At 43.5% G+C, this 139,933-nt stretch overlaps 3 protein-coding genes and 1 non-coding gene across 4 annotated transcripts in view; 2 read left to right on the forward strand and 2 right to left on the reverse strand.

Annotated features, from left to right (window-relative positions):
- Positions 1-2,007, forward strand: part of efr3a (EFR3 homolog A (S. cerevisiae)) — a 69,755-nt gene extending 67,748 nt beyond the window's left edge. Inside the window, 1 exon segment of the mRNA XM_063885668.1 lies at positions 1-2,007. This exon segment is cut by the window's left edge and continues 1,970 nt beyond it. The gene's annotated coding sequence lies outside the window, so the exon portion shown is untranslated.
- Positions 2,008-44,537: 42,530 nt separating this feature from the next.
- kcnq3 (potassium voltage-gated channel, KQT-like subfamily, member 3) lies at positions 44,538-120,391 on the reverse strand. Its single transcript, XM_063886167.1, is given in 16 exon segments — positions 44,538-45,230; positions 45,232-45,635; positions 45,971-46,058; positions 46,211-46,306; positions 46,386-46,517; positions 48,225-48,330; positions 48,419-48,618; positions 53,223-53,245; positions 53,665-53,763; positions 53,847-53,942; positions 54,767-54,877; positions 55,928-56,101; positions 56,702-56,874; positions 58,048-58,174; positions 58,346-58,436; positions 120,096-120,391. Coding segments are annotated over 16 exon segments (2,499 nt in total). The 3' UTR covers positions 44,538-44,947.
- trnae-cuc (transfer RNA glutamic acid (anticodon CUC)) lies at positions 94,023-94,094 on the forward strand. Its single transcript has one exon. It is a non-coding gene; the product is annotated as a tRNA-Glu (tRNA).
- An 11,075-nt stretch (positions 120,392-131,466) lies between the features above and the next one.
- dnaaf11 (dynein axonemal assembly factor 11) overlaps positions 131,467-139,933 on the reverse strand; it is a 20,917-nt gene continuing 12,450 nt past the window's right edge. Inside the window, exons 9-13 of the mRNA XM_063886795.1 lie at positions 139,853-139,918; positions 139,517-139,586; positions 136,622-136,717; positions 135,697-135,782; positions 131,467-131,822 (exon numbers count right to left, since the gene is read on the reverse strand). Coding sequence (XP_063742865.1) covers positions 131,648-131,822; positions 135,697-135,782; positions 136,622-136,717; positions 139,517-139,586; positions 139,853-139,918 — 493 coding nt within the window. The 3' untranslated portion in view covers positions 131,467-131,647. The remainder of the gene's footprint in view (positions 131,823-135,696; positions 135,783-136,621; positions 136,718-139,516; positions 139,587-139,852; positions 139,919-139,933) is intronic.

The following is a 139,933-nucleotide window of genomic DNA, read 5'->3' on the forward strand; positions in this document are numbered from 1 at the left end:
CCCTTGCAGCCTGGAGATCATGTTTCAGCCCTTATACGTTGAGTTTAACACTTAATCTCGTGTCAAATTAGATCCTTTCGGGTTAAAACAGTAGTGTTTGCAACTCTTCTGTATGGGGGCTGTAGTTGCAATAAAGAGCAGGATTATCCACCATAAAGAAGGAGGACAGTCGGCCTCTGAAAGGTTATTTTGCACCTAATTTATAATAAAATCAGTCTGCTTGCAAGCAAAAAAGTAGTCCCTCTTTGGCCCACTGATATGAAAACCAATGAGGCTTCCAGATACAGATGTGTGATTAATACCAGGTGTAAAGGAGTCTATGTTCTGCAGACTAGATATATGTTGGAGTGGATTTAAAGCGCAGAGTGTGTCCTCTGACGGCAGAAAGGGCAGAAGTTTGAATAAATAAGTTTTATATGTCCCTGTGTATAAAGCCCGTCCTCCACCGATGCATCAAAGTGATTCTATCTTTTAGAAATCCACGCTGCTTAACGTCAAACTCTCATAGCGCTACGTTTGAACCATGTGAACGAGCTGCACGATGCTAACGCCACGCTACGCTACGACTAAAATCAGACTCCCTCCGAGGTGACAACCCAGGAGCCAGCGCAGTGCACACGTCACTGATTCCACCCCGGAGGAGAGTCTGATCTGCTGGAGGTCATGATGATTTCTTTACGAACGTGTCATTAGAGCAGTATATCATATATATTTTTGTACATTTTATGCATCACGTGTGGCTGAACTGTTGCCGGGTAGAGATTTAGAGAGCGGGAGGATCTCCTGCAGATCACACTCATCTGTCTTTATTTGAAATGACATTTTTGTTGTTGTTTATTGAAGATGGGTTTCAATGGGAGCGTGCAATGATCCCATTCACCTTAATTCTCTTGTGTTATCCATCTTATCATTTCAATATGCTGACGTATTAATAAATATTATATCTATGGTCAGTTATTTTTGCAAGAAGTGGATTAAATCACTGCTTATTTTAGCATTTAAATTGTGTTGTTTTGCACAGAAGTTGCAGCTCCAGATCTCAAAGTATGAAATATTAAAGCTTTAAACTCACTTCCAGTTATTGTGCAAAGACAGTTTGACATGTTCCACTATTTAGTCGTAGCTCGTATTTATTCAGATCTTCTTTAAATTAATTCAGATGAGATTTATTTGACCGCCGTTTATGTCCTTTAACTTGGAGTCCGGGGCTCACTAAACCCCGTTAAGAAATGATAGCATGTCAGTGTTGGTGTCTTTTCTGTTGAGGACAACCTCACCTTTATACCCTGACAGTTATTTGTTTCACTTTGACTTACAATATGAACATTCTGGACCCGAAATCACACCAAAAAATGTGAAAACAGATCATATTATTTGTACTATAGGTAAGATGGAAATATATAATGTCACTTTGATAGTGGTGAAGTTAGATTGAGGTAGCATGAACCTGTGGAGGCGTTTTCTCCTCATTCCTGCACAAATGTGGAACAAATCCGCCTCAAATGGTCAGTGTTTTAATCAGGATACAACTCAATTCTGACCTCAAAAACAATCCCGTTCCTGCTGTTCAATCAGAGAGATATTTAGGGTTAATTGCACGATAAGTATTTGAGTTTTCATGCTCTTTATTGAATGTTGTGCTCCATTAAATCAGCTGTAATCTGAATCTCTAGTTGAGTAAATAACAACACACCAACAACAGCTGAGTGAGTCTGATCTGAGCTGCAACTTTTTAATGAATAAAAAAGGTATAATAAATAGTTTGGATGCAATCAGTCTACTTTTGATAAACGTGTAATAGTTAGATCGTTTAGTGTAGGATGTGTCGATGAATTGAGCGTCATAATGAAATATGGTGTTTGCACTTTGATCACTGTGTCCTGGTTCTATAGCAACAAGAAAATTGCACAGATTCATGTCGGTTCGGTTTGATCATTCGAGGTATTTTCTCCCCCATCGCTCGGTCTGTGGTACGTTGTGTTCATGAATAAAGAATGAAAAATGAAATGAGTCCGTTCTGACGAGTTATTGGAGTTATTAAAGAGGCACTCTTCTGCTTTCTGGGGTTTCCCCTCTCCTGGAGTGTGTTTGTGTGCATGTAAATGGTCTGCAGAGACCCGGAACACGGTGACATCACTACGGAACACGCGGGCCATTCCATTTAGATTAGTTTTTTATATTTCCATCAACAGTCTCGGTCTGTGGTGTCTTTATTCTGAAGGAGAATTCCTCAGATTTCATTTTGTTTTTTATTAAAATCAGGAAAACCTGGAAATCAAAAATAAACACTGGATTTCTTTTTACATCTTTTTCTGAAATGTACAACTTCATCTAAAAAAACATAATTATTCCCAAAGCTGCCGTTAGAAGAGCTCAACACTCGCTTCTAGATCTCTTCCTCCTCTTCCTCTTCTTCCTCCTCTCCTCCCCCCTCCTCCTCTTCCTCTTTCCCCGCTGGTCGCTGCGCTGGGATTGGCCGGTGGTTGTGGGTCTGTCCTGCGATTGGCCGGTGGCTGTGGCTTTGAATCCCGCTGTGTGAGGGCGGCGCTCTGCTCTCCCCACTGGACGGAGGAAGAGTAGTGAGGGAAGGAGGAGGAAGAGGCAGAGGATCCCTCGGCTTCTCTTCCTGCTTCATGTTCCAGTTTTCATCGCTGCAGAGAAAAGGTATTTTTACAAAGAGAGTTATTTATTGTGTTTCAGGAATTTAGAACAACATGTCATGGAAATCCAAAGAGTGGATGCTGGGATCAGGAACGCACATCTCATCTACCCCTATTTGTAATATTTGGCAATTTTGGGGACATTTAAAATCCAGTTTTGTGGATTTGATCGACAACATGCACTCATGATATTTAAAATATAAACTGAAATGATCTGTTTTCTTTATCGGGGCGTTTCTGTATTTATTTTGTTGTTGGTATTATTTATATTTAGTTTGGGTTCTTTTTTCAATCCCCCCCCCCCCCCCCTCACCTGTTGAGGTCTCCTGGTGGTGGGGGTGTGTTTCTATCCGTGGATGTTTCCGGGCGTGCTTCAGGTTCCTCCTCCCTGATGATGTCATCAGAGGTTCCTCCCTCGCTAAACAAACAGCTTCAGTATTTAGAGGTTTTTGTTGACAGAGGTCTGATTCAGCATGAATTAAATCCCTCTTTATTGAAAGTATTTCATCAAAGAGTTTTACTAAATTAATCTATAGGTTTCAATGATTGGTTATTCCCAATTTGGGCTCCATTCACACACCCCACCCCCCTCACCTGTGGAGGTCTCCTGGTGGTGGGGGTGTGTTTCTATCCGTGGATGTTTCCGGTCGTGCTTCAGGTTCCTCCTCCCTGATGATGTCATCAGAGTTCCCTCCCTGGCTCTCCTCACTCTCCTCGCTGGACTGAGAGGCAGGCCGTGGTTTGGGGGGCCGGCTGGCTCGGCGGCAGGGGGGCCCGGGGCCGCTGCACCGAGCCGCCGGGAGGCTGTGGTTGAAGTGAGCGGCCGCCATACACTCCGCCGTGGTCTTATCACACACACACTGCAGCCTGTCACACACACCCAGGCCCTGACCTGAGGACACACACACACACACACACACACACACACACACTCATTAATGAGGTTTAATATTCATCGTGTTTATTAAGACTCTGGAGAAGTAGACTGGACATTAAAACAGGGAAGCTGAGACAGACTGAATATGGACTTATTGAGGCTCCAATAAATCACTGAATGGAACGGACTGGACATCCAGGCGGTCGTGCTATGCTGCGATGCTTCATAATCACACTTGTAGACATGCAGATGTGAACGCTGTCCTCCTCTCCACCGTTCTGCACTGGAGCTGTATGCACATTTAGATACGTACTGAGACTTTATACCCGGCACTAATAAAACTAAATCCATTCAAAACTAAACTGATTCCAAACGCTACGCATTTTGACCTTGTTTAGTCTCCATTAGAAGTGCAGGACTTTGTAATAGAAGGATGTAAGTAAATAATCAAATTCACATTAAGCGTCTCCGTGCCGTAGTTTGAAATGAATCCCAACACACTTTCAGGCCCTGAATGTTGCGAAACACGAGAGGAATTTTGACTCAAAGCTTTTCATCTTTCATTTAAACATCCGCTGTGGTTGCAGATCAAACGCTGGGGTGCATGAGCTTTCTCAACAGGTTCAGTTCTTCAGCGTTTCTCTCTGTGCTGTTACTCACAGCGAGGCTTCCCCCCCTCACAGGAGACCTGAGTGCTGAGCTTCCTCTCCGGCTTGCAGCCCATGGAGCCGATCTGCTTCAGACAGCAGTGATGGAAGAAGCAGCACCTGAGGAGGAGGAGGAGGAAGAGGAGGAGGAGGAGGTTAGCTACACCTGTACTGGATGGGTGGTGGGTTTCAAGTGGGAACATAGAGCGGTGCTGGGATGTTCTATTTTAGTGTTGGAGCATGAAGGCAGCATCTCCCGGGTCCAATGGGATTCCACCATGTGATTTTGGATACTTTCTTGCACCCCCCCCCCCCCTCCCCTCACCTGTCCAGCTGGTCCCGAGGCTGTCCGCCCCCCTCCTGTCCGCAGTAGCAGCCGTACATCTCGTACTCGTGAGGGCACCGTCCGGTCAGACAGTGCAGCATCTCCCCCAGAGCCGGCAGCTCCCGGTGGGCCGCCCCCCCGCCGCCGTACAGGGTGAAGGAGTGGCTGCACTCTGCGGGGGGGGAGGTGTTAGTTCAGAGTGATATTTCATGGAGAGAAATGAGGCCAAAGACTCTCAGTTCCTCAGGTCTACCTTTGCTGTCCGGCTGCAGCTGGAGGTCCGCCAGACCGATGGACTCCAGCAGAGACCAGGCGAAGAACGGCACCGTCCTCTTCCTCACCTCCAGGTCTGAAGACAGGGGAACATGCAGGGTGAAGTTCACTTAACGCAGCATCAGAAGAAGAAGAAGACAGAATGACCAGAAGACCAAAGAAGGAGACCAAAGAAGGAGACCAGAAGACCAGAAGAAGAACAAGACCAGAATACAGAATGACCAGAAGACCAAAGAAGGAGACCAAAGAAGGAGACCAGAAGTGGAAGAATGAAACCAGTGTTCCGTTTATATTTCTCACTGTATCTACCGTCTGTGTCTCTCTCCGGAGAACTGTCTGGACTCTCCTCTTCCTCACACGGAGCCTCCTCCCTCTTATCCGGCTGCTCCTCCTCAGAACCAGCCTCAGGGGTCGTGAGGGGGGGCACCGTGGTGGTTCTGATGGAGGGGGTCTGTGATGGAGGTCTGATGGAGGGGGTATGGGATGGAGGTCCGATGGAGGACTGTGATGGAGGTCTGATGGAGGGGGTATGGGATGGAGGTCTGATGGAGGGGGTCTGTGATGGAGGTCTGATGGAGGGGGTCTGGGATGGAGGTCTGATGGAGGGGGTCTGGGATGGAGGTATGATGGAGGTCACTGTGGTGGTTTGAGTGACGCCTCTCATGGAAGGCCTTGGGTGTGGACTCCCCTGAGCTGCAGGTATAATCAGGTTATTTTTTAATGTGTATTTTATAAATTGCAGTTCAAGAAACACATATCAGATCTTTATGTTCATATTTTATTACATCTCTAATTTTTATTTTTAATTCCTACATTTTTAATTATTTGATTTGATTGCCCTTTTTTTTTACCTCAAATGTTCATAAAATTATTTCCACCCATTTTTATTTGATCTTTAATTGCACATTTTTTATTTAAAATGTGTTTCTGTTTTATTTAATATTTTCTTATATTATTACTTTAATTCTTATGTGATAGAAATAGTTGTATTCTATTTAATTAAACCTTAAAATGAAGTGAAAGAGTCTCAAAGGGATGTTTGTATTCTTTCCACGTTGCCTTCATGCTCTCCATGTGCTCATGCTATTTATCTGCAGTTTCTCCCGGAGCTGCCTCACCTCTTCTCGGCGGGGGACCGAGGCGTTGTGGGCTGGGCCGTCGCTCCACGTCCTCCCCTGAACTGGGAGGCGAGGCGGAGGTTGTTTTGACGCTGGTTATCTTCTCTGGTCCTGTGATCACAAACAGATGAGCATTTTGAAGAATATGAAGGAAATAAACATTGAATGAAAATGAAACGTGTGTTTGAATGACCTGGAGTTGTGTGGAAGCCGGTTTCCTCTCCTCTCTCCTCTGAAGCTGGAGGAGGTGCTGGTGTTGATTCTCCCTCACCTGGAGACAGAAAAACAAAGACCTTCAGAGGCGAGACTTTCAGGTGTTAAAAAATAACTCATTTTATTTTTCTTCCTGGAATCAAAAACGTCCTGGGTTATTTGTGTGCAGACACCTGTACACACCTCAAAGTGGACATTAAAAGATAAACCTCTGTTGACTCTCTGACAGATAAACACTATGAAGGGCCACGTTACAGCTCAGACCATTTAAAGGTAAGATAGTATTTGTATTCAGTGTGCCAGGAATGGCATTGATCAGATTCCATTAGGTCAGATGTACGGAGTGAGGTTAGAAGTCCAGTCAACCAAAACAGAGTCCATATTAAACTACAACTCAAAGGACTTTCTAAAGCATGAGTAAATAACAGTTTGAATCACATTCAGTGGGTTTTATATATAACATTGTGATGATAATCTTAGAGCTTTTTGTCATGTGACTCTAAATCAATGTAGCATTGAATAACCACACTGAACGAGTAGGATTTTCTCCTTTCCATATGAATATTTAAGGGCCATTCTGAAGTTAACTAATTGTACATTTCCAATTTTCTCCATTAGCTTCAATAGCATGAGCTCAAATCAATGCAGCATTGGATTACAAAACCAGCCAATTAGGACACACCTTTTAATCAATTAGAGCTCCTTTTCTATTTGATATGAAACCTGTTATTGGATAAAACAGGAGGTGGATTAAAATCATGTGAAAAGAGGCGTGTCTTACCCCGAGGGCATCAGGTCACATGACATGTAAGCTATGGAAAATAATTGGAGACTTTTCAATGAAAAAGCAGCTGGATTTTGGTGATTAATGGGCATCACATCCAATAATCTGACCTGTTGGAGAGGCTGGTGTTGTGGAGCTTCCTATCACCTCGTTGGATGCATCTGTGCTTACAGTGGTTGTTGTTGTTGTGGTTGTTGTTCTGGCCGTTGTTGTTGTTGTGGTAAACACAGTAGTGAGGATGTCTTCAACTGAGGTGGAACAGGAATAAAAATAGATCAGATTCAGAGATGTCTCTCCCTTTTAAGTGAGGGAGGATTTTGTGATGGGTTTAAAGTCACCGTGCTCATCTGAAGCCTCCTCCTCCTCTTCTTCATCATCCTCCTCCTCCTCTTCAGATGACCTTTTCCTCTCAGACGGTCTGATTGGTGGTCTTGCTGTCAGTGAAGTTGTGACGATGAAGGAGTCTGCAAAAACATCAGATATATTTGAACATAGCTCACGATTAACATAATATTAACCATTTAGACTTAGAGTTACTAAAGTCCCGCCCTTTCTTTTCCCGCTCTTTCTTTTGTATGTTTTCTGTATCCTGTATCTATAAACATGTCTTAGTAAATGAAAATACATTTAATAAAAAGGATCAAATGAGCAGATATGAAACATTTGTTTAAAAAACTTCCTCATCACCTTCCTCTGATGACTCCTGCAGGCCAGTAGGTGTTGGCTCTCTGGGAGTTGTAGTCCTCATGGGAGTTGTAGTCCTCCAAGGAGTTGTAGTCCTCAGAGGAGTTGTAGTTTGAAGGGAGGGTGTTGAAGGTGTGTCTGTGTTTGTGTCTCCAAAGCTCAGAGCTGAGGTTTTGTTCGTCTCTGATTCTGTTCCCCTCTGAGTGACTCTATCGCGACCCAACAGAACTGAATCTGAATCAGAGGAAGGACAAAAAGAGTTTAAAGAGGCCATCTCTGCTTTTTGGGGGGTTCCCTCTCCTGTAGTGTGTTTCTATGCATGTAAATGGTCTGCAGAGGCTGAAATCCCAAAGTTCCGGAACAGTGATATCATCACGGAACACTCTCACTCTTTAGCCAACACATTGTACGTGATGGACCAATCACAACAGAGCCGGCCAGCTAACCAATCAGAGTAGACTGGGCTCTGGTTTCAGACAGAGTGTGAAAAGAGGTGCAGTAGTAGAGGACTCTTTAAAGTAGAGACTCTACATACTGATATACACCTGAACATCAGCAGGAGAGGACTCTTTAAAGTAGAGACTACATACTGATATACACCTGGACATCAGCAGGAGAGGACTCTTTAAAGTAGAGACTCTACATACTGATATACACCTGAACATCAGCAGGAGAGGACTCTTTAAAGTAGAGACTCTACATACTGATATACACCTGAACATCAGCAGGAGAGGACTCTTTAAAGTAGAGACACTACATACTGATATACACCTGAACATCAGCAGGAGAGGACTCTTTAAAGTAGAGACACTACATACTGATATACACCTGAACATCAGCAGGGGAGGACTCTTTAAAGTAGAGACACTACATACTGATATACACCTGGACATCAGCAGGAGAGGACTCTTTAAAGTAGAGACACTACATACTGATATACACCTGAACATCAGCAGGAGAGGACTCTTTAAAGTAGAGACACTACATACTGATATACACCTGAACATCAGCAGGAGAGGACTCTTTAAAGTAGAGACACTACATACTGATATACACCTGAACATCAGCAGGAGAGGACTCTTTAAAGTAGAGACTCTACATACTGATATACACCTGAACATCAGCAGGAGAGGACTCTTTAAAGTAGAGACACTACATACTGATACACACCTGAACATCAGCAGGAGAGGACTCTTTAAAGTAGAGACTCTACATACTGATATACACCTGAACATCAGCAGGAGAGGACTCTTTAAAGTAGAGACTCTACATACTGATATACACATGAACATCAGCAGGAGAGGACTCTTTAAAGTAGAGACTCTACATACTGATATACACCTGAACATCAGCAGGAGAGGACTCTTTAAAGTAGAGACACTACATACTGATATACACCTGAACATCAGCAGGAGAGGACTCTTTAAAGTAGAGACTCTACATACTGATATACACCTGAACATCAGCAGGAGAGGACTCTTTAAAGTAGAGACTCTACATACTGATATACACCTGAACATCAGCAGGAGAGGACTCTTTAAAGTAGAGACACTACATACTGATATACACCTGAACATCAGCAGGAGAGGACTCTTTAAAGTAGAGACTCTACATACTGATATACACCTGAACATCAGCAGGAGAGGACTCTTTAAAGTAGAGACTCTACATACTGATATACACCTGAACATCAGCAGGAGAGGACTCTTTAAAGTAGAGACTCTACATACTGATATACACCTGAACATCAGCAGGAGAGGACTCTTTAAAGTAGAGACACTACATACTGTTATACACCTGAACATCAGCAGGAGAGGACTCTTTAAAGTAGAGACTCTACATACTGATATACACCTGAACATCAGCAGGAGAGGACTCTTTAAAGTAGAGACTCTACATACTGATATACACCTGAACATCAGCAGGAGAGGACTCTTTAAAGTAGAGACTCTACATACTGATATACACCTGAACATCAGCAGGAGAGGACTCTTTAAAGTAGAGACACTACATACTGTTATACACCCAAAAATGGACATAATATGAAGATCATGGAAAGGAACTGTTCGTCTTTATAGACACAGCTAAAGTACTGCTTGTGTTCCTGACTGTTTTCTCAGCCTCCTTTAAATCTATGAAAGCTGTGAGTCATGCAGAAGCAGCAGGAGGAGGAGAACAGCATGGAAATTATTTCTGGAGTTCTGGAAGCTGCAGGATGGTCAGCCCAAGCCAAATGTAATTATGAGCAGCTTGGGAAAAACAAGTTCGCCAGAAAAGTACTTCAGAGGGAAACAGGAAGTAAAGGCACAGAAAGGAGAGGAAGAAACTGCTGTACCTCTCGAGATGAAACTTGTGTGTGCCGTCTCTTCTTTTTCTACCTCCTCTGCAAAGTCTTTCCCCTCCTCAAACTCCTCTGAATTGACAAGAAAAATCACAACACACACACACACACACACACACACACACACACACACACACACACACACACACACACACACAGGTTAAGTCTCTTAAAAACACGCTAATGCTAATAGTGTTTGCTGTTTGAGGCTGTTCATGGACACAGATGTGATTTCAGCTAAATGCTAACGTTAGCAAGCTCAAAATAACAACCCTAACATGCTAATGCTAAGCGGGTATATTGTAAACCATGATCACATTTAGAGTTTAGCATGCTAGCATATTTAAAAGGAAACAGTTAAGCTCTTTGAGGCTGAACTGGTCCAGCAGTGGCCAAGTCAGTAGGGGCTTGGACTGGGAATCGTAGGGTCGCCGGTTCAAGTCCCCGAACAGACTTGAAATATGGAAAGTGGACTGCTACTTGGAGAGGTCCCAGTTCACCTCCTAGGCCCTGCTGTGGTGCCCTTGAGCAAGGCACTGGACCTCCAATCCCCCCTCCCCATTGCTCCCCGGGCGCTGCACCATAGCTGCCCACTGCTCCTAGTACTAGGATGGGTTAAATGCAGAGGACCAATTTTACTGTGTGTGCTCTGCTGTGTGCATGTGTGTGACTAATAAAGAGGGGTTCATCCTCCGATTCTATCTGAACTTGAGTACAGCTGTGATGTGAGCTAAATTCTTACATTAGCATTATCAAAATAACAACGCTAACAAATCTGGTTAAAGGTACACCATGTTCCCCATCAGAGTTTAGCGTGCTAGCATGATTAGAAGGAAACAGTTACGCTCTTTGAGGCTGTAGCCTACTTGGGCATAGCTATGATTTAGGCTAAGTGCTAATGTTAGCATGCTCATATCAACAACACGCTAGGGTTAGGCTAACACGCTAATGCTAGGCAGGTTTATCATAAACCATGTTAATAATCTGAGTTTAGCGTGCTAGCATGATTAAGTAGCTGCTAAATTGCAATGCATCACATATTATAATCCAGGTACATAATATGTGTCACTCAGAAAATGGTGATTCTGCATAATGAATACCTTCAGGTTTTCTACCTCAATATATTTTATGTATATATTTTTACTTTTAAAGAGTATGGGTGAAGTTAAAATCCCACTTTGCTGAAATATTAAAAACTAGAAGCAATCTTTGTGATGACACGCAGCTTTCTGTTTGTGTAAAACCTGTTCTGTCTTTAACCGGTCCAGAAGTAGCCTCTGTGGTACACCTGTGACCAGCAGCCAATTAGAGCTTGTACCTGCAGGAGTCGGCGAGGGCGGGCTGCCGGACAGGGGGGTGCTGAGGTTTCCGACCCCAACCCAGGTGTCGCTGCTGTTGAGGGTCATCAGAGGGTCGATGTCTGCAGGACGGACACTACAGCAATCAGAGCGAGTCCAATATAAGACTCATGAACTGTGTGAGTCTCAGTGTAGTGTCATTTGATAATTGATATTTTAAAAATCAATCTACATGTGAAGTGAATCTCTTGTAAGTCAGCTTCTCAAAGTAAACTCAGACACAGACAGATGTGTTACCTGCTGACAGGAAGGAAGAGTTGGAGAGGAAGAAGCTCAGAGAGTCGTTTACTGCAGAGAGATCATCTGAGGAGAAGAAGACAGGAGGAAATCAGTGTTGTAACTCAAGGTGTCACATAATCAATTAGCAATACGATTTATTCCAATGGATGCCTGGCTCTGAACACACCTGAGGTCCTATATTGAAGTTAGGCAGAAAAAGTCAGGTCTGAAAAGTGGATTTAATGTGAAAGAGCCTCAGACTGCATTCTCTCTAATGTCCAGCAGGGGGCGGCATTTGCATAAAGAAGTCAAAATGTATAGAGGTCTACGAGAAAATGTACCTACTTTGCTTTTGATTTCCTACCTCAGTAAACAGACACCTGATGAGTTCATGGTCTCAGTGTTTAGTTTCAAGTGTTCTTCAACACAGCTTGATTCATTTGGTAAATTATGATTCTGTTTAGAGTAAAATAGACAATAAAGTATCAAATGATTGAAGGCGGGGCTACCTTGTGATTGAAAGCAGTTTGATTCCCAGTTCATGGAAGTTAATTGTAACATGTTTTTGGTCTAAAATGTCTTTTAAGGTTAATGAATTTTGCTCTTTCTTGCACCCTCTTGCGTAATTTTGTCCAAAATCAAGTCGAAAGTGGTAGACCGCCAACCAATGGGTGACGTCACCGGTACTATGTCCACTTTTTATGTCCAGTCTAGGCTTGGACTCATTAGTCTCTATGATTACCCGGCCGTGGCGTGCCTCAGTGACATATGACGCATGTTATACCTGCTTTTCATGTCTACACGACATCATCAGAGTTAAATGAAAGTTGATCTGAAGTTCAAACTGAGATATTTATTCATACAGAGGAGCTTTATTTGATCCGTCTGACGGAGCTCTCCTCTGAACTCTCCTCTTTAATAACCTCTCCTTCCGTCAGACGGATCAAAGTCATTCCCTGCAGTCAAGCGTGGGCAGGACGCTGCAGGATTAGCCGTCAGGAGGTCAGCGTTTTAATTGGCTGAGAGACGCAGGGGTGTGAGTCAGCCGTCTGCGTTCTCCTTCATGGATCTGTGGATCTGACGCTCGGTCTGCAGGAGGCTGGTGTTTTGGGCGTCATTTGGTCAGCTTCAGGTCAGAGTGCTGACGTGTCTGAGACTCACCTGCTCCTCTGAACAAAGGTCCGGACTCCCTGCTGCTGCTGGCAGCATCTGGAGCACAAAGTCAAACACAGGACTCAGCTTCAAAATCAAAGGCAACTTTATCATCAATATCTCTGATTGTGTTTCAAACAGGGAGACCAAAATGCCGTCTGCAGTCCCAAAGATTAGAAACTGAATGAATGAATTTGACAACGTTACAACTACACACAAGGAGTGCAACCACTGTCCACAGCAGCAAGGGGAGGGAAAGTGTCTGTGTGTACATATCCATTTAGGATGTGCATTTCAAACTAATTGAGCAGGCATATTCAATCTTAGTATCCTCATTTTTATCTCAATACTTTTTTATATTTCTTTATTTTATATTTCTTTATTTCTTTATTTAATTGTTTATTCTGTATTTCTTCTGTATTTCTTTCTGTATTTCTTTCTGTATTTCTTTCTGTATTTCTTTCTGTATTTCTTTCTGTATTCGTTTGTTTCTTTCCCCATTTTTAAATGTATTTGTCAGGGACAATGCACATTATTAAACATTGCTGTAAATGCACTACTGAATATCCATAGCAAAGAGTAATCTTTAGTCCCTGGAAAGATATTGTATAAAGTCATACCTCTTTTATCCTTTTTACTTTGTTTTAATTTGAATTATCTTCAGGTGTTTATATGCATTATACCTTAATGCTTTTAATTTGAATGCTAACAGTACAAAGGCTGAAGTGTCTCCTGTGATGGCGTTACCGGTTCGATTCTCCACGGTGCAGAAAGACTCGTTGAAGTCCCTCAGAGACGAGTTATATTCGCTCCGAGTCAAGCAGTCGATGGCCGCCTGATCACATTCACAAAACGTCTGCTCACACCGGCCCCCGGCGTCTGGAGGTGAAGAGAAGAGTCTCCACATCACTGCCATCTGAAAGACCTGCAGGACAGGTGATGTAATACTGACAGGACGGCACACACTCCTGTCTTTTGTACTTTCTTACCACAGCTGGAGTTTGCTGCAGAGCAGGTGAAGTTGTTGGGGAGGGGGGGGCAGCTCCTGCCTGCAGGGGGCAGCGCTCTGATAACACAGTCTGTGAGCCTCACAGCAGCTGCAGCAGAGAAGAGAGCAGAGCTTAGACCCAGAAGCAGGTTGGAGGATCAGAGATTAAATACAAAACTAGAGGGACCATCATCCCAAAGCTTGGTTTGCTTTGTTTCTTTAAATTCTCACATGCAGGATTAAAGAAGCCCCACGGCCTAATGACATCATGGACTGACACATAGGTTGTAGTACCACTGCTTGGCCACTATGAACATTTGCTTCAACATCTGTCAAACTTCCAGAGGCTTGAATGACCTCCCTCTGCAGCAGGTAGTCTAACATCTTTCTGCCCACCTCCATCCTCTGAATTAAACTAAGTCACCATGCTGTCTTTTATCCACAGGGTCTCGTTCACCTGTCCAGAGGATCCACGGGGTTTCCGGCGGACATGTATCTGCAGGAGCAGCCGTAATCCTCAAGGTCTCGGGGACAAATCCCCGTCGCACAGCGGAGCTTCAGAGAGAAACTCAGCAGCGACGGGAAGTTATCGAAGACCGAGTGAAGCCAGGTGAAGCGCAGGCCGAGACAATCTGGGGTGGGGAACCAGAGGAGACAAAGATGGTGGTTAAATTGTGTTTGACTCTCAGGGAGTGTCAGTCTGTTCTCCTAAATCCTGATGAAATCTGCTTCACCTCTTTCCTTATTAACCCCATGAAGTGTTTCTCTGAGATTAAGGAGAACTGTCAGAGAAACCTCCATTTTTCTGAGTGGAGTGGAGCAGCAGTGATTTAATCACAGATAATCCTGTTGGCAGGAACCTAAGAAGCATGCAGGGCAGAAAATGAAGGAGTCCACAGCCCTCCACATGCGAGGTGAAGCCGCAGATTGTGACTACAGGTGTCTGAGAACATCACGGGCTGGGGATCAGTCGACCCTGGTGTCAACAACATCAGAAAATATCTAATTAAATCAACGGCGCTGAAGCAGCTGGAGCGTCAATGGGGCTGCAAGGTGTCACTCTGAACATCTACCGTCTGACCTGCTGACATTTACAGCCACGAAACCAAAGTCCAGATATCAAACACACAGAAATAAATCCTGAATAAATAGAAACATCTGCAGCAGCTCTTCAACACCTGCAGCATCTAGAGCTGGAGACCAGGGGACACTAAAGACAGGCGCGCACAGCTGGAGACCAGGGGACACTAAAGAGAGACGCACACAGATGGAGACCAGGGGACACTAAAGAGAGACGCACACAGCTGGAGACCAGGGGACACTAAAGAGAGACGCACACAGCTGGAGACCAGGGGACACTAAAGAGAGACGCACACAGATGGAGACCAGGGGACACTAAAGAGAGACGCACAAAGCAGGAGACCAGGGGACACTAAAGAGAGACGCACACAGCTGGAGACCAGGGGACACTAAAGAGAGAAGCACACAGCTGGAGACCAGGGGACACTAAAGAGAGACGCGCACAGCTGGAGACCAGGGGACACTAAAGAGAGACGCGCACAGCTGGAGACCAGGGGACACTAAAGAGAGACGCGCACAGCTGGAGACCAGGGGACACTAAAGAGAGACGCACACAGCTGGAGACCAGGGGACACTAAAGAGAGACGCACACAGCTGGAGACCAGGGGACACTAAAGAGAGACGCGCACAGCTGGAGACCAGGGGACACTAAAGAGAGACGCACACAGCTGGAGACCAGGGGACACTAAAGAGAGACGCGCACAGCTGGAGACCAGGGGACACTAAAGAGATACACGCACAGCCGGAGACCAGGGGACACTAAAGAGAGACACACACAGCTGGAGACCAGGGGACACTAAAGAGAGACGCACACAGCCGGAGACCAGGGGACACTAAAGAGAGACGCACACAGCTGGAGACCAGGGGACACTAAAGAGAGACGCACACAGCTGCATATGAATGTGAACTCACTGAACCCCCATCAGCGCTCTGACCTTTCTCCCTCATGTCAAATGCTGCGTTAGTAAGCGTTTGAACCCGGTGAACCAACGAATAGACTTGGATCAGCTAATTAATGAATTCAGACTAATTAGAGCCTCATGAGTCTTGTGTCCCAGCACATTATGTCCCATCCTCACCGGTCATGTGATCTGTGTTTGGGTCGCTGTCCTCGGGGTCCGGGCAGAAGATGCTGGCAGACAGCGCTGCAGACAGAGATGAGGCAGTATTATAATAATGATTTGATTAACATTTAACACATCAGTGCAGGACACCATCATATTGCATCATGCCACATTAGTATAATTACACAGAAGGCATGAAACCATCACAGAACAGAACGGCTCACTGAATGCAGTCTGCCTATTCAGAACGTTTTCTTCATCTGGCATTTATTGGTCTTCTTGTTTCTGGTTCTTCTTATAATTCTTCTTCTGTTTTTGTGTATTCTGGTTCTTTTTATGGTTCTTATTCTTCCGGTTCTTTCGGTTGTTTTAATATTTATCTGGTTATTTTTGTTCGGGTTCGTCCGGTTCTTATTCGTCCGGTTCTTTTTCTGGTTCTTTTTATTCTGGTTCTTTTTCTTCTGGTTCTTTTTCTGGTTCTTCTTATTCTGGTTCTTTTTATTCTGGTTCTTTTTATTCTGGTTCTTTGTATTCTGGTTCTTTTTCTGGTTCTTTTTATTCTGGTTCTTTTTATTCTGGTTCTTTTTCTGGTTCTTTTTCTGGTTCTTTTTCTTCTGGTTCTTTTTCTGGTTCTTTTTCTGGTTCTTTTTCTGGTTCTTTTTCTGGTTCTTTTTATTCTGGTTCTTTTTCTGGTTCTTTTTTCTGGTTCTTTTTATTCTGGCTCTTTTTCTGGTTCTTTTATTCTGGTTCTTTTTCTGGTTCTTTTTATTCTGGTTCTTCGTGTTCTTTTTAATTCTGTTTTTTTTTGTGGTTCTCCTTCTTCTGGTTCTTTTTTCTCTCTCTTCTACAGAACCCTGAAACAGCTAACTACGTGAAACTAACCTTTCCCGTTTCATCTGACAAAAATATAATTTAACAATTAAATATTTAAAAAATGTCAAAAACTGTTAAGCATATTTTCCATCCACATTTTAAATATGTAGTACAAGAGGTAAATATATAGCAGTTTTCAAATATGTATACCCTTTTTGTCAGCAGTATTACGACGGAAAGACATCACGTGGCGGCCGTTATCCAGCCAATGGGAAAAGACTTGCTCAGGTATTTGTGTTTTTTGGATATATTTAAGTGAACTCACCGTTTGGAACAGCAGATAGCATGAAAATCCATATCAGAAACATGACTTGTACCTGCATTCAGGGAGAGAAAGCTCTTGGTTATTACTGGGATTCAAGACTGGGAACCAACAGATGTGGATTAATCCGCCACTGAGAAACGCTGTTAGACTGGGAAGTGAAATAGTTGAAATTGCCAGAAGCTTTTAATACAAAATGCAGATCTTTATCTTTCTTGCCTTCTTTCCAAACATAAAATAATATAAAATGTAGAATATGTCTGAGTGCTCAACACCTAAAATGCAACCATACTGTTTAATGTTGTTTCGCATGTGGTTGTAATTCTTGGTGCAGCCACAGGGGGCAGCAGACCGTCCACACAGGGCTGCAAGACTGAGTCCTAAAACCCAGAAATGAGTGAGCATTTTATTTTTCCTTTAACTGTCACCATGTAAGTATCATAAATGTTTGTTTACAACAGAGATTATTTTCTGCAGTAATCCAAAACCTGCTGGAGAAATCCCATATATACTTTTTGTGGAGGGCACAAGGGTGAGGCTGCAAAAATACGCCATCTCTGCACGACTCTATCACACAAATAGTCTCAAACTCTGTCCCCTTACCTCCCACCCTCAGGTGATGTGAGGACGCTAAACTCAATCAAAGAAATGAACATGCTCATCACAGGGGAGCAGAAAGCCACCATTTATTTATTTTTTCCTGGCGTTACGGGACCTGAATTTACCCTGACACCTCCTGTACCGGCTCCATAAATTACCCCCGTTATTACAGTGGAGACGGACGACCTTCTCTGCTCGCTGCTTCAGTGTCTTTAATGGCTTCCAGCGGCTCGGCCCACCTGTGGCTCCCGGTGTGACGCAGTCTATCATTACTGTTATTCAGACTCAGAGCACATTTCACTAAGAGCAGAGAAACTATCATCACGTCGGGGGTCAACGCAGCGAGACGAGCTCGTCCGTCTCGTTAAAGCTTTATATTCTGCCTTTATTCAATCTTTAATGTTGCTTCGAAGCTGAAGTGTGTTCAGCTGTGCACGTTAATGCACCCACATGACAACAGAGACGTTAATGGGAGTGCAATAAATGTTCTTATTGTGTGCAGTGTACCTCGACTTGACTGCACAATTAGCTACATTTACTTTTGAGAGAAATGTTACTACTACTTATAGTTGAGACACAAGCACAGGAACAACAGGTGTCATTTCCCAAAACATGTTTAAACAACATTTTGTCGAGCCAGATGTTTTTACAGCGTTCTTCATGAGAGAACGACAGCTATTCTTGCAAGTCATTGTGATCAACATCATAGCCAACACCAAGCCTGATCCAAAAGCAGCAACGTGAGAATGAATGCATCAGAGGCACCGACTAAAACCAGCCACTAATTACAGCCGTCCATGGTTGGCATGGCAGTGTTGGCATTAGTTAGCATATTTTGCACATTTTGAGTACAATTATTGTACATCTGCCAACTCAGAGTGGATTTATCAAAGACTCTAAAAGGGAAACAGATGCCTGGTGCAGGAAACACTGAAGGACAGAAACCAAAAAGCCCTGTCAGCTTTCATCACAATTATACAAACGCAGAGACAACAAAACCACCAATGAGATGCACAACGATGAGTTAACAAGCCACCAAACAAGTGGAGGAACGTAGTGAAATGAGTATGGCCAAGTCTTGTAAACACCTCTGCGTTTGCGTACAGCCACGGCCAATTGTACTATGAATTTGTTGTTGAATTCAGTCATTATTTTGCGTCTGGCCACAATGAGTATTTGTTGAAAGTGTGTTTGATGAAAACCTGCTCTTAAAAATACCAAAAAACGAGACTCAACCAGAAAACTGCAGGAAAACCAAAACCAGAAGCTAAAAGAGCCTAAAAATGCCCTGTCCACTATCATCACAATTATACATCTTATAAAACTAAATGACATAGCAACAACATCACACATTAAGACCTGTAATGATGGAATAACAAGCCAGCAAACCAGTGGAGGAACATAGTGAAATGAGAATGATCAATTATTGCAGAACAGTTCCCAGAAGCAAAAAAGAAGAAGCTCAAAGATTCTATACTGCCTGTCCACTTTCATCAGAATCATATCCTGTATAACACATAATTACAGAGCAAAAAGACACAAATCAAGACCTGTGATGATGAAATAACAAGCCAACAATCAAGGCAGTGTGCAGTGAAGAATGTGGGGAGACTCAACCAGACAAGAAATGTGCAGGAAAACCAAAACGAGAAGCTCAAAGCGGCTGGAAATGCTCTGTCGACTATCGTCAGAATCATAAACATCACAAATCAAGACCTGTGTTGATGAATTAACAAGGCAACAATCAAGTAGAGCAATGTGAGTAAACAAGAATGCTTGCAAAACTCAAAACACTGAGACTAAAGCAGACAAAAAATGAGCTGAAAAACCAAAAGAAGAAGCTCCAAGAGGCTCAAAGGTTCTGTCCACTTGCAATGCAATTATATTTCTTCAAATATAAAAATACAGAGCAACAAAACCCCAAACTAAGACCTGTGATGATGACATAGCTATCCAAAAAACAAGTGGAAGAACATAGAGAAACTAGTGGGATCAATGTTTGTGAAACAGTTCCCAGAAGCTGCAAAAAACAGACTCCAAACACAGTGTGGAAAAACAACAAGCTGAAAGAGGCTCAAAAGTTCTGTCTGCTTTCACCACAATGATATACTGTATAACACATGTTTACAGAGCAACACAACCGTAGACTGAAACCGTACCTTATGTTCTGGGTGGTGTCTGCAGGAGTCGGGGTCTCTTCATTGGATGAAGAGCGTTAAACCCTGAGTCATTGTGAGGAGCTCCAGCAGCCAACAGAGAGGGAGGAAGCCCTGCTGCTTTTATAGCGCTGTTTCGTGAAACTCCTCTCACTGTTTATGGGTCCAGCTGAGGAGGCCAGGCCCTTCTTATTGGCTATCCGGTGACACCTGAGCAGCAGATTATCGTGCTTTGGTTCCTGTGCAGGTATTTGAAGCTTGAACAGAGGTAGCAGAGGGACCCACAGAGTGGTCTTTGTCCGGCGGGGGATCTGTGACCCAGGGGTCGAGCCGGGCTTATCAGATCCTCCACGGAGATCAGATCAATGCCTACCTGAGCAGTGGAGCAGAGGAGGTTTAATAACAGGGAGTGAAGGGGGGGGATAGTGAGGCTTTGTGTGGCACAGGTGCATCAGTGGTGGGGGGGGGGGGTACATGTTGATGTCAAATGTCATGTTACATACGAGATACAGTTACAGAAACACCCGTCCTCGACTGAAGCAGTTCTTAGAGCGATGGGTGGGTTTAAGAGGGAGATTCTTCCACAAAAAGATTCACTTTTAACTCTGTTTTAACCACAGCTGTGCCCAAAACCTTCAGTATGGGTAAGTAACCCGAACCCTAATCTGAAGCTCCTAAAACCAGAGTGACGGTACGTTTGACGACAAATGGGCAGCTCTAAAGTCCTGAGCAGTTTAAACGTTTCTCTACGGAAAGCAAACTACACATTTAATCGTCTGTAGAACCGAGTTATCCACTAAGGTAGGATGTGGGGTTTCTTTAGCATAAATCAAACACTTCAGACTCCAACTCTTCCTGAAAGTGAAGCTGCCAACGCTAAAGGAATTCAACTAATGGACACACAGAGGCAGGTCTGAAGTTCTGCAGTGTTGACATATTTGGTTTTAAAAGATCCTTACTCCTGGGCCCCCTGTGGCTGAGAAGTCGTCTTTCAACCAGTACGTTGCTGGTTTGATCCCAGCCCGTGCAGTAGTGCATGTGTCCTTGGGCGAGATACTGAACCCTGAGGCGCTCCCGATGGCCAACGGTGTGTGAGTGTGTGTGAGTGTGAGAGTGTTAGCTTCCCTAGAGCAAGTGGAGCTGCTCTGCATGAATGAGGGGTGAGGGACTCGCAGTATGTGAAGCTTTGAGGGGTCCAGAGAGCTGATGGAGAGATGTAGAAGTATCCATTTACCTTGTTTTACAGCCGTCCTGTTTGCCTCCCTGATGCACAGCGATACCAGAGGTGGAAAAAACTAAGTATATTTATTCAAGCACAAATTTGAGGTACTTTCCATGTTATGCTACTTCATATTTCTACTCCACTACATTTATTTGACATCTTTAGCTTCTTTTAACAAAATGAATCTCTAAAAATGAAACTAGTAGACTAACTATTTAATGTAAGTCACAAGAGAGCAATCAGATCTGTGTTTGTCTACAACAGTAAATGCTGAATATGATCTAGAAATATATACACCCATAAAGGCATTAGTACATTTGGCTGATAATACTTGTGTACTTTGCAGGATTTTCACTTGGATTGAAGTATTTAGACTACAAAGTATTGGTACTTTTCCTCAAGTAAAGCATGTTCTTCCACCTCTGAGTGATGCACAGTAATTGCATGAAGATGCAGGTAACATAAACCATGTGAGGGTTGAGACATATGCAATATATTCTACATGTTTATAATAATTCTGGACATGATTAAGATCCTCTTTGACAACATTTTTGTGAGCTTTAAGCTTCCAGTTCTTTTGAAATGATCCTAAACGGAGACAAGAGACATTTTAATGGTTTATTTAGAAAGAAACGATTTATACATCTCTGTTTTCCCAGACGGGTTTCCATTCCATAACATAATGAGTTGGTGTTGAGATGCTTGGTTTTAAATATGATTTTCATAAATAGTCCAAGACGGGTTTTAATTCAGTTTCAGGACCCCAGATTTCAGAGTCCTGTATGAGTGAAACATTTAGTCTTCTTGGCCCTAAAAAAACCTAATTACATCGCTGTGTTGGGTCAAAATATGACAGAAAGTGTAAACAGCGTCCCCTTTGTAGGAACACACGTTGAGTGTAAAAGATGTCCAACTCGCTCCAGATGTCTCCGATCATCAGACTCTGTGGTTCTTCCTGTGAGGATGAACAGCTCTTTGTGTCCCGGTCACAGTTTGTTGCACATCTTTGTGAGACATCTCTGTTTCAGATCTGTGGAGGATGAAGAGGGTGAAGAGGAGGGTTACAACCACGACACTCATCCTTCATCAGCTGTGGCTCTAATGCAGATATCTTTCAAACACTTCAGGGAGAAAATAAAGGTTTACAGAAACCGAGAGGAAAGAATATCAAGATTACGAGATGTGTTGCACGGTTGTGTTGCTTTGAAATAGCAAAGTAACATCTTTAATAGCTGCAGCAGAAAGGGTTTCAGCACTTCAAACAGATATGATTTAAATACATTTTCAAAAGTGGAACTCTCTCGGCAGGGATTTGACCCTTTGCAGACCGTGTACATGCAAGCTGCCAAGCTCAGGGGCGTTTCAGCAAATGTAGAACTGGAGATGTTATCCACACTTTTATCTCGTCCCGGCTTGACTACTGTAACTCTCTGTTCTCCTGCCTCAACAAAACATCTACAAACCGGTTACAGCAGGTCCAAAATGCTGCAGCCAGATTACTCAGTCCAGAACAACTTGCCACATCACCCAGATCCTTTCTGCCCTGCACCGACTCCCTGTCCATCTCAGAATACAGTTCAAAAGTTCTTGTTTTTACATATAGAGCTGTCCATGGCCAAGCCCCCGCCTACATTCACGACCCATCCTTACAGGACAAACCGGGCCCTGAGGTCCTCTGAGCAGGGCCTTTAAAGGGTGCCATGGACCGGGCTAAAAACTAAGGGGGGACCGTGCCTTTGAGGCGGTGGCTCCAAGGCCTTGGAACGAACTCCCCCAGGGCCTGCAGCCGCTGTCTCAGGGGAAATGTTTAAGGGGCAGCTGAGGACTCACCTTTCGACAAGCTTTTGGGGTGTCGGGGGAGGTGAATTTTTAGCTGTCCCTACACCGGTGCTGATCTGTCAGCTGTGTTTATTTGTAGTTTTCTGCCACACGACAGGAAAGAGGAAACTCCCAAAAAGCGGAATAGGGCCTTTTTGATTAAGCTCCCTTTCAACTGAGGAGGATTTACTTACTGGTTTCTCTGTCTGTCGTACCGCTCTCTGCCGTTTACTTACTTCTGGAGAAGGAGACTCTCCTGACGCGCCGACACACCTCAGACGTGTGTTGTTCGTACCAGAGGTGGCTGTCATCGCAATATCTGTGACACAAAGAGGTTACTTTAAACAGCTGAGCTTCACTTCAACACCAAAACATCAGCTCAGCACTATAGTAGAGATTAATGCAGGTGTCTTTAAACTGGACTACAGTTGATTAGCTAATAACTGTCAAAAACAACATCAAGATATGAAGCTACAAGCCTGCAATCAAAACCCCAATCTGTGTGGAAGGGTGAAGACCTTTTCATGCGAGTCTTGTCTCTTGTCTTGTTGAAGGGTCTGCAGAGACACTGGGAGAAGAACTGGCATAGCTCCAGGACGCAGGGCTGCAGCTTGTGAGCGCTGACGGTCGTGGTGCTGCCTGACGAGGAGACTTCGGTCAGATCCGGCCTTCTCCACGGACAACCTCTCAACAGACAGAGTGAGAGATCACGTCAGAAACGAACTCTGCAAGGCACTGTCTTCACATTCAAAACTTACTGAGGTCACATGACTTCACGTCTCCACCGCTAAGCTAAAGGAGGCTAATGTTGGGCTATAAAGGAACTACAGCACGGTCACATGACTTCACGTCTCCACCGCTAAGCTAAAGGAGGCTAATGTTGGGCTATAAAGGAACTACAGCACGGTCACATGACTTCACGTCTCCACCGCTAAGCTAAAGGAGGCTAATGTTGGGCTATAAAGGAACTACAGCACGGTCACATGACTTCACGTCTCCACCGCTAAGCTAAAGGAGGCTAATGTTGGGCTATAAAGGAACTACAGCACGGTCGCATGACTTCACGTCTCCACCGCTAAGCTAAAGAAGGCTAATGTTGGGCTATAAAGGAACTACAGCACGGTCACATGACTTCACGTCACCACCGCTAAGCTAAAGGCGGCTAATGTTGGGCTATAAAGGAACTACAGCACGGTCACATGACTTCAGGTCTCCACCGCTAAGCTAAAGGAAGCTAATGTTGGGCTATAAAGGAACTACAGCACGGTCACATGACTTCAGGTCTCCACCGCTAAGCTAAAGGTGGCTAATGTTGGGCTATAAAGGAACTACAGCACGGTCACATGACTTCACGTCTCCACCGCTAAGCTAAAGGAGGCTAATGTTGGGCTATAAAGGAACTACAGCACGGTCACATGACTTCAGGTCTCCACCGCTAAGCTAAAGGAGGCTAATGTTGGGCTATAAAGGAACTACAGCACGGTCACATGACTTCAGGTCTCCACCGCTAAGCTAAAGGCGGATAATGTTGGGCGTGATGACTTTCCAGACGTTGATGCTGCAAAAATGCTCAATCATTTCTGGGTTTGAAACATATTCCTGCTCCACAAAACAACAAGGTTAATTAAAAAGATAATAAAGGATCACAGGTAAATTAGCACGTTAAGTAATCCAACAAATATATAATTATGCTCCAAAGGCTAGAGGAGATTTTATGTATTGAATAAATCTCATTGTATTCATTCTGCGTAATGTCGTTGCAGTACTTAAATTCCCATTACAGCTCTAATCATTAATAATGCATCGAAGGTACACAGGCTGCTAATTACCATCAAAATACATATTCAAATGTGAATTTTAATTAGATACCTCGCCACATATTTGCTCATTTTACAGTTGATATCCAGGTTAGCAGCATTTAGCAAATCAAGACAGAGAGATTGTCCGTGCCTGGACTTATTTCTTTCCCTTTAATTCAGCAAGAGTACATCTGCCTGAACTCAACATCTATCTATTGAACACACTGGATCTGAATTGTAATTATGCTTTCCACAGATAGTGGGTGCTCCCTTAAAAACCCAACAGCAGTATTCACATGTATCCTCTTGGTATCCCCATGGCCTTACCTGCAACAAAGCAAAACATGACAAAGAGCGACCAAAGAAATAAAAACTGGACTAAGAGAACCGTGTCTACAAGAGGATCTCTTTCAAGCAGTTCAAAGGTTTCAAAACTGAACTAAACAAATATGACAAACAGAGCTGGTGTTTACAAGAGAGATGCAGAGATAGCAGGGATTGGTTTTTACCAAAGCCATGACTGAACAAGTGCTGGAATCAAAAAGAACAATTACACTAACGGAACTCAAACACATGAACTGAAGGACGCACGAATCCTCAAGATATTACCGTCGAATAATTAACATGTTAGCAATATTTCAGTTTCTTAAATATCATCAGTACAGGTTCATACTGAGTCAGTGTTAACCTTAAGTCACCTTGAAACCCTGCAGCCATTTCTGTCTCTACAACAGAGCCCTGTAATGAGATCATCTGCACACAGATCAGCCATTAATGGTGCAATAACGCCTTATCACCACACACACACACACACACACAGACAGACGCACACGCACACGCACACACACACACACACACACACACACACACACACACACACACACACACACACACACACACACACACACACACACACACACACACACACACACACTGTGCAGAGATGTGCAGCTGGGCCACAAACACTCATTTTGCTGCACACTAATGACTCCGTGTCAAATTGCACAGGATGCTCGGCCTTCTGGTTGTTGCTAGGCAGAACTCAGTGGGGGGGGGGTCTCAGCTGCTGTTTCTACTGCGAGATGTTACTGCCATCTAGTGCTTCTGCTGGGAAATACTATATGTGGAGTATCTGCAGTATTTACCAGTGGTGGAAAGAGAGAAAAGGGAACACAGGGATTTTAGCCTCTGCAGACCATTTACATGCACTAAAACCTTTTGAACACACTATAGCAATAAAGAGGCACAAAAAGCAGAACAAGGCCTCTTTCATTTCCCTTAATAATTAAGGTTTTATATGTAAAGATCTGCTAATTTGTCAGCTTAACATATTATTATGAACATCTGACTTCACTCAAAAGGACTTGGTTTAAAAGATATGAGTATTTTATTATTTATCATCAATAATGTCTTACATGTGTCTCAATTCAATAGGTTTATGCTGCTCTTATTTCTAAGTGTTACATCATTCAAGAATTGATTTTATCTCCCCCCTCAGGAGCCTCTGCTCCCTCCGAACAGCCTCTCTGATTCTGCGGCAGACAGATGAATATGTGTCCTTAATTTGCTTTTCAACTTTTCCAGCTTCAAACCATCAAAGCTTTCACATAAAGGCTGCTGTGTTACCATAGAGACTATCTTAGCCCTCTGCCATGGCTCCTTCACTTGCTCCAAAACACACTCACACACACATAATGCACACACACCTTCCCCCGGGCTAAAATTGAATCAGTATGTGTTGGTGAGATGACAGTGAATGCATCTGATGTGTTTACAGTTGTTGTCAGAGCGTCAAACAGCAGAGCAGCTAACAGGCTGTTCACACAAAAAGCTCCTAATATTTGTCAGAATTACTCAAAGCTGTTTTGATGTTCTTCATGTGCCGTGTTTATACCCTCCGGCTCCGGGTCATTTATTTCTATTTGCCTGATATACTCTGGAGAACAAGTGAGCATGTCCTCACCCGTAGAACAGCAGCATAGGTTGTTAAGTCCCGTCTTTAAATAGGACCTCTTTATGTCTTCCTGACAAGGGACCTGTTGTTGTGCTGTGAGGGTTGGGGGTCAGGGAGGTGGGGTTTATGGTGTCTGACTTCCACAGAAACTGCAGTCTTTCTGTGAAATCCATCCAACAGTCACACCTAAAAACCAAAATGCACATACCTCTATTTTGTATCTCCATTTCCTGATTAGCGGAGGAAAACTGAAGTAATCTCCTTCAAAACATTCAGAAGAGAAGTCGTAGCATTACCCTTTGAAATCCTTCTCTAGGATACCATTTTCCAGTAGATATAGATATATGTAAAGGCTACTTTACTGCATATTCACAAGGGTATTTCAAGTTGCTCTGGCTAAAACTGAGCTGCCGCATGAAGACTTTGGACAAGATAAAAGATACGGACCATCAGCACCAGTACCACCATAGTACCCCTGCTGATCTGGGCTTGGTTGCAGGGAAACTAAGCTGTAAAGAGCATTCCAGGCGTGTCTTCGAGGAACCTGATGGGATTGTTAGGCCAGGCAACAGATATAACCCCTTCAGAATGTACTGGTCCCACATTAAGGACTCGTACCAACTGGGTGTTCCGAGAAAAACCTCCCAGACTTGCATTCTACACAAAGGAGAGCTGTTCCTTCTCCTAGCTCCCTCCAGAGATCTGAGCCATCTCTAAAAGGTGAGCAGCACCACACTATGACCACCACAAACCCATTCTTTCAGACATTGGCAGAACTCATGACCATAGGTGAAGATCGGAACATAGATAAACTGGTAAATCAAGAAATATGCACTTTTCCACAACGGTCCGGGATAACACCAAACATCCTGTCCATCTCATGCTCCAATGAACCCTTCCTCATGGACAAGAGCTAAAGTGTTTGAAATCCTTCGAATTGGGCAGACATAGTCCCTACCAAGAGGGGTCAATTAACCATTCTTTAGGGTACAGAACCATGGTTTCAGACCGTCATCCTGACAGCAAATCAAGGGACAACTCTGGCATAGGTCAACACCGTAAGGAAACATGTTGGACTTGAGACAAGTAAACTGATACAGCTCTCATTGGTTAGACCAGGACCAGATGCTTACAGAAACGAAACATCTGGTCACTGAGTCGCTGAGGCAATCATTCATGGTCATGTAATGCAAAAAGTTACCTGCTTTTTCTGTTTCCACGGACTTGCTGGGTGTTGTAGTTTTCTTGCTAAGGGGCACTGAAGTCTTTCCAGGCACTGTAGGTGCTGCTGTGGGAAGAACAGGTGGAGCTCTTGTGGTGTGGGCGTGCTGGGTTGTTGTACTTAGCTGGTGGGTAGTTGTTAGCTGGGTTGCACTAAATACTGGGGAAAGGGTTGTGGGTTTGGGTGATGCTGTGGCCGGTAGGGTTGAACTTATGGTTGATAGGGTTGTTACTGTGGTTGATGAAGCTGTCACCCTGGTAGATGGAGCTCTTACTGTGGTCGATGGAGCTCTTGCAGGAGTTGTTGGCACTTCTACTGTGGTTGATGGTATGTCTACGGTGGTTGTTGGCATTGCTATGGAAGTTGATGGAGCTCTTACTGTGGTTGTTGGAGCCTTTACCGTGGTTGATGGATCCAATACCGTGGTTGATGGAGCTCTTGCTGTGGTTGATGGAGCCTTTACCGTGGTTGATGGAACCAATACCGTGGTTGATGGAGCTCTTGCTGTGGTTGATGGAGCTCTTACTGTGGTTGATGGAGCTCTTGCTGTGGTTGATGGAGCTCTTGCTGTGGTTGATGGTGCCGCTACAGTGGTTGTTGGAGCTTTAATAGTGGTTGTTGGCACTGCGTCTGTGGTTGATGGAGCTCTTACTGTGGTTGATGTTGCCGCTACAGTGGTTGTTGGAGCTTTAGTAGTGGTTGTTGGCACTGCGTCTGTGGTGGTTGGCACTGCTTCTGTGGTTGATGGAGCTCTTACTGTGGTTGATGATGCCGCTACCACAGTCAATGGAGTTGTTCTTGTGGTTGTTGGAGGTCTTACATTGGTTGAAGGAACCAATATTGTGGTTAAGGGTGCTTCTACTGTGGTTGATGGAGGTCTTACAGTGGTTGTTGGAACCAATACTGTGGTTGATGGAGTCTGAATGTCGTTGATGGAGACTGATGGTGATCGTAAAGTGGTTGATGGAACTGCTACCATTGCTGATGGAGCAGATACTGTGGTTGATGGAGCAGATACTCTGGTTGATGGAGCAGATACTGTGTTAGAGCAGATACTGTGGTTGATGGAGCAGATACTGTGGTTGATGGAGCAGATACTGTGGTTGATGGAGCAGATACTGTGGTTGATGGAGCAGATACTGTGGTTGATGGAGCAGATACTGTGGTTGATGGAGCAGATACTCTGGTTGATTGTGATATTACTGTAGTTGGAGCTGCTGCTGTGGTGACTTGCAGGCTGGTGGTTGGCTGTAAGGCGGTTGTTTCTTCTGCAGCTGTTGTCCGTCGTGCCGTCGTCACCGCTTGTGTTGTTGCTTTCTGTGTCGTCCATCTTTGAGTCGTTCCTGTTGTCGTCGTCTCCGGTCTGTCCGGTGTAGTCAGACCTTGTGGCACGCTGGTTGCAGGGTGTCGATGTGTTGCCAGCAGCTGAGCAGTGGAGATCTGTGCTGTTGTTGCACCTTTTTCATCTGGAGTTGTCGGAGAAACTAATAATTCAAACACAGACAAAGAGGAAATATCATAAAGTCTGCGTTGTCGAACCGGACCATAATACTGTATTGACTTAGGCTTAAAGCATACCCACAAATGGGACCTTCATATTTTCAGATTGCTTGTGTTCATAACATTTTCTGTATCATTAGTACCAAGTTGCACTGTTAATTTTCCAGATAACTTATTTTTAGGAAACTACAACCAATGTGCACACACCTTAAATAAAGCATTACTGATATTGTTTGAGTGGTGAAGTTAGGAAATGTCATCCATTTAAAAGATGTGAGAAATACCTTAAGAGGATGTTTAGATGCAAGCAAAGTAAGACTGGAAAGTCCTTTAGATAGATGACCTCAGATATCGTCAATGAAACTTGATCTTTTTAGTGACTTTATCTCCATAACAGGACATAATATACCACAGCTTTAATATTGATGAACAAGGTGATCTATTCAAAGTTATTCTGGGTAAGACTCCCCACTCTGCAGGTTCCAGACTGAACAGAATGAGTCAGAGCTGAAATTAAACAAACGTGAACACGGCGTCCTGCGGAGACTCACCATGTGCGGTGGAGAGGACTCTGCTGGTTAACATGGAGCTCATCCCAGATGGAGAGATGTGACTCAGATTCGTGGGCAGTTGGTGCCATTCTGGGGTTTCAAAGAGAGGATTAGAAACAGGAATTAAAAAGGCTCCTGAAAGAGGACATTAGACGCTTGAATTAGGTGTTGTGTTACTCACCGACAGGGAGCTTGAAGGTAGAGAAGTTACCGACTTAGAAAAGAGAAAGAAAGGGTCAGGAAACACCAGAACATGCTATTTGTAGACTGATCCCATACTCTAAATGGATCTGAGAAACACATTAGGTCTTTACTCAAAGCATTTAACCACCAACTTGAATTCACTGCAACTTTGAGAAACCAGAATTGAGAAAGAGTTCTTTCCACAATGCTAGCATCTGAAACCTATCAGCATTAATGGATCAGAAAGGGACATATTAGATCCAAGAAGACACTCAACATGACCATAAATACAAATAAAAGAACAACACAGGGACATCAAATCATTAGCTGGAGAGAGAAGAGGCTCTAAATGACCACAGAGAGATTAAAACACAAAGGGAAAGACACACACAGATTAACAACAAAAACCCCAAAAGGTTTAGAGGTATAGGACTTTAATGTCTTAAGTAAGCAATGATTTCAAAATACTAAAGACTGAAGGAAAACAAAATGTCTCAGGTGATATTTTCCTGTGCAGTGTTGAGATTGTAATGTTGCATCATCGTGGTGTTTTATAACTCGGTTTGTTTGGATGTAAAATCAATAAATGTGATTTCCTGTTCCTGAGAGCATGCTGCCCCCTGGTGGAGATGCATGTTCTCAGTGAATGGGAGAGTGTGTGTGTGTGTGTGTGTGTGTGTGTGTGTGTGTGTGTGTGTGTGTGTGTGTGTGTGTGTGTGTGTGTGTGTGTGTGTGTGTGTGTGTGTGTGTGGTGTGAACACACTTCTGTGCGGCCCCTCCACGATGGTCTGGTTGAACAGTGGTGTGACGGAGCCCACCTCCCACAGGTCGGGCACCTCTCTGCCTGGACACAACACACACCGCGGTCACACCAAACATCTGTGTCTGCAGGACTCGGCAGAAAGTGTCCATCGAGGTCTACTTACCCATCTTCCCCGCCATCACACAGATGTAAATACACTCCGAGTTGTTCCTCTGGCTTACTGAGGCACAAACATACAACACTCTGTAAGTACATCACAAGAGAAGGACCCTGAAGGCAACATCTCCCTGGTTCAATGGGATATCTCCATTGAATTTGGGATTATTGCAGAAAATGCACGTTTAGTTCAGCAGGATAATCTCCACATATTATCACCGCTTTATGATTTCTAAAGTAAAAAGCTAATGTTGGGCTATGAAGGAACTACAGCACGGTCACATGACTTCAGCTCACCACCGCTAAGCTAAAGGTGGCTAATGTTGGGCTATAAAGGAACTACAGCACGGTCACATGACTTCACGTCACCACCACTAAGCTAAAGGAGGCTAATGTTGGGCTATAAAGGAAGTACAGCACGGTCACATGACTTCACCTCACCACCGCTAAGCTAAAGGAGGCTAATGTTGGGCTATAAAGGAACTACAGCACGGTCACATGACTTCACCTCACCACTGCTAAGCTAAAGGAGGCTAATGTTGGGCTATAAAGGAACTACAGCACGGTCACATGACTTCACCTCACCACTGCTAAGCTAAAGGAGGCTAATGTTGGGCTATAAAGGAACTACAGCACGGTCACATGACTTCACCTCACCACCGCTAAGCTAAAGGAGGCTAATGTTGGGCTATGAAGGAACTACAGCACGGTCACATGACTTCACCTCACCACCGCTAAGCTAAAGGAGGCTAATGTTGGGCTATAAAGGAACTACAGCACGGTCACATGACTTCACGTCACCACCGCTAAGCTAAAGGAGGCTAATGTTGGGCTATAAAGGAACTACAGCACGGTCACATGACTTCACGTCACCACCGCTAAACTAAAGGTGGCTAATGTTGGGCTATAAAGGAACTACAGCACGGTCACATGACTTCACGTCACCACCGCTAAGCTAAAGGCGGCTAATGTTGGGCTTTAAAGGAACTACAGCACGGTCACATGACTTCACCTCACCACCGCTAAGCTAAAGGCTAGCAACAGGCCTTTTTAAATCCACCAGTTGGGTATTTACTGACCTATTTTATGCTGTAGAACAAAACTTTAAGATCTCTTCAGCTGGTGGTAACCACAGGCCTTATTTCAGACTAACAACCAAAAACACATTCAGGAAACCATTCACTTCCAGACCACGGGACATGAAGTGGTAAAATGCTAACTCATTTCCCGGTTTAGGACTCATTCCTGCACCACTCTGTAGACATTTGACCCACCTGATAATATGGAGGCAGATTTAAAGAGCTCGTGGAGGTAACTGGTTGAGTTTCCCATCACGTCTAACAGTATGGCTGTAAAGTCTGATGAGAAAAATGAGGTAAAAAAACGTTTTAACTGAAATATAAACTTAATTAATGATCAAAATTCCAACCAAACCAATTGAATCCACTCACCTGTTAGATCGTTGGTCTCGTTTGTGACGCAGTAGCAGAATCTCCTCCTGAACTTGTTGCTTTCTAACGTTTTTATGCTGGAAACTGAAAACACACAGAAGGCAGATTCTGACATGATGTAGATTTTACATTATTATATACAGACTTTTTAAGTATGGAGGCACTGACGGACCCTAAAACCACTTCTACAATGCACTTGTGATAACACTGCTACCATAAAACAAGACCTGAGGGGTTATGATGATCATTCAGTGCTTTGCTGGAAATGTCAACAGTTTAAGACACTCAATACTAGATTGTCACACACACACACACACACACACACACACACACACACACACACACACACACACACACACACACACACACACACACACACACACACACACACACACACACACACACACACACACCTCTAGAGGGCACTGCTGGCTAAAGTATAATTGTTATAGAAATGACTCTTTGTACTTCTTCATTTTATTTCCGATTACAAAGAAAGGTCTCGCTCTTTATCTGTTAATAATGAGCCGTTATAAAGAAGATTTGGTTTAAAGAGTTAATATTTACTGTTGTAGACGAGCAGGGTGAGTTTATGGAGAGCCAGGGAGCTGTAGGACGTCACGCTGAGGAGGGAGAAGAGCTGCCGGGAGCCTGCAGGACAGAAGGAGACCCAGGGAGAACATGTTGAAACTTCCCTGCATTCTTTTGTAGTCAAAGCAAAGGCAAACATGCATAGAGAGGGAATTCTGGCCAATGTTTCAGTTGAAAAGTGTGTATAAATGAGGCTGTTAGAGGCTGGAAAAAGCAGAATATAGATAATAAATATTAAAATAAAACAAGAAGTCCATTTAAAAGTGTGCATAAAAGGACAAGAATAAAATCTAGATATTTAAATAAATATAGAAGGTATTGTGCAATAATAATCCACACTGAATCTGCATACATTTATCAGATGAAATGCCAGATTCATTTGAGTTTTTAGGTGTCTTTTAGTTTCTTTTGTATATTTAAAATGGTGTTAATACTTATCTTTATTCTCTTTTAATGCTCGATAGTTTTAAAAACATTATCTTCATCACCATTATATATTTATTTTGTTGTTGATGTTTGCACCGCCACACAGCAAAGCAAATTCCCTGTATTATTCTATTCTGATTGAGCAGCACAAACTAAATCATATACATTATTCAGCTGAGAATACAAGTCATAAAACCGCAGTAAATAAAAGCAGGTGAAAAGCACAGATGGAAACATGTTTTGATGAGCCCCCTGCAGACAGACCCTCAGGACTGATCCCAACGTGAGGGATATTATGACTACCTGACTGGCTGGTATTTATTAAAGTATTGACGAGGGGGGTGAGGTCGATGGCCGCGGGATCGATGTGCTCCGCCGGGATCTCTGGGAAATAAGAGCAGACAGCAAAGTCAATGAGAGCTTTTAATCTCTATTATGGAATCAGCTGAGTCAACTAAAGGAAGAAGTAATAATTACCCCGAGGAATAAGACCCTGGGGGGGTAATTATTTAAACAACGCAAGGTCAGAGGAGGGTGGGTCTCTTTTATTGAGATGGCTTTTTATTTTTAGTTCATGGGTAAGAAAACACAAAGGGTCACAAAGCGCCTTCGACTGCAAATGTGACTTAAAGAGGAGGGTACCAACGAAGAAGAGATCCAACATGAGCACAAAGAAACTCCAAAGAGAGGCAAAGACTCATGTCGATGAAAAAGGAGCAGAACAGCTTCCCCAAAAACACTAAATGATGACAATAAGACGCAAAGCAGCTACAAAGAAGGAGCAAAGCAACCCAAGACAAAATCTGAAGTACTGTAAGGACAGCATGAATGACAGTGAGACAAAATAACAACAAGGCTAAACATCTGTAAACTCTTTGGGGGGGGGGGGGGGGGGTGTCTAGCCATCTATCGCTAAAATGATTGAGATGAAAGATCTGATGATTTTCAGTCAGGTTTGTTTTTTATCTGCCAGATTTAGTCCAACTCTTATTCAACGTTTCCTCAGAATTCACACTTTCTAGAATTCCGACTTTCAATCACAGAATCCAGATTTTGTTTCTAAACTCCAGAATTGTATTTGATTTTTCAGTAAAAAGTGTTAGGCTTTAAATTGTTGTGTGACTCCATTTTCACTTTGCCTTTTTAAACCGATGAAATGAAAATGACCTGTGGAGTTCAGGACGTCTCTTCTCCGTCTCTCTTCCTGTTGTCTGTCTCTGAATGCTGTGGAGAAATCAAACACAGGAGATAAAAACAAGGATGTTTTGTTCCCTGTAAATCTCTGTTTCTGGGTCAGGACTGCAGCTCCAGAATACTTCATGGAGATATTCCCAGATATTTGGCCTTTGGTGCTGACTGTGTTTTGGATTTAAAGCAAACCCACCTTGGCTGAAGAGGAAGAGGAGAGAGACGGTGGAGACACAGAGGAGGAAGCAGAGGCGAGGATGCTGAGAGGCTCTGTGTAATCTCTGAAGAGCTGCCATGACCCCTCTGCAGCACCGCTGTAACACACACACACACACACACACACACACACACACACACACACACACACACACACACACACACACACACACTTTGTCCTGAGGTAAACTCTGTCTCGGTCCAATGGCTTAAAAAACGGGGTGTCAAGTTTTCAGAAAATGTGTGAAAAGCATTTACACTCTGAGGTCCTCCAGCTGTGACCTTAGCACAGAACATCTGAGGATCCTGTCTCCTGAATCTTTACAGATTTAAGACTCAAATGCTTTATTTGTAATCCGCACCATGCACAGTTTATTCTATAGAAAGTCCACAAAGTGAGGTCTTTAAATCAGTTGTTTTGTCAGTCAAAGATATCCACTCAGAAGCAGAAGACTCCACATTTGAGGGACTGGAGAGCTACGACAGTGTATCTGAACGTAATGTGGATTAAGGACTAAAAAGAGTGGATGTTATTACTTCTGGGAACAGATTTTCAGATTGTATTTGCACATTTTATGAAGTTAAAGTTTTTAAAAGCTACAATAAAAAGGTGTAAAACATCCGCTGAGCCTTTTTTAACTTTCCTAAAACATTACTTTGAGTTTTCTATCTTTGAAACTTTTTAGATGATCCATTTTAAATCAACCTCATGAGTTTAAGACAAGAGCGAAAAGGAGAAGAGTAAAAGTGACTTTAAGGAATTTGACAGTGAATTCTCTGAGGCTGTTGAACCCATCGTTTCCACACACTCTTTATTACAAAGCTAAATTGTTAAAAAATATCCCAAAGATGTTGGATAATTATCCCATTCTGTATCTGTCTAATCCCCTGAAAGAAGAGCAGTGAACTCACCCACCTGCTGCTGCTGCTGCTGCGGTCCTCAGCCTGTACGCTGTGATCTGAGGATCCTGCAGCATCAGACCAGTGACACACACCTGCAGTCAGATAGGGATTACCCCCCCCCCCCCTCAAACAGCAGCGTGCAGAAAAAAACCTGACAAACTGAGAGTGTCTGCAGGCTGAGCGCTGATCCCTGACCAGCAACACTGCAAAAGATATCGGGGATCCCCACTGTCAACTCTGCACACGTATATTTTGCACATTTCTGCACAAGGCTTCCTATTTTAAACCTGCACAGCTCTTACACCTTTCGTTCTGAGACACTGTACGTGTTTTACTTTTATTTTCAGAGTAATTTGTGTTTTGCAGAGATGTCTTTCAGCCTGCTACTTACTTTCCCTGTGCCTTATGGCTGCCATTCACTGGATTTCAGTGGGTTCTGTTACAAAATGTGGATTTGACTTTCATATAAACTCGGATAAATATAGCCTGTGTTAAAAGTTAGAATCACTTAGATAGATAAAATGGATCAGGAAACACAGAACACCTGCAGCCCAACAGCTGCCTGAAGGGGCCTCTTAGCTTAGCATCTCGTGCAGCTAACACTAACAACACAAACAAAGTATTCTGTCCACTCTTTCCTGGTTAAGGTTTATCTTTGCACTCATATCCACAGCAGGTCATTTGTAATACAGAGCTGGATCTCTTTGTACAGGTGTGTGAGTGCTGTCCAATCAGCTGCTCACATCGACCTTGAGTGACAGCTGACAAAAGCTAAGAGCCCGCCCACCACCTCATGTCAATCAGGTAAAACATATTTTAAGGAATACAATTTAAAAAAGGTAATAAATATATATTTATACAACGGTAAGTAAGTAGTAAAATAAAAATAAAACACAAAAAGTTTCAGTAAAATATCCAATCAGTTATGAAATATAATAAAAATAAGAAATATTTTAGATAAACCTTTTTGTATTTGATGAAGTGCAGTGGAATAATAACACTTAAGTATAAATACCCCAACATTTCCTTTAAGTAAAGCTCCTGAGAACAAACTGCATGACACCTATTTCTGACATTTGATCTAAAGCTTGTTTAAATGTTATAACTATTCTAACCCGTCCGTCACACCTTGTTGTTTCTGTAAACTTTAACGCAAATGACTTTCTGTGCTTGTCTTTGTTTACAGCACTAAGTGACAGCTCTGATTATTAGCATCTGATCTAACCTCTGCAGTTTGGTTAACAGGAACACCTTCCCTCCCGTGCAGGGGGACACTTCTTGCAGTGTAGGTAGATGTATGTATTACGCTGCAGGAGAGACACCTGAGCCGTGGGGCGGGGGAGACAGAGTCAGGGGAGAGAGCGAGTCTTTAGTGACGTCTTGGCATTCACAGCGAGACACGGCAGTACTATATAGTTGAATTTCACCAATGAACGGTGGGCATTTAGAAGCTGTTTCTGTCTGATTGACGTTAAACCCTCAGCTGTTGTTGTTTTTGGGAAACATGTTCATTTGATCACAACAACAACACAAGGAAAAAAACATGTACTCACTGGCCTCTTTGTTAGGTACTGTTCCACTGCTCGTTAACACAGATATCTAATCAACCAATCACATGGCAGCAACTCAATGCATTCAGCCCTGTAGACACGGTGAAGTTCAAACAGAGCATCAGAACCAAGAATCCACCCAACACAAAGTTCAATTCAATACTTTATTAATAACTGGTGCAATTGAAAAGACAAAAAATAAAAAAATCAAGTAAGAACACATTTGCATATTATATCATCAAAACAAATATTCAAAGTGGTCGAAATACAGAATAGAAATGGCAAGTTTATTTGTATTTTTTCAAACTGGAATGAGATCAAATGATGCACAGCTCTGAAGGCCACTAGTGTAAAGTTATCCAAACTTCCCTTAAAATAAAAACCTAATAAAACATCAGAGAAAATATTCAAAATCATGAGTCAAAAAAGCTGCTGTCGGTTAAATCACACAAAGCTGTGATAAGGAATATCTACGTTGTGTGGAGGCTGCGTTTACACAAGAACAACAGAGATCATTTAGAGCTTCCTGTGAAAACAACCCATTCCTGCAGGAGGTCTCAAAGCCGATCCGCAGGTCTTTCTGTACCGAGTCGTCCACAAACAGGATTGAAAATGAGCAGCAAATGTTGTGGTTTAATTGACATTTTGCTGCCTATTTATCAGAGTATATGTCCAGTTCCAGTTTCAGATAAATGCTGTCTTCAGTTTAAAGTTGTAGAGCACATTTTAAAAGTAGCTTCCTGGAGTTTAGAGCCATGCTTTGTTCATTCAGGATCATAACCTTAAAAGGTGTTTGGTTAAATTAAGTAAAAGATTGTGGTTCAAATTATTAGTGAACGTAAATAATAACTCCTAATAAATAAATGCATCTATACTTCATAGCAGACTAAAAACATCCAAACCATCTGATTTATTTTATGGTATTGGTTTTAACATGGATAGCAAACCCCCCCTTTTTTTTTAGCGTCTAGCGGTAGCATTTTAGCTTCTTTTGTCATAGAAGAGTGTCTGCCTTCTATAAGTGGAAACACATCTGATTTAGAGCTGTAATGTAGCTTGAATAAGTAAGCTTTTTATTTTGACAATCAGCTGTTTGTGCTGACTAGTTGTTAAGCTAGCTAGCCTTTGTTAGTTGGTTTGAATTTTGTTTTCGTGAACACTCATTACAAGTGCTAACTTAATATTGATCTTACTATGAAGAGCAAACCAGAGGAACAGGTTTGTTCTTCAGAAAGGCAAATGACAGAAACTCAAATACGCGGTGTTACGCAAGCTAGTTCTTAGTTAGCTTACTGCAACCTTATGGAGCAGCTAGCAGTAGCACTTCATCTTCTTTGAAATCATGCCCTAAAAGAAGAGTGTGTTCCTTCTGTAAGTGGAAACACATCTGATTTAGAGCTGTAATGTAGCTTGAATAAGTGAGCTTTTTAGAAAGGTTCAGCTAATAATGCTGCTTGTGCTGACTATTTGAAGCTAGCTAGCCTTTTGTTACATGGTTTGACATTAGTTTCAGGGGACAGTTATGGAAAATGCTAACCTGGATGCTCCTTTAGCTAACCAGAGGAATGAAGTACATTTTTATTATCATTTACTCAACTTTTGTGGAGTTTCGAACGCTAGTTGTTCTGTTAGCTTAAACACCTCTCAGTCGCAGCAAGCAGCAGGAATTAGCCGTCAACGAATTCCTATCTTCGTAGAAAAAATAATCTCTACCTATGCAGAAACACATCTGATTTAGACGATTCAGCAACAAGTAGTCTGTAGCTCAAAGAAGCTACTTTTGCTTTGCTATTAATGTTGATACTGCTGATTACTGCTAGCTAGCTTTTGGTCTGTCCGATGATAAATCTCAAGGTCTGTTTGGGAAGATGTAAACATTTCAGATGGTTATATTTCTGTGTCAAAGCAGCGTCCACATACATATTACAACAGCTTTGTGCAGAACGTTGGACAGCCATAGCAAGAAAAGCATAATCCTAAAAACCAAAACCTACAAAAACAATGCACTGTAAAAGGCCAAGGCACAAATAATTCTGTTTAGCAATTAAGATGTCTATAAAATGACCTGTAGGTTATGTGTGGATCGGTGCATCGCTCTGTATGCCGGTACAGTGAGAACAACCAAACAAATCTCAGCAAGCTCTATTGCCCTCTGGACTACACGGCCGCCATAAAGTGCTCCTTTTCATTCAAAATCTATAAACACACAGACGAGAGATGAAGAGGTGTACACACATCTGGAGTTACACATGTAAGAGGGAAGAAACGTGTGGAAAAAAGGACGTACGATACTGTGTTGGAAAGACAGAAAGGACCTCGACTTAATCCATCGAGAAGAATCATTTTAAAAGAACTGCTTTGTAAACCTTGTGAAGAAGTGACGTGTATTCATAAGTTATTATACCTAAAGGCTCGCTCAACTGGTTTCTTTTCAGGCTTTTTGTGTTTCTACATTCAGAAGAACATTTCCTGCTGAAGGATAAAAAGTGTTGCAACAAAAAACTGCAATTTGAAACGATGTATTCCTCTGTGAAGTCAACCAAATATTGTCCTTTTTGTTCAACTGTTCTTTAAAAACCAAAAAGCACTGGTACCAAGGTCAAAGGTAGACTCCCTGATTGTTATTGTGTCCTAGAAAGACTGTATGCAGCTTGGGTATCAAACAAAGAGAACATTGGAGATGAAGAGGCTCACTGGGCGCTGAAACCGAAGAAAGATGTCTTTAAAGAAGTGTTTGAGGAAAGCCTTCGTAACGAGAATGCAAATTCATCACAGGATGCTTAAACTGCACTCAAACGCTGCAAAACAAAGAGATGAAAGACAACTGGGGACAATAGTGTTTGTCAATTCTAAACTAAATCCGAAATGAGTGTACTCTCTGCATTAACTGTAGCACCGTTTATAGTTCAAAGAAAACATGGAATATTATTTCAACTGGAAACCAGAGTGGATTCTGTGTTTTGTACTGGTAGAGCCATTAGCATTTAAAGGAGAAACAGCTAAATGCTGATTGTCAAATGAACAATTAAAGAGTTCTTTCCAATAAAGAAGATTTATAGGAGATTTTAAGGAGGAGGTATTTTCTGCAGCATCTATTTCCTGTTTACTGTGGACGCATGTATGACTCACATTGGTGGTAAATGGCAAACTAGAGTCATCAGTGCGGTTGTGGCAGTTATCAACTGGACATTTTCCATTGGAGACATTTGTCCTGAGACTCGTCCTGACGTCAGACAACAAGTGTATCAGTACAGTAATTACCGGGACGGGATGGTAAATGATTACATCCTCCAGTGACCTCATTGGCTGATTACAACCTCTCCAACAGATCTGGGGAAACAGAGCATCGATTCACAAGGCAAAGTGGGGTGGAATAAAGGAGCTCAGAGACGCTTTATGATGGATACTGAGTTTGTCTTCAATATGATCACGTGATTCCTTCTGATATTAGAGCAGATCTGCTGTAAGCTACTTAACCAACCTATCATTTAAAATATGGAAGTGTTAAAGGCCGTTGCAGCGCGTTTGCTCGCGTCGGCCAGCGTACTGAAATCCTCAAAAAGCCAAAAGAATGATAATAATGATCCAGTTTCACTTTTCAGAATCAGAACTATCTCATACCTGTTTGGACTGAGGTGAAAGTTACCCAGTTGTGCTTAAAATATGTGATTTTTACAGTAATCTTTCAGCTGTAGTGGAGAAGTTTGACATCACAGGTCACTGGAGAATGATTGCAAAACAAAATGAGTACAAAGCCTTTATAATAAAAATAATTAAGCATACTAGTTGGGAATATTTGCCCCCAACATGCAAAGGAATATTTCATTTAAAAACCCGACAGGAAATTAAATTGGAATTATTTTTTACACTGCCAAAAGTGATGCTAGCACTCCATTTGAAATATCAAGGGGAAAGGTCGCTGCACGCTGCAGAAAACAGCCTCATTAACAATGAGTTTTTAATACCAAATGTCTGATTATTCAATGTTTCCCGACCTCAGTTTCAATTTTGGGAAACATTTTTGGGGAGAGCATGTTGTTAGCGACATGTAACATAAACCATAATTAAGAGTTTTAATAAGAAGATAGAATTCCTTATAAGTTCCTATAATAAGTTTGCACAGCATCAGATCATTTAGGATTTGGGGATAAAATATAAAAGAAATGCCTGAATGTGTTTTGAAGTCCTGAGGAGATTGACTTCCAGTTTATGTAAGTAATCAATTATAATCTGCGTAGTTCATGGACAGTCTTTGCTAGCATCACTTTTCCCAGGGTCTCTTTGTGTCTTGGAAGACAATTAATTTAGTTTTTAACACAATATTAGATCGTTAAATGTAACAGTATCTGCCGTGTAAATACAAATAAACCAGTGGGATTTTCTTTAACTGAAACAAGGCTACACATTCAGAAAGGAGGCAGTGAAAGGAATGGAAGAAATGCAACAGTTTTCTGTAGATGGGACTTGGTTGTGCAAAGCAACAAAAACACTGGTGTTTAAATTAACTTCCTAAACCCCAACAAAACCATCAGAATAAACAAAGACACGAGAAGTGAAACATTATACAACCTTTACATTTCTGTGCAGCCGAAATCTTGGCGAGTCTGAACGATGAGTCTGAACGATGAGCCTGAACGATGAGTCTGAACGATGAGTCTGAACGACGAGTCTGAACGACGAGTCTGAACGATGAGTCTGAACGATGAGCCTGAACGATGAGCCTGAACGATGAGCCTGAACGATGAGTCTGAACGATGAGTCTGAACGACGAGCCTGAACGATGAGCCTGAACGATGAGCCTGAACGATGAGCCTGAACGATGAGTCTGAACGATGAGTCTGAACGATGAGTCTGAACGATGAGCCTGAACGATGAGCCTGAACGCACCACGAAGCTAGAAAAACAGCATTTTTTACAAAAAGCAAGACTGCTGTGTGCTAGTTCAAAAAGAAACCACTACGGAGAAAAGGAAGCTCACATTCATAAATCCTGTGTGAGATGGAGTGGCACTGAAACACTAAATACAGAATGACGATGACGAGTCATTTCTCGCTTCAGAGGCACGATGAACGGATGTCTGCAGGGATATATCATCGTCTATATGTGGTGACAATTTGTGTCCGCATCGCAAGATAATTCACTTTTATAATATATAATTCAATGGGCTTCCGTAGCAGAAGGAGTAGTAACTGTAGTACGATAAGATAAATAGATGATAATAAAGTGTTTGGTTCACCTTGTGCATTCACCACCTGAAGCTGCTTCCATACCAGGCTTTAATAGTGAAGAGAAGCGCTTGATTCAACCTGCTTGGAGCACCAGGCGGGTGGAGTTAGCAACACAAGGACAACTTATATAGAGTCAGGAACATTTATGATATAAACTACAGGTGTTTATTGGTTCTCCACTGGCTGAAGTGTCCAGTTAAACTCATTTACCTTGAAAAACTAAATGCAGTTTCTCTTGTAAGTCCTCAAGGTGCGTTAACCTGCAGGTAACCACAATCAAAGAAAGACTACAAACGAACTTGTTGTCAGTTTAAACATAGCTTAGCATAGACAAGTAGCTAGCTAGAAGCAACTATGATATAGAGCCTAAAATCGAGCATGTTCATTTCTGCTGTGAAGCCTCAAGTGGCCAACCGTGGAACTACACGTCTCTGCCCTTCCTTGGTGGCTCCATTTTCTGAAACCGGAAGTTGATGCTTAATCAGTTTTAGCAAATATGGTGGTGCAGGGGTGCCGATTTTTTTTAGAAGTTAGCATACGGAGGGCTCCCTGGACAAAAGGCCAACGGGATTTTTCCATTGGCTTTTGGATTATTGCCAAAGATAAGCTTTTGAGGCTTGCTGTTGCACTCCAAGCAGTTCAAAGTGCTTCCCGTTGAAGCCCGGTGTGGAAGACCCTCTGTAAAACCCTCCTGCCTCTGAAGGTGCTTTAACATGCTATAATTGTGTAGTTATCCATGTGTGTATATATAGTCGGTTGTCAAGTATTACATTCAGTATCATTGTGGCCCTAAATCTAAAGTAGTAAATGCTGTCTAGGCCTATATGTGATCTTCTGTAAAGCTCGTTTTGTTGCGTTTAAACGTCCGTACCATCGGAGGCTTTGGGCCTTTCAGATCTCTGCTGTTTGTCATTGCTTACAATTTGAATAAATAAAAAAAGCTGTGAAGTTTTGTGTGTTTAAGTTGCATTCCTTTAAAAAAGTGTTGTTTGGGAGTAAGGAAGATAAATCCGGATTTGTTTACAGATTTTCTGCCAATTCACCAACAGCTTATGTTTATATTTCTAATTTTATCACAGATTCTTTGACGTCTGGCGCCGAAATTGAGGGACGAGAGATGCTAAGGTAAGTTTCACACTGGCTCATGAAAACATTTATTGCAGCCAGACGAGAGTGATGTGTCGGTTATAGTTGTACCTAACATCCTTAGAACTGTACCTGGAATGATATATGAGTTTCTTAATAAATAGAGGATTGTTTACTGCAAATGAACCTCCGAAATTTGTGCTCAAAACAAAGTTACTCCATGTTAATTTCATAGCAGAAAAATCCATTTGGGAACATATTCTCTGCATATGTATTTTACCAATTTCAGACATAGTGAGGGCAGTTTCTTTAAAGGCTCAAATATAAGTACTCTAAGAGGTCACAAGGTGGCACGTCCAACACTGGGTCTTTGAACGAAGCCCGAGTCCACGTGGTCAAGATTAAACGAGGGAAGCAACTCTTTTGATTCTGATTCTACATTGCTTAAATGGTTGGATCAACCCGCTGAATATAGCCGTCAAAACGCTCTGCAACCTTCAGTAAATTAAAGACGTACAGGTGGTTTATATCCCTGAATTCATGTGCCAACAAAGCAGCAGAGATTTAGTGTTTCAAATTCTGTTGAATTATTCACTTTTTTTTTCAACTGGAAAGTGTGTATGCATAAAGTGGTGACATACAACTGAAGAGCACAGCGGTGAGACAACAACGGGACGGGATCAGAGTCCAAACTGCTCCTTAAAGTTCTACAGCACAATGAAAGGATGGTGAAGCAAGACCGCCAGCAACTAACCACACACACACACACACACACACACACACACACACACACACACACACACACACACACACACACACACACACACACACACACACACACACACACACACACACACACACACACACACACACACACACACACACACACAAGACTTTTGGTTCCATTGTCACGCTCCACCGCAGAATGGTGCACCATCATGCAAACCATGCAAAAAACCATGAACATGTATTCATATAAAAAATAAGAGTTACAAAATGGCATAGCAGGTATATGTATCCATTCAATCGCTTTTTCCGTTTCCTGATATCCTGAACTTTGCAGTGTCTACACTAAAAATCGCATGCGTTACATGCAGTGCGGTTGGCTTTGCAGCGATAAAGCTTTTGGGTGTATATAGGGTGTATTTTAATGTTAGCTAATTTTCTGCGAAGAGTGCGCTGTACAGAGTTTTACTTTACAAACTGTCTGTTATTTCCCTTTTTTTCTGGGCAGTCTAGATGCCATGGCTGTCCGTCTGGACGGCGTCGGTTGATGAGATCTGTGTTGGCCTCTGAAGGTCGCGACCTCGCTCACAACCTCGCAGCATCAGGGCGGATTCAAACCCCGCCTTTCCTCCAAATGGTTTGGTCCAGAGGTGGCTTTGACCCAAACTGATTTGGGTTTAGAGGCATGGGTAGGATTTAAGGTCTTAACTCTGAGTTTCTGCGTGATGCACGAACACCTCTCACGGTGGCGTGTTCCAAACAGCATCACCAAACCCCTCCCCAGTGGAGGATAGCGGTAGAGGCCCCCCGCTGGGCGTAAAGGGGTCCGTGTCCGTGTCTGTTTCACCCTCTGCCAGGTAACTCGGTCTGGGTCTTGTCCAGCTAGCGTCTCCAGTTGCCCTCCCGGCCCCCATGGACAAGTCCTCCCCGTCCTCTCTCTCCGCAGAGATGCTAAACCCGCTTAGCGAGTGCTCCAGCTCCTCGTGATTCACCGATAGCATAGAGAGCGGCGAGTCGCCCCCCCCGCCCCCCCGTGGTCCTGCCTGGCCCTGCAGATAAATCCTGCAGGGAGCTGATGGGCAACACTGTGGGACGCTCCACGTAGGTGGGGATGGGAGCCGGAGGACGGCGTTGGTGGAGGTGTTGATGCTCAGGAGGTAAACGGCTAATAACAGTTACCCCTGTCCCCTCTCCGCCTCCTCTTCCTCGGCCATAACACGGATTCCCCTTGGTGTCAGGGATCTGGTACGCCATGTGCGGAAACGCCTCGGCGTAGTTGAGGAAAACCCGCCTGATCTCTCCATTCGCTGCAGGAGCGCAGGTCTCCAGGGTCATGTGGGCGGCGCCAGCAGAGTCAACCTGTAGGTGCTCGGTGTGCTGGATGTGCATGTCCACCAGGAAGTCCAACTTCTTCTCCATGTCCTCCACCTGAGACAAAGACACATGAGATCAGACTGGAGATAAAATGTTTCTCATAAATTCGTTTGGAGACTTAGTAAGATCCGCTAACAAGCTTCTGATTCCACCACGGGCTTTGGACAGGTTAAATATATCTGCTGTCAGTAACAATGTCAAGCTGATTTGTTCACACCGTAAACCCACACAACAGAATCTGCACCACTGGAGTTACACTCCGTGCTGAGAGCAGAATCTAGATCTTCACTGAAATACAAGCACTAAAACGGACTCAAATATTTCCATGCATGAAAACATCTGAGTTGCTTTATCTTTCTCCCACAGTGCTTCGAAGTTTGAATCCTCACCTGTCTCTCCACCCTGACAAATCTACCCATCATGCTTTGGTCCTCGGCATCTGGCAAGGACACGGCTTTGGCGATGTCGGCCTCATGCCTGGAACACAGGGACACTTAGTGGAGGTGGACTGCACAAACACGTGTTAGCAGGAAACAACAGAATCATCCGCTTTGGAAGTAGCCAGTCTTCAGTATCATTGATCATAGATTACTTTGTGTATTCATTATGTTTAAACACAGTGACTGTACCTGGGTGACTGATTGGGCGGGTAGGTGAAGGGCGTTTTAGGAGTTTTCTTTGTTTTTGGGGTGAGGGGGACTCCAGGTGCAAGAATCATGTCGATCCTGAACAGAACAGGAAGAGAATGAGCTGAAGGACGATGACGCTCAAACAAACTACCCCAGCTGTGCCGTGGTTACTGACCTTGTCTGGAGGTATTTAATTCTACAGAGCATGTCCAGGTGTCCAGCAGAGTACTGCTCGATCACGTCCTTGACGTCGTAAGGCCTCAGAGTTTCCTTAAACCGCTTCTTGTTCAAGAGGAATTGCATGATCCTGGGAGACAACGAGTTTCAAAATCAACAGTTTGGACATTAAAGGGACAGGATGTCTTTGTTCTCAACAATATGGGCCGTGTTTACAGCCCGTCTGACTGCGGGACAAACCTTGTTGATATTTTAATGTTGGCACGTCCAAAGATCTAAGCATTTAACCTAAACTTATTTATTTGTTTGATCCAAGCCACAGTAAAACCCCTTCATTAATCAATCAAATTCTGGCTGCTTATCCTGGTGTAGGTGTGTCCAAGGAGTTTCCAGGCCAGATGGGTTAAGTTATCCTCCCAACATGTTCTAAAAAAGTCTATAGAAAAGTCTAACGGTAACTGGGAGGGATCCACTCTAGGAGGAGTAAAAACAACCTCTACTCTTTTCTGACCCATTACCCAAATAAGGTTAGAACAAAGGTCCAGTAGTCAACAGAAATAGATTACACCCTTAATCTTCCCACAGAGGAGGCATTTAAAAATGAAATCCATCTGATACAAGAACCAATCTGACTGTCAATTTTCATCTTACTTATCACTCATGACCCCCTCCAAACCATTTCCATCCATCATTGTTAAACCAGGATCTAATTTAGGCTAAAACTCTACTTTTTGGCAGTCCGAACCCGACATTATTAAGCATAATCTGGGATTTCACACTTACAAAATGTACCTGGGGTCAAAGACCAACACCTTTCTGATCGCACTTGGGATTAAACTCTACATCCATCCTCTCTTTAAAAGTCTTCTCCAAAATGTAGTCCACCTGCCACCCACTGAGCGCCTCCTTTTGTCCCACTTTGAGCGGACTTGAACCCAACTCTTCCCAGAGTCTGCGGCCGCTGCTGGAGCTTCAGTGTTTGGCAGAAAGTCTTGGGTCCTGAAACTGAAACCTGACAGGTCTGAGGATCCCATTCAAACCCATTCATCGCCGGAATAATGGTGTGGAAGGAAGCAGCACTTTCACAGGGTTAATCACTCATCTCACAGGCCCTCACAATAGATTGGATTCCTGCATTATGTCAGCTGTGTGGCCTATGGATTTACCAGTACACTGTAAGGCCTGCCTGCACTGTCTGGTTCCCACTGCTAACGATTGAACTCCTGCTGTAATGCTCTGTCCTGGCTTCTAGCCGTTTGTATCTTAGTTTATCAATTCAGGTCAAATTTGGTCAAAGGTTTGCCCATGGATCCATAAAAATCCAATTAGATTGTCAACATGATCACTAGTATTTCTGTCAGTTCACTGAAAAGTTTGATAAGCTGTGTTTAAATTCAGCATTTTTCACCATGCATTTCCTTTATCGCCTTTGTTGGCACATGCTTTCTCTTTGCACGTTCCCACCACGGACGGTTGATCAGTGGAATAGCTAGAAACCATCTGCAGGTCTGTATATCTAGCTTTATCTGCCCACAGGTTGGAGATCGTAATCGGATTCCTTCTGACCACATCCATTGCCACAACCTGGAGTTCCCCTCTCCTTCACAGCAGCAAGAAAAAAGAAACCTGGAGGTCAGCAAAAGCAAGATCTATAGCTGCTGTCAAGGGTTTACTACGGCTTTATATTTGACCTGCAATACAGTATCGGCATCATCCCTTCCAGTAACATAAACCATAGTTTTAAAACAATCAATCTATCATTGAAACTCTAACGCTATCTCCCTGTACCTTTGAAGCAGCACAGAGCTGCATGATATGTAGACTCAAAGTTCCTGACCTGACTGCTCTGATGACCAGTTTCAGTGTGGGGATCATCTCCTCCATGAGGATGTCCGGGGGGAAGCCCCTCTCCTCTAAGGCTGATTCTGCCAGGGCTCCAGAATCTGACGGAGAAAAACCAACCACAGACATTTAGAATGACAGCTGCCATATTGTCTCGGACCAGTGCCCACATTCTTTACTTTCCCGTACCTTCAGAGCTCTGCCGGAGGGTGTAGGCCTTCATGCGGAAAGCGGTGCGAAAGCGTTCCCTGTTACTGAAGCCGGCAGGTTTGGGCTCCTTGGACGGACTCTCCTCGATGGATTCGGACGGACCCATGAGCCTCTTGCCCGACCCAATCGATTGCCGTGCATTGGGAAGGCGAACACGCTCGAGTAAACTGAGTTTTTGGCTGAAATACGTAGACAGAATGTAGAGATGCAGAATTTAGGATGAGGAATACACAATGAACAGTACAATACCAAAGTATAAGCTGCCTATATTTGAGGTCAGTCTCATATGTGTCTATTAAACCCAGCCCCTCAGCTGTGTTTAGCTCAGACTCACTTTTTTTTGCTTCGATAGCACCCAATAAAGAGCCTGGGGTTTTAGTTTTTCATGGCCATATCTACTCTGTAGCTACTGTGCACATGACAATAAAGCCTTGAATCTTAAAGGTCCTCATACTGAAGTGGGTTTTCTTGGAACCTTCTTAATGAACAGTGGATCCTTGAGATGATGGGAAAGCTGCGGGTCAAAACACATCTGGGTAGAAATTGGAATAAAGTGGGATAAAGAGTTCTTTGGGTTTCCAATCGTTTGAACAGGGAGCCATTCCAACATGTAGATATGATATATTGAAATATAGATAAGGAGTTTAAATATAGACATTGAGCTCCTGCTGAAACCCACTAGACATTCAACCTTTTTTTTAACAGTTTGACCTGCAAGCTTCTCACTTGGTGCAGATTTCCAGGGACATTTATGTGTTTCTCGCATTCTTGGGACTTCTTCTCGTCCCTGCCTTTCCTCTCACAGAGGACTGAGAGTCTTCATGCTCTGCTACCTCAGCGTAACAATGCTGCTCTTCTGGCAGAAGGAAGCCTCAAAGAGCTGCGAGAGATCAGTCTCCTTTATTGTCCAATGGCTGACAATATTTGGCAGCACAAAGACAAGAGCTCCCGGGGTAAAATAAGACTCCTGTGTGCCTTGGAAGAGGCAGAGAGGCGGGGTAACCGGAGCCGACAAACAGCCTAAAACAGGGGCCTCTGAAACGTGGAGCATTCTCAGCTACTTTGCTCCCACAGCAGACACACAATATGAGCCTCTATGTGGCCTCGGGGTAGAATAGGGATGGCAGATTACGGCGCTGAGAGGCTGCAGAATAGGAAGGTCTAAAGGAGGAGAGAATCTCTTCTCGGCCGAATAAAGAGCAGAAAATGATGCGTGATTATCTCTGTAAGCAAAGCAACACAACAGGAAAAACATAATGCATCTTATCTCCCACCGCTCTGCGCCCTCCCAGGACACAGATTGGTTTACTATAACCGGGAAAACCTGCTGTGATAATATTAATCAATCCACTTTTTCACAACCTGGCTCTTATTTCATAGAGGGTTTCTATTGTTTCAAGCTGGCTTCCATCGATTTCTGGTTTGTAATCACTCATTTTTCTGGAAAACTCTGAGCATACAAGTGGTCTGTAAACTATGGATATGTTAGAGTCATCATTTGGACAGTTCTTTGTCTTCTCCTCTAAAGAAATGTCTGAACATTAAAAGCTTCATTGGTTGCATTACAGTAAATTGGTGTTCCTCTTTATGTTTAATTACCTCACCTGTATATTGAAGAGGAGAGGAGGTTTGATTGTGTGCTTCCAACCAGAGTTGAAAGGAAACGCGTCGTAGCACACTTCAAGCTTGGCCTTCTCTTACTTAAGCAGCTCCCAGTGACACAACTATCCCCTGTTCCTTATCGGTCATCCACTAATCCTCCTCATGTCCTAAATCCCAACTTATACACTTGTAAGGAACGTTGTCTGTACTCCAGAGGTCTGGAATGTGTTTCCACAACGATAGATGCCCTAACCATCACCTCTCTTTACCTAACTCCCCTATCTTTAAATCAAGTGTTCAACTTCAAATGTTGGGATTCATTTACAGTACTTTTGAGGAATGTCTACAAAGTATTTCCACGTTATACTACTCCATACTTCTACTTCCTCTACTTGATCTGATAAAATGTGTTACTCGTACCTGTGCAGGATCATATTATTAACACCACATTTAATGAACAAGTGAAATATTATGGATTAAAATACCTGGAAGTTTAGAAAGTCAACTCCACCTTTACCAGGTGCCACATTAAAATGATGTACCCTTATTTTAACCAAGTGTAATATATACAGCCATCCTGCGTAACGACTTGTGCCTTTATACCTTTTGTACTTTTCCATACGTACAAAGGAATGAAAGATGGGAGTCTTAACTGCAACTGAGTATTTTTACAAAGTTGCATTACAACTTTTTGGCGGTAGCGGAGATCCAGAAGGTCACCGGTTCAAGTCCCTGAAAGAGCAAGTGCTACCGAGGTGTCCCTGGGCAAGGCAGCGTTCCCTACCCTGCTCCCCGGGCGCCGTACATATGGCAGCCCACTGCTCCCAACACTAGGATGGGTCAATGAAGAGTGTCCATTTCCCCTCTGTGGGACCAGTAAGGGTTCCTCTGTGGGACCAGTAAGGGTTCCTCTGTGGGACCAGTAAGGGTTCCTCCGTGGGACCAGTAAGGGTTCCTCTGTGGGACCAGTAAGGGTTCCTCTGTGGGACCAGTAAGGGTTCCTCTGTGGGACCAGTGGTTATATTCTTCTTCTTTTTTTTATTATGTAAACAAGCAGAGTAATTCTTCCATCACCGCTTTAGGCGAGTCCCCACAATGTGAGTGTGTGATCAGAGGCGATGTCCCCACATTGTGAGTGTGTGATCAGAGGCGATGTCCCCACCACGCCATCAAAACAAAACACAGAAACTGAAAAGTGAGTCGAGATGGTTTATCGTTTTCTGTCAGTGCTGGATTGAGTGGACCACACAATCCAGCACTGGATAACACAGACAAAGGTCTAATAATGTGCAGGGTACACACACACACACACACACACACACACACACACACACACACACACACACACACACACACACACACACACACACACACACACACACACACACACACACACACACACACACACACAGTAAGTGGCTTATCGCCCTCTGGTTGGACCTGGCAGCTCTGCTGTAGTGTTTGGCCGCTGTCCACCGTTTCGCTGAGAGCAACAAGATAATGTCAGGGTGCTAATTTCCCAGCCGCTGCTCCTACAAGGGACTTACAACTCTCCCTCGATCGCCTCGTTTCCACCTCTCTGCACCCTGAAGAGTCTTTACATCCTTTAAAAATAATATCCTATCTTGTATTTCCTGTTTTCCTTTAGACACTTCAATCTGTTCGTCGATTCGTCCTACTTATTTCTTTCTCCCGTATTCTCTACATCCTGTTTGTGCTAAATACCGTTCCTTAAAGAGGCCCTATTCTGCTTTTTGTAGTGGAGTGTGTGCTATAGATTTTAATGCATGTAAATGGTCTGTAAAGGCTCAAATCTCTGTGAGTTTCTTAGGAGGAATAAAATATGTACACATTTGTGACCAGTGGACGTTCCTTTCTGGTACTCATTTGGTTATACTGACCATTAATGTTCCGCCAACAAAACAAAGTCTACTATTAAGTGCCTAAGAGAGCAAAACCCCCTCCACACACACACACACACACACACACACACACACACACACACACACACACACACACACACACACACACACACACACACACACACACACACACTATCAGCCTGCATCAGGGTCCCGTTGTTGTAGCTTTTAGCAGTGGAAACTCGATCCACATGTTGAACATGGCGGCTCAGTGGAGGCCAAGAGGCGTCGGAGCAGAACGCTGCAGGGTAATGAGGCTATGTCAGACATGGAGGGGGGGGGGGGCAGGTGGGTTGATTATGCGCACCTGAACTGGACTGGGGGGGTAGCTGTGTTTTCATTAAGGGCTATGGCTGAAAATGTCCTTCTTTTATTGCATGTTTCCATGCCATGATTGAGCTTCAGGATCCAGATTTGCAGCACTAAATAAAGCGGCTCCATGATTTGTTATTTGATCATGTGAGCGTGTCTTCTCTGGGCTTGCCTAAGAACAAATCTAAAGAAATGTTCCACAGTGATGTCACTATGTACCGGAAGTAAACAAAGGAGTCCAATGGAGGCATTTTGGCAGACCATTTGCATGCACTAAAACCCGTAGAACACAGTAAGGGGAAAGGGCACATAGAAGACTAAGGCCCATTTAAAAAAGGAAAGAGTTGTCATCCACAAGAAGAAGAAGATCCTGTCTCATTTTGTTTGAATATACATTTGTCTGTACTGAGGTCAGCCGTGTATTGATCGCTGCAATAGATTTACGACATCATTCCAGCAGCTCACGAGGACGAGACTCACTTCTTCCACAAATCAAAACCCCTCAGTGAGATTTTGCACGGCATGTTTTGCTGCAGAGACTCATTAACTTCCCTCCACACCACGGAGAAAATCATCAAACCCAAAGCCCCCCCACCTCAGGCTCTAATTACTCGATCTAAGCTGTCATTCATAATTGAAACCATAACTAATGGACTCACTAATAGGCTCTCAAAAAAAAAAAGAGAAGCCTGCAGCCTGAAGGCCATCCCAGAGGCTGATGGTGCTATTAGAGAGGAGCGGCTCGAGTCGGAGCTTTATGTCACCATTCAAATATTTACCACATTAACCAGGAGATTTATTCCTCTGAATTAACACAGGGAGCTATTTAAAAGTGGGGGTATTCTAGGAAACCTTCATTAATGTTTCCAGCATGTGGAGATATTTGAAGCGCCATCGGAAAGACTGTGAGATTTACAGGAGCTGCAGGAAATCAAACGCTGACCCACCTCGCTATGGCCTCCAAGTGATCCTTCCTGAGGGGAGAGAGGGGAAAAGGAACTGATTAGAGCTGAAATATCCTTCAACCATCTCTAAAAATCAGAAGTGAAATGTATGACTCCCCCTGTATCTCTATAAAGTCTTACATCACAGAGCTGTGCTTCTTGTACGCACTGTATATTTAAGCAACTTTTCAATACGATAGATCCGATTGGATGACTACAATTAATATTCAGAGACAATGCTAACATGCTATTGACACGTTACTATGGTATGTTAATTACTACAGCTTCTTTAAGGGTGACTTTTAAACCTGTAGCAGACTTTGAGGTGGACCTTAATGCGTTGGACACACACTTGTACCATAATACGGTCAGAGGGCAGGGGGGGTTGCTTGAAGGACTGTTAGGTCCTTTTTAACATGATTTGATTCCTAATAGTTGGTGTGACTTGCCTGAAACAGGGGAGGGAGATAATCGTTTCGTAAAATCTCCACGTGGCAATGAGGTCGTCCCTGATTGGATTGGTGGAATAGTATCGCCAGGCAGACTTCAGAGAGGAGGACAGAGCCGTGTTAATATGAGCGGTGTGATTCAGTGTGATGTGCACAGTCGATCAGGGCAGACTCTGACCTGGATGAGCCCGGCGGCCGGGTGTCGGCGCTTCTCAAAGTGCTTCTGTCTGTGCTGCTCCTGCACCTTCAGAGCCAGACCTGAACCCAGGATCCCCTGCAGACACAAAGCACCGTCAGGAACATATCACCAACATTTGAAGGATGTCGGGACCCTTCTTAGTGAATGAATGCTACATACAGGTTGGACTTTACTGTGTTACAGAGCAGGCCTGGGGGTACGGTCGAATAGTCCAAAGATCTGCTCCTATCGTCAATTCCTTTCTACTATTCCTTGACCTCTGTGTGAAACGTCATGGGGTTAAGGAACAGTGGATAGGAGAACTCAACAGGACTTAGGAAAAGAGGCTGCGGTGCTTTGAGAACCCGACTGCACTGACACTATCCCACGTATTCATGATGCTCCAGCCTAACGAAGAAACATGTATTCTCCATTAGGCTGGAGCTGTACGGACATAAAAAGGCACGCTGTGAAATGATGACTTTATTTGGTCATTTCAGATAAACCGTAACGTTCGTATTTCGCCTTTTGATTAATATAGAGCTGAACGTCCAAACAAAGCCCTTAGCAAAGTCTTGAACTGCTTAATAAGCACCGTAACAGCCGAATGCTGTGTTACGGTAAAAGGCATTCTGGGACAGCATGTTCTCCTTTCCTCTCCTAAAGGAAGGTCCAGTGTTTCCTAAAGGAGGCTATAAAGGAAGCTTTCGAGCTCCTTTCCTATCATGAATTCCAACAGCTCTTATCATGGCTGCAACTGAGGGACTTCCGGGGCATTTCACTCCGTTGGGAACCTTCCTAAGATAGACCGACTGTTCCGCCGCAACCCAGGCCTTCTTAACCAGATTGACTTCTGTGATTTTAAGGTTTCTTCTTGTCAATATATCATCGATGTGTTTTCTACAGCAGAGAGTACCCACTGCAGGCAGAGCGAAGAAGGACACTCCGATCAGAGCGAAGGTTCCCGCCAACAGCCTGCCCGCCCACGTCTTCGGGGTTTTATCTCCGTAACCGATAGTGGTCAGCGTGATCTGCAGAGAGGCAAACACAGATTAGAAACTGGACTATCGAATTCTGTCCTTATACTTGCTGTCTTCACTGTGCATGATTGTGAAGTATGGCAAAAGGTAGTTCCCAGATGTTGCTCTCTTGATTCAGGAACACTGTAACGGAACTGGATCCAGTGTTGGAGGAGGGGCCCCGTTCATCCCTGAGAGAGTTGACCAGCTGCACATTAAGCTCAGAAATGGAATGACTGTAGATTCAGAAAGTACCCGGTTGTGCGCTCAGTTGATTTCCCCTCAAGCCCCGCCTCCAAACTCGCGCTCTGGCTCAGTCAATTGAATGCAGAGGAAAAGTAACTCTGGATTTTACCACTTTTAGACCCTAATGATTAAATTAAGGGCTATAAAAGGGTTGGGACTGGGTAGTTTGTGTACTAACCATAAGTCTCTTTCCCAATGTAAGTCAATCGGACAAAGCCTCATGACTTCAGGCCCTAGTGTAATACCACCGTTTGGCCACTAGTTGCTCTTTCCTTAATGGCCGGCCCTCTTCCTGTGGGCTTGCTTCTCACAATCAAGGACATGACCCGATGCTGATGCTCTGGTGAACACGACACCATACAAACATGTGGGTTTCATTCTCTTCTTAAACACTTCACCACTATGCTGGTGTCAAAATAATCCACTGCTAATTAAGGGGAGTAATTAAGTGGTCTGCACTGATCGGTCGATCGTTACTTCCTGTGATTTGAGTCAGTGCTACACGGTCAAGATTCATGAACTGTCCAGTGTTCACGGTGAGCGAGAGGATCTGCAATGAGACACAGCCCTGCTCCTCTCTCTGACCTCTGTTTGGATCTCTCTCAGTGTGTTTCAGCCTCATCCATAACAAGCAGCGTGCGAGAAGGATTGCTCAAGGACACTTCAGCGGGGCAGATGCTCGCTGTCATGGCGGTTGAACTGTGGCCTGCAGGATGAAGGACGCCTCTCTAATGAGGACAGAGTGCCGCTCTGACTCGAAGGCACTCATTAGAGCGGGAAGCTGAGCCAGCTGCAGAGGAGAGGCGCTGTACGTACCAGCCCCCACCACAGGGCGTCGGCGTACGTGTCGAAGTCCTGCGCTTTGGGCTGCGCGGTGGGGTTGTCGGGGTCGGACACCTCCATGGAGGCGTCGTCCTTCTCCACCAGGTACACCAGGAAGGAGGCGAGGATCAGAGACAGGAAGCCGATGTACCACGCGGTGATCAGCTCCTGGAAACACACACACATGCCCGAAAGAGTGACCATTAAACTCCCATTAAACTCCCATTAAACTCCCATTCATTAAACAGCGTGTTTCGACCCACTGTAACGCATTTGCACCGTAGACTTCTCCCATTCTCCGTCCTGCAGTTTTTTCCCGACATGCCACTGCAATTGTTTGCAGTGATCAGGTTTTAGAGCTGGACTGCAGCACTAACATAGCCTGGTCCTACCAGACTCTCGTACTACATTTCATTTGTGCTGAAAGCAAAATCAAAATTGAGCGGAAGTACGTAGGAGGGCGGAGCCAGGCTAGCACTAACATGCAAACGCTCGCTAAACGACTTCTCAAACACTCTCCAGTACACAGGATCTTAGTTTGCATGCATTTTTCATCTGATTTTGCGGTGCTCACACTTCAGCTCCTTTAAAGTTAGTTACATTCCCTACTTATTTCCGCTCTTCCAACCTCCATACTGCATTTTTTTCAGGACTTCCATTGCTTTTTTAGAGCTGGATTTGAATCCTTTTACATAGAAACGAACGTTACTCTCGTTCAGATTTCCCCCCGTATACTTCAGCTCCACACTCTAGTTTCAGTAACCCTACCTTGCTGTGGGCGTAGATGGCGGACCCCAGCAGTTTCCAAGTGCCCCCCCTGCGATCCATACGCAGCATCCGGAGGATCTGCAGGAAGCGCAGGCTGCGCAGCGACGTGGCCAACACGTTCCCCTGATTCCTCACCGCTACCACCGGCACCGAGGCAATCAGCACGAAGATGTCTGAGACACAGATTCAGGGAGAAATATCCATTATGTGAAGCTTTGATCAAACCGCTAATGAGCGGCATGGTTATTACAGCTGCTCTGTGGAGGGGGGGGGGGATTAGCTCCTAATGAGAGCTGAGTAACAGAAAGATGGTGAAACGCTGGTAATTAAATTTAGTTGTAACACATCAGAGGGACGTATAATATTAATCCCATAAACGCCCTGTATTCGCTGCGACCATACCATGCACCGTGAGATTTCCATTCTCCATACCCAGTGTCCCGCCCCTTGGCATATTGTTGCAGGATTGTAATGAGCGCTGCGCTACATAGACTTCTACAGTTGTACTCGTTTCTTTCAACAAATCAACAAATTGAGTCAGGGGGTACGGGGGGGCTATGCCTAATCCGTGAATATTCTCACACTACCAGTTACGCATGACGTCTGTGCATTTTTTTGACGACGCCTCTTCAGCTCTTAAATTATTACATTTCCACTCTTATCGCATCTTCATCCATTGGATTTTTCGGTTGGTTTTTCTATTACCTTTACAAAACGAAACGTATACTCTCGGTCAGATGTTCTGAAATTTGCTAATTACACTTTTGTTTAGTAACCCTACTTGATGTTGAGGTAGTATGGCGACCCATGGCATTCATGTGACTGATCCATACGGATTCACGGGTCAAAGCCAGGTGCGAAACCCTTTGAGAGTAATCGGATTACTTTATCACGCAGGAAATGGTTTCATGACATTTTAGAATATAATGAAATAAAAAATAAATGAATACAATTTAAAAGTACCATTGAAAGATCCAATAAATTATATTACATAAATTAAATGGAATAAAAATATTTAAATGAGGATAAAAGTTTAAGTTGAAATAAAATGAAAAAAAGACAAAAATATAAGAAGTTAAAATAAAATGACAAATAAAAAGAATTTACAATATAATGAAAATGTGTATATTACAGTAAAATGTAAAAAAAAAAAAGTATTTGCAATAAAAAATATAATGAAAAAGCTAAAAAAGTACAATTTGTAAAATGTACTGGTTTATTTAACATCAACAGTTTATCACAATATATTCAGAGGTATATATTAGTATGAATAACAACGTGATAGCTCTCCCTCATCGTTATGTATGTTAATGATGTCACAGGTTTTATTTTTTAGGACTCCTTACCCAGAATGCAAAGCGGTTTTCGGGCGAACTTCAGCCTCCCCCTCCAGCCTTTGTACCGACAGCAGCATCCTGCAGCCCAGACCCGCAGAGCGAACTCAGCTCCGAAGATGAAGATGGCGAATGTTTCCTGCAGGAGGTCATATATAAAACATACAGATGTTCAGAAACACAGGGCAGTTTATGTGTATACCTTTCTTTCCGTCATTCAATCATATTCTAAAGTTCGTTTCATCCACATTTGTATTTATTTTTCTGTCAAAAAGTGTGTTATTAATGTGGTTGTTAATGTTTCCCTCACCAGTACGACCAGCCAGTGAGCAGACACCTTCTCGTGCTCCTTGAACGTCGTCAGGATGGCCAGAATCAGACATCCCAGAACTATCAGAAACCTGCACACACACAAAACACACACATCAGTAAAGTTGCATAGACAGCGGCATATACAGTATGTTCATGTTCATTGACTTTAAAGCAGTCCCTGGTGTGACCACGAGAGGGAGCCACCTCTCTGCTGTTCTCTTTCAGCACAAAATACCACCAACAGACTGAAGCAGCCTTCCCTCTCTTCAGGGATAATCTACTTGAAGGATCTTAAATGAATAACACATTTATATATTGCCCCTGCATGTCAGCTGTTTAGTCAACCAGATATGTGGATCTTTGATACAGCACTTCTCCACAGCAAAGGGAATCAAACATATTTCAGATGTAATTATTCTTCTGTCAGATGTTTCTTCAAATAGATTCTAGGTCTTTGAAACCAACAGAAGTTCTTCATTTCCTCTTGACACAGTCACGGGTTAATGTCTGGTTTAAGACATTTAAGTTCATGTCACTCTATATATGATGTCCCCCTCTCTGGGACAAATATAGGACTTGGTTTTTGATACTTCAGGTACATTTAGCAGATGATGCTTTTACATAAAGACGGCCTATTCTGCTTTTTAGGGATTTCCATTTCCTGTAGAGACGATACATACTGATATACACCTGAACATCAGCAGGAGAGGACTCTTTAAAGTAGAGACGCTACATACTGATATACACCTGAACATCAGCAGGAGAGGACTCTTTAAAGTAGAGACTCTACATACTGATATACACCTGAACATCAGCAGGAGAGGACTCTTTAAAGTAGAGACTCTACATACTGATATACACCTGAACATCAGCAGGAGAGGACTCTTTAAAGTAGAGATGCTACATACTGATATACACCTGAACATCAGCAGGAGAGGACTCTTTAAAGTAGACTCTACATACTGATATACACCTGAACATCTGCAGGAGAGGACTCTTTAAAGTAGAGACACTACATACTGATACACACCTGAACATCAGCAGGAGAGGACTCTTTAAAGTAGAGACTCTACATACTGACATACACCTGAACATCAGCAGGAGAGGACTCTTTAAAGTAGAGACACTACATACTGATATACACCTGAACATCAGCAGGAGAGGACTCTTTAAAGTAGAGACACTACATACTGATATACACCTGAACATCAGCAGGAGAGGACTCTTTAAAGTAGAGACGCTACATACTGATATACACCTGAACATCAGCAGGAGAGGACTCTTTAAAGTAGAGACTCTACATACTGATATACACCTGAACATCAGCAGGAGAGGACTCTTTAATCAACATTTTGAACTCAGGACTTTTTCTTGTGTTTGAGTTTCTCCTGGCGTTGGTATTACTACTTTTAATGAAGCACTTCTTCCATCTTGATTGCTCTGCCCTGTATTCTCCTCTCTACCTGTTTCTGAATCATTCATGTCTGTTGTGTTGCCATTAGGCGTGTGTTCACAAACATCTCCGAGAAGTTGAAGTGCAGCAACAACCAAAACAGCATGAATATTTTACAGCCTGCAGAGTTTTACATAATTCCCAGAGAGGAAGCGATAGAGAGGCTCCTGATCGCTGACCGTTAACCCCTTGCGTCTCGTAGTGTTTCTGCTCAAAGTCATCCAGAGGAAGGAGATAATCCTGGAGGTCGATGTGAACTCGATAGGATGCTACAGATACTGATCGGCAACGCTTCCTATTCAGCTGCAAATGGTTTGTTCAGTAAGACACACGGAGACAAGTCGGTGTTGGTCGCACTTCAACAGGAGCGGAAACCAAAGAGCGCAACAAAAGGACTACGGGGACATCCTCACAACTTATTCTTTCAAAACATTTATATTTCCAGGTTCTGTAAATCAATACAAACCCAGTATACTAAAAACCAGAGCCGGTCTGCTCAACATCTTACTTATGTTTCCATTAGAAATCAGTGGAGCACTCCCTACTTCCTGTCTGCCTGCACACATACAGCTAACTGTAGTACAATATGAATATCCTGTTCTTCAGCAAAAGTTCCCACACTTTAAACACTGTGTTAGGTGTACAGTCAAGGCATTCATAGAGGATAAAGACAAAAGTATAATGAGCAGATTGTTATTAGAGTAGCTCAAGTACAGGTTTTCAATGTGCAGAAAGACCCCTTTTCCAGTGTTTAAATAGGAACACTTCAAAGTCCTGAATATATTATGCAATCCTTCTGAGGTTTATCAGTTATTAAACAGGCAACTGTATCATTGCAGCATCAATGACTGAGAGGTAGAGGCGGTGTGTTTAGTATGTAACTCCACGCGTCCTTCTCCCTCTACTCATATATACAATACAATATTAGCTATATGCTATCTGAGGCTAAAGACAACATCCGGTAATACTACCGGAAGTGGACAAATATGATCCGTCCAGAGACAGTGAATTATCTTTTAATGTTAACCTTGGAAATGAAAGACTTAACGAACAACTTTTTTGTTACCAAAAAGTCATGTTTGTTCTCTCATTACTTTTCAGACTCTCAGCTTCAAATCCCCAGGAGGAGATACAACCTGATGACTTATTGTTTGACCTTTGTGTTAATAGTTTATAAAAGGTTTTTAGTTGCATGCTAAAATGTAGTGAAACAGAAGCAAAAGTGGAGAAAAAGTCAAAAAGTTCTGCAGCAATATCCATTTACAGTCTGGTAACTAAAGCTAACATTAGCCACCATAAGCTAATGGTCAAACCCAAACGCATGAGGCTGTAGCAGCAACACCACTGAGTGTATTGGACCTGGAAATGTTTGTATTGATTGTTAACCCTTAAAAGGAAAGACTTAAAGAATACGTACGATGTGTGTGTACAACAAATGCAAATGCTTGTGTCATTCTTCCTTAAGAAGTTATAAAGTGCTGTGCTTTTTACGGAGGAAACAGTGTATTTCTTTGGAGACTATAATCAGCATTGGATTAATCCATATGGTGGTTCTTTAGGGAACACTTCCCAGCAATAATCTCCTGTTGTGTGTGAAAGAGAAACTCCAGACACTCAAAGAAAGAGTTCATATGAGAAAATGTCTGTAGAAATTCTTGCACTGTTACACTGCTGGTTCTTAGCCCTGAAACACTCATTACTTACTGTCGGCAGAACAAACCAAGCATTGAATCCAATCTGTGCTGTGATTGGAAATCTAGAGTCGGCCACGCCTGCAGACACATTTTTATTTCCGTCCATTTCCTCCGCGTGAAGCTGAGCGGCTGCTTCTGTCTCAGCTGGAAGTGGTTAAAGTAATGCAGCTTTTCACCAGAGTGGAGATTTACAGCGCAGAGACACTCAGTGGGAAACCGGTGGGCTTAGGGTCATGTTTGGTCATTTCCACAAATAAAAAGCCATGATGGGAACAAACAGGAGAGGAGTTTACCCACAAACATGCTGCACATGCATCTCCAATGTCCCATTCTCTGCACTGGTTACTGTCAACAAAGCGAACAAGCAGAGACTAATGGATAATCCATAACCTGCAGCAGCAACACCGGGACTCACTCACTGATGTCTGTCTACGTTTTTAATCATCGCTTCAGAAAAACATATAAGAAAAGATTCCCCTTGTTAAAATGCAGAATTGCTCATACTTTAAATATGCATCCCATAGTAGTTGTTCTAAATAAAAGGGATTACCAGTTTGCAAATCCAGATAAAACTGCAGAATTTAAATGAAAAGTTGAGAGAGTTCATTCAAGAACACACACATCTTAAAGGGCACTTTATAGGACATACAGCTCGTTTGTGATTGGTCAACCGAGATGTTAGAGATGTCCCGCCCCTTAGCCTATCACGTACAATGTGTTGGAGCGCTAGCCAATAAAAGCATGAGTTTTACACAGTGATGTCACTCTGCTGGCTGGCTCTGTTGTGATTGGCCAATCAAATAAGAGATGTCCCGCCCCTTAGCTCCAGCACTATGCATCTGTTATCAGTTATTAAAGGTCATGTGTGTTTATAATGATGGGATCAGCCTCCCTCCCATTCATCATTAATCCACTTCACATCCCCGCTGGGCTCCCCTGCAGCTGACCCCCCCCCCCCCCCCCCCCCCCGGAGGATCCCTAACAACCAATTTGCAGGCGGGATTCAATAAAGAGAGTGCAGACGATGCAATTCTGACAGTTAATTTGATCTGCGATATGCAAACAGCGGTGGGAAAGGACAGCGGTTTAATGACTGCAGTCACAAGGACGAGATGAGAGGATCTGATCTGCATCCGACCGAGGATCTGCACCCGGCCGAGGATCTGTACCCGGCCGAGGATCTGCACCCGGCCGAGGATCTGCACCCGGCCGAGGATCTGTACCAAGCCGAGGATCTGCACTCGGCCAAGGATCTGTACCCAGCCGAGGATCCCTGCAGAGAAGCTTAACAACAGGACGACGGACAGGGAAAGCAGCAGAGGGTAATATCTCCGACACGTTGAGAGGAATCTGAACAGTGTTAGCTCGAGTCTGACAGCTGCACTGAAGTGTGACAGAGAGTTTCACAAGTGCAAAGAGTGGAAGAACTTTTTAAAATCGCTTGGGAAAATCTTATATTTATGTGAAAGTGAACCAAGAACCTCCTTGTGCATGAGCAGGATGGAGGATTAAATAACTGTCTCTCTGGTTTCTCCTTTTCTCAGGTCACATTGTTCAGGGAAAATACATCTTATTGATATTTCTATTGGTCTGTAATTATTTGCATTGCATTTGATACGGAGGTCATCCAAAAGTAAATTAGATTGTCAGCTTTACTTCAACCCAAACTTTTTTAAATCAACAACACACCTGTTTGCTATCCTGGCTACTGATTGGTGGAAAGAGCTCCCCATTGACATCAGGACAGCAGAAACTCTGCAGATATTTCGTTGTAAAACTGAAGGCGCATCTGTTTCCATTGCATCTCGACAATTACACTAAAAGAAAGCTCTTTATAGAGGGAGCCGAGGCCTGCGAACTAATCCACCAGCTCTTACAACGGTAGGACCTGCTTGAAGTGAATATATCTGACCTTTCCTTGTTGTTCAGAGTTTGATTCTCTGTGTTTATTGCTCTTATTCTAAGCTTCACCCAAATGAAATGTCATGTAAAAGTATCTGTAAGTGAAAATAAGTCCTCCACATTCATTACAAAACATAAAGTCAATCTTCTGTCAGCTGTCAGTGACCTGATTTTATAGAGCCAATGAACTCTTAAGCAAAAATCATTAAAGCCAACAAAAGTTGTCTTATTAAAATACTAAAAGTCTAAAAGATATGGATTGGAACATGAACCTTAACACTGAGACCAAAATGCATCTTTTATTGCCTTAAATCAACTATAACTTAAATTAAAATCTCCTAGTATGAATTTAAAAGCCATAATGTAAGTGGCCTAACCTGCCTTCTCTCTTCCTTCCAGCAGGGGGCGACCGTCAAACCAAAAAGTCAGATTGTATAGAAGTCTATAAGAAAATGATCCTACTTCTCTCTTGATTGATTCCCTCAGTAAACATGTTCCTGATGAGATTGTGGTCTCAACCTGTTGTTCTAAGTCTCCTTCAACACAGAATTATGTTCTTTTAGAAAATCAAAGTCCCATTTAGAGTACAATGGGACTTTAATGAGCATTTGCTTTAAGGCTGAGCTACCTGTACCTGACCACTTTTTACCACAAGCAGTGGTGGGCCGTCAGGGCCAGCAAGGCCTTCTCTGCTGGCCTAAACATCATCAGAATATAAATTAAATTTTGATATATTTTTTCCACAAATACGTATTAAATTATTCCCCATAGTCTATTCTCTTCATTTTATAGCGTTCGTCTTGGCTGCGCTGCTTCCAGCCTCAGAACGAGATTTGGAGGGCTGGCCTTTATGTTAGAGCTTTTATCCAATCATATTTCAGCCATAATGTGTTGCTAGGGTCAAAGAAATCTGCCCTTAGGCCTTCAGAATCAACAGTGCGGGCGGCTGTAGCTTAAAGTGAACGCAAACAAAACTGTGGCGTTAACCAATCAGATTTCGAGGTGGCGACAACGGGCCAGCTAGCAGGCGTACGCTAACGTTAGCACGTGCACATCTTCTGATTGGATACGCACTATTGAGAGGCAGAGCTAGGCAGTAGGCATAGCCATACAGTCTATGGGCAAAGCTAGCAAACAGAACTAGAACTTGAGCGAGCTAATTTGTGTAGATTTCTACAAGCTATTTTCTTCAACCCACAATGGCTGAAGGAGGAGAAGAGATCAATTTGGTAGAAGATATAATTACAACGCCATTTTCAAAACGAACTTTTCAAGTAAAGCTACACATCTTGAAAAGGGAACGACCAACTCCAACGCTAGCGAGCCTAGCACAGCAGGGAAACTACGAGCGGTACCCCTGGCTCACAGCCTCCGAGAGGCACTGCAAATTGTACTGCCGGGAATGCCTGGTATTTGCAACTGATCGATTTGGTGTTTGGAGCCACACTAAATTTGCAAACTTGAGTTGTCTAACCAAGGCAGCAACGAGACACCAAAGCACAGCTGGGCACTTGGAAGCACTGGTGCTTTTGAAAACCTTTGGGGACACCCGAGTGGATCTACAGCTCAACGAACAAGTGCCCAGGGAAACGGAGCTCCACAACGAAAGGGTGAACAAAAATAGGGAAATATTGAAAGACTGATTGATTGTGTCCTGTTTTTGGGTAAACAGGAACTTTCATTTAGGGGACACGATGAAAGCGCCGAGTCCAGAAACAGAGGAAACTACGTGGAGCTTCTTTCTTTTCTTGCTGAGAACAACACAGATTTGCATTACCACCTGTACACAAACAACATGTTTACTGGGACGTCAGGCAAAATACAAAACGACCTGATTTATGCTATTGCTGAAGTGATGGGAGAAGAGATCAAAATGGAGATTAAAAAGCACCCTTTGTCGCTGTTATGGTGGACGAGACGTCAGATGTGGGTAATGTAGCACAGCTGTTCTGCGTTATGTGACAGACACAGGTGTCAAGGAGCGGTTTGTCAGATAATCTGATTCATTAAGTTAACTGTAAATGCTGATGTATTGATTATAAATGCTTCAGAAATAGTAATATAACTCTGTTGTACTTGACTATGTTAAGGTGATGCAACGCCCGGTTATACTGCGTTTCTGTCTAAATGTATAGTTTCTAGAGCCATGGCGTTCAAATTCAAGTTAATTCAGGTAGGACTGTGTAGGATATCACTGAAGGCCTAGGTGTGAAATGCACGGCCCGCCACTGACCACAAGTATTGTCTGGTTTAGTGTTAGCAACTTTATCCCTTTCACAGTTTGTGTGTTCTGTTCAGTAAAGTTTAAAAGGACATGTTGGTTGATTAAAAATGTCTTCACTCCCATTTTGTTTGCAAAAGACAAAGTCAGCCGCGCTCAAAATCAACGCTTTGAAACCATAGTCCACAAACCAATAGGTATCGCAACGTTGAATACTTCCATTTCTTTTATACCGTCTATGATAAAAGCATCAAGGTCCACACATTCACAAACTCACTTTAGCTCATCGAATAGTTTGCAGAAATCTTGAATAACGAAATGTCAGAAGACAGTGAAAAATATCATCCCAGTTATTTTGTCGGTCAAAACCGTAACGTGATCGCCTTCATATCATAGAAGCAGAAATTCTCCATGTTTCAGAGGCTGTAAACAGAATTCAAAACACCGATTCAACCACCTTTAAACCAAACCCGTATTATTCTTAATCAACTTTTCAAACTAAAAATGTCATTATTTATTCTATAGTCCCCGGAGGAAAGGGGATTTTCTGTCAGTGCTGTATGGAGTGGATCACACACACCCACACACACACACACACACACACACACACACACACACACACACACACACACACACACACACACACACACACACACACACACTCAACCGTCCTCAATGAACTCTTAATTTAAACCTGGACAAGAACAGAAAAGGCGACAGGTAGCCCTCATGTAGTGGCTGATGATTTCACGCATCACTTCCTGTTCTTTTCAGTCCTCCATCCACCCCCCCCACCCCCTCACCTCCTGCACTCTGTGTGACCGTGTTGACTCCGCACACACTGGCGTTTACCTTGAAGCCTTTATTATTTACTTATTTATTCATTCTGGACAGCCTGTCAGGAGTCTCTCCCTCACTCTCACACTCAGGGCGAACCGGGCATCACCTCTTAACCCCGCCTGGAGGTCAGATGTGTGTGTGTGTGTGTGCAGCGTCAGTAGAGTGTATAGGGTGAGATGGATTTATGCAGCGGCACTTCCCCCCCCCCTGCTATGCACAGTGGGACAGGAGATTCAGGATGTGATTTGGGATTTGCTTATCGTGCAAAAACTGGTGTTTGACCGGGAATATCCTGAGCTCTGCAGGAGGTGTGTGTGTGTGTGTGTGTGTGTGTGTGTGTGTGTGTGTGTGTGTGTGTGTGTGTGTGTGTGTGTGTGTGTGTGTGTGTGTGTGTGTGTGTGTGTGGTGGGGGGTTCCTATTCCACGTCAACACATTGACAGCTGACGGCGTCCTTGACATAAAAACATGTTGTGCTGCAGATCATCTCGACAACTTCACAGTTACAGTTTATAAAGAAAGGTTTAATGTTCACCTTTAATCTCATCATTTATAACCATAACATTCTTCATAGTATATTTTAGCAGGAGAGGACTCTTTAAAGTAGAGACTCTACATACTGATATACATCTGAACATCAGCAGGAGAGGACTCTTTAAAGTAGAGACACTACATACTGATATACACCTGAACATCAGCAGGAGAGGACTCTTTAAAGTAGAGACTCTACATACTGATATACATCTGAACATCAGCAGGAGAGGACTCTTTAAAGTAGAGACACTACATACTGATATACACCTGAACATCAGCAGGAGAGGACTCTTTAAAGTAGAGACTCTACATACTGATATACACCTGAACATCAGCAGGAGAGGACTCTTTAAAGTAGAGACACTACATACTGATATACACCTGAACATCAGCAGGAGAGGACTCTTTAAAGTAGAGACTCTACATACTGATATACACCTGAACATCAGCAGGAGAGAACTCTTTAAAGTAGAGACTCTACATACTGATATACACCCGAACATCAGCAGGAGAGGACTCTTTAAAGTAGAGACACTACATACTGATATACACCTGAACATCAGCAGGAGAGGACTCTTTAAAGTAGAGACTCTACATACTGATATACACCTGAACATCAGCAGGAGAGGACTCTTTAAAGTAGAGACACTACATACTGATATACACCTGAACATCAGCAGGAGAGGACTCTTTAAAGTAGAGACTCTACATACTGATATACACCTGAACATCAGCAGGAGAGGACTCTTTAAAGTAGAGACTCTACATACTGATATACACCTGAACATCAGCAGGAGAGGACTCTTTAAAGTAGAGACACTACATACTGATATACACCTGAACATCAGCAGGAGAGGACTCTTTAAAGTAGAGACTCTACATACTGATATACACCTGAACATCAGCAGGAGAGGACTCTTTAAAATAGAGACTCTACATACTGATATACACCTGAACATCAGCAGGAGAGGACTCTTTAAAGTAGAGACACTACATACTGATATACACCTGAACATCAGCAGGAGAGGACTCTTTAAAATAGAGACTCTACATACTGATATACACCTGAACATCAGCAGGAGAGGACTCTTTAAAGTAGAGACGCTACATACTGATATACACCTGAACATCAGCAGGAGAGGACTCTTTAAAGTAGAGATAACAGTTTACTTCACTGATCAGCTCGCTTCATCTCATCAAACCAGCATGAAAACCCTAATCTGCCTCTAAAACAAACGGCTGAAAGACGTCCTCTGTGAAGTCTGTACTGAGCAAACACAGAAGGAGAGATTAAGACGGAGCTTCATCGATCTCTCTGATCCCATGAGCCCACAGATGACTTCATCGTAAGACAGTAAGACTCGTTCTGATTGGCTCGTTCCAAAGAGGGGAAGCTTTCCTCTCCGATTCTCACACAGGTAGAAATCCGCCTCGTCAGGGCGTTCTCCTGGAGGAACGTCTCTGTGGGTTTTGTTTGTGCTGCGATACATTACATTAACAGAGCGTCCTTAATTGGCTCGAATGAATCAGATTAGGAAGACTAATTAGCTCTCTTGTTCTGTTCAAACATCAGTCAGGGACGGAGTAAACACAAAGACGTTACTGTGCCCTGACATGAATCACTCACAAGTAAAAAGATAAATGAACTGTTGAATAACTCAGTGTTTTCACAGTCATCTCCTTAGAGATTCCCCTTCTAACAAAAGACCATATATGAGATGATCCAATTATATGGTCTATCTTTATGCATACATGTTGTTACGCTGATGATTGGGGGTTTATCGCTTGCCATGGTTTGAGATTTGGTCGTACTGGATGGCGAATTTGAAGATGGGAGCGGAGATAATTGGTGTGTTTACATCTTTACTTGTTCATCTACCAATCTCAACTCTTTTGAAGCTGCAGCTAATGGAAGTGTTTTGGGTCGTAACGCATTTGCACCTTTCGGCCACCGTACTCATTTGCATAGTTAATTGAAAACTAATAAAAGGTATAATATATTTACCCTAAACATCTCTGTGGTTTCCAGAAACCTCCACTCCGGCAGCACCAAACTCTCCACTTTTATTCCTCTCTATATTCTGAAGCTTCTTACATATTCACACACTCATTTATACACACTTTACTGCTAAACACATGCAGAAAAACACTTTTTTAAGGCAGTATTTTCAGATTTATGGAGTGATATGAACAGATATCCAAAATCCAAACAAGATAAAAAATCGGATTTTATCCAATGTTCACACGTCTGTGACGGAAATCCATTCAACAGCTCAAGTGTGATAAGATAAAGCCTGTTGACGTGCAATAAAACCATGTGTCCTGGACCCTATTCCAAAAGGCCTCACGCCTTGCAGTAAAAGGAGCTATTGCCCTCGTTCAGGCCGAGCTTTCAGACTAATTGATGTTGCAGACAGAAACTAATATTAGATTCAGCAGATAAAGAGCACAGGTCCATCTCCGTCCTCTATTTTAAATAACTGTGACTTTTCCCCGAGTCTCGTCTGCAGGGGATCTGACGCACTTGGTTGACCTCATCTTTGTGAAGTTAAGGACCAAATCTCAAATCCTGAGAGCTAATTATCTTAGATTTCCTGACCGTATAATTAGGGTCATTTCAAAGGAAATGAGGTTCAGTAACGCCTCCCTGCGCCCCCCCCCCCCCCCCCCCTGCAATGGGAGGAACGATGATTGGAAGACAAATATGGCTGCCACACTTCAGAGGACTCAAAATGTTTCTGCACTGAAGCGGAAAGAGGACCAGATTACAGAAGGGAGGATAGATGAACATTTAGCTTAATAAAAGTATTACGAGCAGAGGAGCAGTAAGTTGTGGAAACCCATTATTTCCATAGTTCTTCAAAATAAATGAGGAAAGATAAACGAGTAGAGGGAGGGACGTACATTAAGGACAGAGGAGCCATAAAAAGGAGAAACTACACAAAAACTAATGAAGAATGAAAGAAGCAGCAAATATCCCATGAATAGAGCAATCTGTAACGGTTTTGTAATGCTAACTATGACGTTGCTAGCTAGCTAAAGGCGGCTAATGTTGGGCGTGATGTCGTCTCATTAAGACACTTGTTAGCAACCTCAATGGTTGGGTATTATCTGACTATTTTATGTTGCAGAATTTACAGCGGCGATCGTGTCCACAGTCCAAATTCACACACTGCGCAGGTGTTCACATTGTACAACACGCAGTATACTAAGGGAGTCAGCATATAGCACTTCCTGTCCCCTGGTCTTGAAGTCAGTGGTGTTTTGAGCGTGTTTTTGGCTATTAGTCCGAAACAAGCTGAAAATATTTTTATTCTACGACATAAATTGTCAGTAAATACATCACTGGTGAATTTAAAAGCGGAGGTTGCTAACAAGTGTCTAAATGAGACGACATCACGCCCAACATTAGCCGCCTTTAGCTTAGCGGTGCAGACGTGAAGTCATGTGACCGTGCTGTAGTTCCTTTATAGCCCAACATTAGCCGCCTTTAGCTTAGCGGTGGAGACGTGAAGTCATGTGACCGTGCTGTAGTTCCTTTATAGCCCAACATTAGCCTCCTTTAGCTTAGCGGTGGAGCAGGGAGATGCTGCATTCAGGGACAGCCTCTAAAGATACCTCTTAACTGTGCAAGTGGAAGAAACGATAAATATAACCGATCAACAGTAAATAAGGATCATTGGACTTGAAGTAAAGGCAAACCAGAGAACAGCACCAGGATACTGGTCTGCAGAACTTCAGGTTTTCTGATCCATTGTTCCTATAGGGCATCACTCACTCATCAATCAATGCAAATCTCCTGTCAGTCTTTCATCATCAATCATCCGCCGCTCGCTGTCCTCGCTGTTTTCAAGTTATTATCTGCAAAGTGGAGTGATGATGAAAAATCACACTATTACAGAATCCCGGAGGAGAGGCTCTCACTCATTCAAGCAGCGATTTTAATGAGACGCCATTTATGTTTGTTTACCGGAGTTATGGAACCAGATTTATTGACCCAATTCCAAAGCCATGAATTATCATCATCGTCGTCTGTGGGGAGCGGGCGTCACTACGACCAGCTGTCTCTGAGAGTGTGTGTGTGTGTGTGTGTGTGTGTGTGTGTGTGTGTGTATGTGAGGGAGATAGAAATAAATGTGGTGTGGAACGGGTTGTATCCTGAGGAGGGGAGATGACTCATGATTGGTGGAGGGGGACTGTGTGTCCATTTATTTAACTGTCTGAGGCTTAAAATCCTGGAAGTCAACTTTAAATGATGCTCACTGTCTCGAGGCCCATGATGGTTCTTATTGGCAACAGCAGTTTTTCTACAATAATGGTTGTTTTAAAATCCATTCTGTAGTAAAATTACACTTTTTCTCAACGCCTTGCAGTGAAAAACAGAATCGCTCTGCATGGAACACAGGGATTTTAGCCTTTGCAGACCATTTACATGCACTAAATCCTATAGAACACACTACAAGAGAGGGAAACCCCCCAAAACCAAACAGGGCCCCTTTAAAATCAATGTCATTATGCAAGATTGCAGATAAAACATCCCAATTTGACTCTCCAGTATACAGTTCCTAAACTTATATACTTAACTGGCAGAAAGGAATGCAGATGATTGGTTCTCTGGCTCCCGGGAAAGTACTTCCTGTTTATTTATTTTCTGTTACATTACAATCAAACTCTGCTCAGGAACCGTCCGCCCTCAGCATCTGGCCTTCCTCTCTGTCAGATGTTGGATGTGACCCGACATACAGGCCACAGCTGTGGAATTCAAAGATCCTCCATTGAGCCTTTTCAGTGAAGGAATCTCAGCAGGGAGCGTGACCGGTCTCTGAAGGTTTCGCCTGCCGAAGGCTGTAATTTGTCACCTGAGTGCCCTTGAGGCCGGGGAAGCCATTACTGACTTGGCATGAGGAGGTGTAAGCAATCAGTGTTGGTATCATAGATACACCTCGGTGGGCTAACGCTGATTTCTGACCGTTTCCGTGTCCATCTGTCAAATAATAGTAAGCAGAAACTACAGAGGACTGCAGAGGAACAGAAAAGCTTTCTCCCTGCTTTCCCTCCACAAAAAAGCCAATGGGATTTCTCCATTGGCTTTTGGATTATTGCAGAAAATAATCTGTGTCAAACAAGCATTTATAATACTTACTCGTGTTGTTCAGCAGGATAATTTCCACTTACTTACACCACTTTATAAATTCTGAAGTGAGAAACTAATGTTGGGCTATAAAGGAACTACAGCACGGTCACATGACTTCACGTCTCCACCGCTAAGCTAAAGGAGGCTAATGTTGGGCTATAAAGGAACTACAGCACGGTCACATGACTTCACGTCTCCACCGCTAAGCTAAAGGAGGCTAATGTTGGGCTATAAAGGAACTACAGCACGGTCACATGACTTCACGTCTCCACCGCTAAGCTAAAGGAGGCTAATGTTGGGCTATAAAGGAAGTACAGCACGGTCACATGACTTCACGTCTCCACCGCTAAGCTAAAGGAGGCTAATGTTGGGCTATAAAGGATTTATTTAGATGCCTAATTCACCTGAGTTCCGACCAAATTAAGTTCATTAGGACATTTGATTGGAAGAACAAAGTTGACTAAGTAGCCCATAGTGCACCCAGGGTATTGATAATAAAGCGATTCCATGTTCATATGATTTCCCCGGGCTGAGGATAACGTTTTTTTAAAGATTGAGGTCCAAAGAAAATGTTTCCACCCTGAGATCTGCAGACGAACAGACGATGATCTGTTTTCATCTAAATATTGATTTCTGTGACCTACAAAGATAAATCAGTGCCATGTCTCGGGCGCTTTGCCTAGTTCACTTCTTAATTAACGATCATGTGAACAGAGCACGGTGTAGAGCGGTCACTGTGTACGTCTCTCTGAATATATCTGGATCTGTAGATGGAAAGAATACTTTATTTAAATCCCAACAAAGAAACAGGTTTATATAAAGGACTGGCTGGTGTAAGGAAAACATCACATGATTTTTAGCATTATCTTGATATCGATAGAGCGGCAACATGGTAGGGTTTTCATTATGAAAAAAAGGGTTGTTTAAAAGGATCTCAGGATTCTGAGAGTTAATAGAAAAATACACTCCTTTTTGTTCTGCGATTCAAGTGAAGAAGAAAATAAATTCTGAAGAATAAGTCGTTTCTGTTTTATTTTCTGTTCCGAATTAAACCAAACAGTTCTCAGGATTTTCAGATATTCAGAAAAAAAGAATTCCAGAAAAATCATCTAATTTTTTATTCTGATTTTTTTCTGATAAAATTATTTATTGCTGAAAAATATCTACGTAATCTAAATGTACTTCATTTTCCAGCAGCAACTGTTTAATAAAACCTGGTTCCAGAGGAGAGGAAAGGGCCTGGAGTCCACCTGACAGGTGAAATCATGGCGCTCTGACCTTGAGGGTGGAGGAACGATCATTAATCCTGAACATGGTGGACATAAAGCACCGTCCCAGAGGAGGACAGTGGAGAGGGTGGACAGGAAGCAGCAGCACTCAGAGGAAACGATGCGAGAGGAAGAGGAGAGTGTTCTTCACAGAGTCATCGAGATGTTAACTATTAATCACAATAATAAGACATTTTAAAACATTAACCTTTACTTGTATTTTGGGGGGAGTGGGTGGTGTTGTATTAAAGAAATCTATGACCAACTGGTAAGAGAAGATCAGACCTCTCAGGTAGTGTGTTCCAGAGGTGGGACCAAGTAAAGACAGAGAAAGGCAAGTCGAGTCCAAGTCCGAGTCCCATCAAAGCCAACTCGAGTCCAAGTCCGAGTCCAAGACATATCAATCTAATCTGCAGTCTCATTTTATACAGATTGAAATATGTTCAATGTTTCTGTATTGAAATCTTTGATGATATACACATGCGCTCTAAGACCTTCAAAGTATCTCAGAGAAGAAGTGAGAGTGAATATTGGGTTTGAATTGATTTAGCACGGAAGGCACCAATGTGACCGTAAAGTTAGTAAAGCCCCTCGACCAGTGAGGCATATGAGCCGAGTGGATGTCTGAAAGCAGTGCATGAGCATGCCAGTTACGACATCTGTGCACAACTAGAACATCTGTGCAACAGAAATCAGTACAGTTGAGAGGAAAATACGGGTACTGTCATCAGGGACATTTATTTTTCTCTGGTTGTGCCTCCAAATGTAAGGGTGTGTGATAGAGAGAGAAAGAGAGAGAGAGAGAGAGAGAGAGAAAGAAAGAGAGACAGAGAGCCAGAGAGAGAGAGAGAGCGAGAGAGAGAGAAAGAAAGAGAGACAGAGAGAGAGAGAGAGAGAGCAATGAGAAGGTGGTTTTTTTATGCAGACCGGACGGACAGCTCTTGACTAGGCTTCCCTTCCGCGGCGCAATTGCATATTCTCCGTAGGTGAAATCTGGGAAAATTGTGAATATTAATGAGGGGAAAGTCAGGGAATATCCAATCACGTTGGTTAAGTCCCTGGTCCAATCCAAAAAGCCCAAATCCGCCACATGATTGCATCGCTCGCGCTTGGCTGCCGGCTCTCGCACTTTACGGTCTTCAGGGCTTCGCAAGTTGGCATTGCAGGGAAGGATGTCCATGATCAGGAAATGTAGTTTTTGACTCGAGACACGTCAAGTCATTACAAGTAAAAGAGGCAAAGTCCGAGTCAATAGTATTCAAGTCCAAGTCGAGTCGCAAGTCATGCCGAATTTGATCAAGTCAAGTCTGAAGTCATTAAAATCATGACTCGAGTCCAAGTCATGTGACTCGAGTCATGTGTCTGGTGTGCTCTATAGGTTTGAGTGCATGTAAATGGTCTGCAAGGGCTAAAATCCTTGCGTTACCACCAGAGGGAGTTTGTCAACCACACAATTCAAAGTTGAGGATGCATCTCACTGTTATGCATCGTGATATCGAATCCAATCGTCGAAAGGATAATCGTGATCGAGTCAAATCGTGAGACCAGTGAAGATGCACAGCCCTACGTGATACGTGGCTACAGGGCGGGACATCTCCAAGCGGTTTACCAATGACAAGGACAGCCAGCTAACCAATCAGAGCAGACTGGGCTCTGGTTTCAGACAGAGGGTATGAAAAGAGGTGCTGCAGCACAGGCAGTATGAGAGACATAAAGATCTGAACATTAAAGCACGGAGACATGTCCCAGGAGAGACACTACACACACCTGAAAATGAGCAGAACATGGCCCCTCTAAAGCCTCCGATCGGGGGGCGGCATGGAATAATACATCGTATAAACACTGAATCATAAACTGAACACAGAACCAGCTTCTTTGTCTGTGTTTCCTCAGCGCTCCTTATCTTGCAGAGTAATCTTTGAGATGCTGTTTCACTGCACTAAATCCTCGGATGACATGCATTGTGCGTCGCCATGGCAACAGCCGGAGTATCCCGATCACCATGGCGACACCTGCTCACCCCACTCCCCCCCCCCCCCCCCACACAATCAGGGATCACCAGTTGTACCTCGTCTGTGTGAGTGAGTGTTGCCATGGCGCCGCTCGACTCGCCCGCGGGGATGAGTGGGTTTAAGAGGTGCTACAAACGGTGCGACGTGATTGGTTGGTTTAAGGAGCCGGTGCGATGTGATTGGTTGTTGTTTCTCCTTGTGTCTGAAGTGAGCATCTCCTGTGACTGCATCAATATTTACTGTCTGCTGTCCCTCTGCAACCCTCTGTGAATAAACATGTGTTATTAGAGAGGTTAAACCAGATTTAATTAGCATATTATGGTCTGTATTCTTTTTCATTGTATTATTTTATTTTCTTATTCTATTTTTATTATTTAAAAAAAATGTTGGTTATCTGTTTTACTTTTGGATTATTTCATTTAAATCTTTTTGTTTGCTTATGTATTCTTTTTATTTTAGTGTATTTATTAATTGTGTCTTGTTTCTCTCTAATGTTACAGAAAAATATCTGCTTTTTATATATTATTGTATCCTCTCATCGTCCAGTGTGATTTCGATTGCTTTTCCTGGCCTTGCATTATGCCCGTGTGCATTAAATGTTGCTATATATTATTTCCAATAGGTTCAAATGTCCGTGAATAAACTCCTGAAGGTCTATTGATTGTGGTCCTGCCGTCCTGAGGCAAAGACAGGCTAGATACAGGCTTTATATCTGCAGCCGATCGGAGACAAGGTTTTTTGCGGGGTTATTGGGTTGAACTCTGGGAAAATGAGGCGCTGGATTCATCCCCCGGTCGCTGCCTTCAGCTGTCACTCAGAGACAGGGGGTTCAGATCAGCTGATGTGAGGAAGAATGTTAAATATTCTATAACCCTCAGCAGACACTGTGGGTAATGCACTCTCCACTGTAGGCTACAGCGTGCTATATTTCTCCTTCACAGAGTGGGGAAAGAGTTTCAAAACCCAGACTTGACTCAGCACTTTAGCACTTCTGTTCCCCTGGTCTGAAAGCCAGCGTTCTTTCGGAGTCAGCTGATGTCTAGAACACCATTAATCCAGCATGGAGGTAAAACAGGAAGAAATGGGGACGACTTAACGCACATTTCAGCCTGAATATCTCCAACAAATGCTTCCAAAACCCCAGCTGTGACACTATTTTTATTCACCCTTATGTTAACTCCTGTCCATGCAGGAATGAGTCCCAAAACCCTAGTCAGCCTGATCTGGAAGTCAATGGTTTTCTGAATGTGTTTTTGGTTGGTTGTGAAGTCATGTGACCGTGCTGTAGTTCCTTTATAGCCCGACATTAGCTTCTTACTTCTGAAATCATAAAGAGGTGTTCAAGGTCCCCTTTTATGCTTCTCCGGTTCGAACCCGTCCTCTCTGTTATGAAGCTTTCTCTGTAACCGGTCTGCAGAGTCACAAACCCTCAGAGTACACCCTGTAGCGAGTACAGCTCTAAAGCGGAACAGACGTGTCCATGCTGCCCTCGAACGCCTCGTTGGAGATTTTTCTTTTTCCATTTTTTTCTTCCGGGGGCTTTTGACGTCACTAAATCCGACCAATCGGCAAGTTGGCACGCCCATAGCTATAGACCAACAGGCACACCCTCTGCCAGCCGACCATCTACTGTTGCAAGGCTGACATGTCAAGGAAGTACAGTGCCCTGAAATGTGAGGGGACATGTCATCTGTTTGCCTCACCGAAGGCAGAACCCTGAAGAAGTCAGTGGTTGAAATGTATTTTAGCTGTGTTCCTTCAACGGTTCGAGGTACTGTACTGTGTGCCCGGCATTTCACGGACCACAGCTTCAGAAACCTTGCACAGGTTGATGTCGATATGCAAAGCGTGCAGTATTGAAGGACGAGCCTGCTCCAACTCTGTTTCAGTTCTAACATCTGAAATGTAAGAGCAACACAAAATCAAAACGTTCCACTGTGAAACCGCCGGCTCCAGTCCCTACTGGGACGGTGGATCAGGTCCATCACGTGGTCCGTGTCATTTTCAAACATACATAACATATGTGGGAAAGCTCTCTGTTAGACAGGGGCGGAGCCTCTCTGGTTGTTGACCAATCAGAACAGAGGGAGCGAGCGAGCGAAAACCAATGTGATTTTGGAACATTGAACAATGTAAATCTATTCTAGTTCTCCTCAACAATGGAATTATGATCTGGAAAAACTGCCACAATATGGAACCTTTAATATGTGGAGATCATCCTGCTGAACTAAACAGAAACGTTTGTTTGACAAAGAGATTATTTTCTGCAAAAATCCAAAATCCAATGGTCAGTGAGATGCTGCCTTCAGGGTCCAACATAGAAACACGACATCACAGCACTAATATTGTCTTTGTTTCCTGAAGGCAATGCAATCATCTGTTTCCTGCATCAGTGGAGCGATCTGCTGCCCCGAGCTCGGGCTGTCAGGACAAACCACCACCGTTCCTGCTCTCATTAAAAAAACAACTAAATGCCTATTCATCACGACCCCCCCTACATTCAGCCTGAGAGAGAAGACATTACAGATTGAGTCCTGGAGGTGTGAGGATCTGAGCAGCAGGCAGCAGATGTCTAACAACATGTGAAGCTAAAACACGGCCTCGGGTTAAACCGGGACAGCACGGTATCAGCAGCATGAGGAGATGCATCACACCGTTACATCTTCAGGAAGACTCAACTGAGCGGCTACAAAACATTACACTGATATATAATTCACATTGTAATCATATAAAAGTGAGGAAAGCAACACATCTTCATTGAAGGTGCACCACACACACACACACACACACACACACACACACACACACACACACACACACACACACACACACACACACACACACACACACACACACACCAGTCTGTGTGATTGAAGAGCAGAAAGCTGGAAATCCTTTATATAAAGCCTATTATCTGTCGTGATATTGGTATTGATGCTTTCACTGCACCCTGTGATGACCATCGATCTGCCGACACACAGAGGAACTCATCAGGTACACAGGTAACGCTTCCTGCTTCAAACAGGGTTTCCCGGGCTGAGGTGCAGGGGCTCCATGCAATCCAGCAGCTGGTTTAAATTGATCACACACCAAAATCACTGCAATTTTACAAAAACATCCTGGCAGTTTTGTTGGTTTTGCCATTAGACATTTTGCAATTACAAAAAAATGTAATCTTTACCAAAGATTATAAATACAGCATTAGTAAAAGTAATCCTTAATAATCCATATCTTTCTTCTAGTTTATTTTTCTAATTATTATATATTTTTTGTTCTATTCTATTAAATATTTTTATTGCACATTTTTTACTTTTATTCCTTATTTTTATTTACATGTTTTTATTAGATTTTTTTCCTAGCACATATAACCTTTACTTCCTATGTTTATGTAAATATTCCCATTCCTTTATTGCTTTTTATTCTACACGGGACAGCTGTCATGAGGCTCTGATTCTATCTTTGCTTCAAATATAAATGTAATCTCCTCTTTTTCCTCCTCCATCCGCCTGCACAAATGTATTTCCTTCCAGAAGATTTCTCAGCAGAGAGGAGACTCCCTCACACACTGCCCTCACAACACACACACACACACACACACACACACACACACACCCTCGCAGCTCGGAGAGTGTGATATATGCTGTGTGGTTATCATGGGAAATAAACTGTTAAAAGCGTCGGGAAATATCTTCCTCAGTCTGGAGTCATAAATCTGAGAGACGGTCTCCTCACGGCGGGAACACTCAGCTTTATTTATAATATTAATCATAATGTTAATATTGCTTTTTATTTATAGACATTCTTTATGTGAGATAACACTCACTGAGAAACCACGGTGAAAACCAGCTCAGACTGTTGATCTTTTACTGTTGTCTGATTTGTATCGTTGGTCACTTGATAAAAATGCTTGTTAAACCTCAACCCTGGACAGCACGATAAAGTTATATATATATTTATTTTAAAGACAAACTAAACTTTCAGAATATGTACACAAGAATATAAATTAGCCACCTTTAGCTTAGCGTTGGTGACGTGAAGTCATGTGACCGTGCTGTAGTTCCTTTATAGCCCAACATTAGCCTCCTTTAGCTTAGCGGTGGTGACCTGAAGTCATGTGACCGTGCTGTAGTTCCTTTATAGCCCAACATTAGCATCCTCTAGCTTAGCAGTGGAGACGTGAAGTCATGTGACCGTGCTGTAGTTCCTTTATAGCCCAACATTAGCCTCCTTTAGCTTAGCAGTGGAGACGTGAAGTCATGTGACCGTGCTGTAGTTCCTTTATAGCCCAACATTAGCCTCCTTTAGCTTAGCGGTGGAGACGTGAAGTCATGTGACCGTGCTGTAGTTCCTTTATAGCCCAACATTAGCCTCCTTTAGCTTAGCGGTGGAGACGTGAAGTCATGTGACCGTGCTGTAGTTCCTTTATAGTCCAACATTAGCCTCCTTTAGCTTAGCAGTGGAGACGTGAAGTCATGTGACCGTGCTGTAGTTCCTTTATAGTCCAACGTTAGCTTCTTACTTCAGAAATCATTAAGTGGTGTGAATATGTGGAGATTGTCCTGCTGAACTAAATGTGTAAGTATCCTTAACATTGAGATTATTTTCTGCAACAATCCAAAAAGCCAATGGAAATATCCCATTGGCTTTTTGTGGAGGGAACCAGGAAAATGATGCCTTCAGGGTCTTCTACAGAAATACAACATCCCTGCCCCACTATATACACACACAATACTCTGGGCTTGTTTCCAGGGCTAAAAGTTTCCTCTTGAATGACATCCATTCTCTGTCCTTCAGTCTGAACACAGAGCTTATTGTACTTTAGCAAACACCTGAAATGTCGATTGTTAAAATAAAACTGTGTAAATGTACGCTTTTAAAAAAGGGACAACAGCAGGTAAACACTCCTGTGAGCAGATAAAGACATCTGACTGGACAAATGGCTTTAAGGCACGTCAGCAAAATGCAGATACTTCCTGTGTGTCGATAAACCCTGATCAATGCTCTGCAGAAGAAAAGCGCTGCTGACGACGTTTTATTTACTAAAGTTGAGATCTGCAGCCGGTGTTGGATAGCAGTCAGCGGAGAAGGGATGTATTACTGATCTGTTCATATTTAAGGGTTAGAAGTAGGAAGGTGGACATGTTGGAATTGGTTTAGGATGCAAGATACTGTAAAGACTTGGATCCACTACACTGTCATGACACTCAAAATACTGAAGTTTGCATCAACACTTCAGCCAGCTTTAACAGAGAATGCATGATGTAAATCTGCTTTAACCAGGAAACACCTATGACGAGATGTTCCTACTATGAGAATGAAGTCTGATAACATCTGAAAAACATCCATACCAGATCAAATAAGTAAAAAAGAACCAAAGGGCTGAGAGGGAACATGCAGGAGGAAACGGTCTCTGTTATTATTCATAGAAGAGCAGTCATTTTAATCCCATATTTTCATCTCTGTTCTCATTTAATCTCCTCTTATTATTACCCCACAAGACCTTTCTTCTCCTTCTTTAACCTGAAGAACATCCCGTTCCTCGTTTCACTGATTCCTTCCCCGGAGGAAACGGGAACACAGTGTTTACATTCTGAGACTTCAAGGTACTCTCCTCATCGTGGGAATATTCAGCTCCACTTCTGAATAATATGTCACCTTATCTTCCAGTTAGATATATGGTTGCCGATGGGTGCAAACGAGCCCTAAACATTTCTATTAGGAAAACAATCTGCGGCTCCAGAATATAAAAACACATGCAAATGAAGAACACACCTTATGTGAGCTAGCTTACAGCTGATCCCCAATAATAACAAAACACATCATGTGATCACATCCTTAAATGAAACTGATAAAACATTTTAGGTCCAGTGGCATCATTCGTGTTTGCTAGTGTCACTCAAACAAGCAGGCTGGCGAGGAGGCGGGGCTTATCCATGTGTAGGTACCATGCACAAATGAACTTGATTAAAGTGTCCGCAAGATAAACACCTTTAGAAGGCCTGTGTTCTGAATGCAGATTGGATCGATCAGGCTAAGCTAACGTTGTAGCTGCTCCGCTCACACTCAAAACAACTTCACATAGACATAAATAAAGCAGTGACTTCATGGTGCATCATTACTGGTATGATTCTGAATGCAGGATTCTACCTGTAACAGAGTATATGTACACTGTAGTACTGCACATTTTACTTTGATACAAGATTAGTGTATGTAATGTAATGATGGTATGAACGTTATCAGTTATATTACGCGGTGACGTAGTTCCGGTCTCCGCTGTACAGTTGAACAAGTTATAGAGACACGCGTGAGTTAGCTCCGCAATGCAGTTTGTAATGTGTTAATCCAAAGCCCTAATAAACTACACGATAAGTGACACAGTGTGTGCGTATCGTGACATGGTGTCAGAAGTTACGGCCTGAACGCCGAAAGAACTAAGATGGCCAAGTTTGGACCGCCAGAACAGTTTGACTTTACCCGGCCAGGGGAATGGCCAGTGTGGAGGCGCCGATTCGACAGGTTTCGAGCGGCTTCCAAGCTCAACAAAGAGAACTGTGAGGTACAAGTCAACGCTCTTCTGTATTCGATGGGGAAAGAAGCAGAGCCAATTTATGAATCGTTTGTGTATACGGAGGACGACGAAAGTGATAACCCAGAACTTGACTACGATATAGTTATAGCTAGGTTTAATGATCACTTCGTGCCTAAGCGCAACGTGATACATGAGCGAGCATGCTTCCACAAGCGTGTGCAGAGGGCTGGAGAAATGGTGGAATCTTTCGTGAGGAGCCTTTATGAGCTAGCCCAATACTGTGAATTCGGCATAACAAAGGATGAACAAATTAGAGACCGACTCGTCATTGGCATCCTAGATAGCGAGGTCTCACAAAAGTTGCAACTTGAGGCGGATCTTACGCTGGAGAGGGCTATCCAGCTAGCCCGACAGAGCGAGCAGATCAAGAAGCAGAGCGAGGAGCGGGCAGAGTGCTCAGTGAATGCTGTGGGACAAAGGGGACAGGCAGGCTGGAAACGCGGCAAGGGCAGGTGGCAGCGAGATGGACGAAACGGTCCCAAACGAGAGGAGTACAGCAAACAAAATGGATGCTGCTCACGGTGTGGCAGGACACACGCACGTGAAGAACGTTGCCCCGCACACGACAAGGAATGCCGGGGATGCGGTAAGCTAGGACACTTTGAACTGGTGTGCAAAAGCAAAATGACAAAACAATTAATGGCTGTGACACACGAATTTGACGATGATGATGATCAAGCTTTCTTTATCGGTGCAGTGACAAATCAGGCCCATACAGTAGTTGAGCAGCCAGATTTCAGTGATGATTGGCGTGTCACACTTCCCATCAACAATAGTCTAGTTGACTTTAAAATTGACACGGGGGCAGACATTACTGTAATGACTGTGAAAACGTACAACAAAATGCCAAACAAGCCCCAATTAGCTAAGACTACAGTCAGTGCCACAAGCCCAGGCGGGGAAGTAAAGTGCATAGGCAGATTCCTGGCCACATGCCGGCACAAGGGCCAAAAGTATGCCTTCTGGATAACGGTAATCAAAGGACAGTTTGCACAGAACCTACTGGGGGGAGGAGTGGCAAAATCCATGGGCCTTGTGAAACGGCTGAATGCAGTGTGCACCGTGACGGACGACCTATTCGGAGAAATAGGACTCCTACAGTGCGACCCTGTCAAAATCGAGCTGAAACCAGGCGTGGAGCCCTATGTCGCCACAACGCCGCGCCGGGTGCCGTTTCCCCTCCTGCCAAAGGTCGAAAAGGAGCTGGGGCGCATGTTGGAGATGGGCATAATCGAGCATGTCACAGGGCCCACCGACTGGTGCGCACCCATGGTGCCTGCGGAAAAAAAGAATAAAGACCAGGTCAGAGTGTGCGTGGACCTCAAGAGGCTCAACAAGGCTGTCAAGCGAGAACGGTATGTTTTGCCCACACTGGAGGACATTGCTCCCAAGCTAGCGGGGGCAAAGGTGTTCTCCACGCTAGATGCCTCTAGTGGCTTCTGGCAAATTCCCCTGGACCCCGACAGCCAAAAACTGACCACCTTCATCACACCCATGGGCAGGTTCTGTTTCAGGCGGCTCCCATTCGGGATCTCTTCAGCCCCTGAGATTTTCCAGAGACTGATGACCGACCTGCTCAGGGGCCATGAGGGAGTCGTGGTCGTGATGGACGACATACTCGTCTACGGTGCGGACGAGGAGGAGCACAACAGGCGGCTGAACACAGTCCTCCAGACCATCAGGCGGTCTGGACTGAAACTGAACAAAGCAAAGTGCCGGTTCAACAAGTCGGAGACCGGCTACTTCGGACACATAATCAGCGCAGAGGGCATGAAAGTAGACAAAAGCAAAGTGAGTGCAATCACTGAGATGCCCAGCCCAAACAACGTGGGAGAGCTGCGCCAGGTCCTGGGCATGATCAACTACCTGGGGAGGTTCCTGCCAGGCCTCTCAACCGCGCTACACCCAGTCACTGACCTGCTCAAGAAGGACAGTGCGTGGGCATGGGGTGACCTCCAAGAGAGAGCGCTGCAGAAAGCCAAAGACATGCTCTCGTCAGCCCCAGCACTGGCCTACTACGACTCCAACCGCCGCACCATCGTCAGCGCGGACGCCAGCAGCTACGGCCTGGGCGCCACACTACTCCAGGAGCACAGCGGTGAGTTGAAACCTGTTGCATTCTGCTCACGCACTCTTACAGAAACCGAGAAACGCTACTCCCAAATAGAAAAGGAGTGCTTGGCAGCGGTCTGGTCATGCGAACGCTTTGTACGTTATGTACAGGGGCTAGACAGTTTTTGCCTCCAGACAGACCACAAGCCGCTAGTCCCATTGATAAATGCATGTGACCTGGACAAAGCACCCGTGCGGTGCCAGAGACTGTTGATGCGCCTGATGCGGTTCAATGCGACAGCTGTCCATGTTCCAGGAAAGCAGCTGATCGTGGCAGATGCGCTGTCCAGGAGCCCTCTGACTCAGGAGGCCGAGTCAGAGACGGAGCGCCACGTCGAGGCGTACGTCGATGCAGTGGTGACAAACAAGCCGATGTCACCAGAGAAGTTGGAGGAGATAAGAGGAGCAACGCGGATGGATCCAGACCTTCAGGCGGTCATCTCCAGTGTGCGAAACGGCTGGCGTAAGAGACACAACTTTTCCTCCTTCTCTGCACTCTATTCTGCCAGGCATCACCTCTCTGAAGCGGGGGGACTAGTTCTGTACGACGACAGAATTGTGATTCCAAAAGGACTGAGAGCAGACATTCTGAAAAGAATCCATACAGGTCACCAAGGACTGACGAAGTGCCGTGAGAGAGCCAGGCTCTCTGTCTGGTGGCCTGGCATCGGAGGCGACATCAAAACAACCGTGACGCAGTGCAAGTTCTGCATAGAGCACAAGCCCAAGCAGAGGCGTGAGCCTCTCATCACTACGGCCCTGCCAGAGGGGCCTTGGCAGAGGATCGCTGCTGACTTATGCGAGCTGGAAGGGAAGCATTATCTAGTAGTCGTGGACTACTATTCCAGGTATGTCGAAATGGTACACTTACCTTCTACATCAAGCCAGCAGGTCATCACGCGCCTCAAAGCCATCTTCAGCCGATGGGGTGTACCTCTCGAACTAGTCAGCGACAATGGTCTGCAGTTCACGTCAGCTGAATTCACTGACTTTTGCAAAGAGTACGGGTTCACGCGCACAACCTCGAGCCCCCACTACCCCCAGGCCAACGGGGCAGCCGAGAGAGCAGTCCAGACTGCTAAAAGACTGCTGAAACAACCAGACCCGTACCTTGCCCTGATGAGCTATCTGGCCACACCCATTGCTGCAACGGGGGCCAGTCCGGCTCAACTGATGCTGGGACGACAGATTCGCACCACAGTCCCCACATTGGAGCAAAACTTGCAAATGACTCCAATAAGCCCTGAACAAGTAAGAACAAATGACTCTAAAGCCAAGAGATCTTACGAGTACTTCTACAACCGCCGACACTCCACCCTCCATCTCCCAGAGCTGCCAACAGGTCAGGCAGTGCGTGTCAAGCTGGACACAGACAAGGGGTGGAAGACCCCTGCGCAGGTGTTGGGGAAAGCGGAACAACCCAGATCCTACATGGTCAAGATGGACAACGGCACAGTGTTGCGGCGTAACAGGAGACACCTCCAGGCTGTTCCTGAGACCACCGGGCCTGCTGAGACCACCGGGCCTGCAGAACCACAACTACAGCCCGAGACCAGCCCAGCACGTCCCGTCAGCAGTCCACTTCCTGTGATGGTCACCAGGGGCCACACAGCATCACCGGGGCCTACACCAGAGACTACACAGGGAACACCGGCACGGCCTACTCTGTCCAGTGGCACAGCCAGACTGACCTCCAGGGGCCGTGAAATCAGACCACCTCTCCGGTTCAGACTCAATGAGTGATTTATGACTGCTGACTGCTTTATTGCTAATGCCTAATCTTTTTTTTTTTTCAGGTTTCCCTACTGAAACAGATTTAGTTCAATGGACAAAATGTAAAAAAAAAAAAAAAAAAAAAAAAGGAGGAGAAAGAAAGAAATGTTTTCTGCAGTTAATGTTGCTAATGCACTTAAGGGTAATGTTTATATTAATGTGTTACAAATACTACAGTACAGTAGTATGAATGGGGAATGGGTTCTGGAAAAAAATGAGAAGAAATTGCTCTTGGTAAAAATAGATTTAATTTTGATTAAGACTTAATTTACTTACCTGAATCTGCAATTGGAGTAAGTATTGTTTATTTATGTTTTAGGATACTCTGAATGGACTCAGTTCTGGTAAAGGTTACTTTTAGTTTATTGTCTCAAAAGGGGGAGATGTAATGTAATGATGGTATGAACGTTATCAGTTATATTACGCGGTGACGTAGTTCCGGTCTCCGCTGTACAGTTGAACAAGTTATAGAGACACGCGTGAGTTAGCTCCGCAATGCAGTTTGTAATGTGTTAATCCAAAGCCCTAATAAACTACACGATAAGTGACACAGTGTGTGCGTATCGTGACAGTGTACTTCCTCCACCTCTGTCTAGGGCCAGTGGTTGCTTTAATGTCAAGGTTTAAAAAAAAACTAACTTGAAATGTCATCCTTGTTTGCCTGGGCTACGCACACCGGAGATATAAATATCACTTTGTGTCTCCTGAATTAAATCAAAGCCCACATCTCTGACACAAAGCAGGCTAAACACCGGGTTAAACTGAAGCAAACATCGCATCAGAATACTAGAAAAACATCAACGTGTCGAGCAGATTTAAAGGAAAAGCTACAGGGTCCTCCAAAAACACAGAGAAACTAAGTCCTAATTGCTCCGTGTGTTTGAAGTCTTTCTTTAAAGAGAATATTTAACAGAGATGACGACAGCGCTGCGTCACCTCTGTCCTCACATTAAGGTTAAATGTCATCTTCACAACGTTCCTGAACATCAGCAGGAGAGGACTCTTTAAAGTAGAGACACTACATACTGATATACACCTGAACATCAGCAGGAGAGGACTCTTTAAAGTAGAGACACTACATACTGATATACACCTGAACATCAGCAGGAGAGGACTCTTTAAAGTAGAGACTCTACATACTGATATACACCTGAACATCAGCAGGAGAGGACTCTTTAAAGTAGAGACGCTACATACTGATATACACCTGGACATCAGCAGAGAGGACTCTTTAAAGTAGAGACACTACATACTGATATACACCTGAACATCAGCAGGAGAGGACTCTTTAAAGTAGAGACGCTACATACTGATATACACCTGAACATCAGCAGGAGAGGACTCTTTAAAGTAGAGACACTACATACTGATATACACCTGAACATCAGCAGGAGAGGACTCTTTAAAGTAGAGACTCTACATACTGATATACACCTGAACATCAGCAGGAGAGGACTCTTTAAAGTAGAGACTCTACATACTGATATACACCTGAACATCAGCAGGAGAGGACTCTTTAAAGTAGAGACTCTACATACTGATATACACCTGAACATCAGCAGGAGAGGACTCTTTAAAGTAGAGACTCTACATACTGATACACACCTGAACATCAGCAGGAGAGGACTCTTTAAAGTAGAGACTCTACATACTGATATACACCTGAACATCAGCAGGAGAGGACTCTTTAAAGTAGAGACACTGCATACTGATATACACCTGAACATCAGCAGGAGAGGACTCTTTAAAGTAGAGACACCTGAACATCAGCAGGAGAGGACTCTTTAAAGTAGAGACGCTACATACTGATATACACCTGAACATCAGCATGAGAGGACTCTTTAAAATAGAGACTCTACATACTGATATACACCTGAACATCAGCAGGAGAGGACTCTTTAAAGTAGAGACGCTACATACTGATATACACCTGAACATCAGCAGGAGAGGACTCTTTAAAGTAGAGACTCTACATACTGATATACACCTGAACATCAGCAGGAGAGGACTCTTTAAAGTAGAGACTCTACATACTGATATACACCTGAACATCAGCAGGAGAGGACTCTTTAAAGTAGAGACTCTACATACTGATGTAATCATTTTAACCCAAACTTCTTAGATCACGTCTTCTGAATAAAGCTGTTCTGTTGCATTATGGGTCTTTTTAATGCCTAAATGTAGGGCAGAGAACATTTTCTTTAAAGATGAGACCTGTGGTCCCTCAGGTGCTGCCTCGGAGCAGACACGTCTGAGTGAACTTCCTAATGCAAAAATCCTGTCGTCCACTGAGAGTGTCAGATGGTGACGTAGGAGAGGGATTCAGTCGGAAAAACTGTGAGACCAGGGTGAGACGGAGGGCAGACCAATGAGGAGAGACCGCATCATGATGACGGAAAAGTGGTCCACGTGGAAGGAGAGGCAAAGGAAAAATACACCTGGTGGTGAACGTGGAGCAGGGACATTTGTGTGATGGACCCTGAAGGCAGCATCTCCCTGGTCCAATAGGATTCCTCCATGTGATTTTGGATTATTGCAGAAAATAATCTCAGAGTGAAACAAACGTTGATTCAGCAGGATAATCTCCACATATTAACACCTCTTTATGATTTCTGAAGTAAGAAGCTAACATTGGGCTAAAGGGGAGCTACAGCACGGTCACATGACTTCACGTCTCCACCGCTAAGCTAAAGGCAGCTAGTAGCATTTAGAAAACCATTGATTTCCAATACGAGCGAATAGGAAGTGTAAAATGTTGACTCATTCCCTGGTTCAAGGACTCATTCCTGCACTCTATGGTGTATAGAAATGCTTTCACAACTCAGGATTTTAAAGCATTTATTGGAGATATTCGGACTGAAATGGGGCTTAAATCGTCCCCACACTCTTCCTGTTGATCCTCCATGCTGCTGGATTTACCTCCAGTACTTCAGACACCAGTTATCCGCTGATTCCTGCAGTAAATATCTGTTACTATCCCCCCATTCTTCCCTAAGAAGACACCTCAGCCTCTTCCCGCAGATAGTCTTATCCAGATTCAGTGTTTGATGGCTCTATACGGCGCTCTCTGCATTCACCCTGATCCCTAACACACTCCGATAGTGTTTCACCCAGAGGACACACACACACACACACACCCTCGACAACAGAATCCATCTTCTCGCTCCGAGGCGGCGGCACTGATGAATTAGCTCGGGCGTCGGTGCCAAAAAACCTGCAGAGACTCGGCAGGTCGCAGAGAGAATCCCACTAATTCATAAACTCTGATATAACCACAGCTATAACTCAACAGGATAAAGTCTCATACATAAAGAGGGGATTACTGCACTGGATTCTGAACCCATCACACTAAAGCGTCTCTGAGATTTGATAGTTGCAGTAATGGAACCTTTGGTGTATTAATGAACAGTCATTTAGATTTGTATTCACACTAAAATAAAGGATCTTTTAAGGCAGACAGAAATGCTTCGAAGCTGACGATCAGTACTCCAGTAAATCAGGTTTTTCTTGATCCTCTCCTGCCAAATAGCCCCTGAAATAAGGAACACAAGTCCCACACTTTTCTTTATGCATTAGACTCAACAAAGCCTTGTTTTTACGGTAAATGTTGGCATATGCTACGGTCTCGTTTACCTTTGTTCACTAATGCAATGAATGTTCACTTTCACGGTATTGATATAAAGCCCCGTAGACATTATAATCCTAAAGTTTTGGCTATTGGACTATGGACATCCATGCAATGGTCCAGTCTAGTAGATAGCTAGCAAACCATACTTTAAATCCAATGGAAATCCAATTGGCAGCTTGTGGAGGAAACCAGAGAGACTCTAAAGAAGGATGCAAACAACTCTAGACATTCAAATATCTAAGCAGCATGCATTGCATCCTTCCTACTGTATGAGCATGTTGCAGAGGATGAGCTAAAACATGCAGAACTCTTTGATTTGCTCCGTTAACCCTGACTGCACGACACCATGATGCACCGCATGGCCTCGGAAATGTGAACGCTATAGTCTGCATCGTATATAAATCTACCGGCTCTGAAGCAAAGCTATGACCTTCTGCTCAGTGCCATGCATCCTCTGACTCCTCCACACTGATGCACGGTGAAACAAAGACCCTCGCTGGGTGCAGGAGCAAAGACATTTTATACCCACCGGGGGTCTTTCTGTAGTCTGCTTTACTATTGTTGACTGGACTTATTTGAACTGTTGATCCTCTCTTTATCGTCTGAGGAGTAAGGAGCTGATACCAGAGTGTCCTTAAAGACCCTTTCAGCCGCATCCCAACTCTTTCTAATTTCATGTCTCATTTCTGCAGGATGTCAGCGTTGGTGTCAGTGTGTATTATTTGTTCTTCAATAATTGCTTTTATACTTTAACTACAACGTGTTAATAATTCTATTTACCAAAATAGCAATGTTCTAAATATTTAATGACGGAACACAGCGGTGTTGTGCTTCAACCTACTGAGTGTTTCCACTTTGCTCTCGCTCTCGTTTTTAATTGCTTTCTGCTCTGAACTCCAAGAGAATGAAGGTTTTGTCCGGATCTTTTTTTTCTCTGAGTAACATGAATCTACAAAAACATGTAACTTATTTCATAATCACTTAACTCCTGAGTGAGGGTCTGCGCTCTGGAGATTCCCGCTTTAATTTCACGTCCTTTAATTAGTGCGGGATTATAATGTGTAGTACAAGTCGCTCTGTGCTGATCCTGTTAATGCATCAGAGCAGCAGATTAACCCCTCAGTGTGGTCCGTCAGACGGAGGAAACCAGTAAATATGGAACGTTTTGAACACTCAACAGCAACGTCTCTGTCCAGAAATCCTGACCTGGTTGAGTGAAATAGTTTCATGAAGGAACTGTTTTATTTCTAACAAACTACACTTGCAAACTGTGCAGAGAGAAGACGTCTCAGCAGATATCTCCAGCATCTGGACATAAACATCACTATACTGTATGAACAAGAAAATGTACTTCAGCTATCCCTTTAAGTACACCAATGGGCCATTTATAAACCCATGTGTGTTATTCCATGAGTAATTGTCTTCTGACAGATTATGGATAAAAAAAATTGGACTGAAAATACCAACATAAGACATGCATAATGACCAAGATTCTAGTGACTGCCATCATTTGTAAATGAAAGGGTTGTAAATTCATTATGCATTAGCCTCAGTTCATTATTTTACCACCTGCAGCTGAGTCACTGTAGATCTGCTGGCGTCATGATTTCATCATCACGTTTCTTTTAAGCTGAATTAAAACCCAATCCTCCTGGAGTTTAACATCAAGAGCTTCTCCAAAATGCTTGACCTGAATAGATAAAAGCTTAACGAGCGTCTGAGCGTAACTGAAAATAATAAAAGACATTGTGGGATTTAAAATTAAACACAGCTGCATTTAAAGAAGAGAATCAGCAGGGGGTAAAGGGAACAGCAGAAGAGGACAGACAGGAAGTAAACACTAACAGGAAGAGCAGAAGAGGACAGACAGGAAGTAAACACTAAAGGGAACAGCAGAAGAAGAAGGCAGACAGGAAGTAAACACTAAAGGGAACAGCAGCAGAAGAAGGCAGACAGGAAGTAAACACTAAAGGGAACAGCAGAAGAAGAAGGCAGACAGGAAGTAAACACTAAAGGGAACAGCAGAAGAAGAAGGCAGACAGGAAGTAAACACTAAAGGGAACAGCAGAAGAAGACGGACAGGAAGTAAACACTAACAGGAACACGGGCTCTGGCTCTGGCGGTGTTTGAAGGGTGCTTAATGGAAAACGTAATCAGACTCGGGCAGCTCCTGAATCCTCCCAGCAGAGGTTTGAAGAAGCCTTTGAGGAACCACAAAGGCTCTAATGTCACAGGCATGTTTCTGTGCTTTGAAGCCACATTATTCCACACTGCTGTTATTCTGCAGAGCTGAAAACATCACACGATATCTCCCCCTCTCTCTGGGTTCAAAGCACCGCTGCATTTGGCATTTCAGTTTCCATGGTGACTGAAGCCCTGGCAGACTAAAATATATCTGAAAAACATTTTTGGTCCATTATCCTCCCTCCGTTCCTCCCTCTCCGCCGTGCAATCATCTTGCGGGCTCGCTCACTACGCGGGGAGTCAAAATGCTAATTAGTGATTCTTCAGCTGCTGTCTTTGATTTTCTGCAGCGATATCAAGATCTGTGCATCTTTATACGTAGCATTACTACTTTACAGTGACTGATGTGTGTTCCTGTTGATGTTTGGCAAGCGCTTTGATGATCACAATACCCTTGTTGAACTCCTTTGTCGTCATTTCTTAAAATGAAAGAGCATCAGTGGCAGTTTTTCGCCCTAAACGCTGCAGGCTGGAGTCGCAAATCTGCACAGAGATGAAAGCTTTCTGCCTCTCACAGAAAAGTGTCTGCAATAAGCAGAAAAGGCATCATGATGGGCTGAGGCTGTGCTGCAGAGATGCACCAACAACGATAGAGGACAACAACGTCAACAAGAGCAGACGTAAAGTTCAGAGGAACAAAACTGCAGCATATTCTTAATTATTGATATTAAAGCTGCATGTTGAGCAAAATGTGTCCATTTCAGCAAAGCTACATAAACTGTGAAGTAGTAAAAGATGGCATCAAATGTCTTGATGGATACCTTGTTCACTCACTGATCTACGGAGGCCGACGCGCACTACAACAACCCAGAACATGTCCATCAGGAGAAACACGCTGCAGCTTCAGAAATGATGCAATTATAAAAACACCAATGTGCAAAAACATCTTCCCCACCCTGAGGAAACATGCACAGCGTTTATTAAAAGCATGGCATCAACAAAACCCTGCAAACAGCTCAAGTTTGTGCCACGTCTTTTTAAACAAGTCTGCCGTTTCTTTAAATTAAAGAGACTTTCACTGACAATCGGTTAAAAAAACTTCAACTTGAAACTATGAGACTATTTTGCATGCACACATCGTACAGCAGCTCCTGGAACATGTTGCACAGCCTTAGTGTGTATCCCCCCCCCCCCCCCCCTTCCACAGAGGCATGCTCAGGGCTGTTTTGGAGCCTGATGGCTAACCAGTGTTTAGCGTTTCCACCAAGATCGAAAATGTGCTATCGGAAAGCCACCATAGACCATATCACCGGAGAGGTACGCAGCTTCTGTTCCAAATACCGTAACTTTTGCTGAGAGGGATTTGTGCGCTGGCATTGCTAGGAAAGCAGCGAGGCAATGACGTGGCGCTCATCGGCTTCAGTTGGTGGAAAAGCAAATTGCTCCGGCACAGAGCTCCAACAGAACTCCTCCTGACAGAAAAGGTGTGATAGGGTTGAATTTGAACTTTAACAGAAATAAAGCATCTGAATAAGATCTCCTCTGATCTCTGCAGCATGTCGTCTCAGGAGAAGCCGTGACGCTTCACAGAGAGCTGCTTCTCCCAAGGTCGTTCAACGAGTAGCAGAGGAGGAGCAGAGCCTCAGAGCGCGGGGAGTCTGGGAGCGTCGTGACGGCGGGAGGCTTTTAAACCGAGGCCCTGCTTTATTTGCAGAGCTGTTGTTCATGCGTCCTCAGCTCCGGGGTGTACTTCACACTGTAAGTGAAACTTGTTGCTTCCAGTGGGAATACATCAATCTGCTTTCTCAACATTTGCTTTAGAAACTTTTAAAGGAGTTTTCAGAGCTCCAGAGGCTCCGGCAGCTCAGGACGGGATGGTGCTATCGACTTCCTGTCCCCCCGCTCACCAGATTGGATCTGCCCTGACAGATTTATCATGCAGCATCTATTTGTTCTCAGCTGTCTGCGGCATTGATTAGCTTCAAACTGATTGTTTGAACACCAGTTCTGTCCCTGGCCACAGTCTCACAGCACACAGTAGTTAGAGTCGGATCTGTCACCAGGACAACATCACTTCATTGCTGTAGGCTTTATAAGTTAAGTAGCACGGAGCGTCACGGAGCGTCACGGATCAACACCCTCAAACCCACTGTCGTTGGAGGACTTAAAGGGGAATTCTAAATATGAGAGGGAAAGAAGCACATTTCTATCCAAAGGGACTTACAACTCATGAAGAAGCAAACTCAGAACAACAGTCTGGAGGGAACACAGGGATTTTAGCCTTTGCAGACCATTTACATGCACTCAAACACCACAGGAGAGGGAACACCCCATCCCATATGGTCTAACGGTTAGGATTCCTGGTTCTCACCCAGGCGGCCCGGGTTCGACTCTCGGTATGGGAACTACACTTTTGGCGGTGGTGGCGAAGTCCATAGGGGCTTGGCCTGGGAACTGGAAGGTCACCAGTTCAAGTCCCCGAAAGACCAAGTGCCACCGTGGTGTCCCTGAGCAAGACACTGGTTACCTACACTGCTCCCCGGGCGCCGTACATAATGGCAGCCCACTGCTCCTAACACTAGGATGGGTCAAATGCAGAGACCGCATTTCGTTGTCCTAGTACTTGTACTCTGTGCAATGACAATAAAGTTGAATCTTTCTTTCAATCTTTCAAAAGCAGAATGAAGGTAGTCTTCTGCAGTCTGAGCTTCAGCTGAAGACCATGAAGCAGCTTCTCTTTTGGCCGCAGAGCTCTTGAGTCTGAACAGAGACGAGATATATTTAGATTTCAGACTCAGTGACTCATGTTTCTGGGGGAAGACATTATCTCTGACGTCTAATGCAAAGAAGCGACCAAAGAAACCTGCTCAGTAGTGACGTGAGCACGAGGGTTTGGAAGCTGCCTGAGAATCATCCAGTTTTCATTTCTTCAGCTTTGGTGAAAAGTATCATTTAGACAAAGTTGTACTACTTGAGTATTTCCATGTTATGCTACAAACACTTCATTTCAGATGGAAATATTGCACTTCTTACACACGGACAGTATGTAACACGAGGGACTTTGTATATTAAACACATGATATGAAGTGGACATTTATCCATATAGGGAGGAGTTCAGTTATATAAAGGATAATGTTAGAATAAATTCTGCCAAAATATCAATAATACGCATTTCTACTTGATTATTTTGTATTCTGGACTTCTAGTTCTAATGGAGTATTTATAGACTGTAGTATTTCTGATTAAGTTAAGGATGGAAGTCACAGGGGAAAATACTCCTCCAGAAACCAGTAAAACATAATGAAAACAAAGGGCTTTTTCTCTTGTAATAAGATCACATATCTGCCAAGAGAACAAGAGACAATCAGCTTGGTAAGACTTATTGAAATGAGATGGAATATTGAGATGAATCAGATTTTTTAATCAGCCGGGGAAACTTTCGACTGCAATCAGGAAAATCTAAAGTTTGGTTATTTCCAGATAAAAAACGTTTCATCTGAGATGCAACTCAAAGTCAGATGTCCTAAACAATATAATGAAGAGGCGTTTTCACTAAGGGCCACATACAGAAAACCATGCGTGAGGCTGGGCCCCTCACTACAGGCGAGGTGTATCGCCTCATAAGTTATAAGTTATCAAAATCGATCAAATGTAGGCGGACTATGCGTCATACATGGATATGCTTTAAGAAACATCACAGCTCTCCGTAGGGTTTTATTCATTTGGTTAGAATAAGTGTTTACCGCTCATTCCTTAAACAACAGCCTGAGATTTCTTATAATAAGGGGAATTATGAGGGGAATATTTCAAGCTTGTTATGCAAATAAGTTCTTGAGCTTTTTTTATAAACTAAGATTTGTTCGTATTTCTCTTTTACTTTGACTGACCGAATTCATTTCATAAGTCGGCTTAATAACACATGACTGCTTAATATCGGTTTACATATACAGTATATAACATAAGACAGGCAGGAGTTTCCGTATTTCATTTAACTTTTAGAATTTTCTGAGGGCCAATTCAAAATGGACCACAGGCCGCATTTGGCCCCGGGCCGCAGTTTGGACCCCCCTGGTCTAAATCAAAGAGCCTATGTCTCCCCGCAGTGTTACTCCTTAGGGTATTAAGTATCATCTCAAGAGTAAAGACATTCTGACGAGAAATTAGACAAACACACTTGGCATGACTGAGTTTTTGTAGTGCTCTTCTTACATCAATGCATACTCTGCATACTTTAGTGGTGCAGTTTAGTCCACATCTTAACCAATACAGGCTGAGGAGGGTCCCAGCGGATAGACTACATGTGTATTTCCAAAACCAAACATCCAGTTGGTAACAAATTGTAGAAGACCACATGTTGCAGTGAACTAGATGTTTAGCACATAACAAAATACCCAGAATGCACGGTGGAAAAAGCTTTTCGGTGCCCTTTCAGAGTATAAACACAGCTGCTGCTCGTGAGGTTAACTAGGTAGGTGTTCCAATAAACAGCATCCATAATTATTATTATAATAATACAAAACTGTCTGACTGCTTATTATCTTTGCACCAGCTGCTGCAGGCTTTATTTGAAAAGAGACTAAACTTACTTTCTAATTTGATGCATTACAACAGAAAACACAGACATTTTAGCCTCTGCAGACCATTTACATGCACTAAGACCTATAACACAGTACAGGGAAGGCAAAGGGAAAACCTCTTTGAATCCCGCAGCCCTATATTACACTGCACCGCTTTGATCTGGAATAAATAAAGTGTTTTTGTTCGCAGAGTTTCCTCTTTTTGAATCGTTTTTTAAAAAGTGACACAGCTGGCTTTATCTGCTATTTAAAGAGACCTATTTCAGGCCGGTACCAGATACCAGTATTCTTTATCTGGGGCATTCTATTGTTGTGTGAAGCCCTCGGGGGGAGTCAGCGTGACGCCTGTTAGCAGCAACACTTGTTCTTTTTCTCAGAGGAGGCGATCGCTCAGCGTTTCCTCAGCTATCAATACGCTGCTAATCTGTTCCAATATCACCAGAGCTGCAGGCCATCCATCTGACTGAACAGGGGATGTTAGAGTGGGAACGTGTGTGTGTGTGTGTGTGTGTGCAGCATAAGATACCACAGTCGGTGAAACACAAGAGGGATAAAGACAGAGAGTCTGCAATGAAATGGATATTGGGTGGACACGAGTCATGGTAATGAAGTTTCCATTTGAAGTTGTTTATAAAAGACGGAAACAAGAGCTGAATTATCGGAGCAGCAGTCCTCTCTGGGTGTTGCAGTGCATGAAACCAAACGCCTTTTTCACTGCAGTGCAACACTCAGTAAAAGGATGCTAGCATAGCGTTAGCCTCACCAAAAGCATTAGATAGAAGATAGATAGAATCAGAGGATGAAACCCTCTTTATTTGTCACATGCACACAGCAGAGCACACACAGTGAAATTGGTCCTCTGCATTTAACCCATCCTAGTACTGGGAGCAGTGGGCAGCTATCGTACAGCGCCCGGGAAGCAATGGGGAGGGGGGATTGGAGGTGTCCGGTGCCTTGCTCAAGGGCACCACAGCAGGGCCCAGGAGGTGAACTGGGACCTCTCCAAGTAGCAGTCCACCTTCCATATTTTCAAGTCTGTTCGGGGACTTGAACCGGCGACCCTACGATTCCATGATTCCCAGTCCAAGCCCCTACTGACTGAGCCACTGCTGGACCTTGAGTTGTCAAACACGTTTTTCAGGGATTATGAGGATTTCTCTAGATACAAGTCAGGATTTTGATAGAAACACATGTGAAAACATCATGGTAATGGTAATGTCTTTCAGGGTTTTGTCTAAATCTGGTTACAGTGGAGCTTAAGCGGCATTCACACCTAATAGTCCGCTACCAGTTTCCTCGATGACGGGGCTCTGAAGAGTTCAAAGAGGTTTTTTATCACCGTGAATTAATGAATGATTTCAGAATGAATGAAAGCCACAACTTGCTAACTTATCCTCCAGTAACCAGAACAGGAAATGAAGTGTAGATGCTACGCTTCCCTATGTTCCCCTGCTCCAAAGTCCACTAGCAAGTGGTCCGAGACCACCTCAGACTGCGTTAACACCAACCCAAATGAATCGCCCCAAGGGCTGAAACGCTCCAGGGTTCAACCGGACTAAACAAGGCTGGTGTGAACGCGACCTTAGTGGCTGCAGGATTCTAAAACAAGACCGGTCCACCAATGCTGTTCAGAGTCCAAAGGGGAAAACTGAATATACTTTGTAGAGTCTGAGAGACATGGAGAGAGGGAGTCATGCAGGAGAGTCTCTCGGGAAAAGAAGTGCTGAAGAACAGCTAGTCGTTACGGAAGCAGAGTGGGATATATCGCTGAGTCATGGTGTCTCAGACAGGTGGAAACATGAGTGGGTTTGAGACGCCGCTGAAGTTTGGACCTGAAGAGACTCTCGAACCACATCATCTGGTCTGAGTGGATAGAAATAGCAGCTGCAAGGGATTCTGGGACATTCATGCAGAAGGTGTGATGTTTGAAGCGGGACAGATAAGCTATAACTGAAGCACACAGTCTCTACCTTCTGTCAATAAGCAGAGATGTAACGAGACACGGAGACCACTTAACGACAGATTAAGAGACCTCATTGTTTCCTTTTCCTCAAATATTTAGCTTTCAAAACGCAGACAGTGCACCTGAAACACAAGTGAGTCAGTAAGGTATAACTGAAGTAAATATAGCAAATGCACCAGTACTATCAGCTCCCAGTAGTACTATCAGCTCCCAGTAGTACTATCAGCTCCCAGTAGTACTATCAGCTCCCAGTAGGACTATCAGCTCCCAGTAGTACTATCAGCTCCCAGTAGTACTATCAGCTCCCAGGAGTACTATCAGCTCCCAGTAGCACTATCAGCTCCCAGTAGTACTATCAGCTCCCAGTAGTACTATCAGCTCCCAGTAGTACTATCAGCTCCCAGTAGGACAAGTCTTTGCTGTGCAGTGGTGTCCCCTGGTCTCCAGCTGTGTGCGTCTCTCTTTAGTGTCCCCTGGTCTCCAGCTGTGTGCGTCTCTCTTTAGTGTCCCCTGGTCTCCAGCTGTGTGCGTCTCTCTTTAGTGTCCCCTGGTCTCCAGCTGTGTGCGTCTCTCTTTAGTGTCCCCTGGTCTCCAGCTGTGTGCGTCTCTTTACTGTCCCCTGGTCTCCAGCTGTGTGCGTCTCTCTTTAGTGTCCCCTGGTCTCCAGTTGTGTATGTCTCTCTTTAGTGTCCCCTGGTCTCCAGCTGTGTGCGTCTCTTTAGTGTCCCCTGGTCTCCAGCTGTGTGCGTCTCTCTTTAGTGTCCCCTGGTCTCCAGCTGTGTGCTTCTCTCTTTAGTGTCCCCTGGTCTCCAGCTGTGTGCGTCTCTCTTTAGTGTCCCCTGGTCTCCAGCTGTGTGCTTCTCTCTGTAGTGTCCCCTGGTCTCCAGCTGTGTGCGTCTCTCTTTAGTGTCCCCTGGTCTCCAGCTGTGTGCGTCTCTCTTAGTGTCCCCTGGTCTCCAGCTGTGTGCTTCTCTCTGTAGTGTCCCCTGGTCTCCAGCTGTGTGCGTCTCTCTTTAGTGTCCCCTGGTCTCCAGCTGTGTGCTTCTCTCTGTAGTGTCCCCTGGTCTCCAGCTGTGTGCGTCTCTCTGTAGTGTCCCCTGGTCTCCAGCTGTGTGTGGAGTTGTTTACGTTACGTTTATTGAAATTGCAGCGGGTTTCTCCTAATGGAAATGCTTTGGGGTGTTTCTATCGTCTTTGTGCTGTATTTCTGCCTCTCTCGTTCGCTTTCCCTCTCCTATATCTACATCATCCTCTCGATTTGTATCCACCCTCGGCCTGCCGTTCCCTGTGTTCTTTGTTGTAGCTTTAACTCTCTCTCTCTATATATATATATATACTGTATATATATATTTCCCCTGCTGTTTGTCTCCTCTCCATCTATAAATCAGTCGTGTCCTCGTGGAAACCTTGGCTCTGTTTCCTCCAGAGTCCAAATCTGCTTACCTCGACTCTCTGTTTCCCAGGCCTCCCTCGAGCCCCTTCAGGCTTCCCACTGTTCATCTGCCGTCTCCAGACATTGATTCATTCATCCTGAAGCTACCTTTCGGATCAGTCAGTGTAATAAATATACCTGAGAGAAAGTTTCCACTGCTCGGATATGTTAGGAACTTTTCTCTTTGTACGACGGCTTCAAAGAAAGGCTGACTGGACAGGATTCAGAGGAGGATATCTGCCCTCTCCGCTGTCATCAAAACGCCATCAAAATTCAGCCCTGAGACATCGTTAAAACTCCTTCTGAGACCGGATCAGCACTCCGGACACTTTCTGTTCGCTCTGCTCTCACAGATGTAATTAACCAAGGTCAATCGCCACCGACTAATTACTACACTTGGCTCAAACTGCAGGAACTGGAAGGCTTTTCAAAGACTGAGCTGAACTCCTGCCACCGGCCTCGGGTCATCCAGAGATATTTTTATCCCCGGAAAGTTCAAGAGGTTTCACAGGTACATCAGAACTGCGATTACTAGGTCTAACATGATGTGCAATACTTGGGCAGATCAGAGGAACCTTGGCTATTACAGAACATAAAAGATGCCGCGTTTGTCCTCCACACAAATGAGGGCTGGATTAGCCGTGCTGTTTCCATCAACAAGAGAGAAAAACTTAGATTTAGTGTTCCAATTTTCTTGGCAAAATGGATGGATTATACACCTCTTTGGACTGTATAAAACACAGGCTTCTATCGTCACCGTCCTGGCAGTGAAGACTCTGCCTGACCACACGTGGCAACGGGAGTTTGTTTTATTTAAAGGGTGCACAGTAGAGGTCTATACCGGTCCACCTGAGTACTAGGACGGCTGATCTCTGGTCAGTTTACATCACGACAGAGCAAAGCTGGTTCTGAACACGCAAGAGAGGAATCCCTAGATGTCATTCACCAGTTTTTCTTGGGAATGAGAATGGATTATACACCCAACTAGACTGTAGAAAAGAAGCTTCGAACATACCCGTCTTGGCAGCGATTACTCAACATAACTCCAGGAAGGATTGGAAGAATCTGTTTAACATGATGTACAATACAAGAGTATACGAGATACAACAAAACTGCAAAGCTGGATCTTAACAAGTCATGATACTTCCGTGCATTGAACATATTTTCTAGGGAAGGAGGACAGATGATACACCTCCTCAGACTGTATGAAACATGGACGTGGTTCTTGAAGAGCCGTCGGGAATCTCCGACTGTCGCTATCTTGTTCGTGACGACTCAGGAGCCTCTAGTCAGGAGTTTAGATATATTTAAAAGGGTGCATAATAGAGGTTTGAAGAGTCCACGTAAACCCTAGAACCGGGAGTGCTGGGCCTGTTTAACATTATGTGGAGGGTAGATAAACCAATCAAGATACAACTCAACTGATTCCAAAGAAGACAGCCACTTTTAATCCCATACGGACAGGATTAGCCGTCCTCTTTCAATCTGCCAAAACTGGAAAATCCTGGAAGTATTTCTACCAACTCCCCAGGCCAGGAGGACAGATGATGTGTGCCCGAGCCAAACACTGATCAAACACTGCTTCTGGAGAGCTATTGTGAAGCTCAAATAGTGTCTGTCAGCCGTCACCGGGGGGCTGGGTAGGCCGGGGCGGGCCGGGGTCCAACACTTATTGGATACACATGAGTTTCATTTTCCAGGTACACTCCCCAGTCTGTTTTGGTTTGGGGACACCCAGTAGAAGACGGTGTAATTCTGTTGCATTAGGTGTTACGGTTTTCTGTAAAGCACTTGGATTTTAGCGTTTGCAGACCATTAACATGCACTACGACCTAAAGAACACAGGAGAGGGAACACCCCAGGAAGCAGAATATACCCTCTTTAATTGGCTCTCAATTAAGGCAAACACCCCATAATGATGTTCTCTGGTGAGCGTGCACAGAGGAATCTGAAGGACCCTCCGGCAGCACACGGGAAATATTTTGGTTGGAGAGCGTGTTTTTTTTAGATAGGTTGCCTAGCAACTGAGATTCTTTGTTGTACACGGCTGTGTCATCGCACACACACACACACACACACACACACACACACACACACACACACACACACAGTCAGCATAAGGGCTTGGTGGTGGGGGGGGGCAGAGGGTTACAGCTCCATGTGTTATTTAAATATAAGGACCCTTCCTTTCTACCCCCCCCCCCCCTCAAAAAACACAAAGAGCGAGCAATCCATCCCATCGGGGTTACCGTGGCAACGAGTCGCATGGTTACCCTTGGTTACCGCCTCAACTGGTCCAGATGCCAGTGGGGAGCTTAAAGGTTGGTGGGGGGGGCGGGGGGTGTGAGGTTAGAGGATGAAAAGGTTTTTTCTGTTCACAGGTAGAGACGCCGAGAGATGACAGAGGGTGGGAGGAGAGGGAACATATTCAAACCAGTGGGAAACACAAGTTCTTCACTGGGAGTGAAACAGGAAGCGTTCATGAAGGAGCGGAAGAATGTCTTCTGCACGAATCGAGTAGAGTGACTTGGAAATACTCCAGTACAGTACCTGAATCTGAAGTCTTAATGGGTTTATTGAGTCACCAGTAGGTTACTGGTTTGATCCCAGCCCCTGCAGTCAACATGTGGATGTGTCTTTGGGCAAGATACTGAACCCTGAGGTGGCCAACGGTGTGTGAGTGTGTGTGTGTCAGCGTTGCATGAATGAGGGGTGGATGACTCGGAGTATGTGAAGCTTTGAGGGGTCGAGGAGACCTGATGAGGAGTTTCAGAAGTACAGAACATTTACCATTTACCCCTTGAGTTACGGAGGAAGCAAAAGACTAACCGTGGAAAACGTGAGGCTTGTCTTTGTCCCAGAATCCACTCCATTTCATCACTACACTTCATATTGTATTTCCCACTGCTGTACTGTTACTGAAAGCGGAGTGATGGCGTTGCAGTCGAGAATTAGTCCTTTGCTGTGAGATCCTGAGCTGGTCCTCGTGTGTTTGTTTCCCCTCCTTAATGATCCTGCAGCTTGTGTCTCAGCGTGACGGATGTTATTTCTCCGCTCCATTTCTCCACCAATATCCCTCTTATCCATTAAATTAGCTGCTTCCAGTACATCTCTTTAACAGGCGTCTCTTTCTGTGCACCGAGGCTCGCTGGTCCCGGACAGGAGTAAAGGTGAAGCATCACAGGCGGCAGTTTGGTTTTGAGCGGCTCTTTATATCAGCTTCTACAGACCTGTGTGTGCCATTAAAAAAGCAATTAAGTGCTAACAGGTGGCCATGCAGAGTCAGCTATTATACACTCTTAGAGCCTCATTATTAAGCTCATATATACTCGTTTCATTCATGCAATAAAATGCAAGACAGAAGACGTAATGTCACTGAAGCTGTGAGACGTTCAAAGTCTGAATGTGTGAGCATAGGTTCCTCTATGGGTTTGTGACAAAACTGGAAATAAAAGTGAAATTTTGGGAAAAAGGTCTACATCTTGTTCAGGTTGATATCGTTTCTGTCTCTCCTGGGACATGTCTCCATGCTTTCATGTTCAAAAAGCTCTTTATTTTTCTCATACTGCCCTGCACCTCTCACCCTCTGTCTGAAACCAGAGCCCAGTCTGCTCTGATTGGTCAGCTGGCCGAGTGAAAAGCAGAATAGGGCCTCTTTAACGGTGCAAATCTAAGCCTCTGACACTGACTCTTGGCTAAAGGAGCATATTTGATTGTCTTTTATCAAGAAGCTTTAATTTGACATCGCGGTTCAGCAGCAGGGCGGGGTCACATGGACGCCTTTTCATTAAGAGGGGGGGGGGGGGCAGGAGAGAGACGTGCAGAGGAGAGGTTTGCAGGAAGGAAGCAGAAGGATTTAGTTTATCTGTGATGGCTTCTGACAGAAACTGTAAGAAAGAGGCAAAGAGAGGAGAGAGGAGAGGGGGGGGTTTAAAGAGACGGCAGAGAAATGGAGGAGGAAAAGCAAACAGGGGGGGGGGCTGAGAAATCTGACAGCAGAGGAAGAGAGAAACCTTTATTAGAAACACATTTCCCTGTTTCATAACCGCTATAATATGATATATTCTGCCTGGTCTCTTTCCATGATCACCTGTTGTCTCTGAACCTTCAGCTGCAGGTCATAACGCTTCGACAGGTCATCAGAACAACACCCTTTCTCTCATTCAAAGCACTACAGTATTCAGTAAGTGGTTCGTAAAACCCTCTATAAAAGCACTACGTCCTGCTTGATGTTTCACAATAAAAGCCCTGCAGCTCAATGAACAGCAGCACTGTTCATCTCCAGTTCACTTCATCTTTCCTTCAAAATAAAACCACCTTTTTTGTAATCTTAGCTTTTCCCCGACTGAAGAGTGAACTAAAACTCAGAACGCTTACCATCAATTATTCACACACTGCGAAATGTCACACACTCACTCACTCACACACACCTCTGCCTCGTCCCAATTAAAGCACATTTCAAGAGAGGTTATTTTTAACACCTTACCGAAAAGATCTTCATATCTGAAACAAGAAACCCGTTTTCTCCTTAAAGCAGATTAGGTGTGAAAGTCAGGAGTAATCGGATTACTACACAATGAGCCAGGAGGTGGAGGAGCTAATTAACCAATCAGAGGAGAGGAGAGCAGCAGCGGAGGTCGTTATCCGTGTGATGATTATAACCAAAGATCTTTTCTGTAAATATCATACTGCATAATGTGATGTATCCCTTACAGATAAAGCACGTTTGAGTTCAGAGGATTTTTTAGGCCTTTTTTTCTCCATTCGTTTTATTTGTTATTTGATTCATTTATTTAGTTTCCTTTCAGTGAGTGCATTTACTCCATATTCAACTATTTTCTATATTTTTATGGAATGTCTTTATGTATTTAGAATGTGAAACGCAGTATTTGATGTTCAGTAACAGAGTTTCTGCTCTGGCTCAGGGAGTGGTCTTCCTCAGGACCATCTGTTGTTCAGATCTCATTATGTGGAGCAGAAAAAGACATGTCCGTGCCCAAATGTTCCCCGGATCTAATTATCCCCTAAATTATCCCTTAAAGGCTAAGAGCGGGAGGATCCCACATCTCATCTGAGCTTCTCGTCCATCACCAGGAGGAGGAGGAGGAGGAGGAGGAGGAGGAGGAGGAGGAGGAAGAGGAGGAAGAGGAGGAGGAGGGGGAAGAGGAGGAGGAGAAGGAGGAGATGTTTTTCTGTAGTGGACATTAGTCCGACTTAAAAAGGCCCTGTTCTGCTTTATGGGGTTTTCCATCTGCTGCAGTGTGTTCTATAGGTTTTAGTGCATGTAAATGGTCTGCAGAGACTAAAATCCCTGTTCCCTCCAGAGTGAGAGTCCTCTCCAACAGGAAGTGCCGCTGCTGTCCTTTACAAATGTTGGGAATTGGAAGAAAAATCCAATCTGTCACCTCGGCATTCCTCCCAATCCCTCCACCCCCCCCCCCGCCCCCCGTGTCCTCTCCAACCTTCACACAGATTTGGCTTCAAATGTGTTAAACATCTCCGGATACACCCCCACCCCCCCTCCAAAACACGCACACACACATTAACACACAGCACTTAAAGACCAGATCAGAGCCCATTTCCATGCTAACGTGACACCTGAAACCCCAACCCAGGAGGAGGAGGAGGAAGAGGAGGAGGAAGAGGAGGAGGAAGAGGAGGAAGAGAGGAGGAGGAGGAGGAAGAGGAGGAGGAGGAGGAAGAGGAGGAGGAGGACTCAATAATATCATAGTCAACGGTACTGGATGTGTATTTTGTAAATTGCAATTTGTGTAATATCTATTTTAAATCTGTAACCTTTCATGCATGCTGGCACCAAATACAGGTATCAGCCAATCACCGGAGGCTTAGTGCCGGCCGTGCAGGAAGCAGGATGCATTATGGGGAGGATCGGAGCCCCCGAGGAATAAGAAAACGATGCTCCATTACGGGGGGTGGGGGGGGGGACAAATGGTTCCTGGTGCAAAATAAAGCATGAATAAAGGATGAGGTGGTTCACCCTGAGTGCTCAGAGACCTGATCCCTGAGACCCGGCTGCAGAACCGAGGATCAGAGGTTCTGAAGTGGGGTGGGGGGGGGCATTACTACTGTTAATATGTGTTGATAATTATCGGAATAAAACTTCTTAAAAGTTTAAGTTTAAGGTAATGGCTTTAGAATAAATAATCTGGATTAACGATATTAAAGGGATGCATTGAATACATAGAAGAGTTACTCAGTTCACTCCTGCATGTGTTTTATATACATGCTATAACATATATACACATACTATATACATGCTATAACATATATACACATACTATATACATGCTATAACATATATACCCATACTATATACATGTTATAACATATATACCCATACTATATACATGTTATAACTTATATACACATACTATATACATGCTATAACATATATACACATACTATATACATGCTATAACATATATACACATATTATATACATGCTATAACATATATACACATATTATATACATGTTATAACATATATACCCATACTATATACATGCTATAACATATATACACATACTATATACATGCTATAACATATATACCCATACTATATACATGTTATAACTTATATACACATACTATATACATGCTATAACATATATACACATACTATATACATGCTATAACATATATACACATACTATATACATGTTATAACTTATATACACATATTATATACGTGCTATAACATATATACACATATTATAGCCTCATGTGTGTGTGTGTGTGTGTGTGTGTAGCTCCAGTACATGAGTAAAGTACTGCAGTTACTCTCCTCCGCTGGGTGTATTTGGACATTAAATGATGATGTTCCACAAACACAACATGCTCACACACTCAATCTGCCATCACCAGGAAATGAACACACACACGTTTCAGTGCCAGAGAGAAACAGGTGCACCGGCTAATTAACTGCAATCTCATTGTTAACACACACCGTGTCAAAGCTTCCTGCAGAACACACACACACACACACACACACACACACACACACACACACACACACACACACACACACACACACACACACACACACACCACACACACACGGCAGAGGAAGATGATAACGCGGTCAGCACGGAGGCCTGCATTGGTTACGAGCTCTCTGATTGGAGCAGAGGGTCGTCAATCAGCGGCTAATGAAGAGGAAGCTCTCGTTATGACGCTGAGTCATGATTCAGAGGATCTAATCCAGAGCGAGGGGGTGCGGTGGATTTATAACGCCGTGTCGACTGTCATAAACACCATCCAGCAGACCCTCGTGGGATCAGGGCGGGGGCCGCTTCCTCCAGCATAACAGCTGATGGTTAAAGAGGGTTTTAATTATCCCTGTCCTTTACTTATTCAGTGTATAGAATACAACAGGACATGTTCCTTTGCCAAAAGTAAGAAAACAGATCCAAACGAATGTACTGTCTTTGTATAGAAAAGCTGAGCCGGACATTCGTGCCTCAGACAGTGATTGCTATATGTTGCTTCATGTTATTTAACAACAGCTGTTTTTGTTTGTTGCAATGAATCATTATCTATCCTTTAGTTTCAGTAATTCTCTGTGCTTTTATTTTGAAGGAGGTTTTTGGACACCTGGTGCTTAGTATACAGTGGGGAGAAGAAGTATTTGATACACTGCCAATTTAGCAGGTTTTCCCACTTACAAAGCATGTAGAGGTCTGTCATTTTATCATAGGTACTCTTCAACTGTGAGAGACGGAATCTAAAACTAAAATCCAGAAAATCACACTGTATGATTTTAAAGTCATTAATTTGCTTTTTATTGCATGACAGAAGTATTTGATCACCTACCAACCAGTAAGAATTCCGGCTCTCACAGACCTGTTAGTGTTTCTTTAAGAAGCCCTCCTGTTCTCCACTCATTACCTGTATTAACTGCACCTGTTTGAACTTGTTACCTGTATAAAAGAGACCTGTCCACACACTCAATCAAACAGACTCCAACCTCTCCACAATGGCCAAGACCAGAGAGCTGTGTAAGGACATCAGGGATAAAATTGTAGACCTGCACAAGGCTGGGATGGGCTACAGGACAATAGGCAAGCAGCTCGGTGAGAAGGCAACAACTGTTGGTGCAGTTATTAGAAAATGGAAGAAGTTCAAGATGACGGTCAATCTCCCTCGGTCTGGGGCTCCATGCAAGATCTCATCTCGTGGGGCATCAATGATCATGAGGAAGGTGAGGGATCAGCCCAGAACTACACGGCAGGACCTGGTCAAGGACCTGAACAGAGCTGGGACCACAGTCTCAAAGAAAACCATCAGTAACACACTACGCCGTCATGGATTAAAATCCTGCAGCGCACGCAAGGTCCCCCTGCTCAAGCCAGCGCATGTCCCGGCCCGTCTGAAGTTTGCCAATGACTATCTGGATGATCCAGAGGAGGAATGGGAGAAGGTCATGTGGTCTGATGAGACAGAAATAGAGCTTTTTGGTCTAAACTCCACTCGCCGTGTTTGGAGGAAGAACAAGGATGAGTACAACCCCAAGAACAGCATCCCAACCGTGAAGCATGGAGGTGGACACATCATTCTTTGGGGATGCTTTTCTGCAAAGGGGACAGGACGACTGCACCGCATTGAGGGGAGGATGGATGGGGCCATGTATCGCGAGATCTTGGCCAACAACCTCCTTCCCTCAGTAAGAGCATTGAAGATGGGTCGTGGCTGGGTCTTCCAACATGACAACGACCCAAAACACACCGCCAGGGCAACTAAGGAGTGGCTCCGTAAGAAGCATCTCAAGGTCCTGGAGTGGCCTAGCCAGTCTCCAGACCTGAACCCAATAGAAAATCTTTGGAGGGAGCTGAAAGTCCGTATTGCCCAGCGACAGCCCCGAAACCTGAAGGATCTGGAGAAGATCTGGATGGAGGAGTGGGTCAAAATCCCTGCTGCAGTGTGAGCAAACCTGGTCAAGAACTACAGGAAACGTCTGATCTCTGTAATTGCAAACAAAGGTTTCTGTACCAAATATTAAGCTGTGTTTTTCTGATGTATCAAATACTTCTGTCATCCAATAAAATGCAAATTAATGACTTTAAAATCATACAGTGTGATTTTCTGGATTGTTGTTTTAGATTCCTTCTCTCACAGTTGAAGAGTACCTATGATACAAATGACAGACCTCTACATGCTTTGTAAGTGGGAAAACCTGCCAAATCGGCAGTGTATCAAATACTTGTTCTCCCCACTGTATCTGAGAGACAGGTGGAGGTGGGAGTGGCGCTCCAGTAGAGCATGTGGTTCTTACCCAGAGAAACAGCCAGGAGAGAAGAGAGGTAAACATCATCGTTCTGAGTGTAATATTGGAGACACTTCAATAAACGGAAGAGGAAGAGAAAGGAGGAGGAGGAAGAGGAGGAGGAGAACAAGAACAACAAGAAGAGGAAGGACAAATGAGAAAGGAGAAGTAGAAGAGGAGAAGTAGAAGAGGAAGAGGAAGAGGAAGAGGAAGAAGGAGAGGAAGAAAAAGGAGAAGGAGAGGAAGAAGAGGAAGAAGGAGAGGAAGAAAAAGGAGAAGGAGAAGAGGAAGGAGTAGAAGTAGACTTTTAAAGGCCAGCCTGTTCCACATCAGTGAGGCGTTTAAGGGTTTCAGAGATCAGCTGTTTTCATTCCTTTGTCTAAACAGATTAAGGGCGACCAAACGAATCATTAAACATTTCTGGATTTCTGATCCTCTTCCTCCCCTGGGAGCTTATGAAGCCGGTTACCTTCACAGAGAGTCTTATTTATTTGTCCTCCAACACATTTCCTGACGTCCTCTCACAGCAGGGGGTCCGACCCACTTATCCAGAACCACCGGATCAGTGGCAGCGCCTCCATCCCCCTCCTCTCAAACACGCTGCTAAATATCATTTATCGATTGAGAGGTTTACTTATTTAGGGAATTTAAAAGTGGTTTTATTCAGATTTATTATAACAGCACCTGACTACATATTGTGGGTTAAAAAAGGTTCTTTAATTGGATACAAACTGAGAAACCCTTCCTAAAAACGTGTTTCATGGCAGTATTTTCTGATTTATGGAGGGATGATTAATGTTAATCTGTGTCCCAGTGTGCAGCTGCAGGAAGACTCCATAAAAGCAGAGTTTTTTAGGGGATGAATTTGTAATGAATGCTGCTTTCAAGTGCAATCCAAAAACTAAATTCCCAAACACCGTCGTGTAACGTTCACAGACAGCGGGAGAAACAAACGTTGGTTATTTTTACCGTCATGGAAGGAAGCATAAGAAGTGAGGCAGTGTGTGAAAATCACTGACAGGGCGGAATCAGACGGGACTGTAATTACAAACTGAGAGCATCCAACACACACACACAACCCCCACACACACACTCACACACACGGGGCTGAGGTTTGTAGGAGAGATGCATTGTGGGATAGCAGAGGGGGGTTTCCCTTTACAGACGGCAGATCAGCTTTCCCCTCTCAGAAAGAGTATCCTCCTCAGGGTCCGGCTGCTGCACCTGCACCATCGATCACCCCTCAGAGTGTGTGTGTGTGTGTGTGTGTGTGTGTGTGTGTGTGTGTGTGTGTGTGTGTGTGTGTGTGTGTGTGTGTGTGTGTGTGTGTGTGTGTGTGTGTGTGTGTGTCACATATAAAAATTAACCAGTGATGGTAGTGATACTTGTCAGTGATCAGAAGTGCTATCTAACGAGTAAGTGTGTGTGTGTGTGTGTGTGTGTGTGTGTGTGTGTGTGTGTGTGTGTGTGTGTGTGTGTGTGTGTGTGTGTGTGTGTGTGTGTGTGTGTCCCATATATCACATTTACACTAACCAGTAAGGTGGACAAGGAAATGTGTGTGTCTGTGAAATAACATAACGACTACGACTGAGTTAATTGGTTAATAAAACTAAATAAGAGCTGCTCCTTCACATCACGACACACACACACACACACACACACACATGCACACACACACACACACACACACACACACACACACACACACACACACACTGATTAAATATAAACATAAACATCCCACTAATAAACACCGCTGCAGGAGATTCCCTGTAGATAAACACACACACACACACACACACAAACCACACACACGGTTGAATCCTGGATTCTGATTGGTCCAGATGTGACTTTTCTACTGCTCGCATCACTTCCTGCACTCTGTTTGTTGGAGCTGTTTGTATTTATGTATTTCCTCGTTAATTGAGTCTCGGTGTTGTCTTTCATCTCTCCCTCTGGTGCGCATTAGAGATAAATGTCATTACGTTAAATGACCACAACCACCGAGTGCATTAGGAGCTGGACCAACACAAACACAGGGAGATGGTTTAAAAAAAAAGGACAATCTCCATTTGACTCCCTGAAGCTGCAGCGGGATTTAAGTACCACTTCTATGGTTTATGATTGACCTTCAAACTTAGGTTCAGAATAAAAAGTGACACCTAACAGCTTCACATGCTGTACTAAAGCTACTATGCTTGGCTCTGTATCCCAGCATGCATTTCAGCAGGGCTTAATTGGTGTACTTCATGTGTAGGGATGCAATCAGGCTGGGGACTCCTTTCACTGTCGCACCGCCACCGTCCTTAAATTCCTATCATACGGTATAAAGATCACGGCATACCAACCAGCACTGCTTTGTACTAACCGTGAAATATTACACCAATCAGACGCTACGTTTTATTATTTATAGTCTGTATTAAAACAGCCTGGCTTTATCCAATATTGAGTAATTAGGATTAGAGTCGAAAAAGTTCTTCAGGTTATTAATAAATGACTACAGTCATTAGGAGTTGTATTCCCAGTGTGCAGCTGCAGGAACGCTCCTAAATGCAGAGGTTTTTTTTGGGTGATCAATTAGTCATGAATGCTGCTTTCAAGTGCAATCAAAAACACGGAATTCCCAAACACAACGATTAGGAGCAATTTCTCCACAGGGAACAGAATATCAGGGTTGGTGCAGCAGAGGCGTTCCATTGCTCGGTAAAAACCATCCATTCTTTGTATTAAGAAAAGGAAAAAGTACCACATTCTGTTTTTATCATAATTTGATTTTCAAAATAAGGGTGTATCATAACGACAATGGTATGTATAGATCTTGTCACTTTGCTTCGATGTATTGGATTATCAAAATCAATAAATAGATTCCAAAAAAGTGCAACGTAAGCTCAGGTCTCTCCTCTTGTGTTTGCAAAACATAACATGTTGGCAGTCTTGCTGATTATCTGTGATATCTGAAAGGTAAGCGGTGATTTCTGTGCATCTTTAGTCTCCTGCCTCAGGCCATTGTTTGATCTCTGGAAGCTGCAGAAGTGTGTTTCTCTCCTTCCTCACAACACATGTTTTTGCAGCCTCACCATTTTTTCCGGCGGCAGCATCAGCAGCACTTGTACGAGCGATAAAACAAACCCCTCCTCTCTTCCTGTTTCCTGCACAGCTGAAGGGTTTCCGAGTCAGATTAAACTCAAGTAACCTCCATCCCAAACTCGACACGTCACAACAGACCCATGCAGTGTGACTTCACATGTATTTATGGATTCCTCCTACAAACAGAAGCATTGATCTGCAGAAAGGAAGCAATGCATAGACAACATGCTCCATATTACTGCAGCTGAAGGACAGCTAATGCACGCCTCCTCTCTTACAGGAGCGCTCTGTTTGCTGAAGTATTAAGAGCTTTACCACCACACACTCATCCTGCAGAAACAATTAAAACAAAGGACAAGAGAAGGACACAGGAGCAGGGAACACCTCTTCATCCTCTGGAGAAAACGCCGCTGTTTACACTGAAACAAAGTGACTACCGTGCAGATCTGCAGGATAAAAAAGAGGAACAGATGAGACATTAATCTCTGACGCTGGAGTTTCAGGTGATCTGCACGGGGCTGAAAATAGATTTGTGTAGACTCAGCTGAATCAGAGACGAGGGGAGTATCTTTCTGTCAGTTAAAAAGAACGTTTTTAGATTTGATTAAAGCGGAGAGCAGAAAAACTACAATGTTTTACATTAAGCAGCATACTATCATCGATATCATATCCTTATCACACCATCTCCAAACTTTAGTTAAACGAAATGTTGAAAAATAATTACTTTTAGGAAATCTATTCTTTACTTATTGGATTTATAGATGAATTATGTTCTCTATAAAGCTGCTAAGGGTCCAAACAGACATCGAAAATGTAGGCCGTTAACATGGAACAAACTAAAGTAGCATATCTACACATGTAAGGATGTGAATGTACAATATATGTTTTAAATAGGGCTGTTAAACCACGCACCTTCCTTTTAACGGAAGTCATTTTCTTTAACGTGTGTGCGTTCTGTGACCCTCGGCCCGCTCCGTAGTTTAAGAAAATATCAGGAAACCATGGTAACGTTGTGGATCACAGCAGAAACACACTACAAATGCAGAAAGAAAAGTCCCTTCTGAATGGAAAGTTGAGCTCCACAGCCCTGCCGGGAGGTTTTCTCCAATAGACCGAGGTAATATGTACGTTCTGCAAGTGAATGAAGTTTCCTCCGGAGTACGCCGAGTCTGAAATATCTAGCGCTGACTCAGAGACCCCACAGAGGACAGCATAACAGCTACATGGTGGCTACAGACTGTAGGTCAGTGAACACTGGAGGGTGAGGCTCTGCTAGTCAGAGAGACCTTCTTAGAGCCTTGGAGAAAAAGATTCATAACTTCGTCAACAATGATGTTTCCTGTCTTGAATAGATATGATTCCATTATTGATAATGAATAATAATGATAACATTATAACTGACAATAAATAAACATTGTTTATTTATCATAAACATCATTTACGATTAGTTATAAAGCAATCCTATTTATCCACCTGCAAACACTTGAAACATATCCTTTTTAAGGAACATTTAGAACAGATACATAATGTGAGATGAGATATTTAATCGACAGCCCGAGTTTTAAATAAATGCTGTGTGACGTTTGGTGCTGTGCCTCTGTCCATGGTGCTGAAATGTGCACCGAAGTCTCAATGATCTTTTAGATTCCCTTAATAAGGTCTTATGGACAGTGGCGGTGCGTCAATAGTGGGCGCTTGGGCGCCGCCCACCCTGACTTTTTGAGTTAAAAAACGTTATATATACAACATAATTGAAATAAGAAATGTACCGTGTTTATGGGTTAAATGTGTATGGGAGACCACTGTCAAGAACCGCTAAAATGTGTCCGGACATAATATATTGCCATTCGCCTTTTCTGAGAATAGGCAGGTCGGCTACCGTCCGTGGGCGCCGATAACATGGGAGTCTATAGGAGAGCTTATACTTTTCTCAGTCATTTTAGCAAGGATAGCTTTTCATTGGGGGATGAAACTTAGATCTGTGGGCGCAAAGATTTGCGCCCACAGCCAATGGCATTGTTTCTTAGTTCAATGTGACATTCTTAGATACGCGATTGGACTATTTCGGCGAATCAGCATCGTTATCATTCCCTAACCACAAGCGTAAAGAGCAGCACCGTAGCTAGCTGAAACTTAGATTGAGTGAATATGGCGACATCGATGGCTGAGAACTCCGTGCAAGCTCTACTTAAAACACCGTTTCATCGACTATCAGATGTCGAAAAGAAGAAATTGAAAGACTTGGGACCCGAGCGTCCGGATTTAAACATTCAACAGACGACCACTGATCGCGGGAGAACCTACACTCGGACTTTCTCCTCAAACTTGTATGCTAAGCGGAATTGGTTAGCTGGTTGTACAGTGAGCAATGCCTTTTTTTGTTTCCCTTGTCTGTTATTTCAAAGTCCTGGGACTGAAAAAGAAGCACGAATGTGGCCGCAGCCACCTAACCAACTGTCTTAAGCTAAACCTCTAAAAAAGTGCTATTTAAACCGTGCCGCCCAACTGCGCCCCCCCCCAAAAAATGTTCACCAGCCGCCACTGCTTATGGACCATATTTGTTCCGCAGTTTGATCACATCTCTTGAATAAATGATTTCCTGCATGTGTTTCTGACCACAGCTCATTAAAGCTACATCATTTTAGTTCAATTAGATGGAAAGTTCTGCATCGTTTCACCGTCATTTAGAGTTTAAATACGCTGCAGTTATACTATCAGAGTCCTGAAATGGGAGAGCTGCAGGAACTAGCTCTCAAACCCTGACATGACTCAGCATTTTATCACTCGTTATTAACAAGTCTCTAAATGACATCACGACCAACATTAGCCTCCTTTAGTTTAGCGGTGGTGACCTGAAGTCATGTGACCGTGCTGTAGTTCCTTTATAGCCCAACATTAGCCACCTTTAGCTTAGCGGTGGAGACCTGAAGTCATGTGACCGTGCTGTAGTTCCTTTATAGCCCAACATTAGCCTCCTTTAGCTTAGCGGTGGTGACCTGAAGTCATGTGACCGTGCTGTAGTTCCTTTATAGCCCAACATTAGCCGCCTTTAGCTTAGCGGTGGAGACCTGAAGTCATGTGACCATGCTGTAGTTTCTTTATAGCCCAACATTAGCCTCCTTTAGCTTAGCGGTGGAGACGTGAAGTCATGTGACCGTGCTGTAGTTCCTTTATAGCCCAACATTAGCCTCCTTTAGCTTAGCGGTGGTGACCTGAAGTCATGTGACCGTGCTGTAGTTCCTTTATAGCCCAACATTAGCCACCTTTAGCTTAGCGGTGGAGACCTGAAGTCATGTGACCGTGCTGTAGTTCCTTTATAGCCCAACATTAGCCTCCTTTAGCTTAGCGGTGGTGACCTGAAGTCATGTGACCGTGCTGTAGTTCCTTTATAGCCCAACATTAGCCGCCTTTAGCTTAGCGGTGGAGACCTGAAGTCATGTGACCATGCTGTAGTTTCTTTATAGCCCAACATTAGCCTCCTTTAGCTTAGCGGTGGAGACGTGAAGTCATGTGACCGTGCTGTAGTTCCTTTATAGCCCAACATTAGCCGCCTTTAGCTTAGCGGTGGAGACCTGAAGTCATGTGACCGTGCTGTAGTTCCTTTATAGCCCAACATTAGCCTCCTTTAGCTTAGCGGTGGAGACCTGAAGTCATGTGACCGTGCTGTAGTTCCTTTATAGCCCAACATTAGCCGCCTTTAGCTTAGCGGTGGAGACCTGAAGTCATGTGACCGTGCTGTAGTTCCTTTATAGCCCAACATTAGCCTCCTTTAGCTTAGCGGTGGAGACCTGAAGTCATGTGACCATGCTGTAGTTTCTTTATAGCCCAACATTAGCCTCCTTTAGCTTAGCGGTGGAGACCTGAAGTCATGTGACCGTGCTGTAGTTCCTTTATAGCCCAACATTAGCCTCCTTTAGCTTAGCGGTGGAGACCTGAAGTCATGTGACCGTGCTGTAGTTCCTTTATAGCCCAACATTAGCCTCCTTTAGCTTAGCGGTGGAGACCTGAAGTCATGTGACCATGCTGTAGTTTCTTTATAGCCCAACATTAGCCTCCTTTAGCTTAGCGGTGGAGACCTGAAGTCATGTGACCGTGCTGTAGTTCCTTTATAGCCCAACATTAGCCGCCTTTAGCTTAGCGGTGGAGACCTGAAGTCATGTGACCGTGCTGTAGTTCCTTTATAGCCCAACATTAGCCTCCTTTAGCTTAGCGGTGGTGATGTGAAGTCATGTGACCGTGCTGTAGTTCCTTTATAGCCCAACATTAGCCGCCTTTAGCTTAGCAGTGGAGACGTGAAGTCATGTGACCGTGCTGTAGTTCCTTTATAGCCCAACATTAGCCTCCTTTAGCTTAGCGGTGGTGACGTGAAGTCATGTGACCGTGCTGTAGTTCCTTTATAGCCCGAACATTAGCCTCCTTTAGCTTAGCGGTGGAGACGTGAAGTCATGTGACCGTGCTGTAGTTCCTTTATAGCCCAACATTAGCCGCCTTTAGCTTAGTGGAGGAGACGTGAAGTCATGTGACCGTGCTGTAGTTCTGTAGTGGTGTTAGTGTGTGGAGATTATCCTGCTGAACTAAACGTGTAAGGATCAGAATCGTTTGTTTGACACAGAGATTACTATCCAAAATCACATGGAAAAATCCCATTGGACCAGGGAGAAGCTGCCTTCAGAGTCCAACACAGAAATAGGAGATCCCTGTACCGCTCTATTGACAGTTTTCCGTATTTATTTTTCCTGTCCTCTGCGTCCACAGGAGATCAGTGTGACTGAAATGTTCCTGAGAAGATCTAAAGTGTCACAACAGCATCTCTGTTTCCACCGGCCGTTAAATATTGATCAGGTTATTGGCAGAGAGCCTCAAACAGGAAGTGAGAGGAAATGTGTATTCAATGTAAGAGAATATAAAAAGAGACAAATCTAAGAAAATATGAGTACAAAAATATAAACACAAGACAACAAGATATAAAACAAATATTAGATCATTACATTTATAACAAAATAAAGTTAAACAAATTAAAAATAATAAAGAAACATTTAAGAAATATCAGATAAAGAACATGTTTTTAAAAATAGGAAGAAGGACATTTTACTGCTGCTGAGTTTTATTCTGTGTGTGTGTGTGTGTGTGTGTGTGTGTGTGTGTGTGTGTGTGTGTGTGTGTGTGTGTGTGTGTGTGTGTGTGTGTGTGTGTGTGTGTGTGTGTGTGTACTGATATTTCCTGTACATATATTGATGTATTCTATCGCATTGATTCCTAACACTCACACCAACACTAAACCATTAAAGGGCCGCTTCTCCTAAAATGTAACCCTCAATAATAAGGCTCGTTGTTAGCCGGCACGAGCTCAGGACTCCCCGAATGATTCAGATTTCTCTGAACGCGGTGATCTGAGTGAAGCGAGGCGGCAGGTTAAACGTCTGTCCAACATTATTCTGACAGTCTGACACTTTGACTGATAACTCAGGTAATTGAATTTAAGCCGGCGGCGGTTCCTTTCTTTATTTCCTCTCAGAGCTTTTGCTATCAGCAGAAAGACTTTGGATCCCTTTGAATCCCTCTGGGGTTTCCCAGGCATTTCACTCTTTAATTTAATTTCAATAAAGTGAGAAGAGAACTTACTGGTGTCTCTAATTACCTGCTAAATGTTTCCTGTGAGAAGGAGTGATGTCCAACGGGAGAGAAATGTTAGATTTATTTTGAAAATCACTGCCTTTGTGGTGTCATATCTTTACCTGACAGTAACTTCAGCTCTCAACATAATGCTGGTGACTACAAGTACCTCAAAACTGCATAAAGTACTGCCCACACCGTGCTAACAGTCAAACAGATCAGGACTTTGTTCTGTTTTATAATAAAGGAAACACGCTCACTGAACGTCTAACACAACATAAATATCACCCGGAAACGCGTGCATGAAAATCATCACTAAACCAGGGGGGGGGGAGAAAAGGATCCCTTAGACATGCAAATGGAGGCAAAGACACCAAAAATAAGCCACAAAAATCAGCTTTAAAGCCAAATGTGTAAAGACAGCTGCAGCAGGAGAGAAATCCGGACCAAGTGTCACTGAGATGAAGGTTGCTAACACACTCCAACAAATGAATATCCAGTAGTTCATGAGAAAATGTGAAGGTCTGAAAGCATCACATTTAGCAGATGCTTTTATCCATCGCAAAGTGCATGGAGAAACAAAGAGAAACATTAGCAATAAGACGCCGCTTTTTAAGTACTGCAAACCGAAGAGAGACAGAGCAGAGGAAACGTGTGTTTTCAGTCTGCAGAAATGCACCAGAACCCAGCAGTCAAAACACCTAATGCTCCGAAATCAACACAATGTTAACATATCAACCATTTCCTCTGAGATAAAGCTTGCTTACACACGTCAACACAGATATACGCAATACTGGTTCATCAGCCGGCCGCTGGATCTCACAGTGTGGGGGTCTGAAAGCATCACAAGCTGATACTTTTATACAAACACTCTCACAATAAGTGCATGGAGAAGTCTGAAATAGCGACAACATTAGCAATAAGAACCCTGTTTTACAGAGCAGAGAGTTTATGATGAGCCAAGGAGCAGAGGGAACATGTTTGTGTACAGTCTGCAGGAGATGTGCACACCTTCTGCTGTTTGAAATGTGCCAAAACCCAGCCTAATTATCCCAAATCAACACTAATGCAACCTTAAAACACATGAACACAGAGCAGGACAAACAGGAGTTCAGTCCACGTCCCAAACGCACATCAGAGCTTGCAGAAGCCCCAGTGAAGCCACAGATCAGACCACAAACTGTGTGGTGTGACCTGCAAGAGGAAGCTATTCATTGGGCTTCCTCATTAGGTTACAGCCGGACTGCTCAGTAATGGACTGACAGCAGAGTGAGAGCACCATCAGCTGATTCATCACATTTATAATGACCACCGTGCACAGCTGCACTCATTCAAGCATCTTCAAACCAAACACACACCTTAGTTTTATATGATATGTGGATTATATATTAGACTTAAGCACACAGTAGAATCATAGCCGTTCAGTATCAGCATCTTCTTATAACTGAAGCAATGTGATGTAAGAGAAACACTGAGGAGGAGGAAGAGGGCTGATTTTAAAGATTGAGGGGACTTTGGATCCTTTGCATTCGACGGATTACTTATTTATTTGCAAACACATTTTCCACAGTACAGATAATAATGTTCCTCTTGTGCTCTCTGTGTCCAGCACTACTCATGGTAGTCTAAATCAGGCTACAAATATGGCCACTCTCTGGTTAAAACTGCTCTTTTTGATCCTGAAAATGTCAGAACACAAGTAAAAGTACTCAGGTCTTGTACTTGAGTAAAGTAGAAGTACTCAGATCTTGTACTTGAGTAAAGTAGAAGTACTCAGATCTTGTACTTGAGTAAAGTAGAAGTACTCAGATCTTGTGCTTGAGTAAAGTAGAAGTACTCAGATCTTGTACTTGAGTAAAGTAGAAGTACTCAGATCTTGTTCTTGAGTAAAAGTAGAAGTACTCAGATCTTGTACTTGAGTAAAGTAGAAGTACCAGAGTGTAGGAATACTCTGTCACAGTAAAAGTATTCTAAATGTTCCTCCAGTGAAAGTAGAAAGTACTCTCCTCTAAATGTACTTAAAGTAGCGACAGTAAAAGTAGTCATTGTCTGATTGGTCCATTTCAGAATAATATCTCTGATATGTTTTATAATGATTGATCATTAAAGTGTTCTCAGAGCTGGTAAAGGTGCAGCTAGTTTGAATGGCTTTGTATACTGCAGGGTAGCTGCTGGATTTACTGCAGGTGAACTACAGTCTGATTTAAGGGAGATTATATTTACCATCATTAATCCTAATCTGCCTAGCAACTAAAGGTAGTAAATAAATGTAGTGGAGTAAAAGTACACCATTTACCTCTGAATTGTAGAGGAGTAGAAGTACTAAGTAGCATACAATCAAATACTTAAGTAAAGAACAAGTACCTGAAAATTGCCCTTCAGTATATGGACTTAGTTACTTCACCCCTGGTTCATGCACAACTTGTGAAACCGCTCATGTGTTTTACTCACACGAAGGCGTGGTACAGCAGCGCCCAGCCGCGCGGCCTCTCCAGCGCGTCGTACAGCAGGTTCTGGATCCTCCTCCGCCGGATGTTATTCCTCTTGGCGGGCCGGCTGTAGTTCAGGGGGGTTTTGGCCAGCAGCCCGATGCCGATGCCGATGCCCTGAGAGCCCCGCTTGAAGTCATCCCGGCCGGAAGAAGAAGCCACCAGCAGCCCATCCCGGTCCAGTGAGTCCCCGGGAGGAGCGCTGCCGGACGGCTTCTTCTGCTCCTCAGAGCCGCTAGTCCTGGACCGGAGCCCCATGGTCAGTGCTGGAGGACCGGGTCGGGCAGCATGCCATGGTCCGCTGGATCCAGAGACACCTTCCTCAGGTCATTTAAGGATGTGCAGCTCAGCAGACTGACTGGAAAAGAGAGAGAAAGGGGGAGGAGGATGGAGATGGAGAGAGAGAGAGGGAGAGAGAGGGAAGGAGAAAGAGAGAGAGGCTTTACTTTGGGAAACCATCGGAATCTGGTGCGTGTTTTGGAGCAGAACCCCGATAGGAAGAATTGTGCGTAAAAACCGCAGTGATAAAGAAAACAGAATCCACGCCCTGATTATAAAACCGAGACACAAAGTGGGATAAACTCACGAACACACACTCCCACTGATGCATTGTGGAAGTATTTTAGTGGATAGTGAGGCGATAAAACACCTTTCAATCAATAAATCAATTAAAATTCCCAAAAACGGGCATCAACAGCCTCCACACACACACACACACACACACACACACACACACACACACACACACACACACAGGCGAGACAAAGAGCATGCATCGCTCTGCCTCCCCTCACACACACCAACTGAAAACACACACACACACACACACACACACACACACACACACACACACACACACACACACACACATACACATACACACACACACACACACACACACACACACGGGAGGAACCAGCTCCCTGCACCGAGTCTTACCGGCAGCTCTCCCCGGGCATGGCTCCTGTTTCCGGGGCTTCCAGCCTCCATCCACCTGCAGAGGAACCGGAGCTGAAGGGGGAGAAAAATAGAGAGAAAGGGAGAAATAGAGAGGGAGAGAGAGAGGTTTTAATCAGCAACCGCTACGTGCCCATGCACACTCACGCGGCATACACGCGGATAGACACCTTGCTGACGTGTATTCACCCGGGAGGAAAACACGCATGTAAACAGATGTAGGGAAGCGCGGGCACGAGGTTGTAATATGCACCGTCATGCACACGTGTACGCGCCTAGTGTCAAATGCATATTAAGACACACACACACACACACACACCGAGATCTGAGTACTTCTACTTTACTCAAGTACAAGATCTGAGTACTTCTACTTTTACTCAAGTACAAGACCTGAGTACTTCTACTTTACTCAAGTACAAGACCTGAGTACTTCTACTTTTACTCAAGTACAAGATCTGAGTACTTCTACTTTTACTCAAGTACCAGATCTGAGTACTTCTACTTTACTCAAGTACAAGATCTGAGTACTTCTACTTTTACTCAAGTACAAGACCTGAATACTTCTACTCTACTCAAGAAAAAGATCTGAGTACTTCTACTTTACTCAAGTACAAGACCTGAGTACTTCTACTTTACTCAAGTACAAGATCTGAGTACTTCTACTTTTACTCAGGTACAAGACCTGAGTACTTCTACTTTACTCAAGTACAAGACCTGAGTACTTCTACTTTTACTCAAGTACAAGATCTGAGTACTTCTACTTTTACTCAAGTACCAGATCTGAGTACTTCTACTTTACTCAAGTACAAGATCTGAGTACTTCTACTTTTACTCAAGTACAATATCTGAGTACTTCTACTTTTACTCAAGTACAAGATCTGAGTACTTCTACTTTACTCAAGTACAAGACCTGAGTACTTCTACTTTACTCAAGTACAAGACCTGAGTACTTCTACTTTACTCAAGTACCAGATCTGAGTACTTCTACTTTACTCAAGTACAAGATCTGAGTACTTCTACTTTTACTCAAGTACAATATCTGAGTACTTCTACTTTTACTCAAGTACCAGATCTGAGTACTTCTACTTTACTCAAGTACAAGATCTGAGTACTTCTACTTTTACTCAAGTACAAGATCTGAGTACCTCTACTTTACTCAAGAACAAGATCTGAGTACTTCTACTTTACTCAAGTACAAGATCACTAAGAGCCATCTTGAAATGGGTCTCGTCAGGGCAGAAGGAATCTGGAATTGAAAAAGCACTAATTGAACTCTTCGGGGTTCACAAGGCTTCCTGACTTAATTTGCTCTGGAAGTCTAAACTTTAGAGAGCAAATAGGGAATGGCATGACAAGACTTTGCAAGAAACTCCAGAGGGATTTTAGCCTTTGCAGACCATTGACATGCACTAACTCCAGGAGAGGGGAACCCTCAGCAGACCTCTCCTCTCTCCTCAGGGTCCGTCCTGCAGCACAGCGAGGTGTTCAGAGTGATGGACCTCTGCAGAACACTCAAAGCTCTCGCTGTCGATATGTGGATGTAAAGTGATTTGTGATGGACGAGGCGCGGATCGATAACCCGGGTCTAGGAAAGGAACCAGATTCATCTTCCTGTAACGAGACGAGCCGAGAGCGCCGGGACACGAGACTCAGGTTCAAATCCCGCTGTATAAAGAAGCTCCTTCTCTATCGATCTTTCTCATATATGAGTAAGGGATAATGTACAATCCTGCGTAATACGTCCTGTCTGTCTTCGTCTGCTGTTCCCTTTAGTGTTTACTTCCTGCCTGTCTTCGTCTGCTGTTCCCTTTAGTGTTTACTTCCTGTCTCTCTTCTGCTGCTGTTCCCTTTAGTGTTTACTTCCTGTCTGTCTTCTGCTGCTGTTCCCTTTAGTGTTTACTTCCTGTCTGTCTTCTGCTGCTGTTCCCTTTAGTGTTTACTTCCTGCCTGTCTTCTGCTGCTGTTCCCTTTAGTGTTTACTTCCTGCCTGTCTTCGTCTGCTGTTCCCTTTAGTGTTTACTTCCTGCCTGTCTTCGTCTGCTGTTCCCTTTAGTGTTTACTTCCTGTCTGTCTTCGTCTGCTGTTCCCTTTAGTGTTTACTTCCTGTCTCTCTTCTGCTGCTGTTCCCTTTAGTGTTTACTTCCTGTCTGTCTTCTGCTGCTGTTCCCTTTAGTGTTTACTTCCTGTCTCTCTTCTGCTGCTGTTCCCTTTAGTGTTTACTTCCTGTCTGTCTTCTGCTGCTGTTCCCTTTAGTGTTTACTTCCTGTCTGTCTTCTGCTGCTGTTCCCTTTAGTGTTTACTTCCTGTCTGTCTTCTGCTGCTGTTCCCTTTAGTGTTTACTTCCTGCCTGTCTTCGTCTGCTGTTCCCTTTAGTATTTACTTCCTGCCTGTCTTCTTCTGCTGTTCCCTTTAGTGCTTACTTCCTGTCTCTCTTCTGCTGCTGTTCCCTTTAGTGTTTACTTCCTGTCTGTCTTCTGCTGCTGTTCCCTTTAGTGTTTACTTCCTGTCTGTCTTCTGCTGCTGTTCCCTTTAGTGTTTACTTCCTGTCTGTCTTCTGCTGCTGTTCCCTTTAGTGTTTACTTCCTGTCTGTCTTCTGCTGCTGTTCCCTTTAGTGTTTACTTCCTGCCTGTCTTCGTCTGCTGTTCCCTTTAGTATTTACTTCCTGCCTGTCTTCTTCTGCTGTTCCCTTTAGTGTTCACTTCCTGCTTGTCTTCTTCTGCTGTTCCCTTTAATATTCACGTACTGTCTGTCTTCTTCTGCTGTTCCCTTTAGTGTTTACTTCCTTTCTGTCATCTGCTGCTGTTCCCTTTAGTGTTTACTTCCTGTCTGTCTTCTTCTGCTGTTCCCTTTAGTGTTTACTTCCTGTCTGTCATCTGCTGCTGTTTCCTTTAGTGTTTACTTCCTGTCTGTCATCTGCTGCTGTTCCCTTTAGTGTTTACTTCCTGTCTGTCATCTGCTGCTGTTCCCTTTAGTGTTTACTTCCTGTCTGTCATCTGCTGCTGTTCCCTTTAGTGTTTACTTCCTGTCGCTCTTCTTCTGTTGATTTATCTGACGTCCAGCGCTCCGTCTTTGAACCTCTTTTCCTTTCTCTCCCTTGATCTTTGTTAGCAGTGGTGTGTTATCTAGTATTAAGGACCTCTGAAATGTCCTAATTGACCAACCAGAATCAAGTATTCCACTCAGCCATGTAATCATTTTTCACACTCACATACAGGCAGTTTTTAAGCAGGAATAAAAGCAGAGTCTGAGCACAAGGTCACCGACGACGCAGGGAACCATCTCTCTTCGGCACCGACGCTCTCCAAACTCAACAGCCTCACATTTGGTCGATTCTGATTATGAGAATAAATGACGCTGTGTTGCAGGACGCCGCCTACACCAACTGATTTGTGATTTACAATCCGGGCTTCTTCAGTGTTTGGCTCCACACACACACACACACACACTGTAAATCATGTCGGGGTTAGAGGAGGAGGCGGCATCGAAACACAGACACCGGAGAGACACCAGGTCAACTGAGAGGGATTAGTTTAGTTGAGATCTGATCCCAGTTTTAGATGTCAGGGTTACAGGGCACACATTGAGGTGTTTATTTAAATAAAAAGCAAGGCTCAACATGATTACGGTACGATGTTAGGATTAGGGGAAACACAGGAAAGACTACAAGCTCTGAAGCTAAACTAAAAGCAACATTTTCCGTCACAACCACATTATGGACTTGATATATTTCCTCCACTTTCCACTCTTTTCAATGCATATTTGTTACATGGATTCAAGGTAAACATCAAATGTTTTGCTCGTGCAAAGTTTCTGTTGTCTAACTTGAGTTTTACGTGCATGCAATCGAGCAGCACCCAAGTTGTTGAAGTTTTATTTAAACTTCATGCTACTTCTGCCTTTAACACTTTGAAATCACCAGATTCACAAACACAAAAGGCACTAGACTAAATTCTGTGTACAGGTGAGTGTTTCCAGTGGAGTCGTCTTTGTCAGACTTCCAGCTGCTGAATAATTGAGGCCGAAACTCAGAGACACGTTTTATTCACAGCTTCATTCAACTTTCATACAAAAGGAGGCGACAGCGACTAAAGCTACGCAGACCGTGATGAAGGGAGGTAGACAAACAAAAAAATCACTACTTCTATTCAGCCGGGAAGATCTGCTTTTATTTTGAAAGAAATGTCCTCATTTTTTATTTTTCTGTTATTTAAATTCTGCAATGCGAATGGGATTTGGTGAAATTGCTATATTTAAAAATAAAATAAAAGCAGAATTTAAATTAAATAAAAACTTAAAATCAATTTAAAAATAATTCAAAGTAATAAAAAAACACAAATAAATAAAATGTAAAAAATGATTTTAAACAGAATGCAGTTTTAAAAAACAAAATGAAATAACATGAATAAAAAAATGAAACCCCGTTGTTGGAGTCAATGAGAAAATGTAAATTGATTTGTCTAACTTTCAATAATTGATTCCTTTTTTCCAAAACAGTTGATTATAAATAAAATAGATGAGCCTAAAAAAACTGAATATTAGTCAGCATGAAGCATTTAAAGGATAGTAAGGCGGTTTTGTGTTGATGACTTTTAATATTCTAGGAATCATTTAGCAGAGAAAGAAAGCCAGGTTGTACGTGTGGTCTGTAATTCAGTTTCAGCTTCACGGATGTTCCTGATCTCCCACGTCGAGGAGAAGAGATTCAGTTTCCACAAAACAACAAGAGCAGCAGAAAAATTATCCCCGACATCAGCGTCTTGAGACAGACGTGTTTCCTGTTAAATGATGAAGCTCAATAAACATGATCCTGAACACGAGACCTCCGCCAGCGCAAACACGCAAAGGCAGTGCTGACGAAGCATTCAGCAGAATATGTATATTCCCTCAACAGATGGTGGAGACCAAAACAGAGCAAATAGAGTTCAATGGTCCAGAAAAACTCAATAACCGCTGAGAACGAAAGTCACATTTTAGCCTCTTCTAGCTTCTTGATAAACTCACTGTACTGTACTTTATCAGACAGAGTTTTGACATATTTACCTCAGGAGACGGGGGTGAACAAAACCAGAGCAAAAATAGAATATTTGAGATACAGAGGCGGATATTTCTCTCATTGTAGCTTCTTTTGGCTTCTTAAAAACTCAGTATAAAAGTGCAGGATTTAGCCGAATAAAAGACAGACATTTACGCCAAAAGTTGGTGAAATCTAAAACCAGAAACCAAAACTTAATCACAGCTGAGTAAGTCACATGTTAGCCTCTTTTAGCTTCTTGATAAACTCACTGTACACTTTATGTTCATCAGAAAACATCAGACACACAGTTAGAGACAAGTTGGTGAAGAGAGTAAAGCATTTAGAGGGGTGAACGACACTGACATGGTAGGGACCAAAACCAGAGCTTAAACAGGGAATACTACTTGAAAAACACTTTCTTTTTCCTTAATGAAAACTCAATATACACATTGTGCTAAGTGGTTAGCATCAGATTAACAGTTACAGACTAGCGGGAGAACAAAATAAAGCATTGAGCAGATTAAACAACATGTATTTACCTCAGGAGATGGTGGAGACCAGAACCGGAGCTAAAAGACAGAATATTGGTCCAGAAAAACTCAATGCCTGCTGAGAAGAAGTCACATGTTAGGCTCTACTAGCTCATTAAAACCCACTTAGTGCTTAGTAGCTAACATCAGAGTGACCGTATAACACAAGCGGTATTTCCCTCAGGAGAAGGTGGAGACCCAAACTAGAGCTAAAAGTACACAAGTTGAGTAACAACACGCTGGTCTTAAGTTGCATCAGCTGACCTTCAGAAAGTCAGTCATACGTAACCATGTCCGTCCAAAATCCACATGTAAATGACAACCATGTTGAGTTAGAAGAAGGGTTGGATCTAACTGTTCTGATGTGTTGGATGAAAGCTGGAGGCAGTGGCGGCTGGTGGAGTTTTCTCCAGGGGGGGCTATAACTCCAAAATGTATATAAAAAAAAAAAAGCATGCATACATGTACTAAGGATCAAACCAGTGTATTTACATCAATGAAAACAACAACAACAACAACAACAACATTATAGATAGATAGAAGTGCAAAGAGAAACAAGTGCGATATATAGAGTACAGTATATGCAGTTCAGAGTGATTATGTAAAGATAAGGGCAGTATAAAGAGGGGGGAGTAATTGGCATAGTATAAACAGATGTAGTATGAACAAATATACAGATGTGCTATATTACTATACAGAGGGCCAGTACACATATATAATATATATCTATCTATCTCTATATCTATCTCTCTATCTATCTCTATATCTATCTCTCTATCTATCTCTATATCTATCTCTCTATCTATCTCTATCTCTATCTCTATCTCTATATATTTGAATAGTATATATCATATATAACATGGACAATACACATACTTTATGACAGAAGGCTGTGACGTCAGCCCCGCCGCCAAATCCAGCTGCATTCAGCTCGGGGCGCAGGAGAGGTGCGCCCCAACATCGTCCTATCTCTTGTATTGAAGAGGAGCTACTGCGCATGTACAGCTTTTAACGAGAGTCTATGGGCAAAGATTGCTGCGCCCCAGGGCGGAAATACATCACCAATCAGACAATGTCAACGAACGAAACCACTTTACTCATCATTAACTATGAAATGTTTATCTTGCACATCTAAAATAATATATAGATATATTTAGAATATTTAGATTTTATTATTTCATTTTTTGATGTCTTATTCAAGGAAATGTGGTGAGAGGTGAGTGGTGGGGCGGCGCCCTCTATTGGCCAGCCACCACTGGCTGGAGGTATTGTGTGTGTGTGTGTGTGTGTGTGTGTGTGTGTGTGTGTGTGTGTGTGTGTGTGTGTGTGTGTGTGTGTGTGTGTGTGTGTGTGTGTGTGTGTGTGTGTGTGTGTGTGTGTGTGTTAACCTTCAGAGGATGCACGCGTGTGAGACTCTGGAGACGCTTGCTGACTTAAAGCCATCATGAATCAAGCCGCTCGCGTCTCCAAATGAAAAACGACTCCAGCTGTCGGCCTGACACTCTCCAGAAACAACCACTCAGCATGAATGCTAAAATAAACGTATCAATCTCACGCATCGGCAAAAATCACCCTGTGACCTCCGGGTGTGGTATCACAGCGTGGGGCCTGTCAGGGTTACTGCGAAGAAACCAGGAAGTACACTGCAGCAAGGTGAACCTGAAGACCTGCTGAGCGGCTTCTCTTTGGGGGGGATCTGTACGGGATCAGTGAGTCTCCACCAACAGAGACAGTCGTCCAGCTTTATGATCCTCAACGTCACCCAGCGATCCGGTCCCAGCTGTGTGCGTCTCTCTTTAGTGTCCCCTGGTCTCCAGCTGTGTGCGTCTCTCTTTAGTGTCCCCTGGTCTCCAGCTGTGTGTGTCTCTCTTTAGTGTCCCCTGGTCTCCAGCTGTGTGCGTCTCTCTTTAGTGTCCCCTGGTCTCCAGCTGTGTGCGTCTCTCTTTAGTGTCCCCTGGTCTCCAGCTGTGTGCGTCTCTCTTTAGTGTCCCCTGGTCTCCAGCTGTGTGTGTCTCTCTTTAGTGTCCCCTGGTCTCCAGCTGTGTGCGTCTCTTTAGTGTCCCCTGGTCTCCAGCTGTGTGCGTCTCTCTTTAGTGTCCCCTGGTCTCCAGCTGTGTGCGTCTCTCTTTAGTGTCCCCTGGTCTCCAGCTGTGTGTGTCTCTCTTTAGTGTCCCCTGGTCTCCAGCTGTGTGCGTCTCTCTTTAGTGTCCCCTGGTCTCCAGCTGTGTGCGTCTCTCTTTAGTGTCCCCTGGTCTCCAGCTGTGTGCGTCTCTCTTTAGTGTCCCCTGGTCTCCAGCTGTGTGTGTCTCTCTTTAGTGTCCCCTGGTCTCCAGCTGTGTGCGTCTCTCTTTAGTGTCCCCTGGTCTCCGTTGTGTTGGAGCTTCTTGCAGCGTTTGGTTTCTGCAGCTTTTAGTAAACTGCTCATGTTTCCTCTGCTGAATGTTCTCTAGATGCTGCATGTGTTGAAGAGCTGCTGCAGATGTTTCTGCTTGAGTTTTGATTTGTGTTTCTATATCTGCATCCTCTCTGAAGCTGCAGCACGTTTGCACGGGTTGGTCACTCCTTGAGACTCTAAGCTCAATCATTTCCTACATGAAGAGTGAAAGGAGAAATATGAAGCAGCTTTCCGCTCCCTTCAGCTCTGACGTTTGTTTTCCCGGCGCTGCAGAGCGATCTGGATCTGTCCTCGGCTGCAGCAGAGATACAGAGGAAGAGAAGAAGGGAGGGTGGGGGGGTTACTCTTAAGAGAACGGCTAAATAATTCAGAGCGAGAGGAGGGGAGATGGAGGACAATCGCTCAGGAAACACAATGTCTTTCTGTTGGTTTTCCTTCCTTTGATTCGGTTTTACTCAATCAATCAGAGTTAATTTATAAAGCCTGATATCACTGAGGGGGCTCACCCTTACACCCTCACATCGGACAAGGAAACACCCCAGTTGCTGGAGAATGCATGTGTCTATAAATAAGAGGACTCACATCTCAGGATCAATGACCCAGGATCTAAGACTCAGGACCACAGCCACAATCTTTCATTCTCCTGAATTCAATCTGAATTTCCCTCCCCAGCAGGGATCCAGTCTCGCATCACCTCTGCTCTCCGCCTCCGAAGACGTTGAGGAGTGTTGGCGTGGCGCTAATTAATCCGGGCTGCAGAGACCTTCAGGTTCAAAGCCGGCAGGAGTCGCGGGTTTTCCTGACAGCACAACACCTGCTGACACTGATACCGGGCCAGGGAGGTGAAGAGAGCTACGCGGGGGAGAAACAAACATCCAGGAATCCCTGAGCAGACACACTCACAGAGAGAGACAGGTCTGCTGATGAGGAGGTCAGAGGTCAGAGTGAATCCTTCTGAGAGAGGAGAGCAGGCCTGGGGAGATTACAGCCCCTCCCAAGAATTGGCGGCAAGCACTAAACAATCGTTCCATCATTCCTCAAAAGCTTTTTCCACTCGTGATGTATTGAGCATCAAACGAAACACATCCAAAGTAAAGAGGTTAATTACTTTTACTAAAGTCAAGAACGGTAAAAGCTTTATGTAAATGGCGGTGGTGGGGAAGTCTGTAGGTCTTGGTTTGGGAACTGGAAAGTCACCGGTTCAAGTCCCTGAAAGACAAACAGAGGGGACAATATCCACGGTACAGTTCCTTAATCTGAATCAGAAATGTGTCAGCTGACATACTGTACCGTACTCCTGGAGTTTAAAGCCTCCAAACTGTGCTGTAGAGCGGAGCCACGCAGTTTAAATATAGACCGATAAGAGCAGAGTGTCAGGAGGAGAGATGGTGCACAGCCAGAACCATCTCTCGATCTCTCTGGGGGGGGGAGTCGTGACCTCGAAGCTTTTCGGGTGACAGCTTGGGGGGGGGGGGGAAGTGAAGAGCAAGGACACTTCGCTGGAGTTTGGAGGACCGAGAGCTTCAGGAACGTGTTTGGGCCCCGAGTCCCCTGGGTCTCCGATCAAAGCCTGGCAGAATATCGCTTTCTGAGCATCACAAGAAGAAAGGACACACACACACACGCACACACGCACACACACACACACACACACACACACACGCACACACGCACACACACACACACACACACACACACACACACGCACACCAAAGCATTGATTTTCCAGCTCTCTGCAGCGAGGCGCTTCCAGCTACACAAACCAAACATGTGCAAAAAGTACAAAATAAAAAACAACTTGTATTTTCTCCCTGAAGATTTGGGATATTCCTGAAACACATCAGAGTTAAAGGAAGTTAAAAGGTCAGGGACTGCACCGAAACCAAAAGAATTACAGCTTGTTTTTCTGCAACAACACTACAGCCACTCATAACTCCTAAATAACTGCATCCATCACCCCGACCCTCCGTCACCTCCTCTGGCTCCTGGTGAAGTCCCGCCTCCTCCTCAAACTCCTCCAACTCCCCACCGACGGAACTCTCCATGCACTAACCCCTTCATACCTCACCCACCTCATTAATTTCCATTGCCACTGACTGGGTTAGGGTTAGGGTCTCTGAATTGTTAAGGTCGTCAGATTCAGGATTTTGACCTGTGATAGAAACACACGGCTATCTCTAAGTCCAATAGACACTCAAAGTCTTGTTGATTTATAACACGTGGAAAGAAGGTGGAGGCATCTAATAAAAATGTCAGATATCGACTGCCTCTGGAATGCCATCAGATTTAGGATTGTGACCCCCCCCCCTCCCCCCCCACGAGAGACAGTTGTGTTAATCCTCAGCGGTGAGTTCTTCATAATGGAGTTCTACGTATATTTTAGGCTTGTTGGGAAATCAGTGGAAGTGAAATGATGTCGTTGGTTTGTAGATTTATTGATTAAAATAAACATTTGAAGTCTTGCTGATTTGTAACACGATGACAGTAGCTGGAGGAATCTCTAGAAATCTAAAACAGCAAACATTTGAATGACTTTAGGGGAGAAAGGGCTTTAGACCGACTCTTTTCACCCCTTAAAGGAGAATATAAACACAGTGGTAGCCATCTTAGTAAAGTCTTATATCAGTGGGGGGACGTCAGGGTCGTCCACAAACCCGTCAGAGAGGCGGCAGTGATGGGCGTCTGGAGGCGGAGCTTCCTGAGGTCTGAGGCTGCCGCGCCCCACGATGTTGAGGTCGACGGCCGTGTGTTTGCTGGGGTCAACTTCCAGACGCTCCGGACCTTCATTTACCCTGTAAACACAAAGAGCAGAAATAAGTGTTTAGATAGTTGCTAGGCAGATCTGAATTAATGATGGTAAATATAATCGCCCTTAAATCAGACTGTAGTTCACCTGCAGTAAATCCAGCAGCTACCCTGCAGTATACAAAGCCATTCAAACTAGCTGCACCTTTACCAGCTCTGAGAACACTTTAATGATCAATCATTATAAAACATATCAGAGATATTATTCTGAAATGGACCAATCAGACAATGACTACTTTTACTGTCGCTACTTTAAGTACATTTAGAGGAGAGTACTTTCTACTTTCACTGGAGGAACATTTAGAATACTTTCACTGTGACAGAGTATTCCTACACTCTGGTACTTCTACTTTACTCAAGTACAAGACCTGAGTACTTCTACTTCACTCAAGTACAAGACCTGAGTACTTCTACTTTACTCAAGTACAAGATCTGAGTACTTCTACTTTACTCAAGTACAAGATCTGAGTACTTCTACTTTACTCAAGTACAAGATCTGAGTACTTCTACTTTACTCAAGTACAAGACCTGAGTACTTCTACTTTCCTCAAGTACAAGACCTGAGTACTTCTACTTTCCTCAAGTACAAGATCTGAGTACTTCTACTTTCCTCAAGTACAAGACCTGAGTATTTCTACTTTCCTCAAGTACAAGACCTGAGTACTTCTACTTTCCTCAAGTACAAGACCTGAGTACTTCTACTTTTACTCAAGTACAAGATCTGAGTACTTCTACTTTACTCAAGTACAAGACCTGAGTACTTCTACTTTACTCAAGTACAATATCTGAGTACTTCTACTTTACTCAAGTACAAGACCTGAGTACTTCTACTTTACTCAAGTACAAGATCTGAGTACTTCTACTTTACTCAAGTACAAGATCTGAGTACTTCTACTTTTACTAAAGTACAAGACCTGAGTACTTCTACTTTTACTCAAGTACAAGACCTGAGTACTTCTACTTTACTCAAGTACAATATCTGAGTACTTCTACTTTACTCAAGTACAAGACCTGAGTACTTCTACTTTACTCAAGTACAAGATCTGAGTACTTCTACTTTACTCAAGTACAAGATCTGAGTACTTCTACTTTTACTAAAGTACAAGACCTGAGTACTTCTACTTTTACTCAAGTACAAGATCTGAGTACTTCTACTTTTACTCAAGTACAAGATCTGAGTACTTCTACTTTTACTCAAGTACAAGATCTGAGTACTTCTACTTTTACTCAAGTACAAGATCTGAGTACTTCTACTTTACTCAAGTACAAGATCTGAGTACTTCTACTTTTACTAAAGTACAAGACCTGAGTACTTCTACTTTTACTCAAGTACAAGATCTGAGTACTTCTACTTTACTCAAGAACAAGATCTGAGTACTTCTACTTTACTCAAGAACAAGATCTGAGTACTTCTACTTTTACGGTACGTGTTGGTTCTAAAATGAGTTGCATCTCTCTCTGATTCAACATGAATCTAAAGGTCTTCCTCTGATCCTCCCCTTCTCTCTTCAGTGTTTTTCATCCTGTATTCCTGACTGTACCCCCCCCCCCTCTGTCTCTGCAGCCACATGACACATACCTGCAGAGTGTTGAGGGTCCTTCTTTAAATGATCAGATAATGAGGGACTCGGGAGAGGGCGTTTGAACATCACGTCTTACTTTAATCATTTCAGCTGCAAGTAGCTCCGAGCTGCCTCTGTAATAACCACTCATTACTCTGCTTGTTTATCTAGTCACGGCTCAGTTTTAACTCTTAATGCACCCAATAAGCTCCTACAAAAACACTTCACACCTCCTTTACTCTCTTCTCTTCACCCTCTCATTACACAACACTTATTAAACTGCACTATTCATCACTGAGGATTATTACTGATTTACAATACATGTCTTAATTCATATTAAAACACCAGCTTCTGTAATTGTGTTTGTTTGTATTTATTGTTGTTGCATTATTATGTCTTGGTGAAAGTTTATATTTAAAATTAGAATATAAAACAAATCTGATTAATAATAATGAAGAATGTGCAATAAAAGATTAAATTAAATACAATGAAATCCAGTCAAATTGGAATATTACAAACAATAAGTTAAAGAAATATTCAAAATTAAATTGGAATCCAAATATTTATACGAAAATAAGGAAGTTAAGGTAGAAATGTGTAATTCATAAGGACGTTATATTTAATATTGATTTAGAAATAGTAGGATGTAGAGCACCAACATTATGTAGAAACGTGTGAATCAGTTCTAATACAGATATTAATGCTGGATTAAAGAGGGCTTTAGCCGCTGATGGAGAAGTTAACTACCATTTATATCAACTGCCACAAGATTAACCTGATAGTACCTGAGGAGGAAGAGGAGGTAGATGAAGAGTAGAAGGAAGAGGAAGAAAAAAAGGAGGTAGAGGAAGAGGAGGACGATGTTAAGAGCGACAGACAGGATGTCCAAAGAGCGTTTAAAGAGGCCTTATTCTGCTTTCCGGGGTCTCCCCTCCCCATAGTGTGTGTTCTATAGGTTTTAGTGCATGTAAATGGTCTGCAGAGGCTAAAATCCCTGTGTTTCTCTCCCACACGATCAGAGGACCCTCTAAACCTCGAGCTGCTGCAGGAAGCCCACAGTCTGAAGTATGAATATGATTATATAAATGAAGATTTGATGCTGACCTTTGAAGCCTCTCTAACCGGCTGCAGGTCAGCTCTGATGTTCCATTTCATCTGACGTCTACACATCAGGTAAATCCATTTACACCTGAACCCCCCCCCCCCCCCGTGCAGGCTGCATAAAGGTGGGTAAGCCCGGGGTCAAAGGTCACACCCTAATCATGTCCGAATCATGATATAACCCCCCCCCCCCCAGTCACCTTGCCGCGGAGCAGGATCAGCTTAGCATTTATATTGAATGTCTAATTTGAGGGTACACGATGGGGGGGGCTCTTTACGTTTTTAATGGGCCGGCTGAAGGACAAGGAGCGGAGCGCGGCCGTAAAAATGGAAATGACGGTGGTGATGATGAAGATGACGAGGGGACGAGCGATCCTCCAGGCAAGGAGAGGAAACTGAGTTCTGATGAGCTGCAGACTATTGTGGTCATTGAGGAGGGGGGGGGGGGCTCAGTGGTTAGTTTAAGAAGAGGGGGCGTCTATATTTTAGAGCTCGTGAAGTCTGACATTTAGCAAAACTCAACAACTGCATACCTTCAGGGCCACCGTAGGAATGTAGTGTGTGTGTGTGTGTGTGTGTGTGTGTGTGTGTGTGTGTGTGAGATACTGTATATAATGTACTGTGTGTGATATGGTGTGATATATGGTGTGTGTGTGTGTGTGTGTGTGTGTGTGTGTGCTGAAGGTTATCAGGGGGTCAGGGTGAGAGGGTCCTGGTGCTGCTGATAGATTGAATGATGCTCAGAGTTTAATAAAACACAGCTCCTGTAATCAGGACAACAGGGACCTGATACACACACACATCTGAATGTGTGTGTGTATCCAGCTGAAGGCCAAACAAAGACCCACACTTGCCTCTGACACACACACACACACACACACACACACACACACACACACACACACACACACACACACACACACACACACACACACACACACACACACACACACACACACACACAGCGAGGCTCTCTTTACGCCTCATTAATAAACACACTTTGTGTTTCTTATTATGTTATCTTCTCAGAAACAGACATGTGGATATAGGATTACAATCTCGATGATTTTCCCTTTGTTCAATTTGACTAAAAACGTACGCCTCTAAGTTCTTTGTGTGTTTGTGACATCATAGTTGTCCCACACATTATAACACGTCTGTATCCTCATGTTAGCGTGTGCAGAACATCATGTCTTACCTTTTATCGTCGCCCTGCGAGCTGCTGCGTGGACTCGCTACGGGCGGACGTGGGGCTCTCTGCGTGACTTTGATTTCACCTTCAGCCTAAAGAGAGGAAAAAATGATGCGATTATTCGTCTGCAGACAGCCTCCAGTTTGCCGTGGTGCATCAGAGGCCATGTGGAGGATTAACAGTCTGCAGAATCAGCACCTGTGTCTCTTTATAGACTCCATAAAGAATTCCTTCATTAAAGCTCAGAGAACACAGTGTCTCCTCCTCACTGGCAGGAGCGAAAGCACTCACAGGAAGGAAGGCTCACATTTTACATTTTAATACTGAGTTAGAGTTCCAGCAATAACTAGATTTCCAACTTAAAAGGGTTAATGAATATGAACACACTACCTTTTATATTGTAATATTAGCATGTTTTTATTAATTGTTGTCATATTATTATGTCCTAGTTAAAGATGATATGTGCAATTAGAATACAAAATAAATCTGAATAACAATATTTATAATACATTGAATTAAAGGAATGAGCAGAAGTGTAAAAAAATATATGCAATCTAAAACTAACAGGAGTAAAAATGAGGGATAAAAACTAATAAAGTCCCAGAAAAATATTCGCAATAAATTTGAAATATTTATACAAAAATAAGGAAGTTAAAGTCAAAATGTGTAGTTCATAAGGATGAAGTAAAAAAGAATAACAACATTTATTTAAAAATAAGAAGTTTGAGTGAAATGTTCACTAAGGAGAATGTATAACACCCAAAATACATCATTTGTTTCTGCATCCTTTCTGAAGCTGCAGCACGGTTCCCTTTAATGTGACACTGCTTTAAAAGTATAGATCTCTATAACTTCACCAAGTACAGGCGGTCGCTGCCTTCAACATTCTTTGGATTAAAACTCCTGAAATAGAAAGTGATGTGTGACGCACCCGGGGCATGGTCAGCACCAGGTGTCCGGTGGTTTGAGACCTCAGAGCCGTGGAGCTGTCGGGCCTCACTTCAGCGGGCAGCACCATCTGAAATATCTGCAGAGTAAATTATTCATAACTTTAATTAGCAAGATTAATGTTCTGATCTCGCCATCCCACTGTGTCAAATGACTTTAATCATTAGCGGGTCTTTTTATAGAGACGCTTTACAGAAAAAGTGCAGGCAGAGGGACGGGAATAACTCCAGCAGTGGAAATTAATCGCTGCCCCGTGAAGTCGTAAGAACAAGATCCACATGGGAGAAATAACGGGGATAAAGTTAGACTTTTTGAGCCTATTTTGTTTTATTCTGAGAGGGATTTTAGGGGGAACTGTGCGAATATCAGATAGAGAAGAGGAATCAGAATGTTATTTATCCCGGTGGAAACTGGGTTCCCTCACAGCTGCTCCATTAAAAAATAAAAACAAGTTAAAATAAAAACAAGTTAAAATAAAAACAAGTTAAAATAAAAACAAGTTAAAATAAAAACAAGTTAAAATAAAAACAAGTTAAAATAAAAACAAGTTAAAATAAAAACAAGTTAAAATAAAACATGCAATAAAGAAATACAATCAAAAATAACAAGAGGAAAGGTTTAAAGTAAAAAGTGCAATACAATAATAACAAAATGAAATAGAGAAACAATATTTATATGAAGTTAAAGTAAAAGTTTATATTAAAAAGAAAAAGTAAAATCAAACAGAATTTATGTATTTCAATATTAAATCAAATGAATATAAAATGTGCTGTAAAAAACTGAACTGAAATTAAATAAAAGATTATAAATATATGAAATGCATGTTCAATAAAAAGAGGACTACACATATGTGTAGAAACATAAGAGGTTGAATAGGACTATGTATATGAATATAAGGATTTATAGAAACATAAGAAATATGAAATCAAGATAAATATTTAAATCAACATGAGTGAAAGTAAAAATGTGCGACAAAAGATAAATTAAACTAAATAAAAGTATTGATTCAAACATTAAAGTGATAGTAAATATGAGCACACCATAATAAATACTGTCCTGTAACTCAGGCCAGCTGCTGTCAGCTGAGGTTTGATATACGCCTGCAGCAGACTGCGGTTCCCTCTGCTGCTGAAAAGGAGTTCATATTTAGGAGGAGTTTTAAAGGCCTCAGTTGATGTATCACTGCGTAAATCACCCCACCCGTCCAATCAGGCTGACCCCTGGCATAAAACAAGCATCCATAAATACGCTAACAGCTTGAAGTGCAGCCGTGACATTCAGGACTTCAAACCTGCAGGGCTCCGGGTTCCTGATGCGTTCGCTCGGGGGGGACAGGAACAGAAACAAACAGGAAACAGGAAAACACCTCTTGGATTTATGAGCGGCCGAACAGCGTTTTAATCAGGCTTAATGGTCGCTGTGGTCGGTTTGAGATGAAAACCCTCCACACGTTTCCGATGTGCTGCTGAGGGGAACAGCTCGAGAAAGTACCCTCTGTCTTACCATGAGCCACATATCTAACAGCCAGTCTGACACTAAAACCCCCACTTTCAGAGAGCTGGTTGTGCTGCTATAGTGTTAAGCCTTTACTTTTTAATAGAGCTTGTAGTCAGGGCTGGCTCAGGCTTACCTTGGACCAGCTCCTTATTATCCTGCAGGCTTTTGCCCGTTAATTGTGGGGTTTCACAATATACACAATATTTAAGGACTTAACAGCAAAAGCTCTAACATTGCACTTTACTAGAGTGTTGAAGAAACACGGTGAACTGGAACAACTGGTAACACAGCATGTTTCATAAATTGAATGCCTTGCAGACAGAAGAGAATCAGTGGATCTGACCGGGTACATTCTTTATGTTCTGATCAAAAACTCAGAATTCTGACTTTTTCTGAAATACATTTACAAAATATTTTCCCAAATTCAGAAATGTTTTAGAATTCTGAGAAAAAAACGTTATGTTAAGTTTTCGATTTCAGGGGGAAAAAAGTCAGAGCTGAAACCTTTCGGGAAAAAGGGGAAATTCAAAAATGTTTTCCTGAATTCCCTTTTTCTTTTCAAAATGTCAGAACTCTGGAGTTTCCAGGAACACTTTTTTTCTCGAAAGTCTCAAATTTTCAGTAAAAAAAAGTTCATTTTTTTCCAAAATCTTTTTTTTACATTTTCTAAAAATTTATATTCACAGTATTTTTCCTTTTTCTCAGAATTCTTAAAATGTCTAAATTGCTGCAGTTTCTTTTGCTTTAAATCTTTGCAGGTGAAGGCAAGGGCTTTGTCTTAAATCCCCAAAAAGATGCTTTATTAAAACACGCTGCTTTGCCAACTACTGTCGCAGTGCCCTTGAGCAAGGACCTTCACTGGCTGCCAGAAGCAGTCTGTGGTTTGACTGGCCACCTTCCAGTATCAAACAGAATACAGAGAATGAAAGTGAGCAGATGAAAAAACAAGGTTAAAATATAACGACAAGAGCTGTGAAGAAGTGTTTCTCCTGAGGATTTTATCCTTTGCAGACCATTTACATGCACTAAAACCTAAGACACAGTGCAGGAGAGGGGACACCATAAACAGAAATAGGGCCTCTTTAATACTTTGATATTGGGATGTCAACAGTAGGACTCTCGACTCTTGTGATGAAGCGTTTAAGTTTAAACTACAACCAAAAGGAATCAGCAGAAAACAGATGGTAAATACCGTATCTCAGTGGTGGAAAGGTGCAACATCTGACCTTCAAACCTAAGATGTGTGTCTCTGCTGCCCTTTGAGATGTTAAAAGACCTGGAGGGTTGCATTTGTTGGAAAGTTCAGGGCTGCAGATGAATATAAAACGAGGTGTCTAATCCTTGAGGTTATCAACGTATCTGTTAAATCCTTAGGGCCTACCTTTCCCTTGACGTTGACTCTGGCGTGCGTTGGCTGAATATCCACGTCGATCAGAGAGGTGTCCATGTGTCTGTGAGAGGGGAGGAGGTGGAGGTGGAGGGGAGGTTATTCAAAGAGCGGACAGGTGTGTTTAACACGGATCAGCTTTTGACACACCTGTGATCAACGTCAGCCCTGAAGTTGAGCTGTTTGAATTCTATATGAATTTGAGACTTAGAGACTTAAATATCCCAAAAACTGAGTTGGCCTTTTTCTACGAAGTGGCTTCAATTTGAGGTTGAATTCATCCAAATATTGATAGACATTTTGGATAGAGATAGTTTGGGCTCATCGTACCTGTACACCTCCAGGTTTAAGACAATGGTGTTGTTTTCTTCATCTTCAGTTAGAGAGAAGTCCAGCCTGGGAATGCACAAG

Source organism: Eleginops maclovinus, chromosome 6 (assembly GCF_036324505.1).
Source record: "Eleginops maclovinus isolate JMC-PN-2008 ecotype Puerto Natales chromosome 6, JC_Emac_rtc_rv5, whole genome shotgun sequence".
In the NCBI taxonomy this organism is placed as follows: Eukaryota; Metazoa; Chordata; class Actinopteri; order Perciformes; family Eleginopidae; genus Eleginops; species Eleginops maclovinus.